At 39.6% G+C, this 144,179-nt stretch overlaps 2 protein-coding genes across 4 annotated transcripts; one reads left to right on the top strand and one right to left on the bottom strand.

Annotated features, from left to right (window-relative positions):
* Positions 1-3,231: 3,231 nt before the first annotated feature.
* Positions 3,232-21,683, bottom strand: SYAP1 (synapse associated protein 1). The gene is made up of 9 exons (XM_035542022.2): positions 21,390-21,683; positions 18,349-18,467; positions 15,861-15,927; positions 14,246-14,319; positions 13,775-13,914; positions 12,976-13,121; positions 7,768-7,826; positions 6,633-6,780; positions 3,232-5,105 (listed from the first exon to the last, which is right to left on the bottom strand). The coding sequence occupies exons 1-9, from the start codon at positions 21,583-21,585 to the stop codon at positions 4,978-4,980; spliced, it is 1,077 nt and encodes a 358-aa protein (XP_035397915.1). The 5' UTR covers positions 21,586-21,683; the 3' UTR covers positions 3,232-4,977.
* On the top strand, positions 21,674-97,745 carry CTPS2 (CTP synthase 2). 3 transcript variants are annotated; one of them, XR_007707743.1, is made up of 20 exons: positions 21,752-21,811; positions 24,613-24,818; positions 26,796-26,966; positions 27,249-27,349; positions 29,151-29,267; positions 30,671-30,754; positions 36,019-36,099; positions 40,713-40,864; positions 41,107-41,239; positions 44,433-44,521; positions 45,247-45,341; positions 46,262-46,324; positions 46,938-46,981; positions 77,265-77,361; positions 79,561-79,616; positions 81,430-81,526; positions 84,897-85,041; positions 92,994-93,104; positions 94,662-97,397; positions 97,508-97,745. XR_007707743.1 is itself a non-coding variant. In XM_035542020.2 (19 exons), the coding sequence occupies exons 2-18, from the start codon at positions 24,653-24,655 to the stop codon at positions 93,061-93,063; spliced, it is 1,761 nt and encodes a 586-aa protein (XP_035397913.1). In that variant the 5' UTR covers positions 21,674-21,811; positions 24,613-24,652; the 3' UTR covers positions 93,064-93,104; positions 94,662-97,745. The 3 variants fall into 3 exon arrangements, 2 of the variants coding, with proteins under 2 accessions (XP_035397913.1, XP_035397914.1); XM_035542020.2 differs by having other exon boundaries at positions 21,674-21,811; positions 94,662-97,745; XM_035542021.2 differs by lacking the exon at positions 21,752-21,811 and adding an exon at positions 21,901-22,125 and having other exon boundaries at positions 94,662-97,745.
* The last annotated feature ends 46,434 nt before the right edge of the window (positions 97,746-144,179 follow it).

Below are 144,179 nucleotides of genomic sequence, written 5' to 3' on the forward strand. Positions count from 1 at the left end.
CAAAGTCCAGCATGAGCTCAACCTGGTCACTGTGGTAAAAGACGAACAAAAGTGTTTTTACAAATATATTAACAGAAAGAGGAGGGCCAAGGAGAATCTCCATCCTTTACTGGATGTGGTGGGGAACATGACTACTGAGGATAAGGAAAAGGCTGAAGTTCTTAATGCCTTCTTTACTAGCCAGACCACTTATCCTCGGGGTACTCAGCCTCCCGACCTGGAAGTCTGGGACAGGGAGCAGAATAAATGCCCCGAGATTCAGGTGGAAACAGAGACCTGCTGCTCCACCTGGACCGTCACAAGTCCATGGGGCCTGGTGGGATCCACCCAATGATGCTGAGGGAGTTGGTGGATGTGAGTGCTGGGCCACTTTCCATTATGTATCAGCGGTCATGGTCATCCGGAGAGGTCCCAGATGGCTGGAGACTTGCAAATGTGACGCCCATCTATAAGGAGGGTCGTAAGGAGGACCCAGGGAACTACAGGCCTGTCAGCCTGACCTCAGTGCCAGGAAAGGTGATGAAAGAGGTCATCTTGAATGCAATCACGCAATGTATGCAGGGCAGCTGGGGGATCAGGTCCAGTCAGCATGGGTTCATGAAGGGCAAGTCCTGCCTGACCAACCTCATCTCATTCTACGACCAGATGACCTGCCTGGTGGTTGAGGGAAAGGGATGTAGTCTACCTAGACTTCAGCAAAGCCTTTGACACAGTCTCCCACAGTATTCTCCCGGAGAAGCTGGCAGCGCATGGCTTGGACAGGTACACGCTTTGCTGGGTTAAAAACTGGCTGGACGGCTGGGCCCAGAGAGAGGTGGTGAACAGAGTGAAATCCAGCTGGTGACCGGTCACCAGTGCTGTTCCCCAGAGATTCGTATTGGGGTCCATCCTCTTTAATATCTTTACTGATGACTTGGATGAGGGAATTGAGTGCACCCTCAGTAAGTTTACAGATGACACCAAGTTGGGGGGAAGTGTAGATCTGCCAGAGGGTAGGAAGGCCCTGCAGAGGGACCTGGACAGGACGGGTTGATGGGCAGAGGCCAATGGGATGAGGTTCAAAATGGCTACGTGCCGGGTCCCGCACTTTGGCCACAACAACCCCATGCAGTGCTAAAGGCTTGGGGCAGAGTGGCTCGGAAGCTGTGCAGAGGAAAAGGATCTGGGGGTGCTGGTCAATGCTCACCTGAACATGAGCCAGCAGTGTGCCCAGGTAGCCAAGAAGGCCAACAGCACCATGGCTTGTATCAGGAATAGTGCAGCCAGCAGGACCAGGGAGGTGATCATCCCCCTGTACTCTGCCCTGGTGAGGCCGCACCTCGAGTACTGCTTTCAGTTTTGGGCCCCTCACTACAGGAAGGACATTGAGGCCCTGGAGCATGTCCAGAGTAGGGCTACGAAGCTGGTGAAGGGCCTGGAACACAAGTCCTGTGAGGAGCGGCTGAGGGAACTGGGGTTGTTTAGTCCAGGGAAGAGGAGGCTCAGGGGAGACCTGATTGCTCTCTACAGCTACCTGAAAGGAAGGTGTGGGGAGCTGGGGGTCGGCCTCTCCTCACAGGTAACTAGCGATTGGACTAGAGGGAATGGCCTCAAGTTGCACCAGGGGAGGTTCAGATTGGAAATGAGGAGACATTTCTTCTCAGAAAGAGTGGTCAGGTACTGGAACTGGTTGCCCAGGGAGGTGGTGGCATCACCATCCTGGGACTGTTCAAGAAGAGGTTGGACGTGGTGCTTAGGGACATGGTTTAGTGAATGACATTGCTGGTAGGGGGATGGTTGGACCAGGTGAGCTTGGAGGTCTTTCCCAACCTTAATGATTCTATAATACAGCTGTCTTCTAAACGTTTGCTTTATCGAAACCCAGACCATTATCAGTGTGAATCTCCACATCGTAATTCTACAACTATACTCTAGACCTAGAGCCCAGTGCGGCTATTTCTTCTCTGGGCACTGATAAGTAACCATATGCACTTCATCCTCCTTTATGTAATAGCTATCGCAAAGTAAAAGTCAATAATATTTGAGTGCCCAACAGTTCAAGGATGCATCTCAGAGTCACGTGAAAGGGGTGATTAAAGAACAACCCCACACTTAGTGATATTCTTTAAATGCACAGGGTTAAAACTGACTGACTGTGCTGTACTACATACATACCCCCACCAAACAAAGAGGAAGATAACCAAACAGCAAATAAAAAAACTAGTTTCATGATCCAAATGAAGTCACAAATTAAGAAATTTAAAGTTTACTGACACAATTCAGGAAATTAAAAAAAAAAGTTAACTGAAGTTTTAAGAGAACAGCTACAAATACCTGAGTAAAGTCAAAGGGAAACATTTTACTACATTTTTTTTTCAAACATTTACAATGTTTTAGTTTCTTCTAAACAAAACTTGTTAATAATTCAGATTTCTTTTTTTTTTTTTTGCTTATCCTCGATGTTTTAAACCACTACATTTTCCTTTATATTAATTTAGTATTAAATATATATATATAGTGCATTTTAGCAGCTATTCAATTCCAGTGCTCGGAATGTTGTTAAAAAAAGCAGCATATTTGCTTATTAAATATGTTATGAAACATTTGGGCTACAAAGGCCTACAAACTACACTGTGAAAATGAAGAGGTCTACCTGTGTTCACCTTCTTGTCAAGTGCAATTAAAACTGACTATTGTAACACTAAACTAAATAAAAGGTATGGAACAGTCCTGAAGACTGCATGGGGTTACCAAAACCTTATTTCAGCTTTCCAGGTTAAAACCAGATATGGAAATTTGAAAATATTAAGATAATTTTTGATAAGATTTTAAATAACAAAGCTCAGCCATATTAAGCCATGCTACATTATTGCCTTTTCAAATGCAGAGCTACTTAGTGTTGTTTTTTTTAAACTTGCTTTTCATGAGACTTGTCAAGCTAAAGCACTGTATGTAGCAATGATCTTTTATGAAATACTGAGTTTTATACCTATAACAATTATATAGGCTATGCTTACATGAAAAGAAAGATTAAGCTTGATGTATAAACTCCATGCAAATAAACAAGTCATGAATTTGAAAACGTCAGTAATGATCAGGCTTGTTTTCAAGAAGTTACACCTTTGAAGGAAGATACTGAGCTCTGAGTCATCCAGGGAAAATTTGCCAGTATCAGAACAGAACTACCTGGCTTTTCTAAGTCATGTCAGGTGTCATGTCAAAATGTGTAGTAGACATCCTCACGCCTCCAGCTTAAATCTGTGAGCAATTTTATTTGTCGAAATGTAAGAATAAGCATTAAATTTTGAAGAGTCTAATTTTAGTGAGGATGATGGATTTAACATTTGTGGCCTTTAATTCCAGATATAAACAGCTCCTAAAGCACCCCTTACTTACCCCATGATTATTTTGCATCTGTTAACTAAGAGGAAGAGTGGGCCTTAAAGGTGAAAAACACTATAAAAATAAATTGTGCTTAAGATGATTTGTAGTTGAGAAAATGTATAGCAATAACAAAACTAATTTCGGAAGCTGAACATATACATGTTTGAAATGATTTTTCATGATGAGAAATACAGAAGAGCTTCCTGTACAAGTTGCTAATCAAAACAATTTTAAATAGTATTTTCTTACAGTAAACAGCAGTTAAAATACTTAACTCTTTTTGATTCCCACAGAATGAACATCAAGTGAATAATTACAGCTATAATCTTCTCGGTCTCTTTCCAGAAGTTTTCTGCAGAATTATGTCATTAAGACAGAGCTTTCTGCAAGTAACACGGCTCTAATTCAATTGTACTTAATGGCTCCTACTTCATTTTACCAATTTTCCTTCATATTTAGGACTTTGTGAATGCTTTGTCATGGTTTGTGAAATTGATGACAAATAGAACATTAAATTTTCATTTATATATATATATATATATATATATATATGTAAAGAAACTGACTTAACGATAAAACTACAGGAGAAACCCATATACCTAATAAGGATAAAAAATCCTTTAAAGAAAACTTTTTATTTAAACTCCACATCTTAAACACAGTGACAAAGTATAGTTTTGAAAACTGCATTAAGTCTGAAACTTTTGTCCCTCACCATGCCCTCCCTCCAAATAAATGAGCCAATTTTACACATATCTACAGTATTTAATAAAGATGTCCAAACCAGCCAAAGTTCTACATAAATGTTTCAGCACTTAAAAAGAAACATTTAATTTCTTCTCACTCAGCAAAATTAAATGGAAACATAGCATTTATCCAAATAGAGAATGCATTAAACTGTTTTCCTCTATGGGAAAAGGCAGTATCTTAATATGATGATTTAATAAAAACAACAGGTTAACTCGAGAAGGTAGAAACTCTGTTCTTGTTTAAATGTTTGTCAGTTAATCATATCTGATCAATAATAAACCAGTACTTCTTTTGGAGTCGGAACGAGTATTTTAAACATTATAAGTTAATTGATAGGGTATTCTATACATTCTTTGGCTACATATGTTAAGGAAGTTAAATACACATGAAAGCTACTAGCTACAAGTACCTTAAAATAATACACATTTACAGATTATACAGGGATCAGAGTGCAAACACGGTACAAGCGTTGTTTTCAGGGACTAAGTTACAACATCCATTTTTACATCCCAAACTGAAGGCTGCAGACAATCTTAACTTGAGATTCTTAGATTTAGAAATCTCCTTGCAGAGCTTCTTGACCGGCTAAGAATGCCTCAAACTAAACTGTTGCTTCATGGACTAATGTTATCATTTTTAATCATTAGATATAACCTGCAGTGTCTTTTTTTCTTTAAAAGAATGAAGAAGTTCAGAAATTGCTCATATAAAGAACAGAAATACTGGTTGTATCCCAATATGGAATTATAACAATTTTAGATTCTTTTACGTCTTTTGAAGATCCTTAGGAAACAAAACATGAAAGCAGAAATCCATGTCAGTTTTCAGAAAAAGTTTAGGGTTATAGTGATTTTGTGAAAATGCTTAACTTTCTTCTTGCAGCATTTCTTCTATTTCTTTATCCCAGTTTTCATCACGTTTTTCTGATTCTGTCACCACCTCATACTCTTGAAGCTCTTGTTGCAATTCCTTTTCCCAATCAGCAGTCTCTTCTGTGAGAGAGAAATTATTTCTGAGAATAAACTTGATGACATAAAATGTTGCTTATTTATATAAAACAAGATGAATTTGCACTGAGTCTCACTTATGTCCCTTGAATTTTATGGACAAGCCTCCTTCAAAACTAAAGAAACCACAAGATCAGAAATTCATCTTCTGAATGACCACAGATAGGAATTAATTAATATACTAGTCTGTATTCCTGTGTGCACACTATAATAAAGAAAGATAAAAAGCAAATACATAGCTTAGCTGTAACAAGCATCCATTTGCTAACTTTTTTCCTACAGACTTCCTGTTTACTATCAATGGAATCTCCCTTCATGCTTTTAAATCTTGGGGGGATGTGGAGGGAAGCTGTGCTATTTAGAAAATGAATGAAGTTATAAAGTTTGTTGAATATACTGTTAAGAAAAAAACAGGATCAAATACTGTGGATAATTTTGAAGTGAAGCAATTTTTCTCCTCACTGACATTTGTAGCTAGGCAAGCCCATTTAATCCCAGTTGAAGGTAATCATATTTCATACTTCGAGGCAAAAAAATGAGTCAGAAGGCACTCCTGTGTTTTTAATCTCCGTTTAATTAACTTTGCCTATGATACGTAAAGCGTGGGGGAAGAAGTGGGTGTTTGATGTGTTACATGTTGGTCAGTACTTCAGCCTAGAAGGTGGGTAATTCCACTGTCCAAGTCAGTAAGGCCAGCTGAGATTTCTTTGAACAAATTACTCATTAATGGATTATTGAAACACTTCCATTAAAAAATTTAGATGCAAGCTTGGCTACATATTGGAAAAAGCAATTTCAATAAACAAGGATTCAGCAACATCCAAAACAATGAAAAATAACTTCTGAAAAATGTATTATAATTATCTACTCATAAAAGTGTCTTCACTGTAAGTAGCTCATTGAGTATGGCCAGAGCTACATCATTATAGTGTTATGCTTTTTTACATCAGTATTAGTTCTTCTGAACCACTTTTTTTTTTTTTAAGAATAAACCCTGCTTTTTTTTTTTTTTAATTCTCAACATTGTCAAAGCTATTTATTGAAGGTTAACCATTCCAAATGCATGTAAACCTTTTACAGCAAAGGCACCTGGCAAACTCAGAGTCTGGTGCAAAAAATGACTTTTTAGCTGGTATCATAAGAAGCCTGACTTCCAAATACGGTACTTTACCTACATTAAATAAAAACACATGCACATAATGACCTATGAAAGAGAATGAATAGAAAGGTAGACAAAACAATACTTCACCATCACTTTCATAAAACAGCCACCTAAGAATTGTCAGTTTCTTTGGACTTACACTCCTCACAGATAACATTCTGTACACGACATAGTTTGGTGGTAAGAACTATTATTAATTTCTGTAATATTTAATTGCAGAACATTTAATACAATTTGAAAAAGGGTCACAAATCTACTTTTCTAAACTTAATTAAAATATGTATTTATTTTTAAAACAACCTATCTTAGAATTACTGTATTTAAGACACAGAAGGTACTAACTGTTTTACCTTCTACTACTGAGGTCTCTTCTCTCTTTTTGTCTAGCACCAGTTGTTCCATTTCTTTTCTTAGGTCTTCCTGATTCAAATTACAGGCATCAAAGGCATCACTCACAAATTCTGATACACCTGGACTTGTGGAAATCTCTTCCTCATCCTGTAATAAGATAGTGTTGTAAAAGCTTACCCAAAAAGTGGGAGGATAGAATGTCACCAATATAAACTTTCACACATTCAGATGACTGCCTTTTAGTTACAGCCAGAAAAAAACCAAAACAAAACAGAAAACCCAACAAACCAAATGCATTACCCTGACAATTCTTTTCATGCACAGGCTATTTTCCTTTAAGAACATTTTTTGTACAGTTAACAACAGACACTTAATCTGAAAACGATCTGCTTTTCATCCTAGGCCCTTTCTGCATTCTCAAAAACTTTAAAACTGTTTTCGTAGTGTTCAGAAACAACACTGAACTCATAAGTAGTTTAGAAAAGTATGTAAGACTGATACTAAATTTTGACCATTAATTCAATAATGGTTTTCTACACACAAATAAGATTAAGAGAGGACTGTTCTTCGGAAATGTTTCTAGCTTAATTTCGTCCACTGCGTATTATTGCCAAGTGAACGCACAGATCTGCTTTGCCAAGAGTGTTCTCTGGCACTGATTTTACAGTCCAGAAATGAACAAGGGTCATCAGGTGTCTAAGGTAAAGTTTTTTGCAGTGTCAAGCAAAGCTCTTCTTGCTGTTGCAACAAAATAATGTTGCTATGGCAATGCATAATTTAGATTTCCCGCATTTATGCTCGATATTGCTGAAGAGTTGGACAAAACATAGTACACATTTTTATGAAGGTATCCACTGTGTCTAAATACAATGCAAACCTTCTACTCTGAACATTTTGGAAGTGCTACTCTGAAGAGTAAAAAAAAATCTTTGTTATTATAATGTGCAGGATACTAATGAAAGTATACTTCAGATAAATTATTATTTCTCTACTGAAAATGAATATTATGGCAGAACAGCAGCAAGTTAGAAGTGGGCTGTCAGATATTATAATAGTTTTAACTTACTCAAAAGGATGCATAATTAACTATGAAATAACAGTTTCACATAATAAATGCCAGATAAATGTTTTTACCTCTTGAGATTTTATCTGAGGCTTTATTGTAACAGGTGGTGTTTTTGGCCGTATTGTTTCTAGCAAGAGAGAAAATCATAGATTACATGTAAATACATAAAGACTACATGAAATCTCAACAGATACTAAATATAGAAGGAAACATTGTATTTTAAATTTTAATGAATCCTGGTGGTTAGAGGCTGAGTTCATCTATAAGTGGTAAGGCATTTGCAACAAACACAAAACCTAGAGAAGGAAATTTCTGATCTTAATTAACTAAGGCAAATTCAGCAAACCATTTACTTATTATGAATCCAAAGTTAAATCACTGGAACCCCTCTGCCCCATTAAACAATCCAAAGAACCACATAAATAGGAACAGCTGGAAATGGGGAAAAATGTTTTCTATAAAAAACTCACAGATTGCATCACGTGCTGCGAGATCTTTCAAGTACAAACATGTAGACTTCCTCAGGAAATACAGGTACGACCTACCGTGGGACTTACCAAACTTTCCTGCTCGGGAACTACTACTGACATGGGTACCAGCTCTTACATACAGCAGACTATCTGCACACATATCCCTAAAACTACACAAGAGTGCTCCGGAGTCTCACCTTTCACACAGGTAGAAGTCACTGAAAAACAAACCCTAGAAGGTGTTCCAGATTTCCTAAAACTCACTGCATATTCTCAATGTAGCAGCACGGTACTGGGAAGACAATGATTGTTTACAAAGAAGTACAGATCTTTTTCTTGGTAGATAAAGGAACACCCCAACTTTCCTCCTCATGTCACTAGTTGGGTAGAGGGTTAACAATAAGAGATGGCTGCAGGAACAATTAACCTGCTGGGCAGGTTGTAGTAGTGATGGAGTGCTTGCTTAGCAGTTTATTTGTTTAAACGTGCAAAACAGCTGTGAGCTTGCAGCTGTGTTTATTGCAGTGTAGCCGGGTGGACCTTTCCTGCTTACTCAGTGATTTCTGAAGAGGGAATTTTTCAGGTTTAATTTCTAAAATTAAGATCAGCTCTAATTAAAATAATTCTCTAATTGGTAGCTGTCACAGCTTATACAGCTCATCTGCTAAACGGCCACTGCTCTGTCACATCCTCTTTTCTCCTTCCCCTCCCTAAATCTTCACAGGATCTGTTCTTGTACCCGACACCATGTCCAAAGAGGCTCCACCATTCCCAGCCCATTCCCAGGGGAGGCTGTGGAACACGGCACTAACACTTTGCTGTTCAATGGGTGCCCAAAGCACTGGGCAGAAGAGGTGCCTCAGGCTGCACCTCCTTCTCTCATGCAGAAGCATCACAGCAGCGCTGTGCCGGGCCGTGCACCAGTCTAATGCAACTAACGTACCATTGGCACTGTTCTGCATCTACTGCTGCTGATGTGCTCCCTGCCCATGAGGTAACTTAACTCCCAAGTAAATAGCTCTGCCTGAAGGAGCAGAATCTAACATTGTCATAGAACTTATATGCATAGAGTTTCTAGGTCAGAACATGAAAAGCTTTCCATTTGTTCCTTTTTTCCTCCTTCACATGAATCATGCTAGTTAAACTTTGTGAAAACAACACGTAAAGAGGAGACAGATGGAGATAAAATGAAGGCAATTAATTCTGTTTTGTAGACATTAGCTTTACAAGACACTCTGAATATTATGAAAAGTTACCAACAGGCAAGTACTTCTAGTTTTACCCCCCCCCAATTAGGGAATCCAACCTTCAAAAAGGTCATATAAAACAAAATCAACACAGATGATTCAGAGCTCCTACACCTAGGAAGTCTCGAAATCAAACAAAACATATTTACTATAGTTTAGTAAATGTATCTTTGCCATTGTATAAAATATAGCCATTAGGATGGTTAACCTATCTGCATAACCCTATAGCAGTCTTCTGAATCATACGAGAACCTTCACAGGCCAAAAGATGCTATATATTTTTCCCCCCAAAATGAACATATGTTTTGTTTTCAGTCACAATGGTAAAGTTTTACTGGAAGAGCTCTTTGGGAATAATCCAGCAACTTTCTCTAGCACTTTCTAAGCACTTGGATGACTCAACGATGACAGTTTTTGTTGTTCAGTTGCCCTGTCTCTCCTGTAGAATTGAGACACTTCCACCAGAACAGACATGGCTTGGCAAATTTGAGTATTGAACTTCTTTAAAAAAACAAGGTTGTAAAGGAAACCTTCAGCATTTTAATTAACGACAGAAAAAGCTTCTATTTGACTAGCCAATCAGCCACAACAGTGATAGCTTTCTTTTTTTCTGAAATTGGTTTACTGAAGCAGTGATATGCAGAAACAGAAATCAAAAAGCTCAGGGGTAAGGGGAAGCTTACTAATAGTAAAAAGGCTTTGCAAGGAATATGCTTATCAACGATAATGAAGAAAATCTTTTGGCAGAACTTTTGTTTTCTAGTCTTTCCAAATGCAACCAAAAGAACTAAAAGGCAGTAATAAATGAAAGGATACAATATGAAGATTTACTGTGAGGCACTACAGAAACCAGAGAAGACAGTCACCACTCTTAATAGTCTACAATATAATCCTATCAGTTGGTGTAATGAAAAAACCAAAGGAAAAGAAATCTAAAAGGAAATCCAAAAGAAAAAAAAAAAGAACAAAATTACCACTACCAAGAACAAAAACAAGCCAAACCCTCAAACTCTCAAAAAATAAAGACATCCAAGAAGAAAAAAAATGATATAAATGCATTTAGATGGCAGTTAGGTGTAAACGTTTATGAAATAGTGAGAATCCCAGCAATTTCCTGAGTTGGATGGCACCTATACAGGGTAGCAGTAAACACAATTCGTAGAATACGACAAAAATGGGGGCTGAATGTAGTGAGACTGTAGGAGTGCTACGACATGAACAGTTAATTAGGAAACAAGCTTAAGTACAGCCTGCACCAGAAGCTAAAGACAGAAAATCTCTACTTTGATGAAAGAGTTAGCGTAAGGCATTGAAGAACAGTTCTTTTATGCAAGGAAAAAAATAAAGTTGCAGCTTCCACAAAAACGAATCTTGGGGGATTCTCAGTTAACTCTTGGTAAGAAGTGACTTTGTGTTTTCTTTTTTCCTTTTATGTTTTCCTTCCCTTTTTTTTTTTTTTTTTACACAGACATCTAATTATGTGAACTTTGTCAAGAATTAACATCTTTGAGGCTGTTTTTCATATAGAGTTGACTTTTTTCACTCATCTCAAATTATCCTTCCTTTATAATTGCTGACCAGTTTATAGCTTCCTGAAGAAATGACTTTTTGGCCCATATTTTGATGAGCATAAGGGTTAAAAAATGCATGAACACATGAAAAATATTTTATGAAAAAATCAGAAATCCTAAATAATGCTAGTTATCAACAGTATTACTATACATCTTGTCTGATTTCCAATTAATGCAATGAAGTATGGAAAAAGTATAAAAAAGGAAGAAAAACAAGGTTCATGGTTTTGGGCAAGCGTCATAGGTGCCTTACATGTTAAGATGCTAGATTTACATGAGAATACAGAGCTACATGACACGTAAAAATCAGATGAGTAGACTTTAGTAATTATTACTAGTAAAAAAAGTACAGAATTGAAGCTACTTATGCAGGTAAGATTAAAAAGAGAATGTGAGTGCAAATGATCAGGAGGAGTCTGTCAAATAGACAAAATAGACAAAACCATACAGCACAGCACAAAAGAGCAGGAGACTATCCACTGAAACAGTTGCCACAGAGGCAGGGAAGGTGACACCAAAAGGCAGCACCTTTAGCAGTGTCAAAGTCATCTATGAGAATACAACTATGGAACAAGGACTCCACTGACTCCACTCTGCTTTGTTCATTCTAGAGGGTCTTTGCCTGTGCTAAAACACACACACACTCTGAACAACTCCTACAAGAAAGAAACAGAATGAGACAAAGTGACAGAGGCATGCACACACACAAAACAAAATCAAACAAAAAAACCTGAGGAAACTACAATCCTTTTTGAAAAAAGTACGTTCTATGCAACATGCCAGCCCAGCTCTGTAATCTCCCAATAACCTTCCCTGCAACCCAAGATTTAGCTGCCTGTATCCAAGGAACCAGGGCCCAGATGAGTAACCTTGGCTCAGATTGTGTGGAAAATTACCAAGTTGAGCAAAAATGCTGTGAGAAAGTCTGTAAAAAGTTAAGAAAGGTGATACTAGAGACTGAAGTAGCATTACAAAGATGGGATCATTAGTAGTGTAAAGACTAGAGAGGAAAACTGACATGAAAAGATATATCTGAAAGATCTGAAAGAGGGAAAAAGGAGTCAGCTTGACACTGATCAGCGGGTTGTCAGTCAGGCTGGCAGTGTCATCAGGACAACATCAGCACTAGTGGATTTGATGATGATTTTTTTTTTTTTTAATCTGGGGATACGCAAATCTTTCCAAGGTATAGCAAAGGCTTTATCCTCCTGCCCAGTGCCTATTCCGCCTGCAAAAATTCCTTGGAGGTGGTGAATGTAACCTAGCTTAGGCTATTATTTTATGAGCTACTAGATATCTTTTGTGTCTTAGCCAGTAACTGCTTCGTACTCTTAAGCTGCACATATTCCTGCAGGAAGAATTTGTTTGTATGCAGGTAAAGATGCCCAGTAAGAATATATTGCATACACTGATCAGCATAACTGAAGAAACATATGTTAAGGTGGCTTTTTTATCTCAAGGTTGAATCTCGGATAGCCTTATGTACTGATCTTCCTCCATTTCTGTAACACTTTGCATGCCTTTCCATGTCCTACATGCCTCTGCCACCACAGTAATTTTACCCCAATATCACTAACTTACTTCTGTTTGACCTGAGGCCTAAGCAAAAGAACGTGCTGAGACAAGCGAGAGCAAAGGGCATGCTGGGTTGGCTAGGACCTGTTATCTGTCAGGTGAACCAAAGGTACCTGGGACTTCTGGCAGGTCAAAATAGCGCACCAGAAACCACTGGTGGTGGAGAGCCATTATAAGCAGAGTACAAAATTTCATCTCTTGAGACTTGCAGTCTTCTGGCAAAGTTGGCTGAAATTGCAAAACCGGTTAAAAGCACTGGGAGCCCCCTTCCCCCCTTCTAACAAACAGACTGAGTATGAGGAGAGAGATCCTGATTTCATAGCAAATCAAGGATGAAAATTCTGTCACCTGAAGCATACAGTCAGTAGGCATGACTTTAACTTAATAACCTGTGCCAAAAATTTCTTCCACACCTGTCAGTTGACTATCCTCTTCTCTGCCTTTGTTCTCTTCTTTTCCTGCTGCTTGCTGTTGAGCAGCAAGCGCGGTGAGCTGTGCAGATTGTTTAATTAGGGACACTCTGTAGAAATAATTTCTCCAGAACACCTCCTCCTTTACACTAGAGAGAGAAACAGATATTGATTACTACATTTGGAAATATATTTGCTTTCACCATCTAGCAATGAACTAAAAATAAATATGCAGAGGAAAGGGATAAGCAGAGTTGCCTCAAGTGAAAACTTAGAAATTTGTGATATAAGCAATTAAAAAAAATCCATCATTATAAAAATTCTTGATCTCTTCCACAACAGTTACATTGTCTGCTCAAAACCAGTTTCTCTTGCTTGCAATACTGCTGTTTCGTATTCTTTTGTCATTTCTCCAGGGGGCCTCTGACTATCTGTAATCATCTCTTTGGGGTGTCAATTACACCCTTGGATATGAAGTTTTTTGTTGCTGCATTTACCTTTGTTTGGGAAACAGGTTTTCAACTATTTACCACAATAGACTTAGAAAAAATTAAGACTTCTCCTATACTAAAAACAAGGGGTCCTTAGTAGTTCCAAATTTGTAAGACTTCTGTTCTTTACTTTAATTGCTAAACTGCAATGCACTTGCAATATCCCATGTATTTGAAACTGGTAGATATAAAATACATACAGAGGAAGTACAGAAAGAATTGAAGGAAGTAGAAAAAAGGTTGTAAGTTAGGAATATTTACAGATACATTAAAAGTACTGTGTTACACAGTTACCAGCAAAAATTACTTACTGTTTAGGGACGAGATCAAACCTCATCCTATTGAGAAGCTGATCTTCTTGTAACATCACCATCGCAACAGGGTACATTTGATCAAAGTCAAAATTAAACTGAACACCTGCTGGAGGATCCCTTAGAAAGTTTCGTTTATCCTTTGAAGAACATATGACAGTTATTAACTAATCTCAGAAAAAGGTTATTGTGTTTCACACACACCACCACCAAATCCCACTTCTGACATAATTCTATTACAGCACAAAGCTGTAAAGCTTTTTATAAAAATGAAAAATCATACTGTTGATCTACTTTGACTCAAGTTAATGCTGATATAAATCCTGCTTACTTCGCACAAGATCAGTACTGTGACACACATTTAAAAAAGTATTTTGAAAATAATTTAACAATGTCAGACAAACTTGTTTTAGAAAAAAAAAAGCAGTTTTAATCTTTCCAACAACAACAAAAAACCAGATAAATACTTACTGCTGATAAGGCCAGTATTTGTTGTTGAATTGTCTCTTCTTCATTGCTGTCTACCCAGGGAGGAACTGCTGCTTCTGTTATTGAAAGAAGGAAAATATTTGCATTTGTACTACTTTAAAAAACAAAAGTCGCAAAAATAAGCAGACTTGCATCAGCAAGTTAGTTCATTGTTCCTTTTTCCTAAACTAAGCTTGAGGCATAAGACATCCATAAGACCACTGTAGGCCTGGATCTTTGCTTACCAGAGGTAAACAAAAACTTTAAATAGTTGTTGATTTCTGTAATTATAAAACAAAAACTGTGGAGGTTTCTTCAGTGTCAGAATTTACTGCCTCTTTGTTTAGTTACTGAAGTAAAGCTGTATAACTGTGTAAGCTGCCTGCAAATAGAAATTTCTAGACTCACTTTAAACATGTAAACTTTGCTTAAATTAAAATTTCAAAATATTTATTAGCATATTAATTTTCTGATAACCAGAGGACACCAATTCTTCACCTATGGTGAAAAATACAGATTTATTACAAATTACAATGAATTATACATTGAAAAAGCATACTGCAGCTGACCTGATTTACATATTTACACAGATGCTTCCAGAATAATTCTGTAGCCTGTACGCAGAGGAAATAAACTATTCCAGATATATAAAAACTTATTAATCTCTTCACCGCCGATGCAAATTCAGCCCGCAGAGATACTATAATTCATCTGAACGAGTTAACACAATTCGTGTGCACTCAACTATCTATGCCTATTTGCCTATTCACTTGATATAAGCAAACTTCTACCCACATGGATTCACATGCTAATGTGAATGCTAATCCATTAGGCCATCTCTCTCTGTCTCCCCTTTCTTGTCAACGTAGCCACCCAGTTTCATGAAACTTGTAGGAATATTTCATCAGATTCCAAAGTTTACTCACAGATACAAGATTAACAATAAAGCCACTAATTATTCAAACTGTAACAAATTATTATATCCAGGTAACACATTAAAAGAGATATAACCCAAATGATGAAGCGTAATGTAGAAAAAAGCGCCTATTTTAAAGTCTCACATAGATCCACTTGTCTTAATAGTACATGGGTGGATAACTCATAGGATTTAGATCACAGATAATTACAGAGCAAAAGAGTTACGGGAAAGCAAAAGAGCACTTATGCCTTTAATGTAAGCAGAGCAACTACTCCTACAGTGACTCATTAAATATTACAGTGCAACCCCTAACCCGTGTTTTTCATTTCATTATGAAAACGTGACGCGACTGCCAAAACTCAAAAGAAAGGTAATCAGCATGACTGTTTTCAATAAATACACAGGCTTGGAATTCAAAACAACTGTGAGGCAACAGCTTTGCTAGCACACTGATCTTTCAGTTGATTTCAGAAGTTGAATTTGGTTAAAAAGCCAAATCTAAACTTACAAGACAACGTAACAATGACATCGCTCAAAAATGTCATCTTCCTATCCCATTGAATATACAAAATTCTGCTATATATATGTTTCATTAAACAGAGATCTGATGGATTAGGCCTAGATATAGCTCAGTTACCCAGCCCTCAGAAAATTTTAGTTTATGCAGTATCATGCATTATTCAAAATAGTTTATATTACCTGATTTTTTTGTTTGCTGTTCTTGGACAAACTTCTTTTGTTCCTTCTGAAAGTCTCCAATAATCGTCTAAAATAAAAATTAGGGAACCACAATAAATAAATTTGCTTCCTTTGTTTCATGTCTGTTCAGAAAATGCTTTCAAATACTTCTCAGTAACACATTCTTGTATCTCTTCTCTCAGGCCCTTTCTGTAAGTTAAGGACTCTGCGGCAATCATACATTCTGCTTTACTCGAGCATTTGATTTTGCATTTAAACTAAATGAACTCTTTCAAAAATTACATTTATAACTTTATTAAGTTCAGGGGACAAAGATCACAACGGAAAGTCCTAATTTATGGACTTAACCTGAACATCTGCATACCATGCATACCTTTCCCTCCTTACATATCAGACAGACTGTTTAGACCTATTTAAACGTGTTTTAAGAAAGACTAAGAACTTAAAGATACCCTTGGTCTTAGGGTAAGATTCAAGACTTGACTAAGAAATATATCCATTGCAAGAAATCAGACTTACAATTGTTAAGTATGACTTTCAGAAGGTGTGCTTAGCTGAAATCAAATAATTTCTCCACCTATAACGGTGACAAATTTTCATCACAAAATTACATTCAGAAATATCCTTTATAGAAATTAACATTGAAAAATAGGCAATGGTCATGGAAGAGTTATACACTTGATGTAAAACACAGCATTGTGCATTTTGCGGCAAAAGTTTCAGAGATTTAGAATCATAGAATCATTTAGGTTGGAAAAGACCTGTAAGATACCTGGTCCAACCTTTAACCTAGCACTGGCAAGCCCACCGTGTCCCTAAGCAAACCCCATGTCCCTAAACTCTACATCTACACATTTTTTGAAGACCTCCAGGGATGGTGACTCAACTGCTTGCCTGGGTAGCGTGTTCCAATACTTCACAACCCTTTCAGTAATGAAATTTTTCCTAATAACCAACCTAATCTTCCCCTGGTGCAAACCTGAGGCCATTTAAAACAAATTTCATAGGTAGGAATGCCATAACCTATGTAACAATGCAAATGTTGTTCTGTACTTGAAAACACAGGTAAAAAAGAAAAAGGAATATTGCTGGAAATTAGAAGTGAATACTTAAACCTATTGTAAGATATTTTAAGATACAAATTTTAAGCAGTAATCAAACAGATCAACAAGTTGCCAAAAACCATGTAAGATGTCAGGAAAAATCATGATGAATACCTATCCATTTTTTTTTTTTTAATTCAACGCCCCACCATTTCAGCTTAAGGCTAATATCAATGAGAAAGCTATTGTAGTGCCTATTATAATAATAAATCATTGTGGTTCCTTCTGGGTGTAAGTTACCTGAATTTTTAGCATTTATAGAATAAAATAATTGATATGGTTAAGAGAACAGCTTTAGGATGCTATAGAAGCTATAAACCTATTTCTCCCATACGTAAACTTTTAAGTCAAAATACAGAATTTACATTACCTAAAGTACAGAGAAAAGAAAATGAAACTTTAGGAGTAAGAAACTGTCACTAAGTACCTACAGCATATTTTATGAGTGCTACTGCTTGTGTAATAAATGATCAAATAACCTTCTTAGTCTACTTTTCCTTTTTTTTCCCCAGCATCATTAAAAATTAAACCATAACAGAAATTTAAAGTGTGTTTTGATGATTAATTTGGAAAAAGGACACAAACATTTATTACAACAAAAACTGAATCTCATTGTATTTAAAAAAAAAAAAAGAGAAATTCTTTAGTTTCTGGGAAGGGGTGTCTGAGAGTAGCAGTAGGATGGGGCTGGCTGTATCTCCTGTGCCTGGCACTCCTGGATGCACAGTCCCACTACTACTGGCTTGGTTTTGGCCACTTCCCTTCCAAGCTACCTTTGCTCTACAAAAACACTTGCTGCGGAATTAAAGCAACTGGAGCCTGCAGCCAAGAAATGGGAGGGCAAGAGATGAATGGCAGGGTGAGGGAGAAGAACAGGACCATAGCAAGGTGTTTCATTAGCTCACTGGGTCTTATGAACACATACCTGTATAGCTCTAGGCCCTTACTACACAGTATCCACAAAGCTGACCTCATTCTGAATCTTGCTACAGAGACACATTTATGAGACATGCTACAGCATTTCCTCTTCCCACTTAATTGGAAAAAGAAAAATAACTACACATCTCCCAGCTGTCTAATTCTTCCAGCCTTTTCCCCTATTTCATCGCTTTGTTTTCTGCTGTTCTTTCTCCAGTATATTTACATCCTGAAGGAAGTAAACACAGGTGCAGCATCGAGTAAAGCAGATTTGGCTTTTTTTTTGCACACCTATCCTGAATGAACATTTCAGTCACATCATTTATCGTGACAGGAGATACCTGTAATTGAAATACGCAATTGCTAAAACCAGCTTAAAGAAATGTTATCACATGCTGGATTTGTTACACATTACCAGGACAGTATGCAGGCAGATCTTTCAGATAAAGTATCAAGAAATAAAATACCTTATCAATGATACTGTCGATTTTTCCTTCTTCTACAGACTTCTTTATGGTCTGTGCTGTTTCGGCAACAGATTCAGATATCTTTTTTGTGGCAGCAGTGGCAAAATTGAAGAGGTAACCTTTCACAGATGAGAAGGACAAGAGTTGAAAAAAGGTATCTTTACATCCAGTTCTCATACTAAAATCACATTTCTCTTTATACGTTTGGATACCTACTTGAAGTCTTCTTTCAAAATCATTTAACCCAGCTCTGACCTCCAAAGAACTCCTAAAATCCTATTTTTATCCCTTTCTAGTTCATATCTTCTCTAGTCTAGATAATGATCAAACCATATATTTGATCAAAGTTTCCTGGGAAACAAATCTCTATACTTGAATGCTGATTGCTAAATCAAACACTCCTAATTTCTCTTGACATACTGCTTTCCAATCAATATTCTGAAACAATAGCTTTCATAATTTCACTTCAGTATTTCTGAGACCTTAAGCAACGAAGTAACTCTGGCAACAGTATTAAAACAATTCTATTTTTTAGAATATCAACATGCACAATAAAGTCTGATGAAGCAAGACAAATGAATGCATGAAAAAGTCCTGGTAAGTAACACTTCACATTCCTTTAAAATTCTTAAGACTGAAGCTTGCTCTTGGTGCTTGCCCTTTTCCATTTCCCACTGTGGTGTTCTTCTAGCTCCATTAGAAACAGTGTGACAATGTTTGTTTTTCTAAATATGTTCAGTGGGAGAACAGCAATAACAATTACTTTAAAAACTGTAACTAGCATTTTCTGTATCTGCAGTGCTGAAGGGACGAAAGATGGCAGGGAAGGAACTATGTAGCACAGGCAGTTGCTTGTATTGTTAGCTTCCAATTAAAGGAGTCAGAACAAAGGCAAGCAGCAAGAGGTCTACCAGGAACCTTTAGAAACGTTAAATACCAGTTTATTGACAGAGGATCTTAAAAACAACATTGACACTGTTTATTTCTCAGATAATTACACGATGTCACAAACACTTTATTACGTTTAATCAGATCTATTATTACTGTAATATCACTGCCGCGGTATTTACAATGTCAGTAAGTGCTATAGTAAATAATATAATTCTAGGGTTAGAAGGAGGGAAGAAGTAATGGTGGACCTAAATTGCATGGTCGCTACCAAAGATACATTTGAAACATTAGTAAGAACGCAAAACACGTGGGACAATAAGGATCTTTCAGTTATCCCGGAACTGACCCGCACTTTTATACACGGGGCTTTCAAAAACAAACATCACTTCTGTTTAAAACAAACAAATGAAAAAACACCTTCGTTTTCAGGAAGGGTCTCACAAAAATTCAAGTTCCTTATCAGTTAGAAATGTAACAAATAACCTTACCACGTGAAAAAAAATGTTTTAACACATGGTTGCTCACCACTGGTAGAATGAGTTACTTTGGAACATTCATGTCACCTTCTGGAAAGCTGACTGTCGTTCTCTGAAGCACATAAAACATTCTTTCTTAACAATACCACCAAATTAATACTGAAAAATGGAGAGGCCTAGCTGCCCCTTAAGCCAGCCAGTTTTTTCATACACAACTTCCTTCTGTAAGGCACGGAATGGTGGCAACCAAATTTCTTCCAATAACTTGCTCATATCTTTGTCATCTGTTATCAGGCTTCACATCCCATCACGTGCTTGATAAAAAAAAAAACACGCCTATCTGCCTATCTACTACCCTTCATATAGACAGAAATACAGTATCCCTCTTGGGACAGTAGAGGAAGCAGCAGCCTACTGGATTATTTCCTCCTCACAAGCTTTTATTGGTTATTTTATGTATCCATGGAAGCTTCCTTTGCAACGCAATTGTTTTGCATTTGACACGCAATTGCTTTAAGTGCAAAACAGTCTGAAACATTTGCTGCCTGGCAACTTTTTGGTATTGAGCAAAGTGCTTTTGGCCAGTCCTGAAAACAGTCTGAAAAGCAAAATGTTTTTTTTCTTTCCATTAAGGATGGATATTCTTCTTATGCCAAGGCACTTACAAAGCCCCAGTACGAGGTGGTACTTAACCTTGGAATGGAATTAGTGGTGGAAAAACACTTTGACTTTCAAATGAAAGAGAAAGTTTTGGTTCCTCTTACAAATCTATGCCTGTATTAAGAATATATACCTAACAATACGTTTATTGTTAATTTGTAATGACAAATTCTCCTATCTTTTCTAATGGCATAAGAAGCAAAAAAAAAAAAAAAAAGAACAAATATAAGGCTTCGGTTTTATCAGTAGAATACTTTTTAAGTGCTAGGGGAGTCTTTCACACAGCTACCTTGGTCATTAGTCATGCAAATATTTCTAGGGTTATCACGTGTTACAGTAGTGATGTCCAAATTCTTACAAAAGGACCTTTCCCCGACAGTCTTTTCTGGTGTCACAGGGAACGTATGCATGCATCTATTTATCAGTTTCTTTATCAGAGCAAATTATAGGACGGACTTCTTTATCCATAACACTCAATACTTATTCTTCTGAAAATTCAAAGTATTTTTTCCCTCCTGGACAACCAGAGGGGACAGCAGATTAGGTTCTACTTAGATGAACAACCAGGCAAGTGTCTGACCAAACTACACAGATAATTTGCTGCGTTTCAGAAACCCAGGACAAGTAACAAGTTAAAGCAACACCTCAGACTAATGTCACAGAAGATCAGGGCACCAGTGAGAAACGCCTTGCCTGCAGAGCCGTGTTTTGGAGGAGTTTTACTTAAGAATCTACAACAGCAGTGCAGAATCCTTGCCTACAGCCCTACCTCACAAGGGATAAGCTCCCTGAAATCATCAAAAAAACGTTACTTTCCTAGGAAAGATGACAAAAACCCATAGGCACCACTCCTCCTGCAACGACAACAGGACCAGCGGCTAAGCAGGCCCCGTTTAGGCACCGGGAGGACGGGGACACTCGGCTCAGGGGGTACCGGAGGGGAAGCGGGGCGGTGGTGGCGGCGTGTGGGGGTTCCCCCCCCAGCCCCCGGCACGGCGGCGGGCCGACACTCACTGCCGAGTCCCTTGGCCTGGCTGAGGAGCGCCTCCGAGTCCGCCGGCTCCTGGCTCCGCACGGCTTCATCCTCCTCCTCCTCCCGCTGCTTCCGCTCCTCCTCCTCAGCGGGGCCGCCGCCCTCCTCGGCCGACGGCAGCAGCTTCTCCTCGCCCGCCCGCTCCAGCCCCAGCCAGCTGCCCAGCCCGCGCAACATGGCTGCCGGCCGCTTAACGGCGGTTAACGGCAGCGCCCCGCCGGCCAACGGCCGAGCCCTCCCCGCTCCTTCCGCATACGTTACTTCCGGGTGGGCGTGGCCCCCGAGCCGGGGCGGGGCTCACAACCCCCGCGGCGGCGGCCGCACCCCCCGCGCCCCCTCCCCCGTCCCCCCTTCCCCATTTCACGTGCGCGTGCGCGCGCCTCGCGTGGACGCCGCGCGGAAGGTAACGGCCGCGGCGCGAGGCTGCGCCTGCCCGGGGGGAGGGGCCCCCAACGGCCGCCCCCCAACGGCAGCCCCCCAACGGCCGCTCCCCGCCGCGGCTGAGGGGGGCGGGGGGGAGCCGCTGCCCTGGGGTGGTCCCGTCCCCGTCCCCGTCCCCGTCCCCGTCCCCGTACCCCCGGCTGGGCCCTGCAAGTCACGGCCCTGGGGCTCTTTGTGTCTGCTGCGAGGCAGCGCTGGGCTTCCTCGCGCTGCTGGGGGTCTGCCCTCGGGGGCGTCACGTCACGGGGAGCTCCGCGGTTCGGTGCTGACAGGAAGGTGATGGGCTTCGTCAGTTTTGAGTGGCACGTAGTCAAGGCTTATACCTGTGGATGAAGTTTCTCCCTCTTTTTCCCTCTCTTTTTTTCTTTCTTTCTTTCTATAAACAGCTTTGAAACTGACTTACATGGTTAGGAAATGTTAATGTTGACAACTCTGTTAGCTAATTTACAAAGAGTCTGAAACAGAGTGTTTCCAAACCTTAAGATCTCTACTGTAAAAAAAAAAAAAAGTTACCTGTTAAAATTAAATAGCAGGGAAAAGTTATTTCCTAATTATGCGGATTAGGGTTTGTTTTCCTGTGGAGCGCGCTTTCGTGCTCTGTGGGTCTTTAAAATTTGTCTTAACTGATGTCTGGTTTGGCTTGTTTCAGTAAACGAATTTTGCATGTCTTTTATTTCTCGATTTGCTTTATGTTACTCTGCGGTTGTGTTATTGGCATGTTTGCAGGTAATGACGGGGAAGGTAAGGAAACTTTCTGTTCCCCCGTTAGTGTTTGCTGTGTGTCCACCTATATCAGTCTTGAGTAAATTCCAAGGGTCCCTTTCTCCTGAGTTAAGTGCTTTTGATGGCTACAGTCTCCCTTTTGTCCACAGTGGCACAGAAGTAATGCTTTATTATTTCCTATTATTAGTTGTAAGAGCATTGATAACAACATTGTTACCTCCTTGAACTCTGCCTCCTGAAGCTGTAGACCATATTTATTTATGTTACTTAATAACTTAATAGGAGGAGCTACAACACTCATTCACAAGCGGCTGCTTACTACCAGTGCGTGAAGAACTGTACTGCTTTTATTTGTTGTAAGCACTGTTAGATCATGTGCTGTTACATGTTTTGAACAAATTAGGTACGTAGGTAAGGAAAGATGATTCTTGACCGTAAAATTTTTGCTCGGTGGCAAAATGGTCAAGCATTATTCCAAGGATTAGCCCCTACATCTGCCTGAATATAATGTGAGTGCAGTTACAGATGAGACACGTTCAACATCTGTCTGTTTCAGGTGGGGTGAAGAAATGGTAGTAAAATCTATGCTTGTGTGAAAGGCAGAAGCAGGAGAATAGGAGGGACAGCATCAGCAGCATTTGATGAGAATAGCAGATTAGCGCAACAAGAAGGATGATGAAGAACTTTTAATTGGGATTGTAGTTTTCTGAATTTTTTATCAAAAGTCCTTGTGTTTTTGTAATAATTCTGGCTCTGTTACCGTCCACACTCATCTTGCTCCCATGCAGGCATTCATATATTTCTGTGGTCTGGCCTAGTCTTGTCCTACATGCAAGTCCTCCTAGAGAGTAAAGTTCTCCAGCTCTAAAAATTTCTTTTTATTTTTCCTTCTCACTAGTAACTTGGAGAGGGAGAGTGGGTAGGCATGTGAAGAAAGGCTTCTAGACTCACGATTAATAATTTGCTATTGTGTAAATATGGATGTTTGGGTTCAGTTTTTCTTTCTTGCTCTCATGTTCCATTGTTCTGTAGGATATTGTAAGACCTTTGGTTATACACTTGATACACTGTGAATTGGAGAGGGGAAATCTGCTGAAAAACATAGCGGATGGTATAGCATTCTGACTTCAATACGTATGGTTAGCTACAATCAGAATTTTTGAAGGGTAAATCAGCTGGAGAGAGAATGTGACTGTTCTGGCTGATGTAGCAAGGAACAATCTTTGAGCTAACTTCTCAACACAAATTAAATTTTTTATTTCTTTAATTTAGAAAGAACCCAGGGTGAGATTCATCTTCACAATATCACAGAATGGCTGAGGTTGGAAGGGACCTCTGAAGATCACCTAATCCAATCCTCCTGCCTAGGAGGATCACCTAGAGCACGTTGCACAGGATGGCATCCAGGCAGGTTTTGGATATCTCCAGAGAAGGAGACTCCGCAACCTCTCTGGGCAACCTGTCCCAGTGCTCTGTCACCCTCACAGTAAAGAAGTGCCCCCTCATATTGATCTGGAACCTTCTATGCTTCAGCTTGTGTCCGTTGCTGCTTGTCCTGTCACTGGGCACAACTGAAAAGAAACCGGCTTCATCCTCTCGACACCCTCCCCTCAGATATTTGTACATATTGATGAAGTCTCCCTTCAGTCTTCTCTTTTCCAGGCTAAACAGGCCCAGCTCTCTCAGCCTGTCCTCTTGCCTAACTTGTGGTTCTAAAAGATAGCTGGCTATTCCTGTCATAGTAGAGAAATAGTAGAGAAATCCTGTCATAGATGAACTATGCCTGTCTTTGGCATCCCTACAGGGCAGTGCATCAGAATGGTACCTCTGTTTTTCTACTGACTGTGGAGAGGACTTAGGCATATAGCTTAAATATGGGCGTATAAGCTGGGAGAGATTGATCCTACTCCCAGAATCTAAAACGATCATTTTGTTGTCTGTTCCTGAAGGTCATTTCATCTTTGGTTCTTTGCATACTGAGACTGTGTTCTTCCAAGGCATGAATCTGCATTAGGTAAATGTACCTCTTTGTCATTTTAGATTTCCACCTCGAGATCTGTGTTCTCGTGCTGATTTTCCGATGAAGTACATCCTGGTAACTGGTGGTGTCATCTCAGGCATTGGCAAAGGGATCATCGCAAGCAGCATTGGCACCATACTGAAATCATGTGGTCTGCGTGTCACGGCAATCAAAATCGATCCGTACATAAACATAGATGCTGGAACATTTTCACCATATGAGCATGGTATGGAAGACTGTCCTGTTACCTTTTGTGTAAATTTTGTATTCATAATCATGCTTATTTGTTTATTTATTTTCTGTGAAAAATAGTACTATGGTAGTTATTAGTCATTTTATCACCTATTTGGCAATGCAAGCTTGTTCCCTACTGCATATTCTTAAGGACATGGTCTGCTCTAAGTAAAGAGAGGTGAAGCCTGGTTGGTGAAGATACTTTGAAGAGTAGCTGCTTACTTTCTATGAAATTCTGCTTTGTTGGGAAAAATCCTAGCTGTTGGCTTTATCCAGTCCGTGCTATCTTCAGTTCAACTTGATAAAAGTTGGAATGGTACTGCAAAACTTATTTGAAACTGTTTTCCTGGACAGTTCCTTGTGAATGCTCTTACTGGGATGTCAGCTGTCAGTGTCCCTAGTGTGAATGTCTTCATGAGAGTTAGATTAAGCTCTAATTTGTGACAATGAAGATCCAGTCAAAACAATCAGCGGAGCTTAGAGAGCTGGCTGTCATGTCATTTTAAAGTAGATGCTTTGTTTGGTTGGCTCTCTACATTGCTGATGAGCTGCAAGACACTCTGACGAGCATTTATAATGTTGAACATTACTTCATCTGTCATGCACGTTACCTTTGGTGGTAAGACTCCTGCAATGACTTGAGATTGTGAGGGTGTATTCCTTCCGTGGATCACATAAGGGACAAGGGGGCAAATGTGGTATCTAATTCCCACATTACTTGTTTTTCCTCTGTTTGCAGAAGAATTTTCATACTGCTTAAAAAAAAAACAAAAAACACACAGACTTGTGGGGTAGTAAGTAGCAGTTCACACAAGCCAGAATGGCAAGCCTCTTTTGTGAACGTTTTGGGGGAAAACTGATTGAGTCAAAGGATTATAATTTAGAGATTTCCACTTAAAGTTTTTTTTTTTAAATACAGTTTTTATTCCTCAAAGGCCCGCTTTTGAGAAATGTCAGTTCCACTCTGCTTCTGTTGGCTTTAATAGCGAATTAGTGGTAAAGAGGAGGAACTCATTGCTTCGCGGGATCAGGCATAAATCTTCCTCTCTGTTGCATGCATTGTGGTGTTTTTCTTTTGTTTTTGTTAAACTGCTCATTGGATTGTGGTATTTAGCTGGGATGTATATTTCCATAGTCTACAGAATTTCCCTGCCTTCAGCGGAATTGTTTCTTTTCTCATGTGCAGAGTTTTCCAGCTTTACCCTAGCATCTAGCAACTTTAGATCCTTCAGAGGTTGATGAGCTTCAGAGTTATTTACAGACTCTTTGCTTTAAGAGAAGTCTGAACCATGAAGAATATTTTCATTAGATTTTCCAGAGTCAGAAATAACCCTCGCTGTGGGCATAGTGAACTGAATATATGAGATGAAACAACTGAATAATAAATAGTTATCACACTTGAATAAGCATTTATGTACATCATAACTTCACTCCTGGTCCAACCCTTAATCATTCAAATAGTTCCATACAACAAGAATTTATACTGAAACACTTGGAAAGTGGGTGATAATTCATGCTTATAAAAGCACAGTTTTTGTCTGCCACGTGTAAATTGATGTTTTAGTTATTACTGATTTATGATTCCTGGAAATTACTGTCTTCCAATCGGGGATTGTAGCAGGCTACTGAAATACTGGTTAAATATTTTTAAGTCACTTAAATATTTTGGCAATATAACTTACATTCATTTTCAAAACTGTTAGTGACTGAGGGTTAGACATTCAGTGTAAAAGTAATGACTCAAATATTAAGACACAGAATGACAACGCAGATCCAGCTGCAGTGTGTACTTTATTGGTATGTCATTGCAATGTGCCTTTTAAAAGAAATGTTTCTTCAATTTGAAGATATGTTTGTGGTACACCTATGTGTTTAATAACTTGTGGTTATTTTATTGCTTTTCTGTCTCTTATGTTTTTCATCTTAAACTTTCCTATGTTATTTTTAATGTTTTCACTTTTTTTTTCAGGTGAAGTTTTTGTACTGAATGATGGTGGAGAAGTTGACTTAGATTTAGGAAATTATGAGAGATTCTTGGACATTAATCTCTATAAAGATAACAATATCACCACTGGAAAGATATATCAGCATGTTATCAATAAGGAAAGACATGGTGATTACCTGGGAAAGACTGTTCAAGGTACGATGTTACATTCTGTGGTATACTAATCCATTCAGACTTTATAAAAGAGTGGGAAAAACAAGCTGCTTCTTGCTGTGTCAGCTTATTTCTTTCTCCTTCCTAGGAGATCTGGGAATATTTCTGTAATGTTGGGCTTCTGGGTTCAGGGAAATAAGGAGTATAAAAAAAGAAGTTGTTTCCTTTCGACTTCCTGCTTGTTTTTCCCTCCTTGCATGCAAAAACATGTACATATGTACATTTGAGATGTGCTTGCCTTAGTACTTTTCCTTTGTCTTGTAGTTGTTCCACACATCACTGATGCAGTTCAAGAATGGGTAATGAATCAGGCAAAAGTTCCTGTGGATGATGACAGAAAAGAGCCACAAATCTGTGTAATTGAGGCAAGTATAGAATCTTTTAGGATCTATATCTGCAGCGAACGCAAAAAACTAGCTTGCTTTCTCTTTGCTATTTACTGTAAAAAAAAAAAAAAGTCAGACTGAAGTTCTGTGGCGAGCTATAATACAAGGACACATTTTGTATTCTTTATGATTTGTTCTGCGAATGATAGGCATGGTCTTGTCCCTATACAGTTTCTGTTAACTTGACTAAATCCCTTCCAGAATACTGCTGAAATGGAGTTGCTTAAGAATTTATTAATTTATAAAATCAAGAAAGTCAATTACTGTAATGTGAAGTATTTCTTCCAGGTTACAGACGTTTGAATGAAGCTGCATACTGTTAATAGCACTGAGAAAACGTGTAATACCTGAAACACCCATGGCCAGTCGGGGATCCTGTAGCATTTTAGCTTTCTGTATGACTTCAAATGCTCCACATTGTTGCCTGTGGAATATTTGCAGGGATATATTTAAACATTGTATGAGTTAGTTTCCCACTTTCTGTTTATATATTTAAGATCTCTGAAAGTAACTTTGTTAATCACTTAACCCACTGATGTTCTGCAGAATTGAACTAATGATTTTCACCCATTCTTAGTAGTGCCTGGAGACAACTGGAAGAAGTGCAGTCATTAACTGCTAGGTATTACTATTAGAACGGAAAATACAGAAGAAGATCAAACCTGGGAAGAACGTGTCATAGATTTCATGCCTGAAAGCGCTGCTGTAATCAATAGGGTGATAAATTTCAAGACCCAGGCCATCAAGTTGGTCAGGATTTCTTACACAGAAAAGTATACCTTGGTTAAAATATAAATATAGCTATAGGTCTCTTTTATGATGTGGACAGTGACTCATGTTTCATTTAAAGGAAATGCAAAAGCAGTAAATATAGAAGTTGCTCAAGAACATTAATAAGAGATGAGCTTGTAAGTCCTTTAACTTCAAATATAATTTTGTTTCCTCCATGTTAAGTTTTTTTTTTGTTGTTATACCTCTAGCCTCATAAAAATATCTACCTTTACTCTTACAGTCCTAGAGAATTCTTTTTCCATTGCAAAACTCTGAAGGAGTGTGGTTGTCAGAAGTTTTTCTGGTACTGTGAACACGAATGTGCAACTCTGTCAAAAGCCACATGGTGGCACAAAAGGATCATTCTGAAACACTCTTGCTTCACAAGACGTCCATGCTAGACTGCTTTATTCAGTGTTTAGTTTACTACAGCTCTTTATGTCTTTGAAAAACATCGAATTAATGTCTTTAAGTCAGGTTTATCATGGACTTAGTCTTGGACTTTGGGTTGGTAACATATTTAAATGTTTATAATATATTATTTGCATTGTTTATATAGCATTTATCAATGTTCAAAAGCCATGATAATACTGCTAGATGTCTGTATCTTGTTGGTCCTGACTGCTTATTAATCTGTCAGGAAAATGTATAATACCTGAATACCTCTATACAAAAATAGTCACATCAGTCTAACTATTCATTAACTTTTGTTCACCACTTAGAAGTTAGTAAAAGTATGGTGCTTATTCCATAGCACCATACGTCTTCCTATGGGAATCTTATGTGTTTGGTGTAAAGTCAGTATAAAGAAACAGGAAAATTGTTTTGTTTTCCACAAGAAACAATATGCGGAATAGGTGATGGCTCTTTGTAGAGTATGCCTGCAAATTTTAGGATTTACTAGATAAAAAATTCAGATAACTTGTTGAACCTGTAAAAGGTAGACTCTTTAAAATATATATATATTTTTTACTTTCTGCCACTGACAGATTCAACCTTTCTTTTTCAGCTGGGTGGAACTATTGGAGACATTGAAGGAATGCCATTTGTTGAAGCATTTAGACAGTTCCAGTTCAAAGCAAAAAGGGAGAACTTCTGTAACATCCATGTCAGTCTAGTACCACAGGTAAGTTATTAAAATAAACATTTTAATTATCGGCAACTTTTATTCTGTATTGAGCTTTATATTTGTTTACTTCTCTAATTAAGAAGGGATGTTGGAGGTGTTTAGAAATTGAGATGAAAGCCAATCTCATTTGGGTAAATAAAAGCCTTGTTAATTACTTTATTGATGTGAGAATGTGTTTTAATGTTCTAAGTTATCCAAAAAAAAGGTTAATAAATACTGATTTACCTAGAAGGCTAAATATGCTTGTGTTTTGTGCTGGAAAGTGCTGGTATGTTATGATCCCAGTAAGAAAGGTACTCCGCCTCTGTAAGATATTATTTAAAATTCTGTTTGAGGTAACACTGTAAGGAATGGATAATATAGATACTCATACCTCCCTTTAGGTGGAAGGAAACCCAGGTGGTGTTGCATTGAACTACATGCAGCATGCTGGGCTGACTCCATTCATAGAAGAGATTCTTCCCTTTTGGTCATTTGAATTTATTACATGACTTTCTTACAAGGAAACAACTCTATCATTTCTGCTGTCAAGCACAAATGATGTTCTCATGAGAACTTGTTGCTGCATTGCTAGATGAAGACAAGGTCAGATAGGTGATGTAAGTTTCGGTACCAAGTGTGAGCTGCTTGCATGCTCTTCTGGTACAGTGAGCTAGTTGAGTTTATTCCATGACTATTTATCCTACAGCCAAGGGATTGGTGCAGAACAACAGTGCCTGAAGGCCAGGCTGGATGTGCAGCATAGCTCAGCATAACAGTGGTCTGGGTCTACTCAGGTTAACTTTTACGTGGATCACTAACTCCCTGATGTACAGTGGTATTCCAGTCAGGACCACTACAACTTACTGTACAAGGCTGAAAGTATTTTTTTTTTTTAATTTTAATTCGCAAGTAGATTTTATTTTAAGAGGTAAGTATTCACTGGGGAGATTTCGTTAATGAAATGTTGATAATGATGGTATGATTACACTTTGTGTAGATAAAAAGAGAATATTTACCACTGCATCTAATATTCAGTGGGTTTGATTTTGTGAATTATTTACTGCATCTGATTATTTCTGAGTACTGAAGGCTTTGTGCTGTTGGACACTTTGCATTTATTAGCAAAGTCCAAATTATGAAATATTTTGCTTACCTGAGTCAATTATATTGGAACTTTTACTTTGAAAGACAAATAACAAAATAAACTTGACCTAAATTAGGGCCATGTGCTTCTTCACAGAATTTTTAATGTTTGTAATAATTGTAGTGACATTTCTTTTGTGGCTCTGTTTCGATATGCTTACTTCCTGCAAGTATTATTCCTTGCAATGACTTTTCACTTTTAACTTACAACTTCTCTGTTAATGGATTTTGTTTAATAAATTTCCTATTTGAGCTTTAAAAATATGTCTTTCTAGCCTAATGCCACTGGTGAACAGAAGACAAAACCAACACAGAACAGTGTTCGAGCACTGAGGGGTCTAGGCTTGTCTCCAGATTTGGTGAGTTCATTAGTCAATAAATGCAGTTTTGTTTACAGGTCATCTAGAAGTATCCATGCATAACCAGTGATCAAAGAACAAGCCTTAGTCTCCCACAAGAGACAAGAATTTTAGAAGAAATGCACCATATGTGCTGTACTACTTGACTAAAGACACAGGAAGTTAAATTACTGTGGTGGTTTTACGCGAGTGGGCAGCCGAGCTCCACCACAACCGCTCTCTCACTCCCCGTCTTCAAAGAGGAACGGGGAGAAAGTACGATGAAAAGGGCTCAACGGTTGAGATAAGGATGAGGAGATTGCACAGTAATTATCGTGACAGGCAAAACAGACTCAGCATAGGGAGATAGTAAGATTTATTACCTATTACTAATAAGCTAGAGAAGTGAGAAACAAAGGAAAGAAACCAAAAGCACCTTCCCCCCTGTGCACTCTCTTCTACCTCCTCCCCCCGAGCGGCGCAGGGGAACGGGGGAATGGGGGGTTATGGTCAGTCTATAGCGCTTCTTCGCCGCCACTGCTTCTTGGTCACTCTCGTCCCCTGTGCTGTGGGGTCCCTCCCACAGGATGCAGTCCTTGCCGAACTGATCCGGTGTGGGCTGCCCACATGCAGCAGCTCTTTGAGAACTGCTCCAGATATGGCTCTGTACCACGGGGTCCAACCCTCAGGAGCAAACTGCTCCAACCTGGGTCCCCCACGGGCAGCAGCTCCTGCCAGGTCACCTGCTCCTGTGTGGTCTCCTCTCCACGGGCTAAAGGTCCGGCCCAGAATCTGCTCCAGCAGGGGTCTTCCACAGGCCGCAGTCTCCGTTGGTGCAGGTCCACCTGCTCCACCGTGGTCTCCTCCATGGGCTGCAGCGTGGAACCCTGCTCCACCGCGGTACTCCATGGGCTGCAGGGGGCCAGCCTGCTTCACCATGGTCCTCACCACAGGCCGCAGGGGACTTCTCCTCCGGCGCCTGGAGCACTTCTCCCCCTCCTTCTTCACTGACCTTGGCGCCTGCAAGGCTGTTCCTCACTCCTCTCACTCTCCCAGCTGCTGTGTGGCGCAGCTTTTTCTTTCCCTGTCTTAAATATGTTCTCACAGAGGCACAAACAACATCGCTTATTGGCTCAGCTCTGGTCAGCAGCGGGGCCCTTACCTAACATGGGGCAGCTTCTAGATTCTTCTCACAGAAGCCACCCCTATGGCCCCCTGCTACCAAAACCTTGCCACGTAAACCCACTACAACTACTCCTATTTACTCTAAGTTAACATAATCCAAATAACTCTTAGCAAAATCTTGGGCCTCTACCTATGTTCTTCTAATAGGATCTTTGCAGAAAAATCATTCTGCATTGCTTAAAAATAATCTAAAGTTCAGATGTCTCAGTTCGCTTTGTGGGAAGACCTAGAAGAGCTAGAATGCTTCTGGCTTCTAACATTCTTTCTCTAGTTTCTTTTTATGCATGATTAAGAAGAAGCAATCCTACCCGTGAAACATAACCTTTAAAAAGGAAATATGAAACACATGGGTGAATCCTCAAAGTAAGGTTCCTCAGTTCCTTTCTTTTGTTGGACTTGCATCACGTAGTGTAGTGAACTCAAAGGAAACAAGTTTCATGTCATGTGAATTGGCAGATGATGACAAACGCTCAACTTCCATTCTCTCTCCCCGGTGCCTAGAAATGAGTATGTACTTATTTCCTGGATGCATTTGTTGCTTCACTGGCACTTTTCCTAGGGAGCAGAGAGGAGACCTAAGTTAATTACAGCTCCCTGTTGTGATACCTGTATGCCACTGAGCGATGTTAATCTGCTTGCTCAAGTGTGTCTGCTAGCAGCGAAGCCAGGGCAGCACAGCTTCAAATGCCAATACAACTACAGTTCAAACTTACGCTTCGTGTTTTCCTGAGCTGCAGGTAATGCAGCTGAACTGCGTTTCTAGTTCTTCAAGAAAGAAAAAGAATAATTTTGCTCTTTCATGTGAGGTTGCTTGTTAAGTCAAAGAATATTTTCCATATTTAATTCTGGAAGTCATTGAGCCCTTTCCATTGCCGTAAAGTCTATTGGTAGAAAAAGCTTCCTACCTAACTCTTCTCAGAAATGAAAGAGAGAATAGTCACTGGTTCTGTATAATATTTATATCCTCACAAAGGAGGAATGATTTTTAAAAGAATAGTTGCACAACTAAACTCTGTGTTGTGCTTCTTTCTGATTTTTTTTTCTCCTTGAACTTTTGCAAGAGGTGACTTTTTGGCTTATGTGCTTTTCTAGTTTCTGGATGTTCTAAGGGCCTCATCTTGTTGCCACTTTCCAGGGAAGAGTACAACTACTTGAATTAGTGACAGAAATCCAGTGGGAACAGATTCCATTCTAAAAAATGCTTTTACGACACAATTTGCCACATCAAGTGAAAAAATGTGAGGTGTGTTAAAAATATTAAAGGTCTTTCCAGCCTTTTTCACAAAACCGCTTAAAAGCATAACTAAGATTTCATTAGGGTTGGCCCCTGTAGAGCAAAGTTGTCTTGGGAGAAGCTGGATAAAGCATCCAAAGCAGAGTAAATGAGCAAGCTAATGATTAAACAGTGTGGGCAATCTTGGTTCAGAGCAGACCGGCTTTAAGCCCTGGCCCAAATACTAATTCACCTGCTAACACAATACTGTGAATGAGAACAAAGAATCTGCCACACACCAGCCTCAATTTTTACTTGAAATAAAAGCACTTTTTTGCACTTTGAATTTTCTAGTTACAAAACAAGAACAATTCTGTATCAATATCTGGTATTAACTTCTGATGCAGGGTAACTTTGCATTGATAACATCGATAATGTTTTCCTATTAGGTTGCACAAACCCTTTTTTTTCCCTGAAAATTTCTACAAGCACTAACCAGCATTTTTACTGTTAGTGGATAAATGTTGAATATTTATATAATGAGAAGAGGTAACCTGTTCTCATCATGAAAATATGTAGATACTTGTCAAGTGATCAGCAATTCACAAAGCCATTGATAATCTGTACATTATCAACTGTGCTGGTGTTTGTACTATAGGCACAGTTTTCAAATATCTGTATTTGAATTGGATAGGAGAGAGCATGTACTTACTTATTTACTTATCCACATTTTCAGATTTTATTTTGTAACAGGACCTAGAATTTTAAGTTTATCAACGTGCATGTTTTAAACTACAAATCCAATGGTTTTATAAATAAGGTGTATGAAAGATGTGTTTTGGTAGCTTCAAACTGTTGTAACCTGTTAACTGTAATAGGTTGAGGAAGGAAAGGGTTTTATTTGTGCAGTGCTGCTCTATATTCCAAGCTTCAGGGCCTAAAGTTCAAAATCCCTTTTGTGGTACTAATTACATATGGAAAGTTGAATGTGATTTTTGGAGGCCTTTAAGATATCTGCCAGTGTCCAGCTCCCCCCCAAATTAATTGTTAAAGCTTGTTAAATGTGTATATATGTGGAAAAGGAAAGCAGACTCATCTAGTCACTCTCTCACGTTTTGAGTTCTTGCCTGGGACAGTTCTGGGGCACTGTACTATTTTTTTATTTATTTTTTTTTTACTGCTGATGGTGAGCACCAAAGCATAGAGAAATTACAGTGTGAGCAACACCTCTTGGCCATGTCAGTAAGTTGCTAAGGCACTGCTTCAAGAAAATCTGTAAATGGTTGCTCTTTTTCTTGGTGCAAGGCCAAGACAACACCTGGGGAAGTTCCTAGAACAGCAGTCGGGTGGGCTTCCTTGACAAGCTGTGCAGCCAGGCTGCCTGATGTAAGCTTGGCTTGACCTGTTTGTGATAGCTGCTGCCTTGCTCTGTGGTCCTAGGCATCCCTGAGGTGGCATTTTGGGCCAGTCTCAGCTGTCTGTAAGCAGGAGCCTTTCTGTTCTCCACGGCGGGTTCTAAGCGCTTAATGAATACACTGTGTCTGCAGATTTAATCGACTCTGTCTCTGCATTTTGAAAGCTGATTATATGTTTGTCTTTGCTGCCCTATTCAATTGCATTGTTCATTGTCTTATTTGTATTACGTTGCTTTGAGCTGCTTCTTGGCCACTGTTATCGTAGTTTTGTATTTCCATGCTGCTTCTGATGTTTTTGATTTCTGTGACTCTATTAAATTGAAACCTGTCTCAGTGAGAAGGATGATAGATTTCCTAGTGGATTTGATCATGTGTTCATACTATCAACGTTTATGAATAATGTTTTCAAATAGTATCCAATTCTTAAGTATAAGTTGGGCTTAGTTCAAGAGAATGCATAAATTGTTACATAAATCTTTTTTGATTATTAGAACGCACACTAATTTTCCCTTGGCATTGATTTTCCTGATTCTAGAAGTTTTTGTAAGGGTAGGAGAAGTTGATTAGAGTTCATCAATATCATTGTAGCTAAACTGCGTTCTAGCAAGGTGATCAAAGGTTAGCTACAAGTTTCTGAACAAAAAAGGGCTTAATGTGTTAAGTAGTTATGTTTGCGAGAAAGATGGGGAAAATAGTGAATTCATCTTTTAACAGTACAACTTTCTATTAAACTTTCAAAATAACTTGAGGTAGGAGACTAAGTTTTCAAAAGGCACATACAGAGAGCAGTTTTGCATTTAGTTAGTTGCCTGAAATTAGATATTGCAAAAAAAAAAAAAATCCCTTCCAACAAACACCAAAAAACACACTTGTTTTCTTTGTTGGTAAAAAAAATTGACAGTATTTTCTAAAATTCCCAGGTTTTATATGCATCAGCAAAATAATTGCACCAGAAAAAGTCCACAAAGTTGAGAGAATTTTCTCTTCTTCAGCCTTCTTTTTACAATGATGTACAAATTAAGAGTTACAAAAAATGTGCTGAAGTACTGAAATGGTAGAAAACATGCATATAAGCTAAGTATTATTGCTCTGAACTTACCTGAGAAGATCAAAATATGTCTTTTGATTCGTACTTACAGAGCTTTATGACTTTACCTAAAGAATATTTCAATAGTAGCTAAAAGGAAGGAGAACATGAGGAAGTAGCATACAGAGGATGCCAAAGAAAGATTAATACAAATGGATCAGTAAGGGCAGGTTGACTGATTACTTCTGCCTTGCTAGATAGAAGATATATGTGAGCTATGATATATTGATAGAGCTCCAAAAGAGGGGGCAGAAAAAAAAGGTGTACGTGCTTGCACTGTGCTTCCAAAGGATGTGAGCTTCTTCATGAACAGTATTGAGGATCTTCTGTTGTTTTTTTCTGGTGAAGATTTATGATTTTTTTTTTTTTTCGAATATTATGACAGATTGTCTGCAGAAGTGCAAAACCTATAGAAATGGCAGTGAAGGAAAAGATCTCAATGTTCTGCCACGTGGAGCCTGAGCAGGTCAGTACTCATCATTAAATATGTGGGACAGCATACAAAGATATCTGTGCGTTTCTGTTTTCCACTTTGGACTATTTCATTAATATGTAATTGATTTTCCAATTTTTTCTTGTTGTCATGTACGCTATAGCACTTTAACATAAAAATTCCCAATATTTTTAGTTTCATATGTTGAGCAATTGTTGACAATTTAAATGCATGTTACATTTGGTATAATTACTGAATGGATTGTAAAAAGTTAATAAAAGGAGTCAATTTTTCGTGCATGGTTAATTGCTATACATTGTCATGAAAACCATGCAGTTTCATAGATTGTTTGAAGCTGTGGTTGGTTATTGTCCATAAATCATCTCAGGTGGTTATAATAATGAGTGATCAAAGCCATCCCTAAAGCTAGGGATTTTACTTATGTCCATAGATCATCACAGCCACATGAACGCTCTTACTGGGATAATATGTAACAGGTTATTCATGTCCTTTAACACGCTTAGAACATCTACAGTGTAGTTATATATATCCTTTTGTAATTCACATATTTTGGCCTTAATTGTGGTGATTGATATTCAAATATTAATTTTGATAAATCAAATGCTCTTTAATTTTTTTCCAGGTGAGAGCATGTTATTTCTCAAAGTAATGGATAATATTAAAGAGATAATAGATGCCAACAGTGATGCTGTATTTCACATATGTATTAATTGTGTAAAAAATTAGTTGTGTAAAAAAAAGCTTTTTGTTGTAAGATCTCAGATAAAGATATACAGGATAGCATGGCTGTTACTTTACCCCACTTGCTGCCTGCCACCTTACTGTTAGTGGAAGGCAAAGCACTTGAACTATTGTCCTGGTTTCAGTTAGGGCAGAGTTAATTTTCCTCCTAGTAGCTGGCAGGGTGCTATGTTTTGGATTAGGATGAGAAGAGCGCTGCTAACATGCTGATGTTTTAATTGTTGTAGAGCAGTGCTTACACCAAGCCAAGGACTTTTCAGCTTCTCGCTCTGTCCTGCTAGCGAGCAGGCTGGGGGTGCAGCAGGAGCTGGGAGGGGACAGACCCAGGACAGCTGACCCAAACTGGCCAAAGGGGTATTCCATACCATCTGACGTCATGCTGAACAATATATAGGGGTGGCTAGCCGGGGTGGGGGGGCCGGCTGCTCGGGGATGGGCTGGGCATCGGTCAACGGGTGGTGAGCAATTGCATTGTGCATCACTTATTTCGTACACGTTATTATTATTAATACTATTATTATTATTATTGTTATTATTTTTCCTGTCTTAATAAACTGTCTTTATCTCAACTCACAGACTTCACTTTCCCGTTTCTCTCCCCCATCCCGGAGAGGGAGGGGGGAGGGTGAGCGAATGGCTGTGTGGTGTTTAGCTGCCAGCCGGGCTAAACCACAACAACTATCTTCATGGAAAATCCTCTGTGGTTTCTCTCCAGCCCGAGAGAGGCAACCGGAAATTGAATCAAACAGAAATTGTGTGCACTTCTCTGGCAGTATCAGGTCCCTCTGGTAGCAGCACAACCCTCTGGTATATCACCCATTCTTCCCAGTTCTGTGTTATCTGCAAACTTGCTGAGGCTATGCTCTTCCCCATCATCCAGTTCGTTAATGAGGTTGTTAAACAGGAGTGGACCCAGTATTGACCCCCTGCAGTATGCTGCTAGTTACTGGCCTCCAACTAGACTTTGCACCACTGATCCCCACCCTCTGTGCTCAGCCATTCATCCAGTTTCTAATCCACCCCTCTGCTCACCCATCCCATACATCAACAACATATCTGAAGATCTTGTGGAAGATGGTGTCAAGGACCTTACTGAAGTTTAGGTAGACAACATCCATGGTTCTTCCCTCATCTACTAAGCCACTTGTTTCATCGTAGAAGCTTACTGAGTTGATCAAGTATGATTTCCCCTTGGAGAATCCGTGCTGACCACTCCTGATGATTTCTTGTTCTCATGTGCCTGGAAATGTTTTCCAGGATTGCCGTAACTAGTTGTCCTGGTTTCAGTTAGGACAGAGTTAATTTTAAAGGACTGTTGTGGTTTAGCCCGGCTGGCAGCCAAACACCACACAGCCGTTCGCTCACCCTCCCCCCTCCCTCTCTGGGATGGGGGAGAGAAACGGGAAAGTGAAGCCTGTGAGTTGAGATAAAGACAGTTTATTAAGATAGGAAAAATAATAACAATAATAATAGTATTAATAGTAATAATGTGTACGAAATAAGTGATGCACAATGCAATCGCTCACCACCCGCTGACCGATGCCCAGCCTATCCCCAAGCAGCCGGCCCCCCCACCCCGGCTAGCCACCCCTATATATTGTTCAGCATGACGTCAGATGGTATGGAATACCCCTTTGGCCAGTTTGGGTCAGCTGTCCTGGGTCTGTCCCCTCCCAGCTCCTGCTGCACCCCCAGCCTGCCCGCTAGCAGGACAGAGCGAGAAGCTGAAAAGTCCTTGGCTTGGTGTAAGCACTGCTCTACAACAATTAAAACATCAGCATGTTATCAGCGCTCTTCTCATCCTAATCCAAAACATAGCACCCTGCCAGCTACTAGGAGGAAAATTAACTCTGTCCTAACTGAAACCAGGACACTAGTCCATGAAAACCACATGCTACTTTGTCCACAGTCTTCCTCTAAGTGTATTTTTTATTTTGCTTTTATCAGGCAACTCTTCCCTCCTCAGTTCAAAGGATATACTACCAAAACACAACCAGTGTCTTTGGCCTGTTTTGGGGCTGTAACAGTCAACAAGACTAATCTAGAGCAGCTAGTGGCTCTTTTTTAATGTTATATGCTTAAGATGGTAGCTGATAGCTATCAATTTTGGAAGACCAGTTGGATAAGCCTTTCTCTCACTGTAGGAGGGCTGTGATTACACTTTTTTGCTGTTGAATGGGCACACAGAGAGGTGTGAAGTAGCGTGCATGTTTACATACTTATGTGATGAATGCAAGTCAAGGATCACTAACTAAGCAAGTATCCTTTACTTCTTGTGTACACTTGTACTCAGGATTCCAAACTCTACCGTCTTGCATAAGCCAAGTGCAGTGAACTTAACTACAAGCAGTTTGGACACTGTTTATAAATATGCATTCTTAATTAAATGGCCCTTGAATGGGCTATACTCATCATTTAATTACATAATCCAATTCACTAAGAAAATTCTTTTAGGAAACTTCATCACATTGTGCTTGGGTCTGTTTTGTGAGGTTTCATATTCTTTCTTTCCCAGTTAATATTCCTCAAGTTTGTGAAAGAGGAAGAAAAAGGGTTTGTTCGCAAGCATGACTGCTTGTGGGGTAGAAGTTTGTATTAAAACTGATGTGTCAACTGACTTGCTGATAGCCTTGACAAGCTGTATTTATATGATGGTGTAATGAAGAAGTGAAATTAATTTTTATCTTTTGGTTAACTTTTTCCTAGTAGATTTAGTGGAACTTTAAATATTGGCTGTACTTTTTTTTTTTTTTTTTTTTGGGATAGAGTTAATTTTCTTCATAATAGCTCATATAGTGCTGTGTTTTGGATTTGTTATGAAAATTGTGCTGATAACACACAGATGTTTTAGTTATTGCTGAGCAGTGCTAGCACAGAGTCAAGTCTTTTCTACTTCTGATGCTGCCAGTGAGCAGGCTGGGTGTGCGCAAGAAGCTGGGAGGGGACACAGCCAGGACAGATGACCCAAACTGATCGAAGGGATATTCCCTATCATATGATGTCATGCTCCACGAAGATGATCAGAGGGCTGAAGCACCTCTTCTGTGGAGACAGGCTGAGGGAGTTGGGGTTGTTCAGCCTGGAGAAGAGAAGGCTCAGGGCAGACCTTATAGTGTCCTTCTAGTACCTAAAGGGGGCCTACAGGAAAGCTGGGGAGGGACTCTCTGCCAGGGAGTTTAGGGATAGGACAAGGAATAATGGCTTTAAACTAAAACAGGGTAGATTTAGATTAGATATAAGGTAGAAATTCTTTGCTGTGTGAGGGTGGAACAGGAGCCCCATCCCTGGAAGTGTTCAAGGCCAGGTTGGATGGGGCTTTGGGCAACCTGGTCTGGTGGGAGGTGTCCCTGCCCATGGCAGGGGGGTTCGAACAGGATGATTTTTAATGTTCCTTCCATCCCAAACTGTTCTGTGATTCTGTGATTTTAGTAAAAGCTTGGGGGAATGAAGGACAGACATTCAGAATTTTGGCATCTGTATTCCTAAATAACAGTTGTGTGTGATGAAACCTTGCTTTACTGGAACTAGCTAACATCTGCCTGTTGATGGAAAGTGGTGGATTAATTCTTATTTTGCTTTGCTTGTAGCTTTTGCTTTACCTGTTAAACTGTCTTCATTTCAGCCCAGGAGTTTTCTCACTTTTACTGTTCTAGTTCTCTCTCCCCATCCTGCTGGGGTGAGTGAACAAGCAGCTGTGTGGTGCTTAGCTGTCTGTTGGGATTACATTACACTACAACAACTACCCTGCTCATTCAAAAGAAAAGAACTTAAAAAGTAGAATGTATGTAGAATACAAAATGTATGTAGTATACAAAATAGAATGTATGTTTAGCATAAGAAATATTTAGGTAAGACTTTTATATTGTGTTTTTTTTTTTTATTAGGTGATATTTATCCATGATGTTTCTTCCACTTACCGAGTACCAATTCTGTTGGAGGAGCAAGGCATTATTAAGTATTTTAAACAGAGGTTAAATTTACCCATTGATGACCGACCAAGTGATCTTCTAATGAAATGGAGGAAAATGGCTGACAGGTATTTTAACTCCTGCTGCTCTTTCAAAAGTAGAAGTGTGTGAATTCAAGTTAGGTTTTTAGCTGCACTGAAGTGACCAAATTGGGTTTGGGTCAGGAGCATCCTGCTACTGCAACACCCGTGGAAGCTCTGGGTTTAAAAGCATTGACACTTTGGGGATTTTAGAAGGTATTTTGTGAAGTTAAAGAAAAAGCAAACATTGTGAAAATTGGGGTAATAACACGATATCTCATTTTTGTCAGGTATGAAAGGTTGCTGAAGGTGTGTTCCATAGCTCTCGTTGGCAAGTACACAAAACTAAGTGATTGCTATGCATCTGTTTTCAAGGCTCTGGAACACTCTGCGCTGGCAATTAATCACAAACTGGATTTAATGGTGAGGATATTTCTGGATTTTGCTTTCAGGAATACTCTGAATATGCTTTACTAGTTTCTGTCATATAAAGTAGTTTTAATTCATACGGAAATTAGAAAATGAATTGTGTATAAATACAGACTAGCTAAACATTTCATTTTTTTATAAAAGACTTGTTTAGAGATTAGTTTATTTGGAAGTAGGATTATCTGAAAGGAACACTGTGACTACTCAAAACTGGATCCGATGATTTGATTTACTCTCAAAGGTGGGTTTTATTTGTTCTAGTGAGACTGCTTATTGTTTTAATGAGATTAGTTTAAGAAAGACAAGAGAAAATAGGTGAATTGAAAACTAATTGACTTTCTTTTTAAAATCTGGTGTCAGAAGCTGATGTTCTTCATTGCAGTTAAATTTGATTGCTCTCAAGAAGTTATCTTCAAGATTCTAGTGACATCAGAATTAGGTCAGTTTCTCCAAGAAAGTAGTTGCTCTATTTACTGTAAAGCACTATTAGAGACAAATAAGACAAATGTCTTGTTTTAATGAGAGCAGAAAGTTGAACTACACGGAAATCTGTTACCAGCTTCCTATTCCTGGAACTATCCATTTCCATTGCAGAGTCTTGCTGCTTGGGGTGGAAAGGTGTGGGGTGGAGAACCAGTGTGAAGGTGTCTATTAGTATCAGTTAAGGGGTACAGAGGATATTTTGGCATCTTGCAGCAGCAAAATGGTAGTAAATAGTCACAAAGTATCAGCACTAACATGCTGCTGCAGTGTGATTCCCGAAGTGATGCAAGATATTGATTAAAGGGGGCAGCTGAAATCTTTTTTCTGTAGGTCATCTGTACAGAGATAAGTGGGTTAATTTGTTGTCTGGGGAGGTGGAAGGAAGCACTTCTAACCAACGGAAAAGGAAAAACAAACACTCACAGAAACTGTTTAGTGTCTTTGTTAATGGTATGGAAGATGAGGTGGAGGGCACCCTCAGCAAGTCTAAAGATGATACCAAACTGGGGGGGGGGAGCTCTTTGTATGGTGGAAGGCAGGGCTGCTATTCAAAGGGACCTAAGGCTGATAGGAACCTCATGAAATTCAACAAAGGCAAATGCAATGTCCTGCACGTGACATTGAGTAACCCCATCTGAGTACAGAATGGGTTCTGGCTGGCTAAAAAGTGGCTTGCAGAAAAGGATCTGGAGATCCTGGTAGATGACGAATTGAGCACAAGCCGACAGTGTGCCCTTGTTGTAAAGAAAGCCAACATCCCAGGCCATACTAAGCCAGAGTGTAGCAGGCAAATTGAGGATAGTCACTGTTCGCTTCTATTCAGTGCTTCTGAGACCACATTTGGAGCATGGTATTCAGCTTTTGTCTCCCCAGTACAAGACGTGCACTGACACAAGTGAGTCTGAGGTAGGGCCACCAAGATTAGAGGGATGAAGTGCACGGCAGATGAAGAGAGGTTGAAAAGTAAGTTTGTTCAGTCTGGAGAAGGGAAAGGTTAGGGGAGAATCTTATTGCTGTCTGTAACTATCAAAGAGGGGGAAGAGAAAATGGAGTCAGGTTCCTTTCAGAAGTGCACATCAGAAGATGTAGAGAGAACAGACACAGACAGGAATGTGAAAAATTCTGACTTGATAGAAGGAAGTAAGTTTTCATTGTGAGGGTGGTCAAACCCTGAAACAACATGCCCAAAGTGGTTGTCTCCAGTGAAATCTGGAGATCTTCAGATCCTGACTGAAAATGGCCCTGAGTAACCTTCTGTAATTTGACATGGTTTGAGCAGGGGGCTTGGCTAGAGTCTTCCCAAGGCCATATCCAACCAACCTGATTCTGTCACTCTAAATACTGTTTTATACTGGCAGTTGCATAGTGGGAAATTTTTCTATGTAAGTAACTTTGTTTTTTAGCAAAAATGTGAAATGTGCGAAGTCTTGCAAGTACATGGTTAACAAGTCTACCTGCACACAAATCTAAGCTCAGTGGAGTTTTTGCTTTAACAAGCATGTGAATAAGTGTTTCTTGTAACTACTTCCAGCTTGGCGCTGAAGTGCTAGCAGACAAGGACTCCTTCTGTATTTAGCTGCATGTGTTAACCTCCTCTGTAGTTCTTTTTTGTCTGAAGGTTCTCCATATAAACTTGTGTTCTGAAAGAACTTCTTATTATTGTATGTGGGGTCCAGCTTATAACCCACTATCTACATATGTGAATGATGAAATGTTGATGCTGCTTAAAGTAATAAATTTGCTGGTTCAACGTGTTTGGCAAGGAAACCACAATTAACTTTAGCTATAATTAATTTTTTTTTCTTTTTCTACACTTCCAGTCTATTATATTCTTTCAGTCTATTCTATATTCTCATACCAGTGCAGAACAGCAAGGTTCATAAGTAGTTGTTTTTCTGTGGTAGTTTTGATGCCTTTTGGAGCATGAGAAAAGATAGAAGTATTAGCTAGAAGACAATCCTATCTGGAAAACTCTAGGCGATCTTTGTCTGTTTAACTTCTCCATACACAAATGAGTCCTGTCATTTCAGATAATCTGGCTTTTATGGTGGGTGGCGTCTATGCTATTCTCAGAAAGACTATGTTAAAACCAAGAATCAAACTCTGATACTTTATGGCTAATGCAGTGCATAACCGCCCCACTCATTTGCTCTAGTGGTACCTCAGGAGCCATGGTTATTACTGGCAGTAGTGATTCTAATGCAAAAACTCTGGTAGGACATACATAACGAGTCTGACTTCCTCTTTACAGTTGATGCTTTCAATCAGTCCACAGGAGTGCCTTTCTCGTGGGCTAGACAATGCAGGTTTATCCAGTCTTAAGATTAGGTAAAAAGTGGCACCCAAAAGATAGTAAAGTGACCATCCTGACCATATTTCATTTGGATGTCAGGATAAGGTCAGCACCAGCCTTTGATCGGTGCCCTGATTTCCATAGGAAGAAAAGCAGGGTATACAGCTGTAGAGCACTCTAGCAAGTCTGCATACCTGGAGGGTAGGAAAATTAGGACTGGAGGTGGCCAGAGCTCTGGAGTTGCATGCAAAGAGGGAAGCAAATATTGGGTCTTAATTGTAGTAGTTAAAGGTTTACTGAGAAATTCATTGAAACTCTTTATAGCCATATTATATAAAAGTTGGTTATATAGTGTGTGCTGCTCTTTCTGTGGAAGAAAATACTATTTTACTACATATTTTTCTTTTGTAGTACATAGATTCAACAGAACTTGAACGTTCTACAGAAGTGGAGAACTCAGTGAAATATCACCAGGCATGGCACAAGCTATGCAAAGCAGAGTAAGTGGCATCGGGTATTTTGTGTCCCAAGTGTAGAGTGTGATATTTACTTCATGGGATGAAAAATTCTTCAGTGAATCATTTCTTAGTGCATCAAAACTTTTGTTATGGAAGCAGATGGATTTGCATGGTTGGTGACAAGTCTTAGACATAGTAAATTATAGTATCAGCCTATAATCCTCAAACTCTGTTGTAATCCCTTTGGACAAGTTGCAGTTGTGTTTTTTTTTTGGATAGCTAGACAAAATAGTTTCCTTACAGTGCAGGCAGTTGTCAATGGTTTTCTTTGTTAGATAAAAGCTTAGTAAATGTCTATGGCACTCTGAAAACCTCTTTGTTAAGAGTTGTTGGGCTTTCAATTTGTACTTGTAAAGGCATGTAATTTATTGTCCAAATGCACTCATTTCCTCAGTATTACTTAGTACTCATAAAGTTTCAGTTTTAAGATCTTAAAGTTGTGACTATGTATCTAGTTTATTCAAGCAATATATACTTAAGCAGTGAGAACTTCACTGTGAAGTGTGGGGTAAGATGAGACAGCCTGTGTAGATGAGACAGAAATGTCCAAATTTAAATTCTGTGTATTTGGAATGATAATACAAAACATGCCTTTCATGCAGTGTGCTTGCTGTTCTGTAACCTAAAAAGTCTTTCTAAACTTGTACGGACTTCTTTTGCTGGTTGATTCTATGTGTTGGATGTTATATATATGGCTTTCATTGCAGTGGCATTCTTGTCCCAGGAGGGTTTGGAATTAGAGGAACAGAAGGCAAACTCCAAGCTATCTCCTGGGCAAGAACAAAGAAAAAACCTTTCCTCGGTAAGATCATTAGTGTCAGAATTTACTGTGTTTTGGAGGTGTATAGAAAGCTAATTGATTTGATATCTTAAAAACAAACAAACAAACAAACAAAAAACTTTGTAGACTACCTCCTCTACCCCCTCCACCCCAGCATGTGGTTGGTGAGTAAAAAAGAACAATAGAATCAATATAATACTAGGGAGGGATCCTGTCTTGGGGGAGTATGTGTGCTGTTGTGAATATCTGCCTTGGAAATAATGCCCCGGCTCGCTACAGCTGCTGTATGAGGAAGGAAGAGAAAGACCATTCCTACTCCAAAGGCTTTATTTGCTATATTCACATTTTATTTAGAGAATCTGTGCTTCTCAATTGAATTAAATCACTATCATTATACTTATTAATTCGTGTGCAGAAAACATAGCTGTCTTTGGACACATTTGCTATGTTAAATATTTTTTGTTGATATATTGATCTATCTTATTACAGTAATGTCTAAAGGTGCCATCTGGCCTATGAGCTAGATGCTTTTTGTGTAAATGCCTCTGAAACTTTGGTTCCTACCCTAGATTTCTTACAATTTTATAAGTAACAGCAACTACTTTGACTAGTTGCTAAAGTAAAATTTGATTCTGGACATAAGCAAAAGCTTTAGCTTTTGTTTATCTTTACAGTAATTATTAGCAAAATAGATGGGACAGGAAAAAAAGCAACAATTTTTTTTGCACGATTGTTTCATATATATTAACAATATGCCAAATTTTGAAGAATCTGTTTTACCTTGAGTTGCCATTTTTGTTTTATCTATTTGGTAAGTCTGTGTATATACACTGGGTACCAAGATTTCTGAACAAGCAGTCACATTTAAGATGAAAAGAGCAAGTACATTTGCTGTCCTGCTCTTTGTGCTGTTAAATTCTGTGGTTTTGTTTCTCTGCTAGGAGTTTGCCTGGGAATGCAATTAGCAGTTGTGGAATTTGCAAGAAACTGTTTAAATTGGAAAGGTAAGCTCAGAATGCTAGTGTGGATATGATTTGCTTTGAAGAAATATTATTCTGTACATGAAATATGTATCTATTACTAGATATATTATATAGATCCCGTGATTATTCTTAGCTCAAACTGGTCGTGTTGCAAGAGCTAAGCACCCTGTGCGCAAAGGAGTAGGATCTATGCCGATTGCCTGAAACCTACTTCCTGACTTAAAGAGTGTAGCAGAAAGTCTGCTCGTGGTTCACCCCTGTAGTCTTGCTCTAGAGTGCACATGTGGTGATGAGTAAAAGGTGAGAAGGGGTTTTCTCACTTTCTTTTGCATACTTTGTTAGTTAGAATAGCCAAATCGTAGCCATTGCAGTAGTAATTTGAAGAGTTTTAGCTCACCAGTGAACTATTACCACTAAGAACTGAGAGGAAGAAAGTTTGGGAAGTAGGAAATGGAGTATGTGTGACTGAGGCCATATAATCCCCGTGGCTGTTTCAAAATTGGTGCAATATGTGTTTCAACACACGGGATTGTAGCTCAGATGCAGGCAAGTCCTAAAATGATGCAGAACTGTTCCTATGAGTCTGTAGTGTGCATAGAACAATGGTAATGAGTTTATTTTGAACTTCTTTCAGATGCAAATTCTACAGAATTTGACCCAGACACAAAAAACCCTGTTGTAAGTACTGGTTTTTCTCCTACTTGTGTTTTGCGAGCACAAATCTTATGTTAAAAAGGGAGTTAACTGTGTAAGTTAAGGTTTATCTATATTTTTACATGGTAGGACATGAAAAGGTGTCCATTGTCCTTATTCAGTATTGCTTAAAAAGGTATTTTGTTTTTGAATAGTCCCTTGCCTTCCCCTGCTAACTTCTCAGATTTGCTGTGGCTTTATTTTTGTAAGTTTTGTAATGGTTTCCTTGGCTGTAGGCAAGTGGGAGTAGACAATGTTTAAATTGGCTTTACTAGATAATAAAATATAAAGGGAAGCTGGAAAGTGTAGCACGAAGCTATTACCAGAATATAATTTTATATAAAAAAATAGAGATTTTATGGAAAGATGTTTTTTTTTTTCCTTTCCTTTGAGTAGTATTAAATAGGCACTCCTTCACCCTGCCCCCACCGCCAAAATGCATATGCATCTCTCAGTTCTCCTCTCGAGAAAAATTTTAATGCTGTAGATAAGACAGGGCTCTCAATATAGGATGCCAATGGTAGAATTTAAGACTGGAGTTCCTACAGATGTGTTCTAGTTCAGGAGAGTATGGTATCACGTGATCATAATGGTAAAACTTACAAATGATCAGTAAGAAAGGGTTTGTAAGAAACATAACAGAAAATACATGTAGGAAAGCGCTACCTTAGTGCAGGATCTTTTAGTGGATTAGGTAGATGGCTCATGATGCAGAAACAAGTAGTTTATTAACTTCCTTTGCAATAATTTTGTTGGGATTTTTAAGTAAAATGTATTTTTTTCACATCTGCTTAGTCTGTAACATGCAAATAGCAGTTTTTTAAAGTATTTGCCCTGTTTGTCCGTGTTGTTTATACACATTGGAGGGATAATCTAGTCTGAACTTTTGAAGGTAAATTAGAGACCTTCAGAGTTCCAATCAGTGTGAGACTTCGTGGTGTCTGGACATGTACTTAGGTGAATAAAGGTAAACTTTGTATTTGGCGTCAAATCTGTGGGTTTGGCATCATAAGAGGTCTCTTCCTTCACCCTTCTTGAATGTACTTTTTCTCCAAAGGGATCCCTTTCATAGTAGCAATGTGTTATAAAATGTGGAAGTTGTTGAAAGTTTACTGTAAATTTTGGGGGAAGCAAGAACAGCAGATTGATTCTGGGACATCTTTGTTTCTAGGGCGTTTTAGTGATAGTTTCAAATGTACAGGATACTTTGCTATTGTCAGGTAGAATAGGGCAGTTTCTTCTTCTATTGCCACCTTATGTTTATTCAACTGCCAAAAGTGATGTTTGCAGTTTTTCATCATACTTACTCGTATTTTTCTAGTAATTCAAGCATCCCTGCTTCAGTAGGCAATGGCTGTAACACTACTAGAGATGATTTTTTTTTTTCTTTAAATACCTGATAGACCTCGATTTTGTCTGAATCAGCATCAGTTTCTTTGGAAGAAGTTTGAAGCTAATTTGGATCATAAAACTGGCTATTTGGGCTCATGATTATCTTTACAGTATTAACTGTGATTTGCTCTAATTGCAGAAAGTTTCTGCTCTTCCATTCTAATAAACTGTTGGTTTTGGATTAGTACTGCCTAAGTTTTGATGCTGAGAGCTGGTGGTCTAAACTAGGCATGTAGGTCTCCCCATTAAAATGCAGCAGAAAATGCTTGCAAATAACAAGTTGTTCAGTTTTGCACACCTGCCCTACTTCACTGCATGATGGGAGATCCTTCTGCCTGGTGTAAAGTAGGCTCCTAATTTTCAGGGGCCTGAAGTCATGGAGTGTGGGATACATCTTACGTAACTTCAGATGACTGCATTTCAGCTGGTCCCCTCAGGTACCTTTTCAGGATGCAGTCAGATCATGTATTTCAGAAGCCTGCTTCACGAAGGGGTGAGTCACCCATTGGAATTGCCTGTTTGTCTCCAGGATTCTGAGGATTGTTCACAGTAGCTGGCTCAGATGCAGAGCTCAACATTTAGCCAAAGTCTGGAACATGGAAGCTTGTCTGCTGCAGCCCTACTGGCAGTTTTTTCTGTTATAGAAATGGTAGTGTTTATCAGTACAATATAACGTCTTGACATCTCAGTTCTGGGTGAGAAACAGCTGTGAATCATCCCTATATGATTGCACTAGAGGAATCTTGCACTATCAATAATTATAACTGTGAAATAATCCGTTTTAGCAGAGTCTGTCTCATGCTAAAAAACTTCAGATATTCTATATAATAACAAATCAATAAAAATGATTGGAAGAGAAGCAGATTAGTAGAGTTTGTGAACTACTGAACTGATGTAGATGTTTCATTATCTATGAAAGTTGGAAACACCATATCAGCACTGATAATACCTTGTGATGCCACCGTGTGATTCAGCTGAGTCCTAATTTAGAACCAAACCAGTGTACTTTTCTTTTGGTTCCTGCTCCTTTGGAAACTGAAGGGGGAGAAGAAAGGCACTAGTGAGTCAGCAGTTCTATTTTCTTTAATTTTTAAGAAGGAAAAAACGAAAAATGTAGTTTGTCAGGAGAACTGAGGGGCAGCCATAAAATATGCATCTTCCTATATCCCTTCTCAGTTTGTTAAGCATTCAAATACTCAAAACAGTTCTTACCAAAATAGATAGTTTCTTCTAAAGTACACATAAAATCTTGGTGTACTTTGCTTCATTATTTGCCTTTTGACTTTGTCTCTAGAAGTTGTTGTTCTCATTCTCCTATTTCTCTGCATCTGTGAAAACATGAACTTTTTTCAATTAAAAATAAAAACTGAGATTGTCAAGTAATTAAGTAACTTGGAATTAGCCTTCCAAAGGAACTACGAGTGACTGAAATGGTGAGAAATGATTATTGTTAACTCTATCTCAATTAAAATGGCACGAGTTCTACTATAGAAGAACATTGTATTAGTAACAAGTCCTGAACACTTTTACTTTTAAAGTTTTTAGTGTGAGGCAATGTAGCTTGTTCTGTTTTGAATAATAATGTACAACTGAACGTGCAAATACAGTGTTGCATGCAATGCTGAATATTTGTTTCATTTCAGCTATTCATCCATTTCTTGTTCTATTGACTACCACTACAACAATATTACTCAACCTGGGCTCTGTAAAATCACCTGTGAGAAAAAAATCCTAAAGCTGAATATTGATGTGGTGAAAACTTAGAGGAAATGCGAGATAGAATTTGAAAATATTAATAGTCTGTGGGTTATAAGTTGTATTTGAGAGATTTGAAATTATTTGATATTTTTCATCACAGTTTAAATTCAAGATGTTTACTCTGAAGAAAAAAGAACAATCATAGAGTCATAGAATTATTAAGGTTGGAAAAGACCTCCAAGATCACCTGGTCCAACCATCCCCCTACCACCAATGTCACCCACTAAGCCATGTCCCTAAGCACCATGTCCAACCTCTCCTGAAACACCCCCAGGGACGGCGGCTCTACCACCTCCCTGGGCAACCCGTTCCAATGCCTGACTGATCTTTCAGAGAAGAAATGTCTCCTCATTTCCAACCTAACCCTCCCCTGGTGCAACTTGAGGCCAATCCCTCTAGTCCTATCACTAGTTACCTGTGAGGAGAGGCCAACCCCCAGCTCCCCACACCTTCCTTTCAGGTAGCTGTAGAGAGCAATAAGGTCTCCCCTGAGCTTCCTGGAGAAGACTCCAGCCTAAACAACCCCAGTTCCCTCAGCCGCTCCTCACAGGACTTGTGCTCCAGGCCCTTCACCAGCTTCGTAGCCCTGTTCTGGACATGCTCCAGGGCCTCAATGTCCTTCTTGTAGTGAGGGGCCCAAAACTGAAAGCAGTACTCGAGGTGCGGCCTCACCAGAGCAGAGTACAGGGGGACGATCACCTCCCTGGTCCTGCTGGCTGCACTATTCCTGATACAAGCCATGGTGCTGTTGGCCTTCTTGGCCACCTGGGCACACTGCTGGCTCATGTTCAGGTGAGCATTGACCAGCACCCCCAGATCATTTTCCTCTGCATAGCTTTTGAGCAACACTCCCCCAGGCCTTTAGCACTGCCTGGGGTCGTTGTGGACAAAGTGCAGGACCCGGCATGTAGCCATTTTGAACCTCATCCCATTGGCCTCTGCCCATCAACCCGTCCTGTCCAGGTCCCTCTGCAGGGCCTTCCTACCCTCTGGCAGATCTACACTTCCCCCCAACTTGGTGTCGTCAGCAAACTTACTGAGGGTGTACTCAATTCCCTCATCCAAGTCATCAGTAAAGATATTAAAGAGGATGGACCCCAATACGAATCTCTGGGGAACAGCACTGGTGACCGGTCACCAGCTGGATTTCACTCTGTTCACCACCTGTCTCTGGGCCTGGCCATTCAGCCAGTTTTTAACGTGGCAAAGCGTGTACCTGTCCAAGCCACGGGCTGCCAGCTTCTCCGGGAGAATACTGTGGGAGACTGTATGGGCTTTGCTGAAGTCTAGGTAGACTACGTCAACAGCCTTTCCCTCAACCCCCCAGTGGGTCACCCAGTCGTGGAATGAGATGAGGTTGGTCAGGCAGGACTTGCCTTTCATGAACCAATGCTGACTGGGCCTGATTCCCTGGTTGTCCTGCACATGCTGTGTGATTGCATTCAAGATGACCTGTTCCATGATCTTTTGATATAGGAGTTTTTATCTGTTTCCACCAAAGCATGCATTTTGCATTAAATTACCATGTTAAGTTTTTGAGTTCGGTTTTTCTTCAACACAGGTTTGATTTCACTAAGGAAAATGAGTTAAGTGTATAAGCACTGATCAGTCCTGCACATTTCTTTTCTCATCTTGGTTGATTAATTATTGGTCATGTTCCCATTATATTTTCTTAAGCTTTCTGCTCTACTTTCCAGCCCTTTGGATAATAACAATAGGTAAATTATTGTTGTTCTTTGCCGGAAAGGTAGCTCTTTAGAAAAGTGATGCACTGACATCAGAGTAGTGCCTAGCATGAGTTTTGTGTTGAAAATGATAATTTTAACCAACAATAATTCCTTTAAGATAATAATAATTCCTTTTAAAAGGAATCTGTGTACTCTGTGAAATGCTAGTGAACTTGATTCACTGGGTGGCAAAACTGATTTGCATTTAGTTCCATCTTCCTTGTCTTTTCTTCTACTTTTAAACTTTGATTTTCTTTTTTATTTTGTTAAAGAAAATAATGAAAAGGCTCATAAATTTTATTTCAGGTGCATCTGGTACCATTCTAGAAAAAAAATCCAGAAATAATTCTTTTTTTTAAAGCTACTATTAATTGTGACCATGGTTTTTCATGACCCATTTCATCTTGTGTAGCATCGTGAAACTTTAAGTATTGTATAGAGTAAAATAAAGCGCATGTTCTACAAACTCAAGAAATTGTGTAGAAATAGATTTTGCCAGTAGGTGACGCTCTTATAACACGTTTATGGATGCCCACTTGGCCCATTCAAGATGTCAGTAACCTGATTGAACTCTAAAATATAGAATGTTTTCCATCAGATGAAAAGGAACATGTGTCCTGCTCATGCAAAGGCACTTCTTAAAATTCTGTGATATTGTGTGTGAAGTAGCTAACGTTGGTTAGTAAGCAAATGTGTATGTGGTGCATTTTGTATTAAAATTAAAGTATATTGTTAATTTAGAAAAGTATTTTTTTTCATAAACCAGAAAAAATACTGAGTGTTATGATTTTTGTTTTCTCCCAAGAAACATAGCACACTTTAACAGCTAAAGGGTTTGTGTAAAAGTATGGCCCAGTAGCCTGTAGGAACATTCATATCATGTTTAAATACCATAATTTTTGAGGCAGCTATGCATGCAGCACTGCTGTGAAGTGCTTTATTCTGCATTCTTTAGTGGGGGAATGCAGGCATGGGAATAACTCATATGGGGTCTTCAATGCACTTGATGTGCTTTACCATTACCTTGGGTCTTAAAGTCCTTAAGTGACATGGAGATCTGGACGTAATTGGTCTATCAGGATAATGGGTGGATGTTGATGTTAAAATTCAGTCCAAAATTTTTAGTTCTATAATAGGGTTAGTGCCTAATCCACTGAATTAGTTTTCTGCCAGGTGTATTGGGTTTACATGGCAAGGTTTTGGTAGCAGGGGGTCTGCAGGGGTGGCCTCTGTGAGCAGAGCCCAGCAGCTGCCCCATGTCAGACCAGAGCCAGCTCCAGCCAGCTCCAAAAGGGACCTGCTGCTGGCCAGAGCCGAGCCAGGGTGTGGTGCTGGTTGGGACAGCAGATTTAAGGAAGGGGAAAGAAAAACTGCTGTGCAACAGCAGCTGGGAGAGGAGTGAGAAGCGGCCCTGCAGCCCCCCAGGTCAGCGCAGCAGGAGGGCAGGCGGTGCTCCAGGCAAGCAGCAGCAGTTCCCCTGCGGCCTGTGGAGAGGCCCCTGGTGGAGCAGGCTGTCCCCCTGCAGCCCATGGGTCCCACACGGAGCAGATCTCCACGCTGCAGCCCCCCCGTGGAGGAGCCCCCGGTGGAGCAGGTGGATGTGGCCTGGAGGAGGCTGCGGCCCATGGAGAGCCCCCGCAGGAGCAGGCCCCGGGCCGGAGCTGCAGCCCGTGGAGAGGAGCCCACGCAGGAGCAGGGGGTCTGGGGGGAGCTGCCGCCCACCCGTGGGGGACCCGTGCTGGAGCAGTTTGCTCCTGGGGGATGGATGGACCCCGTGGTACGGAGCCATGTGGGAGCAGTGCTTGAAGAGCTGCTGCCTGTGGGCAGCCCCCGCAGGCTCAGTTCGGGAAGGACGGCATCCCGTGGGAGGGACCCCACCTGGAGCGGCGGAGACAAAGCGTCAGGGACTGACGGCAGCTCCTATTGCCCGTTCCCCTGCACTGCTTGGGGGGTGGAGGGAGAAGAGGGTGCATGGAGGGGAAGTTGTTTTTAGTTTGCTTTTAGTTTCTTACTGCTCTAGCTTGTTAGTAATAGGCAATAAATTACATTAATCTCCCTATTCTGAGTCTGTTTTGCCCGTGATGATGATTGTTGAGTGATCTCCCCGTCTTTAACTCAACCCCTGAGCCATTTTCATCCTGTTTTCTCCCCCTTTCCCTTTAAGGAGGGTGAGTGAGGGGGCAGTTGTAGTGCAGCTCGGCTGCCCAGCTGAGTAGAAGTTCCCTTTCTCCTCCTTTATCTTTTTCATTAATTTCCTTTTGATGAAGTAAATAATAATCCTCATGAAATATGCTGAAAAATTATGTGTCACAGGGAATCATGCAATGAAAAGGTTAAAACCACACCAAATAGATGTAATGTATGTTTTAATTTGAAAAGCAATCACTTAGTTCCTATATATACTTATGCATTCTCATTTACAAGTTTCATAACAAAAAGGAAATAAATGCTTATGTAAATATAACTTGAAACTAAGATGGAAATTTGCAGTCATCATATTTAACGTAGCAATTTTACCTTGTTATTGAAAATAAATACCTTGGTTTTTTGAAAAGTTTGAACTGCTTACCATATGGAAATGTCATCTTATATGAATGATGAAGCTGAACGGGACAGAGTATTAGGTAGTATACACTAGGGGACACTGTCCAAATGGAATAACGTATCTTTTGTATGTTTTCTAGAAAGCATTTTATTCGAATTGCTCTAGAGGTCAAAATAATTAACTCAGGAAAAGTAGGGTTTGTTAAACAACATTTTCTCAAATAACATTTTAGTAGTGTGAAATAAAGACAGTTAGTTCCAAACTAGTTTTTAGGCAGCCTAGCTGGAAAGTGTGCCTAGCCAACATGCAGGGAACACAATGCAAGACTTAATCTGTTGTATGTCGTATAAATCTTTATTCTGTATTTTTTAAAATTGTGACAAGGAAATCTGTGGATTTACATGTATACATATACTGTCCATGAATGCCAGGCTCTTCTCCCACAAAGCAGTGATAGCCATTCTCGTAGACGCCTCACTGTCCTGTACCGGTTATCTTTTTTATCAGCATCACAAACTCATCAAAGCTGACACTTCCATCATTATTTTTGTCCAATGATTTAATTACGTTGTCAAGTGAGAATGAGTCCTGTTTTTGTAGAGAAAAAAAAAATAATGAAGCAAATTGCCACAACTGTTCTCCTGTGAGGAACATTGCCAAGAAGCGTTCAGTCAGTAAGAGTGTTGCTTGAAGATGTTACTGGTTGTATTTACCAGTTTTACTGGTTGAACTGGAACTATAGTGCCTGCTATTGCCTGCCAAAAACGTTAACAAAGTTACAATAACAATTTGAGAAGTATAAACTATTGTTTCCTTTTTCACTTGCCATTTCGGTAGGTGACTATAACCTGAGTGCTCCTAAATAATAGTTCATACTACCAAGACATCCACATATACCTAGTGAAAAAGCCAGTGTGCCTGTCATAACCAAACTCCAAGTATTACTCAGACGGGTTACTTCAGTCTTGTGGGTAAATTTTGTTTGGGTTACCTTACAAAATTTAACAAAAAGAGCAGGTGCAGCAGCTGCAGCATGCACGTAGTCACCACTAAAAATTAACATGCGCACCACCTACTGCTTTATTAGATACTAATTTAGGGCGCACATGTGCTGTTTGAAAACATGTTGCTACTTTCAGCAGTCTTTGGACCAGGACCTGAGAGTCTCTTTCACTCCCCTTTTCTCCTCTTTAGTAGGAATACTGTGTTCACTGTTGGAAAATTCATGTTAAAGTAATAAATCCAGTTTACATTATTAGCTTCTCTTCTTCATATGACATCCTGATGCAGGGAGTATTCTGATAATATCCCTGATGAGGGTAGTTAAATATTATAAAAATAGTTTTGAATAATATATATATATTTTTAAATTTTTTCTTTCTTCATTTTTTATGTCTGTTTTGTACTGTTCTGTCCTGCTTTTATGTTAATTTATTATGGTGCCATATATTTTTGCAAGCAGAGTAGATGGTTGAAAATGTCTGATATCCAGATGAAAAAATGTATTATTTTTTTCTGAACACTGCCATTTCCACATACCTGTGGAAATGGGTCCTGCACTAACGGTCTACATCTAATACAAAAAGCATTATCTTTCTGAATTTATCATCACATTTCCTATAAATTTTGGTAATTAATTTCTTCTGACAGTTGTTTTTAAAAGGGAAAACAGCTTCATGTATTCTATGTTGTTTGTTTGTTTGAATAAGCCACTTCCTGTTAGTGAAATAACTGAACTGGATTGCACTAGTTCTTAAAATACTGGATTTTCTGTTGAGGTACAACTTCTTTCAGACCTCTAGCAAAAATTGCTCTTGTTTTGTTTTGCTATCCAAAAGACGTTATTTAAGATATATTTTATTTGTCTAGCAAGGGAATGTAGATTGAGTCATAATATAGTTTGTGAAAGATCTGATAGAGATTATATATGAAATCAGAACCTAAATTTCTTTTTTTCCATTGACAGAAAATTGATATTTTTCTCTCTGGCTTGGTGGCATCTCTTTTCTTCACTTGGCATCTTTCTGAAGTGGCAAATATTTGCTTACTTTGTGATGGTGAGAAATTTGACTAGGTAGAAATTGGACCATGTCTCTTACTTTTAAATTTGCCCTGCTGTTTAACTTACAGATTTTTCTATATATTTTCTAGATTGAAAATACATTATTTAGATTGAAACAAAACGTATTTTATAAGACTCAGGTGCAGTATTCTAGGTGAAAATTGGATAACATTAAAAACTTTAGATTTTTGTATTTTATTTCATAGGACTTTTTTTTTATAAACTCCCTACATAGTTATCTGTTTGGAGCTACTGTTTATTAATGTGAATAAAGTTTCATAAACCAACCCTTAAGGATTATTTATGGAGTTTGTGAAACCATTTGGGCACTTAATCCACCTTTCAAAAGATACTTGCAAAAGTGTCTCCTTTTTCCTATCTATTTCATAGGAAGTACAGTGAACATAACAAGAGTGAGACTTACCTTCAGGTACTGTGCAAATTGATTCTGAAGCAGATTTTTCAACCCACCTATGGACAGTGCAGAGGTGCTACCCTCCATTAAAGCATATTGGGTAAAATATTTCAGAAGGTTATCATTGAGTAAATGTTCCATGTTTCTCAGATGTTGTCTTGTAGAATAACTGGAAACAAAGCAGACAATAGTAATCCTATGTATCAAAATGTTTTTTGAAATACATCTGACACCCAGTTTGTTGGTTTACTAAACATAAAAAATCATCAATACTTAACCTAGATGAAAAGATTATTATTTTTTTTTTCTGTAAAACTGGCTTAACTCTTATGAGCAAAAATATTTAAATTAGATTCAAAGATTAGAAACACCCAAGGTGTTTAGGTCTTGCTTACCTCTCTCAAAATCCAGAGCCTTCAAAAGTATCCAGCACAAGTGAGAGTCTCAGACTGGGGCTACCTTTATAGTTGCTTGCATGCTCCACCCCGATTATGAAACTAGTATTTGTCATTGAGTCAGTGCAGTAGTTCTATTGTGTTTTCAGTAGTCAAAGGAATAGGGTACCTTGGCAGTATAAATGACTAATTTTTTATTTTTATTTTTTATTTTCTGAAATGGGCCACGATCAGCATCTACTACTGCACTTGATATAGGTGTCCTTGGTCTTTATAGGCCATCCTGGAGAGGTTTTTTCTCTTCAATTTGTGTATTTTATACTTCAGGACATATCATACCCAACGCAGCCTGAAAAAGGCTTCTGTGGGGATGCGTATAGCATTTGTTCTTATAATAGACTTTTGGCAATGCTTAAAAAAAAATAAATCATTTTTAAATAGATTTAAGCATATATAAAACATGAAGGAGACATTTGCCCTTTTTATGAGTTGATAATGACCAACACCAAAGCCTATTCTCCAAATCTTGTGCTATTTCTTAGTGTAGGAGAACAACAAATGTGCTCTGGGATGAAATTTTGGTTGCCAATATTAAGAATCCAAACACTCCATGATGTGAATGGAAAAAGAATGAGCCATTCTTAATGGGAAAGTTGAATCTAAGGTTCTGAAAAATTGTTCCTTTTGGTGAGCATAACTGAGTATTGTGTTCAGCAGGTTCTGAAATCATGTTCAACTGATGGTCTGTGAGGCATGTTTGAGTGATGTACTGCCCTGGAGGCTGATGCTTCACAGCCCAATACTGAGTGAAGTACTGATGCTGTTTTTGCGTAGTGGGATGAGTTGGTGGCTGTGGCTGTGGTTTCCAACCTACCTGATGTCTACTATTGTTGGGTTCTGGTGTTTAGCTCTGTGCCTGCTGACTAGATCTTTTACCCTGAGCATCACTTACTGAGAAAATTTTCTAGGTCTCCTGAACCAAGAGCTTTGTGGGTCTGTAGAAGATGGATTTGCTGGGGGGGCATTTTTTTGAAACTGCAGGCATACGGGTTTAGGATACACACCGGGTAAGTTGGAGGTTTCCTGGGTAGACTTTCTTTAGCAAACTTCTCTAAATGAATATATGGATATACACCTTGCATTAGCAGCCTACTTGCATGTGCTTATACTCAACTTCCTGAAGTGTCATAGAGAATGGGATTGGGAGAGTCCTCTAGAGATCATCTAATTCATTATTCCCTTTCCCCTAGATTGTGATCACTGCTATTTATGTTGGATACCTGCTTAAGCTATTCTGAAGTGCTTAAATGATGGAGACTCTCCAGCCTCCTTATCTGCTTTGTTGCTTATCTTTATTATTAGACAATACCTAACCGTCCAATAAGACATAGGATAATGGCCTCATGCCTTGCTGCACTTAAACCCTTTACTACAAATAGGGAAAACAGACTATTGTCTATGTTCCTAGAAAGGTGTTTAACATAGAGAAATCCCATCCTTTTCTTTCTTCTTTTTTTGTTGTTTTCTTGTTCAGAAATCCTTGCTAGTTCAGTCTTCCTTTGGGAGTCCTTCTTCTTGGATCTACTCATCTTTTCGTGGCTTTCTGCAGTTGGTTTACATCCTCCTCAAGATGCTGTGTTGCAAGCTGTACAGATTGTTCACCACTCTGAATGGGTGCTCATGGTGTTGCAGTTTTATATAACGCCTGAAGCACTTGGTTGATGGTGGGAGCCTGTATGTAATTTTACAGGAAGGTAGCAGGCTACTGTGTTTGATAGTAGAAGACTTTGTCAAGTTTCTTGTTGCTTTATTCCAAGCTTGTTGTAGGGAGGACATATACATTGTTTTCAAATTCAGCACAAAAGTCTGGCGTTAGCTTGAGGGTCAGAGAACTGGGGTCAGGCATTCCCCATTCTGCGTCTGTCCAACTGAGAGATGAAGCTGGAAACACACTTTCTCCTGCTTGTTTCTTGACTCAACAGAAAGTCAGTAGCTGCTGCTGTCCTCACTAGCAGAACCTCTACTGCTGCCACTGTCGATGGTGGTATCAGTGCAAGTAAGTCTGTGAGTCTCTAACGTGTTGTATGGATTAGGACAGTCCCATACACCAAACTGAGCTGTGAACTCTAAGCTCATTCATGACAATAAGATAGAATCCATTTTCTTTTTAATTTCTTTTCCTGAACAAAATCAAAAACATCTTTCTTTCTCCTGCCATCTTGTTTTTAACTATTGGTAGATGATGAAATTTTAACAGTAGTGAATTACCAGGTGATCTGCTAATGCTCCCACTTCCCTTCTGCTAGTTTAGCTTGCTTATAGCTCCTGCATGTAGTAGCCTTGCAACACTTTGTCCCTTTCAGAAGCAGTGTCAGGAACCTGATGTGCCTGATGTGTATTATCATCATAGAATGGCTTGGGTTGGAAGAGACTGTAAAGATCATCTAGTTCCTAGTATTGTTGACATTACAGTATTTGCAAAATTCCTTTAAATTTCAAATGGCTTGTCTTTACTTGTACCAGAGGCACTTTGCTGTCACCAGTCTTGAAGATGTAGCGGTAAGTTGCTTAGTAGTATGGAAGCAGAATTGTATTTCGAGGGATGACAACTCAAGGAATTCAGCACATTAGCCTTGTTAACCTGTTAAGGGTTCATTAAGGAAGAAGACCTGATTGCAAAATAGCATAACCAGTTTTACTGAAGCATCTACCCATGGCAGTGAGAGACTGATGTCTGGAAATGTAGTGACCCACTTAAGAGTTACACAGGAGTTGTAGCTGAACCTTGGGATGAATCCAGTCTCCTCAGATCAGTTTTATTCACAAGGTACTGTAATCTGTAAGGGGTAATCTGAATGACAGAGAGTTGGGATTTGTAGTTTAATCTCCCAATTCTTTGTCCTCTTCTCTCTCAGACAGACCGCCCCCTCCAATGGTTTATGTGGTATGTCTGTCTGAGCTCTCTGTCAAAATCGTAACAGAGTTCAGTTTGACAGACCCCTGTTGATTCTCTACAAGACCACTTTGTGCAACGTACCTGTTGTTCTGAAATAGGTACAGAGTTTATCTGGTGCCACCCAGCATTTGAAGAATGCTGTCCAGAGGCAAGGGATTGTGGTCACTATCTAAGAATTTGAACAAAAGTTCAAGTATGTTACTGTTGCCACTATTAGGTGATGTGTGACTAGCAGGCAGCAGCATTTATCTATGCTGAATAACAGTCCTTGGTATCAAGCTTTGACTGATGTCTGTGCAAGCTGACTTCCAGTGTAGAAGCAGCGTTCCAGATTTGGTTACAATGTTTTGCTGCTCTTTCTTGGGTATATGAAAATATATTGTTCCTGCAGTTTATGGCATAATTCAGTTGGGTTTGCCCTGGGCTAGAGAAGTCATGTTAGCAAGCACTGTATCCTTTTGGAATTGACGTTTTTATTGTAGCTTAGATACAAGGCCATTAGCAAAAAAAAAAAAAAAAAAAAAAAAAAAGGAACTGAGCTGATCATGTGTTGTCAAACTTTTTAGGGATGCACATCACACACGTCCCTGTGATAATTGTGTTTCACTTTCTGTGATGCTGTCTGCAGATTCAAAATTCACTCAAAGTGGGCTGTTGCTGTGTATTGCCCTGATAAACTGTTTTACTGGCATATTTGAAGCAAGCAATTCTAGTCATGTTGGAGAGTATGAGAATACTAGCTGCAGGGATGGCTGAAGTGTGGGCACTGCTGCTAGTGGGAGGAGTGGTGGAACTTATGGCATCATGGTCACAAGATCTTGATGCCTGTTTAATTATGGATTAAGTAGAATGGTAACTGAGGTGCTATCATTTTTTGTCTGTGTCACATCCTTTTTTCCACTGTGGATGGCTGAATGGCATGTGAATCTGTGCACCTTGTTTACCTTAACATGCCGGACTATAAACTGGGTTAGTCTTTGAGTAGATTCCCATGCCACTGACACTGCTGGAAGGGACAGGGCCTATGCCAGAGAGGTGGGGCTGCTGTCACCTGGGGGCAACAACTGTCTCAGTCATCCTGTTTAATCCTCTGCTGATAGGTTAACACCCTACCCATCCAGTATTTTTCCAGTTTCCCAGGTGTATTTTTGAGTACTATCACCGCTGTTACTTGCATGTGAGTCCTGATGAGTTAAGAGCGATCTGAGGAGTCTCTGAGGCCTATGTTGCAGCCTGCCTGCAGTATAGAAATGTCTACTGTCAAGGTGAAGTTGGCTGTAACTGAGAGCATATGTTTGTGAATGTTGTACATATGGAAAGAAAGAGCGGGGGTTGTTAATGTGCTCAGTATTCAGTTATCTCTGCTTGTATACTGCTTGTGCATCATCTCTAGCTTCCAGGCATCAGTCGTTAGATCAAAGTCCTCTGTTTGGTCAGTTATCTCCAGCCATTCTTGCACCACCTGCAAAAAGAAAAGGTTTTAAAGCTGGAGTGCTGGTAGTCTACACATAGGACCTTTCTCAAGGTGTATGTTGGTAGAGGTGAGAGCTAATTCTAATGCAAATGTGGGGAGTTGTGGTAGAACTTTCTAATGTTGCTAGTGCCACGAGATCTTACTGTCATGAAAAAAAAGAAAGGACAGATTGGGAGATAAGGAGCATCCAGTTAACAAATTTTCTGAAAATGATTAAATAATTTTGTGCGAGAAGTTCAGAGAGCTGCACTACAGTCATTGTAGTGAACCTGTCATTGCTCTGAGGTATGACACTTATATGCAAGATGAAGATGAATTGTAAAATCCTTTATGTGTCACAAGTGATGCATTCCTTATGTTAAAATTCCTATTGTTGTCAGGCTTTAAGTGGTGACGTGTAAAAGGGCTGTCTCATCTCACAAATGAAACTCAAACTATATAGGTTATCCTTGTTATACTGTAACTATACCTCATAAGATGTTGAAGGTGTCTCCCTAAACAGGACTGGGTGGGGCTGCTACAGGGATGAATAATTTAGTATGATGCATTGTTTGTAGTCAGCTTTAAATTGGTGGTGTTATTCATTGTAGCTATATGTGTCAGCTTATGTTGTCATATATACACATCTGGCAGACAAATAATGGTATCGCAGAAGCTCCCTGTGTTACAGATATTCCATGCTACATGAGACAGTTTTGAGGGAGACTGTGTTTCAGGAAGGGGTTTTCTCCTTCCACTTTCTGAGCCTTGGCTCATGTAGCAGTGCAATAAGGCTGTTGTTTATAAATATGCTGCACCTGAAATTTACAGTTAGTGTAATTGGTAAATATATATATTTATTTGTTCCTTCCTAAACAGATTTGTTTTTTTTTTGGAATTTGAGAGTGTTCAATGTGCATAAATGTGCATTTCAGCAAGGCACATGTAGGTTTACCAAGGATTAACATTTTGTTGAGTTTCAGATAGGGCAAAGTCAGATACGTATAAGTAAGCAAATGCAGTACAAGTGGCATTAGAAAGCTCTTTATTTTCTTAGTGAGATTGTCTTCTCTCTCAGCTGTTGTCTGGCCTTGCAGGTTCCTGAGCTCTCTAGATGTTTCAGTTGTATCTCAGAACCCTGCCTGATCATGAACATGAAGTTGATGAGGTAAGGTACGATCAGGTTCAGTAGTTTTTTCAAAGTGTTATGGCTCTCATCAGTGCAAAACCTTACGGACAGACTGTTCAAAAGAGGCCTAGAGGTGCACTTTAATAAACAACATGGTCATGTAATGTTGGAATCACTTGGAACTGAGATGTCTAAATCCCAAAGCATGAAAGATACTAGTAAGGAGCTCCTTTGTTCAGCTTCTTTCTTGTCTAGAGATACCTACACTATGCTTTCATGCAAGTTCAGGACTGCTGTCTGTGAACGTAATAATCCAGCACAATCCCAATAGTGAGTCAGAAATTACACATCTGATTGTCTCGATCCTGGAAGGGCCTAGCATCTTATCTGATATGCTTTGAAAAGGGGCCTGATATGAGTTAATGATGTTTGTTTTCAAAACAAGCCAACAGCTCAAGATGGCATTTCATATATTAACATGGTAGGTTACTCTTGACTTTGTTTGTGTGCATGTGTGGAGGATGGGGAATGCTGGGTTCTGGCTTCTCTTTCTAAAACTATTTTGCCTTTTATATTAAAGATCAGGAGCTGGGAGAGTGAGAACTCTGAATTCTTGACCACATGTGGCAGTGTGTACCGTTGAACAGGATGCCTGGATGTCCTTGTACACTGAGCAGGGACAATGGGCCCTCAGCACAGTTAAAATGTTCAAGGAAGTAAAACACTGAAGTCCTTTTAACACAATTTTGCTACAAGGAGCCTTTGGGGCACTGTGACCCTGTTGCAGCTATTCTGGCATTGCTGCTGAAGTAGAAGGGAATTTCTGAGACATTACCATGGTGCTTCAGTAAAGGTGCTTGCCCTAGGAAACAAGCACTTAATTTCCTGCAGGATTGAGTGCATTTGGGGAAAAAGTCAGCAACTGTGTGAGGTGCTCTTAAGGGAGGCAGAAATGAAGGTAATTTTATATAAGGCTTCTGTGGTAGCCACCTCTAAATCTCTGTTCAGTTTCTGTGCCTTCAGCACCCATGTTACAACAACCAAGTCAGCCTCACTGTCCTGGCCACTCAGCAGCATAAAATGCAGAGGCAGAAAAATAAATAGCATAGGTGGCTAGGCAGTGGTAAGAACCATAGACTTTCCCTTTGATTCAGAGAAAGGAGTGCTTATGTGCTCTATTTGAGCTCCAGTAGTTGGTAATTCTCAGAAGTCTGCAGTGTGAAATGCCTAACATTAGTAAGATTGTTGGTTGTATTCTGGGATATGTTTGATATTTTTATTACCAGTGTGAAACATAATAAAAACGATATTATAAAGTAATGGCTTTACCTTTGGCATACAAATCTCTCGTTTGTTAGCACTGCAGTGTAGTGATTTGTAGATATAATAGATATTCACTGATTTCTTTCCAAGGGAAGATTGTCAAAAAGCTCTCTAAATAAATTGCCATGAATAACTCTGCTTGTCATGTCTGTTAGGAGAATTTGGGACAATGGAAGCAAAAGGCTGCTAGAGATGCTTTTTTTTTCTTTTTCTTTTTTTATCCCCTCTCCATTTTGACCAAGTCAAGTGTTACCCTAGGACATGAGGAAAACCAAAGCTTAAATCATAGACCAGGATTATGGTAAGAGTAGTTATTGTCTAAGAATACTAAGCAGGTGTCTAAATATTATATTTGTGATTATGGCCTATTGGCAGACATATATCTATACAAAAACTATAGTCAAGAATGGATAATGCTTATGTATCTAGCTTCATTTTAGTGTTTCTAATTTAAAATATTTATTCAATCAACGCCAAATTATCATAACTTCAGTAAGTATCAGCAGTAGTAGTTTGTAAGTTCTCAGTTTACGCAAATGCATCAAATGCGCAGTTTTTATAAATTGTAAAACAGAATTTCAAAGAAGTAGATTTGCATTTTATAATGAACTGAATTTAACAAGTTATTCGTGTCAGTCATAACTCGTTTCTAAGTCGTGCCAGAGAAGAACCTGACTATCAGTTAAGTCGAATTTAAGATTCAACATCACAGCCAATTTCATTTATTTTTGGTTGCTGACTAGTCTTGCCTTCAACACAGAAAGGCTTTTCCTTCTCACCAATAACATGAGGAATTTCACAGTTTTTCTGTAACAAAGTACAGCTTTAAATATTTTCTTAGTTTCTTGAACTTAGTTTTCTTAACTTCTTAAAGGTAACTCCTTGGATTTGGAACCAAGAATGGAGGCAATTCTATAAGAAAGTTTTAAGTGCCTTTAGTTTGTAAGGGTGTGCACCGAATGTAAGGTGGAGCTAGGCCTTAAGGTTAGGATCAATTTGGAACAGACCTATGTAAACCAAAGATACCTGTGCATGCTCTGTATTTCAGAACTAGCATAGCATTGAAAAAAAGGAGAAACATTGGTTTTCCTCTGAGATATTACTAAAGATGATTTTCCCCCCACCTCTGCACACTTGCCTTCTCTTGTACATTGCATCCTACAATTAAAAAGCCCTTCTTCTAGCTATGAAGAATGTGGAATTATACATTTGAAAATAATGAAAATTTATGTATAAAAGCACTTGGTGATTATTTGTTGTGGCTAAAATATAATATAGATTTAATTAGCTGTGGCTTCTGTTGGGATTATCATTTGGCCTGGCTAATTACAGACAGCCTGCGTAGGGATTGGAGATTAACTTGCCATGAAACTGTTAGCATTGGTCTTCACTGGTGAAAAGGAAGCCCAACAGTTGCCCAAGAGCCTGGCAAAAATACGAAAACCTCAGTATTGCTCAATCTGTGAACTGAAAAATGTTTTGACAAATCACAGCAGACATGCTGTGTCTGCAAATAACAGATCAGCAACCATTGCTTTCTTGCACAGCTTGACTCTGTGCAAAACTTTTTTTTTTCCTTGTGGCAAATAAAGTATTCTAACTTTCTCAGTATAATCCATTTTAAATAGAGATAATTAGATAAACCTTCTTGCAAGGCTTGTGTTTTCTTTTCCTGTAAGTGATGGTAACAAAAACCGTATGAATTCTGCAAGACGAAATAAATTACTGTTTTTTAAATGTATTATCATTAGCCCCATTATGTGTTGGATATATTTATATTAACACCTTCTCAGCTAACTTACCTGCTTTTTCCCTGTGTTGTCTGAGCTGGACCTTAAGTGACAAGACAAATTTAATCATCTCTGTCTTTTGAGGCCGTTAGAAGGCCAGTACCTAAGCAAACAACTGAAACAGATTCTAAAAGTTCTTTCATTAGGGACTTGATTTAATTTCTTTTTCATTCCACCATGTCCTTGTAAACTCAGGATATCCTGAAGTTTGAGTGACAAGTGACACTGAGAAGACACTTATTTGAGATTAAAAAAAAAAATCAAAAGGGAAGAACCCTGCTTTCCTTTTAGAGCCAAGATAGAATTGATGAAATATATTTGTGAACTGTTAGAGGCTCGCCTGGGAATCTGTTGGTTTTTACAGTAGGGAGATATCATTAGCTGCCTTGTTTCTAAAATGTAGGAATAAGATTAGGTATCTCAGAAGTGCTGGTTTCTGCTTCTGCTAGGTTAAACAAGTCACTTAATCTATCTTAATTTTCTCATATAATGAAAAGAGGCAATGAAACATCCTTGTGTTTGTGAAGTGGCTTGATGCCTACAAAGGAGATGTTTTATGCAGTAGCTGAGAACTTCCATCATTTTTGTAACAGCTTTGCAGACATCTGGGTGTGAGAACTGGAATTGAACATATGCCTAAGGGTGCAAGGGGAAGAAAAAAATTGAGGAATTCAAATCAGTTGCATGGTTTTATTGGAGGGTGGATTTAATGAGATGTGAGTGGTCTATTCATTATGTTTGTAACTATATCATTTTAATAACAACAACAACAGAAAACTATTAGCCAAGGTTTTCCTTTTAATAAATACCTATCCTTTCCTCCTCCCCAATAAATTTATCTGCTGAAAGTGAGGTAGAAGGAGACAAAAAGGTTACCCAGAAGGGAAAACTTAATTCTGTATATATTTGCCTGCCATCCTTGACTTGTATGTGGTAATAAGATAGTGTGCAGTCGGGTAGTGAACAACAGAACTCCATTTGCAGTGGTTTCCATAGCGGTTAATTGTAGACCTATGCTTTTTAACTTAACGTTTTTTCATGTGCTCTCTGACTTTTCATTCTGCCATCAGAGTCACAAGCTATTAGATCTGCAGGTGAAGGATAAAAATGATTTTCATATGGGCACCATTAAATAGAGGATTGCTTTGGTGTGAGAGGTTGTAGCAGCTCCGTGTTCCTTTGTATGTGAGTTACCTGCTGTGCTGGCTGTACCTTGTGTCCCATCCTGTGCCAGCTGGTGACACAGCCTACAGCTTCTGCTGTGTGGCAATACCAGCGTTCTTTTGCTGGTTGCTTCGTAAACATTTTGTGTGTAGCTTTTGAGGGGACTGTTGCATTATCTGCTGCAGTGATCTGTAGCCTGCCACCCACACTTTTCACAGAGGGTGTCTGAATTATTTTGGGTGTGTTCACCTGATGTCATGCTAATTAAATACCTGCTTGATTTGTAGCAGCGTAAAGGTGATATTACTCTCTAGATGTTACTTTCTTTGAAACAACATAGGTACAATGCTTCCGGTAGGCTTTCACCATATTGTTGCTAAACGAGAAATGATCTAAAGATCCATTTCTCTTCTTTGGACTTTTTGCTAAGAGTTCTCCACATGCATGAACACATCCTCTTTGTTTCTTTCTTCCCTTTTTTTCTTGTCTTATTTTCTCATGCTTTTCTCATCTGAGGTAGATTTTATATTTTAGTAGTGTCTACTGTATTCATCTCTAAAAATGAATATGTAGATTTGTAATTCTTTTGGTTATGTGATCTGTTAGCAAACTAGAACGCAGAGGTGTGTCTGTACTGTCACGTTAACTCCAGGCTGGAGCCCACAGTCGAATCTAGGCATTCCAGTGTTCCTCACAGGCACCTTGTGGTGGGAGGAAATGATGGACATTTGAGCTCTCCTGAGGTAGATGGCATAGATGCAACTGGTCAAGCCACTTGTCTTTTTTAAATGCAGAACTTGACCCCAGATACCTGTGTAGACGCAATTAAAGAAAGCATATTCCAAGGGATTTTGGATCATGTGATATTGAGGTCAAGAAAGTTAATGTAATAAGGGAAGGCTGACAAGGAGCTCAGAACTACGTTAAGATCTGGACAGTGCTGTTTATCAGATTTTTGGAGGAGGCAGAACAGACAAGGCAAGACAGGAAGGATCCTGCTGAGAAGGAAGACATCATGGCTTCAGCTTGAAGTAAAAGGGATTTGGATTGTAGGTCATAAATCATCTTCCAGAGTTAAGACTCTTCAAGGCAAGATGATCTTTGGACAGATGAAACTTCTCTGAGTGGAAACAGGAAATAATTAAATGTAATGTACAGCGTGTGACTTGAAGCATCCCTGAAGTGGCTGGCATGTGTAATTAAGGTAATTTATCTTTGCTATGAGGTTAATATAGATATCATTCCTTTTGGTTTTCTGAAACTGATGAGGTGTGTACAATTGTTGTATACACAGTAATGAAAATGCCAAGGTACTTTTTTTTTTTTTTTTTCTTTTCCAAGGTAATCTAACTCACAAAGTTGTATCTTTGAAATGATCTCCTTATGCTCTCTTCTTCTTTTGGTTCTAATATAGTTCGGAGTATTCTTAGGAAATCCTAGAATTAGAAGTCAGTGCCTTGATTACCTTTATATGCAGCAGTTCCTTTAGTTCTTCCAGTTCTCCAGCTGGTGTGAGAAAGGTTACGGTGTATTTGTGGTAAGGAGGATAACAACTCCTGGAGGTAATCTGCACTGTTGCTCTTCACTTCATGGGGGGCGGGAAAGAAAATCACATTACTCATTGCTGGAGAGCTTTCCAGGGGACTAGGTGTCTGTTCTCTATGACTAATGATATATCCAGCATTCAGATTGTTCTCTGTAACTTTGGGAAAGTTACAGACATCAGAGACTAGATAGGCCAAGGAACGTGTGTTGTCTCAGGCATCCCATGGAAGACAGGAATAGGAGTAGATAAAATTACAGTGATTGTGCCAGAGACTTTCTGCCAAAAAATTCCCTGTTATAGTATGTCTATTCTGTTATTAGTCCATAAGATTATCACTATCAGAATCTCTCAAATTGGTAAATTAAGTAAATGGGAGGACCACTAGGTAATGGGGCAGCCAACTTCAGTTCCATAAGCTCTTTCATTTTGTGTGGTTTTATTATGAGTAGCAGAATGTTACTGGGTGGAGACATGACTTTTAAACAATGACTTTCACTTTATTTTAAAAATAAATTAAAATAGAAGCTTTCAAAGAAGAATATAAAATATTCCAATATCTGCATAGTAGATATGAATTGCTGTTTAAACAGAAAAGCGATCCTGCTTGCCTTCCGAAAGAAGTTGCTGTAGCTTGCATAGTGTTGTTTCTGGTTATGATACTTAGTGGGATGCTATTTCAAAATTCAAAAAGAGAAAACAAAGAAAAGAAGAAGGAGGTGGAAGATAAGAAGTGTGACTATGCTGTAAATGAGTTTGAGACTTACTCTAGCCTTCAGTATCTTCTCAAGAAAGTTATAGCTTAAGTATAAAAGAAGAGTTGAGAAGAAAACAGGCTTGCTCATCAGAACAAATTGCTTCAATTAAAGTTACAGTGGTTGGCCTGAATTGTTTCTTTGTGTGGTTTTGCAGAGTGGACTCAGCTGAGTGCTTGTTAAGCTAATTAGATTTGTCACAGGATTTTGGCACCAGGACTAGAGTAACATTTACTTTCACAACTGTCTGCAGTAGTTCTATATAACTTCAGTGGTGTGTTTATTTATTTATTTTTTGGCAACAATATACAATCCGCAAAATACCTTATAGAAGAGGTTTGACATCTTCACTCAGAAGTGTCTTTAAAGCATTTCAAGATATTTTCTCACTGCTTTGCTTTTTATTGAGATCTTGGATTGTGTTTTTTTTTGTTGTTGTTCTTAGAAGTTGCAAATTAAAAGAATAGGGATGTTTTTCTGAGTAAATATATTCTTTTTCATTCTATTCAGCTTATTTTCATAAAACGCTCACCTACCAGAGACACTAATATAGTTCAGCTAACAGAGAATTATCTTCTTGATGTAGAAATGTCACATTTTAAATTCTGGTGTCTCTTCAAAAAGTGTCTGTTTTAAGAGGTGATCAACCAGTAAAGCTTGTGGTCTGCCTCTGATGTTTGGGCATGGTATGAAGCCTAATACCTTCATTGGAAAGAATGACACTGGACTGGTTCCTATATATCTGTGGCACAGAAATCTTTATGGACCTAGAATCCTTTTATATTTTTCTTTCATTCATTTACTCCGAATTTTTTAATGAGGCATTTCTTAAGGCAGTGTTAAGCAATAGCGATAGTATGTGCTTTTTTCCTCTTCAGCTTAAAACCTCAGTTTAATGATATCTTAACCAAAGGTACAGTAACTAAAGCTAATCGGTGAATTCATCTTAAACTTCATGAAGTTAAACTCGGGCAAGCATATTTTGTCAGATAAAGAAAAATGATTTATCAGACCGAAACACAGACGGGATAAAGCTGTTTCTTTTAAAACAGAAGCTAAACCACAAAAAATACAGGTATGTTTAGGTTTGTATTCTTATAACTGATATGGATTTCAACCTCTGGATGGTGTTTGTCCTTTTACTTTCATCTGGGAGTAGAGCTCTAACACGAAAACTTCCAGTCTTTTTCAGTATTGAAGAACCGTTATCTTTCTTTTTTTTTCATTTAAATAACTATCCTTTCAATAGGATGTTTTTCCATCCCCAATAAACGTAACAATTAGTCCACAGATGTATTTATTTTCTATTGCAATAACTGTTTTATTTTAGCATGTGCACATAATTTCAGCACATCTGTGGCAAATGTTCCTCCCTGACTGTTTTGGCAGGCCTGAAAAAGGAAACAAATGGCTGTGGCGAGATTACTGAAAAGAAACTTTTGAACTGATCCAGGACTTTTCTAGGGATTTGTTCTCCTCTCAATTCTCCTCTCAAAAGTTAGCAGGGAAGTTTTATCCAATGGCAAAAGTACCTTCCAAGCATAATGAAAACTAAAGTAGGGCAATCTACAAATTTCTGCTTGCTGAACGCTCTTTTTCTAAAAGAAATGGCTCTGTTCCTGGACCTTGATCATCAATTGCGAAATTAACCACTGGGCAGGTCTGGAACATAGACAGGATATTGGGATGATTTGTGACACCGTTCTGCGGTAAGGATTAGAGGTTGTAATCCAGGCAGTTTTACTTGCTTGCAAATCTGGAAGTGTTCGGATTATGCTGGTGAAGTTGGATGGAAAACAGTTGCTAGTTCTCCTTGTGTTTCCTAAGGACGTATTCCTTTTTTTTTTTTTTTTTTTTAATGGTAGATAGATGGCATTTGTTCAAGAAATGCTAGGAGAGGACAGGTCTTGCTATTGAGTATGGTCTGGAAGTTGATACTAGAAATTCATCTTGGTGAAGGTCTGGAGGAGTGAGTACCTAAAGTAAGCCATTTTTCCTGTGGCTCAGTGCTTGCTGGTAATGAAGTGATCCTAACTAACACTACTTTGTTAACAAATGAGAAGAAAGTGGAATGGATGCTTGCTCGTGCAAGATAACTCAGGGTAGAGAAAGTACAGAACATAGTGGAAACATAATACATTGTGCTTTGTCTCTACTAAGGACAATCTCACATCTCCTTGACTACTTTGCATGGCTTAGGCAGTGGACTGGTCTGTGCTGAGTCTTCCATGGCAGTTGCCGGTAAGACAGAACCAGTCTCTCAGTCAGGGTCCATAAAGTATACTGCTGTTTAACCAGCCTCAGGCTGTAAGCGTGTGATTATCCCTACGTCAGCTTCGTGTTTGATGGAGAGAACACAAGACTGTCTCCCTCTCTAGGGTCTTTCTCCTGCTTCAGAATGCTCTGAAAGAGACTTGCTTCTTGACTTCCTTTTTCTGACATATTTCATGTGGATTTAAGTGAATTTGGTAAGGGCAAAATTTCATCTAGCAATTTCAGTTGAAGGTCCCCCTCAAATGCAGTGACAGTTTTGATTGTTGAATAGTTGTATGTGGTAGGGAGGGAAGGCTTTCCTAGCTGTAGATATCTGCCTGATCATTCCGAAATTACACCAGTGAGCATTTGGTCAATAATTGTCAAGCGAACTGGACCAGTCCAAAGTCTGAGAACACTTGTCCACTTACAGTTATTCAAGTCTGTAGCAAATCCTGCACTTCCTGGCATGGCATGACTGGCACTCCGGTATCTTTCTGTAGCCAGCCCTATCTAACCTTGTTCATTTCGTTAACATTAACAGTCTGAAAACTTACATTGGTTAACTATTTAAGCTCTGGGATGTGTGGTTGGCATAACTAGAGTGAGTTCTGAAATGCTGTTAGGCAATATCTGTATAGGCTCTGCATATCAGCATCCCCATTAACTTTCTCAGTTCACTGCACTATAGTAATGAGTGAGTGAGCAATGTTTGAAAAAGCAGTACAGCTTTAGTGACTTTTTTCCTGAAGAAAATACTACAAAACATTCTGTACCAGAATTTCTGCTTCTTCAGGCAGAATCCGTCTTAGAGAGTTTTTTGGGATTTAATTAAATAAATACCTTAGGGCAACTATTTAATCCTAAAATAGGAAACAACAAATTTCTGGAAAAGAGGATTGTCCAAGCTGGAAAATGGTTGGCAATAATGTGCTGCGGGATGGTCACATAGATTTTCAGGATAAAAGGAAACCCTGCAAGCAGAACAATAACTTGGGTAAAGAAGTCATGTAAATTAGTTTCCAAAGTTTAAGAAATTTAATCTGATATTTGTTGGGATGTTTGGATACTGTGCTGTGGTTCTGTGGAGAGGCAGAGGACAGGATTTTTCAAGCTGGTTATTCAGATCTCTGTGTAGCTGAATGAATCAGCTATTGATGATTTCTGCTTTGATCTTATACATGATGGTTGTCATTTTTTGGAAAACAAACATTACTTCAAAAGTAAACCAGAGTAACAGAGCACTGAGTATTCTGAAACCTTCAAGTACCTTTATGGCAATTAATTGTGTCCTAGAGGGCCAAATGCTTTAGATAGATGGGCAGTGGTGGGGTTTGCTTGGAAACCGGAGAGCTTTAAGGGGCTAAGGGATTTGGGCAGGTGTGTTCACCTTGCTCCTTCTTCTGGTACTTGAGTATGTTAAATCCCTGGTTTTGAATGAATGAGGGAAGAGCATCCTTCTGCTTACTTGCCAAGTGGGAAGCTCTCAGCACCACTCTTAGCATTGCATCAGTCAATTTTTTTTCTTAAAAGTGTAAGAGTTGATAAATGAATGGGTCGTCTAGTTTGGGTTGTGTCTTTGTTGGTTTGTGTTGCCCTTTTTTTTTTTTTTTCAAATCCATGCTTAGCAGGGACTCATATGCAAGAGTGCTTGCCTTTGTATTCCCTGCTCCTGCCACCTTTGCTTCCGCACATCTCTTATGTGCTCAGTCTTAGGGCCTCTTTTCAGTGTTCAGTTTATCTTCAGGATCAGGGCTTCTCCTAGTGCTCTGATCAGCGCTTACATGAATAGTGATTTCTTTCAGCAATGACATTTGCTTACCAGACAAGAGCAGAGCAAAAAAGGCAAAAACTCTAAAAACCCACTTCCAAAGATAACTTACCAAGCAGTTGTTCAAATCAAACAATTCTTTCCCCTTCTTTCCACCCCCTAGCCCTCCCCCCAGTGTAACCAAGGTAGATATATTCTTCAAAATGGCATTGCAGGATATGAAGCAAAACAAAGACAGAACTTAATGGTCCTGTGATGGTCCTGTGACGATTAGTAAAGTGATACGTGTTGGATTTTCAGAGCCTTGGTTGCTGTATGTTGAGTGTCCGAACTTTTCTCATTAGCTTTAATATGTTTTCTAATGACAATGAAACAATTCAAGCAGTAGATTTCTGAAGGAAAACTGTATTTCATGGGTAGTTAAAGTTGCTTTTCATCAGTAGTGTGATTTAATATCCATCAGACTGTTTTATATCTAGAATGTGCTTTGTGTTATGTCAGTGATTTGTTATCTATTTCATGTTGGCTGTCTGGTGTGTAATATGTGATCTCTGTAAAATCCCTGTAGTGTTAGCAGTTTTCAGAGATTTGAGTAAAAAAGACCTAATTAATGCCTTATCTCTTCTTGCACCCTCCCTACTGATGCTTTTTTGTTGCTTGTGGTGCCTGTTGTTCTTTGCTGTTTTTGCTCTTCAAAGAACTAATGCATGGTGACAGCTGATGTATTCTGTGGAGGGAAGCATAAGCTCTTTGAAGAATCTATTCAGTTATTCAGAGTAACCACCACTTCAAGATTTGTCTTTTATCTGATCAAATAAATTCCGTAAAATATGGCAAAGTTTTCCATAATATGAGTTGATTTTCTGATGCTTATTACTATCCTTGGGCTGTAGGGCACGCAGCAGTGTTGCTTCTCCTTTGAAAATTGCTTTCATAGACCTTGTTGCAAACTCACGTAATAAATACATAAACATTGAGGGTTGTGCTGTGATAGCTGCTGACATCGAGCAGAACCACAGAACATATCAAAAAGTAAGATCCAGAGTCAAAGTAGCCCTGTGTTGCTAATTCAAAGGTAACTTCTTTCCTCACCTGACTACAAAAATTAATATCAGAAGCCTTTTCTATTCTTTTACTATGATAAGCCAAAAAATCTTGGAGAAGATAGAGAGCTGGTTTATAATGCAACATATCAGTAACAAAACATGAACACACACAGTAAGTTGCTTGATGTTGAAACTCGGTAGGGCTTTTACGTTGGTACAAAATCTGCCACCGATAGAAACAAGACTGAACAGTTGTATAATGCGATATTTCTTAAAATACATCTCAGTTAAGACTTAGCAGACATTAATGCACATTTTAAGGGTTGGATCCTCTTCTGATTATGTGCCCCTGACCACACATACATGAAACATACATTTGACAACTAATGGTTTTGAATCTTCCTGAAGAACACATTTAAACACAGTAAATTAGTGAAATTTTCTATGGCCTGCATAGACAGGTCCACTTAATTTGGAATCAGTGTTTTAATTAAGCAGTTTTAGTTGAGCAATGTCTTTCAAGAAGTTATCGTCTCCCATATTGTATCTCTCGCGGTTCTGTTCATGGTATTACTCTCGGAATATTTTGATAGAAGATCTTAGTTCAGCAAATAATGAAAGGCAAGAAAACAGTGAAATATAAATTTCTCCGGGGGGCGTGGGATGACCTCATTATTACCATGATTCAGTTAACAAATTTAAATCAAGACGTTCTGACTCAAATTTTTAGGATGAAAAATCTGAAGCTGAGGTTAGGGGCAGTGGTTATGTGCTTGATACACTTTTGAGAATGAAGGAATGTCAAATCTTCACTTTAGCCTCCAATTTTTATTTTTCAATCTTAGTGTTTGTCTCGTCAACTGCAAATGCTCATGAAACAGCCACTGAAGTGGAATTTTTATATTTTTGTGATTGGAAGAGAAGCACGCGACTGAAATATTTGGTAGCTGCTTGGGACCATTTCATCCCCATTTGATGGGAGTTAGGAGTACAACTTTAAAATTATTTGTAGTGTGGGTATAAGCAAGTAAATAAAATCTCTTGGAAAACTTGTGTGTGGTTTCAGAGGGCCAGAGTATTTGACATATACACACAGCTTATTGTAAACACTCTAACTGCTTCTGTTGTCTTGTGCTGTGTTTTTTTTTTATTTTGGTTTGTTTTTTATGTCTACTATTACAGAAAAGAAGTGAAAGTAAATGGAAGGAAATAAACAAGACAGTCTCATCATTTTTAAAGTAGCATGGATTTAATGAATGATTTTATTTTGAGTATTTCTTGAGTTTTTTCTCTGAGGTTTTTTTTAGCTGCACAGTCCTCACCTTTGGGTTTTTGGGAGGTAATTAGAAGATTTGTAATATCCTACTGGTTTGATCACAACTTCTGCTCATGACATTTTATAATGAGTATATAGTTTATAAATAACATTTTGAAGGTATAAGGTTATACAGAGATAATTGCACAGCTGAAATGCATTGGCACAAGGCCAAAGGCTAAGCACTTTCCACCATCCCTTGTAAATTGAATAACTTCACTTTATGAAGTGTATCATCAGAAATTGTTTTCATTACTCCCAGAGGGCAAATTAAGGTTAATAAAAATCCATTTCCAGATTACCCAGATGTGTGAATATTTGTATTTTTAGAACCTTTCCTTGTCAATCATATTTCTCACTGAATATGTATATGCAAATACAGGCATGTAGGTCATAGTTTGAGCTCGTTTCTACTATTCTGAATGGTTTTACCTCTGTGAGACAGGCTTTCTGTAAACACAGTTGTGAGACCCATCAGGATTATTCAGACTGAGTAAAACTAAACACCATCCTTCCCTTAAGAGGTTCTTTCTCACATCCGCTGAATTCCATTGTCTTGGATTTAATTTAACCCACAAAGCAGCCATTTGACCCATCTGCTTCAGTCCACAAACCCACTGTTTGTATATCCTCTTTTTTAAATGTTAAATAGCATGTTCTTCATGGGAGGCAACCCAGTATTCTGTGGATGCTTAGGCCATCTAAGAAACAGGCTCACAGCATGGCTGAGGCTGGCAGGGCCCTCTGGGCTCACCTGCTCCAAGCCCTGCCCAAGCAGGGACACCCAGAGCAGGCTGCCCAGGGCCAGGCCCAGGAGGCTTTTGGAGATCTCCAAGGAGGAGACCCCACAGCCTCCCTGGGCAGCCTGTGCCAGGGCTCCTCACCCGCACAGCACAGAAGGGCTGCCTGGTGCTCAGAGGGAGCCTCCTGTGCTCCAGTTTGTGCCCAGTGCCTCTTGTCCTGGCACTGGGCACCACTGAAAAGAAATGCTTTTACAAAAGTGATTCAGGAGGGAAGTTTCATCAGTTTTCTCCCTGTGATAAATTAATTATGCATATAATCTGAAATAGCACACCTGTAGAAGTCATCTCTTTTAGTACCCTGCTTTAACAATGTTATAGTCTTGTTGCAAGTTTTGTCTTCTGTTCATTCTGCTTCCCTGTGCCCTCCCCTTCTCAAAAAAAAGAAAAAAAAGAGAACTTCCACTGTCTTATCAAGACAGCTGTTTCTGCCTCTTAGTGTAAGAAAGAATATTGTATATAATTAACAGTATAAGGAAAAGTATAAGGAAGGGCCTAGTGTACAGTAATACTGAAAATAAAGCATTAGGAAAACCAAAGAGAAGTTCTAATTGGAAATTCTTGGAAGAAAACTCAATGATGTTACAATTTATAAATCTATGCAGTCTTTTATGTGATTGTTGCATTTTTTTTTCTTTGTTGGACAAAACAGTGTTTAAACAATTTTTCTCTAAAGGTCATTGACATGCCAGAACACAATCCTGGAGATATGGGTGGAACCATGAGACTGGGGAAGAGGAGGACTGTTTTCAAAACACAAAATTCTATTTTAAGTAAGATATATTTTTGCTCTTATCGCCTGCCTTTTGGACAGGAACTCTGTAACATGGCAAAGCAAAAATACCGAAGTACATTTTGTTAAAGGACTACAACCTCAAGCAAGCAGTTGGGTGGCAGCTTCCTTGAGCTCATACACTCTGATTCTGTTTCCATGTACGTTTACCCTGGATCAGAACGAAAAGCTGAGAAATGAGAGAAATCTGGAAATTTCAGTGAAAAGCTGAATTAGGACCCAGCATTTTACATTGCTTTAAATAAGAAGTGAGGAAAGTGTTGAGATACCTGCAATGCATTTTATGGTTAATTCGCTATTTTGGGGGGAAGATCAGAATGCAAGGATTTACTAAGAATGTCTCTTCTCGTTTCCTTCCTATTTTCTTTGAGTTGATAGGACATGCAAATGATGCATTATCTCCAGTGTGAACCAGGGCTTCTTGTTCTACCCCTTTACCTTTTTGGTAGAACTAACCCAAATTCCTACACATGCTCTCCCCAGACCTAAATGTTGCTAATCATTCCCTAGAATCACCAGTACATCTCAGCTTTAGACATCATCTGGCCTCACCATATAAGTCCTCTTCTTATCTTGACAATGTTGCTAGTTTGTTTCCTAATTATAGCCTGGCTTTGCTTAACTCCAGTCTCTGATCCAGCATCCCTCTAGGCCTAGCCCAGCCCTGGAAACAGTCTTGTTTTGGGAGAGCAAATTATTTGTTGCAGGAAAATAAAATAATTTTCTGTAACAGGATGCTTCAAAAGGCAAAATAGAAGCAATCAGAATATAGAACAAATTATTCTATTTGAGCTATATGTATTTTAAAATTCCAGTAATATCTAGGTCTCTTACTAACCAGCCTACTATACAGTAGTAATATAAGTGATATTAAAAATGTGTAAAATAGAGTTTCCTGTTCATAAATAAATTTGGGCATATTTCCTGTATTGCCCTGCTCGGATATTGGTCTAAGCTATTACTATATTCAGCTTTGAACTTATGGAAAGTATCCTTCTGAGATTTAAAAAAAGTCTAGTTCATCAGGAGACCAAAGCATAATACATATTTACATTTAATGAAAAATCTGTCTTTAGGGAGAATATCTGTATCTGTGCTAGTGAGCTGACTGACCCAGGTGATACTTTGCCTAGGTGTAATACTGACATGCATATCGCAAAATGCACTCTTCCCTTTTCACCTTATTTTAGCTTTTCTGTGGCCTCAACATTTCTTGAAAAGTTTAATAAAAATTACAATGTGTTGCTACTCTTGATCAGTATTACGAGTTGTTTAAATGACCATACTTGTCAAAGACTTTGAGAAAGCTCTGATAGTCTGCTCAGGAAGTCTCTCTCATTCCTGTTTCTAATGCTTTACACCTTGAGTGGAACTACTGTTTTTGAAAAAGGGGCTCCTTAGAATTAAGTCATACACTGTTTTTTGCAAAATTGCAGTATTACTGCTCTACAAATTCTTGGAGATCTTTTTGGCAGTTCAATTCTTGTCCTAACCCTTTGAGACAGTACTCCTAATAATGCTGTAATAAATTAAAGCAGAGTTCGGGCTATGGCTGTGATAGAGATGATTAAATGCTGGTTTACTACATATCTTAAAATTACTCCTTGTTGGTTTTCAATGTAGAGCATTCCAGATTAGGCTCAGAGGGCTGCAAAAGTCATTTGGGTAAAGAGATCAGGAAAACAGAGAGAAAAACAACATTCAGTTTGTCACTGGAGGTATGCCAGCTGCCAGGCATAATCTATTAAAATGGAACAGATGTTAGTAAAAGGCTGTGGTGCTTCCTTCACTACACATTTTTCATACAAGTGTTGTAAAACCTGCAGGGAATTTATGTTGCTTTTTCATTCTTTTCATTCCTGTTTTTTTTACTCATTATTATTATTTGGGGTATTACAGTGTAAATTAGTTTATTCATGGTCTTCACACTCTAAAGTCTATCTAAGCTACTTCTGTTTGGTGAAAGTTGAGTATGAAACCTGAATAAACTCAGGTAACAGTAAATTAAAAGAAACTAGTCATTGCTCAGAAAAACAGAAAGCTGGAGTGAGATGAATAGTGTCCTGTTACGTGTTTTCCATGTGGAAAAAAAAGTAAAGTTTAAATTACAAGCCGTATGTGTAACAACTATTAAAGCAACACGTTAGTGTTAATTGCTTTTTTTTGTGTGTGTATTCAGGGAAACTTTATGGCGATGAAATGTTTGTAGAGGAGCGACACAGGCATCGATATGAGGTAAGCTCTGTTCATACATTTTGTGCTCAAAACTTAAAGCTTAAGCAAATCATGTTTCTGCTGGTAGGCATGATTTGCTTTAAAGCAAATGAGAGATTTCTTAAATAAAGTTAAAACAAGGTTTACTAATGGTTAGGTAGAGACATCGAGGTTGGAAGGAACCCCTGTATTTTGGTTCAACTAAATGCTTGGAGCTAAGCCAGCTTTAAAATTAAATCAGGCTTCTCAGGGTTTTGTCCCATTTTCTTTTGAATGTCTTTGGAGATGGAGATTCCACAATATCTTTGGACAATCCATTCTAATGCTTAACCACTTAGTTTGAACCATTGTTCCATTATGTCTGATAGGAGATTCCCTTGGTCACTTTGTGTCATTTCTCTCTCACTCTTCTGCTGTGAACCTCTGAGCAGAGTCTCTCTCCATCTTCTTTATACTATCCCATTAGATAATTGAAGTCAATAACCAGCTCCATATTTCACCTTCACTGCTCCAGGCTGAACAAACCAAGCTCCTTCAGTCTCTTCTCCTGTGTTGTATGTGCTCCAGCCCCCTGACCATCCTGGTGGACCTCTTCTGGATTTGCAATATTTTGTCAATGTCTGTCTTGTACTGAGGGCCCATAAACTGGACACAGTACTGCAGAGGTGTTCTTGCAAGTGTTCAATAGAGGGGAGCAGAACAGTTTACTGTCTTACTAAAACTTTTTAAGAGTGATGGTAGCCACTGACTTGACTTCCTGTGAAGTATTTGAAAGGTACAGGTTTATAATCCTTAAGTAGATTGCTCCTGGTCTGACTAGGCTTAGATTATGCTCAGGAAGTCCACATTCTTTCACAGTCTAAATGTAAGCAGATTTCAGAGGCTAATTCAGATCACAGAGAGAGAACTCAGAGGCTAATTCAGATCACTTGCTTCTTAGCAATCATGCAGGGGGATGGTTGGATCACATGATCTTGAAGGTCTTTTCCAACCTTAATGATTCTATGATTCTACAGGCCTCTGATATTGGTCCACACCTCTGCTATAGGTGCACACTTCTGTTTGAGAACATCTGAGCAAAGGTATCTCTGTATGTTCAAAATTCTATCGTCCAAATAGACAGGCAGTAGCTGGACACCATCTCTGGGATGGTTCAGAAGGCACCTGAATCCATAAGCATCTCTAGAGGGGCCTGAAGTATCAAATGTTGCATGTTACAAATTGATTGAGTCAGCGTTAAGTTTCCTTAAAAGGCTGGGAGGAGAATGTGATGGTGGTGCTCAAAGTCTGAATATTAATGGAGTGGTTAGAACATCACCAAGGAAATGAAACAGCTTACTCCAGAGCTCCTGTTTGAGGGATTTTGAACCACAGCTCATGTCATAGACTGCTGAATTGTGATATTCAAAGAGGAAGTCAATCTTCCCCCCTGCTATGATAGACCAGTTCAAAGACGAGGAATGCAAGCTCTTTAGAATCAGGAAGACAGCAAGCAAGAGGGACCCTGGCTTTAATCTTTTGTATGTATTTATTGTTAAGATTTTAAATTACTGATTGGAGGGCAGCAAGCAAGAGGGACTCTGGCTTTAATCTTTTGTATGCATTTATTGTTAAGGTTTTAAATTACTGATTCATCTCATATAAAATAAGCGTGCCCATTTTTGAATATTTCTACCAGAGAGTTGTCAAAACAAGAAAGCAAAAATTCCCAACTCTTTTCCCAATTCTTTTCATTCCTGTATACATAAGTAAAAGCACTACAATTAACTACTACATTTTGTTAAACCAAAAAAAAAATAGAACTACAATTTTATTATTATTTTCAATATTTCAGGTGAACCCCGAACTGACGCACAGCTTTGAAGAGAAAGGTTTGAAATTTGTTGGCCATGATACAGAAGGGAACAGAATGGAAATTATTGAGTTGGAGAGTAAGTGTCTCACTTGTCTGTAGTACTTTCTACATCTATTAAAACTACGTAAACTATAGGTAGCTAAATTGGATGTAGACCAACACATAGCTGTCATAACAGCCAGGATCATATTAGGGAGTACTGTTGACTCCACTTGTGTATTACAATAGGTGAAGATTCAGAGGATTTTATCAGCCAGTGTCTTATACTTCTTCTCAAGGACTATGCATGTATCAGATTATCAGGAAGACACTTACTCCTGTTCCAAAAGGTCATAATTCTAGCTCAGTGGCATTTGGCTATGTGGAAGCATAGAACGATTTGGGAGGTTGTCTAGTTCAACCCTCTGTTCAATATAGGGCTACCCTCAAATACAGATCAGGTTGCCAAGAGCCATATCCAGTCAAGTTTTGACTGTCTCCAAGTTGGTTATTGGTTGGACTTCAAACCACTCACCACTATTCTTTGAACCCAGTCTAGCCATTTTTAACACATTTTGTAGTCTGCCCATTCCATCCATAGCTCCTATCTTGGGTGCTAGGAAACCGTATCAAAAGCCTTGCTAAAGTCAGAATTAAGGAAAGCTACTGCTCTCCCCTGATCCAAAGACTGATTATTCCTAGTTGCTTTACTGTCCTTTGTGCGTCTGAAAATGGCTTTATTTTGCATTCTTGCCATAAACCAAATTTAGGCTGACTGGCCTCTAGATCCCTAGATCCTTCTTCTTGTCTTTGTTGAAGATGGGCATGGTGACTCTGTTTTTCTAGTCATCAGGTACTTCTCATGGTCACCTCGACCTTTTAAAGGTATAAGCCAGGTTTGCAATGATGTTGGCCCTAAGCCAACCTTTTGATCTTCTCAGTCAGGTTTAATAACTCATATGTATTTAGTTTGCTTGAGTTTATGAAATATGCGTACATGCTATATAACCAAAGCATAAAACATCACTGTAAAACTGTGACATCTCCATCCTTGCAGATAGAGACCTTTAAAACTTGACTAGGCAAAGTTGTCAGCAACCTGATTTAATTCTGAAGTTGAACCTGCTTTGACCAGGAGATGGGACTAGAGACTTCCCAGGGTATCTTCCAAACTCAGTCAGTTAGTGTCTGATTACCCCTTGTTTGGAATCATAGGAAGAAAAAATCAAGTATGAATATCATAGAGAAAGCAAATTCCTTTCTTTCACAGAAGCTACTCAGATAAATGAGAGTTTGATTCTGTGGAAATCTGGTAGCACTGCGCTGCTTTACCAAGTAAAGTTTAATGCCTTTTCTAAAGCATTCCAAGATAAAAAGGAGCTACAGTGCATGTTTTTATTGAACATTTATACAGAGCAGCTCTTAGAAACAGTCCTTTTGGTTTTGCTTGAACCCTTGAGTAACTCCTTGCTGTTAAGTCACAGTTGGCAGGATGAGTACCAGGCACCTGAATATGCCGGCTACCTTACAAGATTTTTTTTTCCTTTCCTTAAATGGCCAAAAATTACCATTGGTTTAGATAAACTCCATGCACAGAAACAGAAATATATCATGAGAACACATTATCATTCTATATAGAGTGCTATTTCTGACATATTTGTGAGAATTCATTTCGTACTCCAAGGTATATTGAAGAACAGTCTTGTGATTTTGAACAAGGGTTTGAACATAGACATCTACTTATAGTTTCAAGCAGCTGCACGGTAGAGAGTAAAATGAGAACAAAAAATACATAAACTACTAATTGTCGTGGTATTCTTTATTTAGTTTGTTCCTAGTAGATGCATGTTTGTTCCTGTTGTGCATATTGGTGACTGGCTGGGAGGCTATTTTGTCTGTCCTGCATGAAACAACTTCTATAGAGAGCATCATGAAATAAATCAGGCAGGATTTTTAAATTGCATGTTACTGTGGAAAGAATAAAAGCATCAGTATAACCTGGAATTATTTCACAATGGGCTGCTAGGAGACTCTGATTACCAAAGAAGAAAAACAATCATCATAGGGAGGAAGCACAGAAATAATGTTATACCAGATAGCTCAGGCAAAGCTGTTAGCAAAATATCCCCACAGGAAATATACAATACTTTGTCATTGTCTTGTTTTACCGCTTCAAAGAACTAAATTGCATAGTAGAGAGAAAGAAGTTATGGGATAATTTTAGGATCCCAGGTTCTTTTTTAAGACATAGCAGCAGAGGGAAGAGCAGTATACTTGTTTATATTGTTTATCTTCAAAGAAGAAAAGCCCTGCTTTCTTGTTATCCCTTATTCTGTACTGCAGAGAAATTCCTTGAATGTTTGGGATTGTTTTGGAAATTGTCAAACCAGAAAGGGTCTGTGGTTAATTTCGTCCTGTATCCTGATACTAGAATTGGTTAAAGTTAGCTTCTTTAAACTGATATTCAAAGAAGGAACAGGTGCACAGCATGGAAGAGCATGAAAATAATGTTCTATCCTTATTCTTCCAAAGAGGACAGGATGGATGCGGAAGCAGCCATAACAAGGTGCTATGACTGGAGAAACAGAAAACTAAAGATTTAAGAGAAGACAAACCAGCGCATCTTGATTAGTGTAATAGACGGTGTTGAATGATGATGTTATTGTCATCTTTCATCACCCAGGATAAACCGCAGGAAAGAAGAGTACCATAAGAAATGGACATAATTTGGCTGTAAAAAACGTGGCCTGTGAATTAGGAAGAAGTTTCTAAGCAAAAGGAGGGACTATCAGAAGAACTTTCCAATGGGAGCAAAAAAATCCCAGCGGACGTTATGGCAGAGCTTTGACCATTTGTGTGTGAGACTAAGTGATGTCACTGCATTCAATAACAGGAGACTAGACTTAATGGCCCAGCAGACCTCTTGCAGACCCAGTTATTTGAAGCTTGTTTTTCCCTATTTTCTGTGTATATTGCTTTCATATTCATCTCATAGTGTGTATATAGTTGCTGTAAGGTAATGCCTGGTCTTTCAGGAACTGTTCTATTTTCCCTTCAGGTATGTGTAAGTGCACGTTCTGAATATGTATGCATGCTTAAATGTAAATGCTGGATACCAAAACACTATGAAAAATAACATGAAATAGGCAAAATTAGGGTTGCCTATGTAGCATTTTTTTCCCCTTACATGTCTGTACAGATTTATTATTCAGCTTTTAGTTACATCATTGTGCATGGTAAAGTTGAATCACAGGATGATTTTTCATTAATTTGCTTTACTAACCTTCTGCCACTGTTGTCAGTTGCTTTCCATGGAATAAAGTTGAGGTTACCACTGCCCCACCCTTAAATTCACACATGCTAATCTGGTTTCTAGACTCGTGTGAAATCTTCAATAAACTTTTGTTCTAACAGTTCTATTATTCTCTTCCTACGTCTTTTAATTTTCTTTGACATCTGTGTTGTAGACCACCCGTATTTTGTGGGAGTTCAGTTCCACCCAGAGTTTTCCTCAAGACCTATGAAACCTTCACCTCCATACCTTGGACTGTTACTTGCAGCAACTGGAACACTCAATGCATACCTGCAACGTGGTTGTAAATTGTCTCCAAGGTAATCTTTCTTACTTACCTGCTTGTAGTTTCACAGTCACTTTGTTGGAGGGACCATTCTGTCCAGCTCTTCAGAAGTCCAGAAAAGGAAAAGGAGTTCTTCATGTATTAACATATTTGTTCTGTGCAAGCCTAGCATAAACCCTGGTATAAAAGTGTCTGTAAGCAGTGAGCATATTCCTTGACTTCCTTGTTTTCAGACACTATCAGGGCTGCAGTCAAATTCGTACGTTGTAACCAGAAGGAAGTAAAACAAACAAACAAAAACCTTTAATAAACCTAAGTTTCTGGCCTACTGTGTTAACTTCTATGAATGATAGTCTTACAGGGAAAGAGATTTGCTAGAGGATCAAGCAATGAAGTGTAATTCTTATCCAGCAGTATTTTAATGGCTGCAGTAACAAAACAGAAAACCCTGATTCTATTTTGCAGTAGCTAATTAATATAGTCTAGTAGAAACAGGCCTGAAACAAAACAGTTGTAATACCTTTAAACTTATGGAAAGGTTTGGATCTAGATTAAAACTATGGTTCAGCCATATTGGTTGTTTTATGTTCTTTTTTCAGGCATCCCAGTTGCCTTGGTCATAGAGTTTTTAGTGTGTTTGTTGAGTGTAGCAATGCTTTTCAATAAGTGTTAGCTCATTTTTGTTTATTCGAATGATATTAATAAAAGTTACAATTTTGTTAATAAATTTCATGTTAATAAGGGGGTCAGAGGAAATCCTAGGGTACAATAACAACAACAAAAAAACCCTTCAGAATCGTTAAACAGTAACACTATCCAACCCTGGCTTGCTGGCTTTTCGTATAAACAAGGCATTGAACTTAGTAGTTGTTTTCTTTGAGCACTGCTTTTTATTCTTAAATAGAGCTCCTTTTCTTATGAGAAAAATAGAAATTGTAGAAATTTTACTGAGGTTTCAGTAGGAATGTAAAATAGCCAAGCCAGACCAGAACAATCCATTTTGTTACTTCTCTCCACTTCTCTCCTTATGGATATCACCTGTCTTTCATAAATACAGTTTGTCTTCACTTATTCTGGCCAATTCTGCGATTGTGTACATACAGAGATAATTTTTCTGATCTGCAAACTACAGTGTGATCAAAATATTCCTGTTACCTTAACCAAAGTATTCCTGTTACCTTAACCTGTTACCTTTCCCTTAAGGGGAAATTATTATTAGTGATCATAACCTTAAATACTTTTTAAAATCTGTGCCAGTGCATTACACAGGACACAATTTTATGGTGCTTGGTAGCATGGTAGTCTTCAAGCACAATGATCTTCAGGCATTTCCTCTTGTGAGTGCTCTCTGTCTCACAGCTGGTATTGTTTCCCAGCTCCCAATATCCTTCTCCTTCTCTTACCAATTCCTCCTATAAGTATACATATTCATCTCTCTGAGATAAAGAAGAATTACTTGGTTTGAATAAGTGGTCCACATGTGTCCTACTAATTTCGATTGAAATCCCTTAGCAATGTAGTGAATGTTTTCTAACCTTGACCTGAGGTTGCAGCAATTACTGAATGTGCTGCACGTAACTTCTGTTGAATATATATTAATTCAAGTAAGTTTATACCCAACTTTTTCCTTCCTGGTCATACAAAAAACTCCAGCCAACACTAATATTTAGCAAAGACAAGTTCAAACCCCCAAACTTTATATATATGTACACACACACATATATATATATAAAAGAAAAGAAACAAAAAAAACCCTAGATCTTAGCATTTACTTCGTTTCACAGGAAACAGCCCCCTCTGTCCCCACCGAGAGAGAAATAACATTGGAAAAGCAAAAGATTCTGAGGCTAAGATAGGATCATTTGCATTACACCACAACCGCTCATATTAACCTATTCACCTGCTGAGTGGAAAGGATTTCCAATTTAAACCTTTAAACCCCAGAATGGTAATGATGTCATTGAACAATGAAGCTAAGATGTGCAGTAACAAGACTTCGAAACAAATTTGAGAAGAGGATTTTCTGTACGCCTTACCCTGTACTGCCTACGTGAGTTGTAGTCATGCTGTTGACTGCAGCAAAGATGTAACCCAAAAAAGAATTTGTGGAGGCCAGCAAGTTGAGCAAAATGTTACCTAAACTATACTAAAAAAAGATCAACCAACCAACCAAAAAAATAAATAAAAGGAAAGTTAATGTTGCCGCCCTGAGACAAAGGGAAATGCATATTTCAGCATGAGATTCTTAACAGGAAATCATTATGTTAGAACATTTAACAGCCCCATAATTAGGACACAATTTTAGAACATCTGACACATGGACAGAAGCCCTAGCTTCTAAGCTAAGCAAACAGTTGATTTAAAGATGCATCACACTTCTTAGGAGAGTGTCCTAAATAAATTAAAGCAAATAAACCTTCACTTAGACTTCTTTTTGTGAGGCCTACTCTGGTAAATGGTCTGAAAATGCTTACACGCAGGTATGAGCTTCCCTATTTGAGAAAGGAATGCCTCATGTGGAATAAATTTAGTTCCTAGGAACTTTGGTGCTTAGAGGCAGTTAAGAACTATGGAACAAAGTATCTCAGTAGTGAGATACTACTTAGTTACCTGAAGTGGTAAAGTGGTAGTTGAGCATGTAAGTTGCCTTTGTGACTTCTAGTGCTCAAAGACATAAGTGCCTAATGATCATTCGCTTCAGTTCCTGGTGAATGCTTTTATATCATGACCTTTTCCAAATCTTTACATGGAAGTACTGAAGTCACCATTTCACGTGGAGCAAAGGAAGATGTGTGGCTGTTTACATGATTGATTTTAAAGGACAGAGAAGACCAGAACCACAAGAAACTCTCAAAAAGTATACAAAACCCTCAAATACAGAACTCTTCTTTAAAATAAACCAAAAGGTTTTAATAGAAAACTAATGGAGGAAGAGGGGAACTTCAGATGTAATATTATTAGTTTTTACAGTGTCTTACAGAATTTCACTTGGAAAAAGTAACGAGAGCTGTCTTATCTTTGGGCACTGTCCTATGGAATGCAAAACCACTAATGGACAATAAAGCCATGCTGCTGTGGGCATTTTTTTCTTCTTTCCCTGAAGCCAACATCTTTATTAATGGCCCGCAAAATTAGGCTGTAGCACATTAATGATCACTGCAAATAGTTTCAAATAAGGGAGAGCTGAAAGTACTATTCAGAACAAAGAAATAGTATAAAAAGATACAGAAAATTTAGAAACCTGAGCTGTAAATAATGAAATGATATATTTCTGTGGAGGAGGAGGGCAACAGGGTAAAGGTAAATAATTTAAACATAAATGTCCAGTAAATGGGGAGGGTATGTAGTAAGTGAGATATGTTCCTAGGTGAGAAAGTGTTGGCAAATAAGACTGCTGCCAACATAAATTTCTGCAAGTCATTTGTGAACATGGTAAGGGAAGGAACCAATGCAACACGATCTAGTAAGAGTAATCTTTTAAGTTCTGGGCAGGTTACTAATAAAAGATGACCCATAAGTCATATTCAGGGACAAGGAACAAAAGTGGTCAAAGGATAGAAAGTAATGCATAAAGGAAAAAAAAAATCAAACAAACCAAAAATCCTTAGAAGATAGATTTGTCCATGTGGTGCTCACTGCACTGACACAGTCCAACTGTCTCCCAAACCTGTTGTGTTAGGGAGGTTTGGGCAAGCACGTGTAAACAGAACAGTAAAAAGCCTGTGTGACTTTTTTTGGTGTGTAAGTGACAAAGGAGATATTGGCAAGGCTATCCCTGATGTCCCCTGTTAAGTACTCGGGTCCACTTACTTTGCAGGTGGAAAGAGGGAGTGACTGTCATGGAATTGCAAAAGGACCTCTCAGAGTTGCTCCAAAATTAGAATCTGGCATATAGCATTGAAAGGGTTGGACCTCTTTAGAACTGACAGTGGTAAATAATGTGTCATATTGATAGTTTTAAAGGGTGAAGGATGTTATCAAAGAAGCACTGTTGAAGAATTACAAGTAGCTGTAACGGAATTCGTTTTTTTGAAGGTGAAAAGTGAGCTGCATCAAGAAAGATTTAGTGAGTGAGTTACACTTCACAGTAGTATAACAAAGAATGTGTCACTTAATACTTCATAAACTAGAATGTGTGATATCCTTAGCAGCGTAAGTTAGCAGGACAAATAGGATGAAAGGAACTGTCCTACTTGTCCCAAACGATAACACATCTGGCACAGTGTTATATTTCTGCTAGCGAAAACGAGGCACTTCAGAGGAAAGTGAAGGAAATCTTGTGGATTGAAGACTGTCAGAGAGCAGCAGGAGTGGGACTGTTCCACTGAAAAAAAAAAAAAAAAAAAGACAATCCAGAAGCCAGCGATGGTAGCTGTACTGGTAGGGGTTGTGTTCTCACCAGCAGGAAGCAGTGCCACAGTCCCCAGAGAAGGCAAGAGGAGTGGCTTCAGTGGCAGTCACTGCAACTGCTGTTGCAGTTCACTGTGAAGTGAAATATCAGCTTGGTACCGTATTTCTGTTAGTTATGGTTAGATTAGGTAAGGATAAAAGTGACCAGAATTCTTCATCTCTAACCTCAGCAGACTGTCTTGAAGATTGACTAGATGTAGTGACACTGTGTACTCCATGTTTTGATCTTTTTTTTTTTTCTTCTTAGCCTTATCTTTATACTGCAGACCTCATGGGGAAAAAAAAAGATGGACTAGAACTGCTGTGGTGGCCTCAGAGTTGCTCACTATCTCCTTTTTGTTGTAGGAATCTAGTGTTGCAAGAGTGGTTACAAACAAGATGAATATCTTGGCCAAGATGTTTATTAATTTTTATGTAAACTGAGAGAAAAGTTGCTGAAGGAAGTTATAAGCATATTTTTTCAGTTGAGGGCAGTGTGAAAAAGAATTTCATAAAGGAAAAGCCAGGCTTATATGGTTTATTCACCACCACCACCACACATACACACTTTCATAGCCAGCACATTTAGTTCAGATTTATATAGCCTATGGAATAGTAGTAGGTGTGAGCACAAAATATCCATTTCATTTTTGTGTTTAATATCTGTGTAGCAACTCAGTGTAGTTTGGAAGGAAGCACACATTTATTCCTAAGAGGTAATGGCTATTTTGTGGTTAATACCACCTGGAGTTTTTCTTCACATTATTTGTCGGCTGAATATAGTTCATACCACAGGAAATGTTAGGAACTTCACATCACTGTCGGTTTGATGCGATAGCACCCAGGCCCAGATATGCTAAGATTCATGTGTGCCTGTTTGCAGCTTAGCTCTTGAAGGAGTTCAGGTCTTCTGGGAGCCTAATTTCATCTTGTTAACCTGATGCCACAGCTTCTGGGGATGCTTAGAGAGGCAATTCAAACAGATGAAACTGTGAGACTGACAATTACCTGTGTATGAAGCCCAAGGGTTGACCATTACCTAGGTATTTCCCCTCCCTTTCTTGCCATTGTGGCCTGCCTGTTAGAAATAAAACTGACTTACATTTAGCAGAACTGTTGTAAATTAGGAGAGACAGTGGGGTGCTACTGCAAAACAGTCAAGAAAGTAGTGACAAGAGCCCTTTTCTGGGAAGTGGATTCAAACCTTGTACTGACTGGGCAGTGTGGGAACAGGAACAAAGTTGTCATCTGCCAAGTCACTGGTTTAGCCTCTGGGCTAGTCACTAGTTAAGCTACTAGCCACCCTCAGCTTCTACAGACTGAAAATGGAATGGAAAGTTGGGGTTGATAAGTCAATGAAATGACTGAAGCATCCGGCAACATGTGACAGGTCCTGTGGGTGACTGACTCCAAAACCTACATCACTGAGGAGGGGAGTACTGATGATGAGAATATTTGGTGGAGATAAATGCCTAACACTCTTCAAGAGATGAAGATAAGCAGTTCTCCATTCACTTCATTGGTTCCTGAGTGTTTTTACTTAGATGCCTGAGGGCCTTATAAGGGTATAGGATGATCTGGGTTATATTTTTGTGCTGCCACTAGGCAGCAAAGACAATAAAAAAAAAAGTACCGCAGAGAACACTCAGTTCTCTGAAAGTTTTGGGCTTAAACCAGAGTTATCATGAGACTGCACAGCTCTCTGCAATCAGTAATTTTGATCTGTGTTCTATGGACAATTTTTGCTATTTTGCTGTTATGTGAAAATGTAAAACTGTTTTAATAATACTGAATTTTTATTCCATGTTTCCACGGGTACTTTCAGAAAGAAGTAAGTACAGCGTCAGTGATGTTGTGTTTGTGTGTGTGCATCTGGCATGCTTGATCATACTGTTAACAACACTTTCCTCACTTGAACTGTGTAATTGTTCGGCAGCTGGAGAAATGATCGAATTGAGAATTTCTAGTTAGCCTGATATGGCACACTCTTTACAAGATCCACATCAGCAATACGCAAAGAAAGGGCAGAATACTGTAGGCAAAGTCTTAATAGTTGTTAGAACAGTCAGAATATCTACCCTGTCTTGTACTGAAGTTGCTACAGTGGTTTGCTGTAGTTGTGGGAGGCTCCCTGAACAGTCAGAGGTAGAAATTAAAGAGATGTCTGTTGGTTCTTCTCCTCCTGTCTCACTCTGTTAAAATGGCTATGTTTTTACTTAATCTTTAGTCGAGTTTTTGCAAAGTGGAGGAGGTGAAATTCAGTCTAGAAAACAGTGCTTAGTAACAAGCATGAGTATGACTGAGTTCAGTTTGTTCACTATCCCACATTATAGTCTGGATCAAAGATCTCCAACTGTGGTATTACATAGTTCCCTTTGAAACACTACAGTCACTGCAGATCAACTGATAAGGCTGTGTCTAGGTGGGTCATGGGTTGGTTATGTGCTTGATGGCCTAATGGGAGACCATGCCCAGAGGCAGGGAGTGTTACGTGACTGAGGTCCTGTTGGCTTGGTGATTAAGAGTAAGAGGTGGCAAGACAGGTATGCGATGGCTGGAGTAGAGGTGGTACCCAAGGCTAGCACTGGCGTACCCACACAAATGAAGTCTGACATCCCCACCTGTATTCTGTTAACCATACACTGCGCTCTGAAGTATCACAGAACTGACCAGCGTTATCGCTGTTCACATGTACTTGTCAGTTCCCTGGACTCCCTTTGCTGGCTTCTAATCTTGGGAAACTCAGATATCTGGAAGACAGACTGTAGAGGTGAAACTTCGTGGGGAGGAGGTTGAGTCTGGAGGTTTTTCTGAAGAGGTGCAGTGTGTGCACTTACAATTAAGATAAACCCGGAGACCTGATAGACATCACTGGGTAGATACCACAAGGCCCTGTCCAGCTGACTAAGAATTTGTGGTTTGTGGGTACTTCTTTCTTTCAGTCACTGTGGTGATTTCCGTCCTTCACTGTTTCCTTGTTCTAGCCACTTATAAAATGATCATTTGCATGGCAGCTTGTTCTGTGAAAAACAGTCTGTTTCTCTCAGGAAATAACAGAAGAGGGTAAAACCTCAGGAAAAAGTGTCAGGATATTGCTTGGTGGAATGAAAATGATTGATGTTCTTACTGGAAAAGCAAGAATCATAATTTAAGTATAAATATAAGCTTTATGAGTAAATGAAGTCTTAACTTCTTTGGTCATTTTCTTTACCATAAAAAAGAAATTCCTTCTAGTCTTATGCTGAATACCTGTTATGCTCCATGCTGTTGATTATGATTGCATGTGTATGGCACCAGCAAACTATAGAATGAACATACAGTATCCAAACAGAAAAAAAAAACAAATCGAACATACTGTTTTTTATGGTGGAATATTGTTTCTCATCAGTTCTTAGACTCCAAACTTTCTTGTGGAAGCCCATTTCTATAGAGGAATATATTCTAAAATACAAAAATTGAGCAGTAGGTTAGAATAGTTTTCTGGAAATGGGTTGCATTTGAGGAAAGTGTTTGTCATACTTATCATCTGGGTTGAAGGGCTTGAAGTAAAATATGTATTGCTGTACATATTTTCTAACTGTGTATTGCTTTTAACAGTGACAGCTACAGTGACCTCAGTGATGACAGCTCTCCAGAGAAAGAGTTTCCTAATTCAGAAACAAGCTGAAATGGTTGTATGAGAACACAGAAATGGACGATGCTATTGAGGTAAACTGAATTGTTTTGATACTGCTGTATGACATTTATTTGTTCTTGACTTAAAACAGGAGACAAAGTTATCTTGATTCTCCCCTTCGTTTCAAATCCCGTCTGAGAGCTTATGTTTTCTTCCTTGCCTGCAGCAGCTAATTATTCTCCTTTTCTGCTGCTTAACTCAGCAATTACATTATTAAAGTCTGCTAAGTGTTTTGGGTACAGCTTATGTGTAGGATGCTGTACAAAATCAAGTTGTGTTAGGGTTAGAAGATACAATGAAAGCACATTCAAATATCATGTTTTCTTTTCTGTTACTTTGGTTTGCAAGTTTGGATCACTTTGAGTACACCATGTTGATACAACTTTTTATTTTGCCTTAATATTCATTTTTAATTTTATTTTATGCATTGTTTATCAAATACATTCCAAGATAAATACTTGGATTCAATCTGCGTGGTGGTTGATATACAAACAAGTTTTATAAAATTGTGGCTTTGTTTGCCACAGTGATGTTTCTTATAGGGCTGGTTGTTTTTTTCACCTGTAAAGATAGTAGCCTGACATTGCTGGTAGATGAGATTCCTTTTCAGTCTGGAGATCATATTTCCTGTGAGCCACCTGACCTCTGCAGAATCTGGGACCTCTGCAGAATCTGGGCCTGAATCTCAGTCTTACTCTTCTCAACACACATTCATCAGAGTTTTGTCTGGCAAGGAACTCTTATCCATATGTACATTCATGCTTTTCAGTATTTTTGAGCACTTCTGTAAGCAGGATACAACTTTTTCCTGCTCTGATTTTATTCCACTCACATCATGTAGTTACTAAGCAGCTGTGCTTAATCACTAAGCTAGTGATTGAGGCTGCATATGAATGATGCATTTCCACCTGATGATTAAAATACTGGTGTGAGATGCTAGAAATTGGAGTTTTGTCCTTAGCCACAACATGGGTTTCTTCTGTGACATTTATTCTTCCCTCTCATGCATCACATATTAAAGATGATACTACATCCCCAAATCATGAGAAAGGAGAATAGAATGTTAAATGATTGCATGATCTGCATGCAGGTACAGTACTGATGCATGTCCTAGAATGACCAAAAAAATAAGTAGACATAATGTTTCTTTTCACTCTTGCCCAGATCCTTCCTACCTCCAAACATTGATATGGCTCTGTTTCTTCAGACTGTCATATAGTGCAGGACAGGCCTGTTAGCTCTGATCTTGCTTTTCTCAATAGGACTTATGAATGACAATTGTCTGTTTACCATAGCAGTTGTGACTTTTTCAGTGCTTGGACGAATGTTCTTACGTGATGCTTTCAAGCGTAGTAGCCAGTAGTCACAGATGTGTCACTGGTGGATACCAACTGTATTCAACAGAATTACTCTAGAAGGAATTCCAGATCTAAACAAATGATAGAATACCTGAAGTGTTTACCATGCAACTACTTTGGAGTTGAAAGAAACTGGCATAATCATAAGGTAAACTGAGTTACAGAAGAGATGTTTTTAATAATTATTTTTTCCTTTTGTTCTTCCTTCCCCTCCCTCTTTTTATGTTACAGAAAGTTGGAAATGGGGCAATACTGAATAGAAGAAAGTGGAAGACTAAGCTGCTTGTGCTCCTTATTATGAGAATACAGTAACTCCTCACTATTTTCAATTATTCTCTTTACAGAAAACGGTTCTTCTGTCCTTTAGCAAAATCTGTTTGTATAAACGCTGTTTCTCTTTAAAAATGACATAAATGGTTGTGCACCTTGGCTGTTAATCATTATTGATCTTGTCCTATATTTCAGAATGATCTCAGGTGAATATGCATTATTTCACCAGTTCACAGTCATTCTTGCTTTGAAGGAAGGTTTGATTGTTTTCATTTCACCTTAGAACAGTAAGATGAAATACATTTGTCTTTGTCAATGAGGAGGGAATGCATGAAAAATTTAAGGGGCAGTTGTCTTGTCCATGAGCAGTAGAGAACGGTTTTGGGTTTGTTTCCCTGTTAAGCTTGTTGTATGTATGTGTATATATTTTTTATTTCTTTTTTTTTTTTGCTGTTCAATATGTACAAATGAGAAATTGTTTTTGTATTTCAGCTGTCTGTGATTATAATAATTGATGTTGGATATGCATGTCTTTTCTCTTGGCTTTTATATGTGATTCCATTTGACAAAAATTCGAGTTTGTTTGCTCTGTTTCCCCTGAAAGTCTGATAACATTGAACCTACCAAGTTACAGAAGTGATATTAGAAGGCGTTTTTGTATTCATATTTTGTAAGAGAGAAAGTAAATGCACTCATATTTTAAAATGCAAGCTGTATGCTTGCACGAAAGTTGTAGAAGAACCAGTCATAAATGTGGAGCATAATCTGGGATCCAGTTGTATAACACTCATTTAATTTCAACAATTGAGTATAACACTGAATTAAAGTTCACCCTTGTTTTCCCTCATCCAGTGACCACACCATGGTGATGGGACTCACTTGCAGTAGGACAAAACAGTGTATTTAAATTTAGAAATCACAAGTTACTTCATTGTGTGACAAGTGCAGGCTGCTCTTGCAAAGCCAGGACAATAGCCTGAATCACTGAGACAGAAAGGGAAGGTGAGAGGTGAGGTACTGTGTGCAAGGCTGGATCCCATTAGCACAGTGGCATCAGTAGAGCTGTCAGAGGAGATGGACCTGAGCTATGTAATTGATAGGCCCCAAATGCTTGAGGCACCCCTTCCTATAAAGAAATCATTTTAATTGTTAGCTTTATGTTTCACTATGATTTTGGGGAAAGTGGCTTTTTTTAGTTGATCAAAAGGTAAATATCTGTACGAAAACAAAAAGCACCATGTCCCTTTTACAGTTTTGTAAAACAGTAAGTTTGAGAGCTTTGTATTGCTTTATGAAATCTCAGGTTACTCAAACAATATATCTCTTCACTAACGAAGCTTTAATGGTAATGAAATAAAAAGTGTTCCTATGGAAGTGGTTGTTTTAAAGTGTTTTGCAAATATGTGCCTTACAAATAGCAGGTATTGTCAGAATTGGTATCACTGTATGTCTTTCCCAATGAGAGACTGGCTACTGGCTTGTGAAAAGCAAAACATTTCCTAACTCTATCTGTAATGTTCAAATGTATTTTCAAATATATTTAATGGTGTTATTCAGAAGTGTTTAGATGCTGTCTTAAAGAATCTTGGTGCCAGTTGTGAGCTGTGGTGTCAGAGAGGGAATTTTTCAGTCTGTCATTTCCAGTTGTATTGTCTGTGATGTGGCCACATCTGTTTGGTCTGTATGTTCCTGGTTCATCAAGATGAAACAGTAGGAGTTAAATGTCCTAGGAAACTGCTAAAGTTGGTTTTATGTAGCTGTGTTACAGAGAAGTTGCGATTTATTCCCCCAAAAAATGAGGGAGAAAAAGAAACACAACATGGAATGAAGCTGGAAACAGCACCTTAATCTTCCAGTGCCCTTCCCAAACCTCTTCCTGCTAACTATTCTACACAAAAGACTGTCCTGGAGATAGACACATCACTGCCACAGGGTATCTATCTCCCACTTGAGCTGGTAGAGGCAGCACATGCCATTTCCAAAACTGAAGAAGGCAAACAGGCCTTTTCCAGCCAACTCTGGGCTACATTAGGAAGAGTGTTGCCTTCAGATTGAAGAAGGTTTTCTCTCTTCTCTACTCAGTGCTGTTAAAGCCACGCTTGGGGTAGTGTGTCCAGTACTGGGAAGCCCAGTACAAGAGGAAACATGAGCATACTGGAGAGAGTCCAGTGAAAGACCACAAAGATGAATAAGGGACTGGAGCATCTCTCCTGTGAGGAAAGGCTGAGAAAGCTGGGATTGTTCAGCCTGGAGAAGAGAAGATGCGGGGGAACTTGGCAATGTATACAAAAACACCTGAAGGGAAGGTACAAAGAAGATGGAACCAGACTCTTTTGAGTGGTGCCCAGTGCCAGGACAAAAGGCAGTGGGCAGAAACTGGAGCACAGGGGCCTCCCTGTCAACACCAGGCAGCACTTCTATGCTGTGTGGCTGACGGAGCACTGGCACAGGATGCCCGGAGAGGTCGCGGAGTCTCCTCCTTGGAGATCACCAAAAGCCACCTGGCGATGAGCCTGGGCAGCCTGCTCTGGGTTTCCCTGCTCAGGTAGGGGGGTTGGACCAGACAACTTCCAGAGGTCCATTTCAGCCTCAGCCATTCTGTGAAAAGGAGTATTGTTGACACAAGCAGCCTATTGCTAAGCTTCACTAGCTAAAGAGAGAAGAGAATGTGAAAAGCCAAAAGTTTTACACACAATCGTAAGTGTGAAGAAATAATTCTTAAGCATGGGCAGAGGGCAAAATTTGAAGGTTGAATATTATCCCTTTGAAACAAAATGTTTGTGAAGTATGCTTTTGTGTATTTTCAGACCTCTCATCCTGTTCCAATAAGGATCTCCAGTGGAAATATATTCCTTTCCTGGTGTTATATATATAGCGGAGAGCAGTATTTTGTTAGCACTGACAGGACAAGAAAGCCTGCTAGTATGGAAGTGCACACCAAGTTTTATCAAAATGTGGTTGCTTATATGGTTTTTATTTGCATGTGAATAATGGAATTTGGATTCTTGTAAGGGCTAACAATGAAATAAAGCAGTTTGCTTTGGATTTATTATTCCAAAATGGAGTATATAATGGAAGAGATATAGAAGAGAGATACATTGTGGGAGCCTGATCTGCTTCCATGCTTTTTGTGACCTTGTATTGACAGACTGGGATCAGTTCTTCATCCTTGGGAAACATGAACTATTGAGCAGGTGACCTAATGCACTAAACTGTCTAGATCAGGTACCACTGGTTAAAACTCTTCTTTAATACATGCTTGGAGAACATCAAGCTCTGAAATCTATATTTTCCATCCTCTGTTGACTCATTAGTTGACTGTTGCTTAAGCTCAAGGTCTGTATTTGTAACAGTAAATAAATTAGAGCAGGGAAAATAGTCTGTTTTGAGTCCAACTGCAGTGGCGATGATTGTATCCATACAGCTAAACCTTTATGGATGTGCTGGAATGAGGCCGGTGAAGGGCAATTGAGATGGAGTGTCTGTGATATGAGAGGCTAAGAGAGTTGGCATCATTAGTGTGGAGAAGTGAAGGCTTTAAGGGGGATCTTATCAAAGTATAATATGATGTTCCCTTCCCTGATGTGAAGGGAACAAAGTAGATGGAGGAAGACTTTTTTCAGTAGTGTCCAGTGACAGAAGAAGATGCAATGAGCAGGAACTGAAACAAAGGAAATTCTACTTAAATATAGGATATAACTCAGGCATGGTTCTCCTAAAACTTCTCTGCAGGTGTCTGAGCCCTGCCTTGTCAGGAAGATATATGGGGAGTTTTGAACAACAGCTTGAAAGTAGAGGACACGTTCTCTGCAAGAACTTCTGCAAGCAGGAATTGCAGCCCCAAGCCAAAGGAAGTTTTCAGCAGAGAAGAGGCAGATTGGCAATGACCACAAGGGCAGGGCCTTGCTGCCCAAAAGGATGTGGAGGAGGTTAAGGGAGAATTTTGTGTCAAAGCAACAGACAAGTTAACAGTCTGAGCTAACCTCCTCATGGTAGCAATGTTAGTTACCATAGCAAAGCAAACGAAATGTTCTTCCCAAACCGTGTGCGTCTTGATGACAGTAGGGAGTGTAATTACCGCATATAGGACTTCTGAGTCAGCTGGGCTACGGCTGACAGTGAAGCCAGGTCACCATGGAAATGAACGGGGGTTGTAGAAACCTATGTGGGACTGGCTAAAGCGCATTTCCCTCAACTTCACTGTTTGTAACAGTGCGTGTAACCGTGCGTGTAACACGTGAGGTGGCTGAAATTTGCTGACAAAGGGAGTAAAAGGGACATCAAGGAAGGAATCATTATGCTTTGTGAGAGCACTTGGCCTCCTCCAGTATCCTGGGGAAACTCACTGCAGTGTGACAGAGAAAACAAACAATACAATGCTTTCAATACGTAGGACTGACTAACACCTGATCCTTGCACGTAAGCTGGAGGAGGCTCCTTAACTTGATCATCTATGTAAAAGTCCTGTTATACTTTTGTGTCTCAGCATTTCATCCCACCTGGTGCTAAGTTTTTCTCTGGTACCATAGCAAATCAGTAGTGACAAGCTCTTTGATAACTTCCACATGAGGTCTTTCTCTTGCCAGTTCACCCTGTACACAGTGTTGACATGGTCACTGCTATGTTAAAGGATTTCACACATCTTCCCAATTAGCAGCCTTTATATTTTTTTGTAGCATTTTTTTTGTAGCAATTAGTTTAGTGTCTCAGATCAGGGTGTCACCAGATCAGTTTAGTGTCACCAGATCAGGGTGTCAGTACTGTCTAGATTTTTCAAGCATTCTTCTGTACCTGAATTGTTGACCACCATAAACTGACAGGATTAAATAAATTAAGGACTTCTTTAAAATAAAATTAATTAAGGACTAAAATGAAATAAGTTAAGGACTTGTCTATGGGACAGTTGAGTGATCAGATGCAGCCAGTATGGGTTTATTAAAGTCAAGTCCTTCCTGACTAACCTGCTCTTCTATAACAAGAAGACCTGCTTAGTAGAAGAGGGAAAGGCTGTGGATGTTGTTTACCTGAATTTTAGTAAAACATTTGACAGTACATTCCATAGCATTCTCCTGGAGAAACTCATGGCTTGGGCAGGTGTATGGTTCACTGGGTGAAGAACTGGCTGGATGGCTGGGCTCAGAGTCATAGTGAATGAAGTTCAGTCAAGTTGGTGGACAGTCACCAGTGCTGTTCTTCAGGGCTCAGTATCAAGGGCAGTTTTGTTTCACGTTTTCATCAATGATGTGGATGAGGGGATCGAGTGCACCCTCAGTAAGTTTGCAGATGACACCAAATTAGGAGGGACTATTGATCTGTTTGAGGGTAGGAAGGCTCTGCAGAGGCATCTGGATAGGCCAGATTGATGTGCTGAGTCCAATCACATGAAATTCACCCAGGGTCAGTGCTGGGTCCTGCACGTCGTTCATAACAATCCTGTGCAGCAGTATAGGCTTGGGGAAGAGCGGCTGGTAGTTTGTCCAGTAGAAAAGGACATGGGGTTGCTGGTCAACAGCCTGCTGAACATGAGCCAGCAGTGTGCCCAGATGGTCAGGAAGGCCGATGGCATCCTGGCCTGCATCAGAAATAATGTGGCCAGCAGGACTAGGGAAGTGACTGTCCCCTTGCATGCAGCACTGGTGAGACTTATGAGGAGCAACTGAGGGAATGGGGAATGGGGTTGTTCAGTCTGGAGAAGACAAGGTGTCCTGGTTTCAGGTAGGACAGAGTTAATTTTCCTCCTAGTAGCTGGCAGGGTGCTATGTTTTGGATTAGGATGAGAAGAGCGCTGATAACATGCTGATGTTTTAATTGTTGTAGAGCAATGCTTACACCAAGCCAAGGACTTTTCAGCTTCTCGCTCTGTCCTGCTAGCGAGCAGGCTGGGGGTGCAGCAGGAGCTGGGAGGGGACAGACCCAGGACAGCTGACCCAAACTGGCCAAAGGGGTATTCCATACCATCTGACGTCATGCTGAACAATATATAGGGGTGGCTAGCCGGGGTGGGGGGCCGGCTGCTCGGGGATAGGCTGGGCATCGGTCAACGGGTGGTGAGCAATTGCATTGTGCATCACTTATTTCGTACACATTATTATTATTAATACTATTATTATTATTATTATTATTATTGTTATTCTTTTCCCTGTCTTAAACTGTCTTATCTCAACTCACAGACTTCACTTTCCCGTTTCTCTCCCCCATCCCGGAGAGGGAGGGGGGAGGGTGAGCGAATGGCTGTGTGGTGTTTGGCTGCCAGCCGGGCTAAACCACAACACAAGGCTAAGGGGAGACCTTATTGCTCTCTACAACTACTTGAAAGGAGGTTGCAGTGGGGAGGGTCAGTCTCTTTTCGCAGGTGGCAAGTGATAGGATGTAAGGAAATAGCATCAAACTGCACCAGGAAGGGTTGGATTAGATGAGGAGAGGGTGGTTGAGCATTGAACGGGCTGCCCTGGGAAGTGGTGGAGTCCCCATCCCTGAAGGTATTTAAGAAATGTGGATGTGGCAGTAAGGGGCATGGTTTAGTGATGGGACTTAGTAGGTCAGGTTGATGGTTGGACCTGATGATCTTGCAGATCTTTTCCAACCTAGATGATTCTATGAAAACAAGGATATAAAAAGAATCTACATGTTTTCTACCATGAAAGAGTTTTATATTTGTGTAACCATGTAATGACTCAGAATATTTACATAAATATCTGTTAGCTATCCAAAGAAAAATTGTGTTGCTTCAGTTGAAAGTTAGAAATAATTCCAAGAATGTTGATTTTCCAATCACTGTTTGATTCTTTTACTCTTACCTGTGTGCAGCTTTCATGGAGTACAGAGATGGACTAATCCTGTTCTTTATTCTTATAAAAGTGACTCATCTTCAGTACTGTCTGGTTCCTTGCTCCTTAAAATTCCTTCTGGATTGCAGGATCTAGCATCCTGGTCTCACCTAGCTGACCTGTTGCTACAATAATGACTATTAAACTGTCTTTCATTTTGTAAAACCCGCGTACTTTAATCTTTATGCTTTGATGGTTTGTTTGTACATGAAATATTTTCTCTCCTTGTAACATCCTTAGCTGAGGAAATTGGTTGCATTATTGGACCTCCTGGTAACATGCTCTTACTAGAAAACCAGCTTTTCCTGAAATGCAGGCAGCATCCTGTGTTTCAGGAGTGCTGTGGGAAAGGTAAGTCTGTCTTTTCTACCTCTCTGGGCTGTCTGATTAAAAATTTAAGAAACTTAAGAATTGGAAACTGCTACGGAAGTTAACAATAATGTAGTTTGGATAACCTAAGAACTGACTCAAGTCTAGGATTAAAGCACAATCCAAAACTTAATCTACTTAAAGGAATAGTTGGGATAGTCTAATCTCAGTTTCTGCATACCATAATCTCACCCAATAATAGCTTCAATAAACTCCTGATTTCACAGAGTTCATTTGAGAATTAAAAATGTGACCTCAGGTGTCATTTAGTTTGAGTACCACTTTTCCTGTCTTTGGAACATGCTCTTTCTTGTCCAAGTCTGAATTAGCAAGTTGTAGAAATAGTGCAGTTTTGGCACAAACTCTCTCCGTGTACTATGTGTCATTGGTTCCTCACAGCAGTTTTTGTGCACCAGGTCTCAGTTCTTTTTGGAGGAATAAAACTGAAGATCCATTCCAAATCTTGGGGTGATTCAGTTCTGAACCCATATGGGGGCCTCCAACATGCATCTCATGTATAAGCACCAATGGAAGGCTCTCAAACTATCAAGTGTTCCAGTGATGCCCAGAAAAGCTTCCTACACTACGTGGGTGATGTGTTCACCATCCTGTCTGTTCATCATTTGGCTGTCACACCTCAACTCTCTCTTCAATTCATTTTCCATTCCTACTCTGCAATATTTAACACCTTCCACCTCTCAGAAAATTCAAAGAGGTCCAGTTTGGGGCCTCAAGAAAACTACACTGCTCATGAATACGTTGAAGTACAGAGAAGTTTCTTGGGCAGCAGGTTATCTCAGTGACTATCCTTGGAGGTTGCTTATCTCCTGACTACCGATGAGTGTAAGGGCTGGCAGGAAAGGCTGCATTACATTTCAAAATGTGAAGGGAATGTTCTTGAACAACTGGCATCAGGGCTGTCTGGCAGGTGGTTTTCTGGAGAGCTTCCAGAAGTCTTCAAGTGGGAGCATACTGCTGAGCCAGTCTGGACTTCTGAGCCTTTGATTCTCCATGCAGGAGAATAAGGAGGATTCCCTGTGGTATTCCTATAGCTGACTTAACATAGGACCCCTGTGAAGGCACATCCAGAAATGTCCCACCAGCCCTCTCTTTACAGCTTACCTTAGCAATGTGCTGTGTCAACATGATGAATTCCAGCTGCCATGATTATCACTCGCTTCAGCAAACTGCCGTTATACACAAGGATCTTGGAGGCCTGAGCCTGAGAGCAGAGTGTGCTGATGGGGACCAAGGCAAAGAAACCACTGAATGTGCCAATCTTTTCCATGTCCTTTGTCATTAGGTCACCTGCCCTGTTCAGCAGAAAACCTGTATTTCACTTGGTCTTTCTTTGTCTGCTCAGATATTCTGTCTTCCCTCAAGGAAGAGAAGATGTAAGAGATTGTGTGCCAGTCACTTCAAGGTGTTGTTACTGAGGCTTCAGGACAAACTTCAGCACACTTCCTTTCTTACCCTACTTCTCAATGCAACAAAGCCTGAAGATCCACGTGATAATGAGACCTTAGTCCAACTCGCAGCAGGGAGGCAGCAGTGCTACAGTGCCACTCAGGAATGGCATGAAGTGGAACAGAAACAAGATCTCTACAGATGACATATTCTACAGACGGTGGTGGTGGGCTTGCCAACACAACAATGCCAGCTGTCAGAAGCACATGTATTGACAGGGAGGCCCAAAGGGACTGTGGCTGAGGAAGCAAGGATTAATATAACACAGTTACACCAAAAAGTGTCAACTCACAGGTATGTTGAAACATCCGTCTCTGGGCCAGGCTGTATCTGTTCTGAAGTAAATAACAAACCAAATATTAAAGGAGCACAACTGGGCAGTGCTGACCACTTCAAACTATGACTCCACTCCTGTTGTACCAGGTTACTGGGAACCCAGCTGAAGTCCAGCCCTGCAAAAAGCAAGATCCAGAGAAGAGCTTTCAGCCTAAATACCTTAAAAAAGGACTAGGATAGGAGCTGAGTGCCTGTATTGAAAACCATCACACAGAGGTTTCTCACTGCAGCTGCCACACAATCAAGTAGCCCTGTAAATTCACCGTTTCTTCATTTTTTTGCTGAAAGCTCCCACAAATTTCGACATGTCCTGCTCTGAGTTGCTGGGACTGTATCTCCACATGAGACCAGAAAGCAGATAGCGCTGTGTTCAAGTCACCCTGGATGGCCTGGTCTGGGTCCTCTTTGAGCCCGGTAAGTGTCCCACTTGAGAGGCGGGACGTTGTGCAAAATGCAGCACCACTGTCATTGTTTTAAAGCATGTGAACCATGCTCATCTAAGCACCTGCACAGCGTCAATTTAGCTAAATGTCAATGTCTATGTATGAGATACTCACTGCAGGCTCCTTTTATAATCAGTAGAAAACAACAGGCACTTTTCAGTCATCCTTAACAAATCAGATGAATCACTCATGGATATTGCTTCTTTCTTGTCACGAACCGTAAAGAAGAGCCTGGCCCAAATGCCTCACATGTCTGTGGTTGGATGAATCCAGTTTCTAAGTGTAGATGCTGAAATGAGAATTAGTCACTATCACCAGCCTATCATTTCCAATTGGCTAGATATAACTTGTGCCCTTGTTTTGGGGAGTTCAGGTAAGCAGATTCACCCCTGGTTGAAGCTTCCCTAGAGTACAACATTCATCATTCCTGTAGGTCTTAAATCATCCTCAGGATATTTGAGGACTCAAATTTAGCAACTATTTCTTGTCTAAGCCTGGCCAGGATCCTGCGTCAGAGTCTCCCCAGTGTGCTTGCTCAGAACAGCATTCTCTGAATACCCTTGCTGGGCAGAGCTCCATGCAAGACAGCAGCAGCAGCATCTGCATTTCTTTGTTCCACTGTCTCCCTTGCTATAGAGTCACAGAATGGTTTGGGCTTGAAGGGAACTTAAAGATCACCTGTTTACAACCCCCCTGCCCTGGGCAGGGACACCTCCCACCAGACCAGGCTGCCCAAAGCCCCATCCAGCCTGGCCTCGAACACCTCCAGGGATGGGGCATCCACAGCTTCTCTGGGCAACCTCTCCCAGTGCCTCACCACTCTCATAGCAAAGAATTTCTTCCTTATATCTAATCTAAATTATTATTTTTTTAGTTTAAAACTATTACCCCTTGTCCTATCCCTACACTCCCTGACAATGAGTCCCTCCCCAGCTTTCCTGTAGCCCCCTTTAGGTCCTGGAAGGCCACTGTAAGGTCTCCCCAGAGCCTTCTCTTCTCCAGGCTGAACAACCCCAACTCCCTCAGCCTGTCTTCACAGCAGCCATGTTCCAGCCCTCTGATCATCCTTGTAGCCCTCTTCTGGACTTGCTCCAACAGGTCCATGTCCTTATGATGGCCGAGTTGAGCTGAATGCGGGGCTCCAGGTGGGGTCTCACGAGAGCAGAGCGGAGGGGGACAAATCACCTCCCACACCCTGCTGGCCACGATTCTTTTGATGCAGCCCAGGATACGGTTGGCTTTCTGGCATTGCTGGCTCATGTCAAGCTTCACATCAACCAACACCCCCAGATCCTTCTCTTCAGTGCTGCTCTCAATCCATTCTCCACCCAGCCTCTATTTGTGCTTGGGATCACCCTGACCCAGATGCAGGACCTTGCACTAGGCCTTATTGAACCTCATGAGGTTTGCACAGGCCCACCTCTCCAGCCTGTCCAGGTCCCTCTAGATGGCATTCCTTCTCTCCAGCGTGTTGACTGCAGCTTGGTGTTGTCTGCAAACTTGCTGAGGGTGCCCTCCATCCCACTGTCCATGTTGCCAGCAAAGATATTAGATAATACCAGTCCCAATACCAACCCCTGAGGAATACCACTTATCACTGCTCTCCACCTGGACAACGTTGATTGCAGCTCTTTGAGAGCAACCATCCAGCTAATTCCTTATCCATTGAGTGGTCCAGCTGTCAAATCCATATTTGTCCAATTTAGAGACGAGGATGTCATGCAGGACTGTGTCAAATGCTTTCCACAAGTCCAGGTAGGTGATAGCAGTTTTTTTTCCCTTATCCACCAACACTGTAACCCCATTGTGGAAGGCCACCAGATTTGTCAGGCACGATTTGCTCCTGGTGAAGCCATGTTAGCTGTCACCAATCACCTCCTTATTTTCCATGTAATTTAGCATAGTTTCCAGGAGGATCTGCTCCGTGATCTCACCAGGCACAGAAGTGAGGCTGGAGATAATAATCTGTTTCCCAGAGCACTTCCCCAGGAGCATGGGGACTCCTGGTCAACTTCATCCTGAGTTTAAGTGGCAGCCAGACTCCCTCTCCTTTGGGGGCCAATTCCTCAACATGGTTAAGATCTGTTCAAAGATCCAATATTCATTGCTGTTGGGGCTATCGGCAAAAAAGCCACCATTCTTGTGTTGGAGAAACAGTAAATATATGATTCTGCAGATTAGGTAAGAGGTAGGCCCTTGGGAGGGGGGGAACGTGAGTCCAGGTGTGTAGACTACGTATGTATTTTAAGTAGCTATTGAATAAAATCCAGAAACAGTCCTTCACAAAGAGTCCCAGAGCATAGGCCCTCCCTTTGTTATACTAGTGCCATAATAAATAGGCTAATGAACCCCTTTTTTTTTTCCTCTTTTTGGCCAAATGTGTCTTGAACCTTTTCTCCAGGGTGGCACAGATTCAACAGGAAGAAGTGATGACACTTTTTTTTTTTTTTTTTTTTTCCTCTAATGCTTGGAACTTGCTGCATCACTGCTTTGTCCATCCACTTATTATCCCTGCTGGTTCATAACAGCCTGTGCCAACTTCTGTTTCTGCTAGTGCCAGCCTCAGGCTGGGGAATGCTTATTAGCTTTTCCTCTGCTGGATGTGCTACTCACTCATTCATCTGTCCTACCCAGGACTTTAATTTAGTTTATTCCAAGAGGGATATAAAGAAGCTTGTAAACATAAAAGAAAACTGTTCTCAGAGTGGTTCCACCACAATCACTACTTGGAAGAGCCTGAACTCCTGTTAACATACCTGCCTAATAATAAGCCTTGATTGAGTCTCAGGGTTTGAGGAATTTGAATAAGCATCCAAGTTTGAACCATCAAACATTAACTTCTAAGGCTTGTGGCTGGCTAATGTACTTTGCCTGCGCTTAGTCTTGGGAGCATAATGTGACAGCTTTTACAGAGTTTGGTCAGTGCTAAGTAATTGCTGAGCATAAAGCAGGTTCACAATTCAGAGTTATTTCTGTGTATGCTGCATTGGAAGGTTTCCCCCATCTTACTGTTGATATTATTACCAGACTTGTGCATACAGCCTCACAAGGATAGCAGTCTTGGGAGCATATTCGTTCAGTTTTACATAAACTTTAAGAAAGGTTTGACCAACAAGCATTTCTCTCTGACCAGTTGAAGACACAAAGATCTCCTGGCTACACGAATTTTGATAGCAGCACAGTATTGTGAGCAGGAGAGGGTCAGACCTCCTGAGGGGCATGAAGTAGGAGATTTGCGACTGGCCTAGGAAGTGAATTAAGGAAGACATTACACATGTAATGATCCACTTTTACTAGATACAGCAGTGTAGCTCTGTGTTCGCTAGCAAGTGAAGATGTGATTTCTCACTGAATAGAGAAGTGTGTAGATGAAATCCTGGGATTGCTTTAGTGGAAAATTTTGACAGGACTCTTCCTGGGGCAGGCTAGAGTAATCACACAAAACAGGCAGATGGAGTTTATGTGCTTTTATATTTTATGTTCCTGTGGTGCAGATATAAAAGTTTGACCAAGAGCCTCAGCACAGCCTAAAATATAGCTGTGTAAAGTAAAAATATAGGTACAAAATAAAATGCATACATGACTCTTCTCTGGAACTGTTTTTTCTAAGGTGATACCTTCAGCATCTGTTGGTCACCTTGTCCTGTCAGGTGGAGGAATATGTGAATGTGAAAGAGATAAAAGACTGTTAGGCAGTCTGCTTGCTTGCTTGCTTTGATTTTCTCACAGTAACGAGCTTTAATTTGCAAGGGTGTTAATTTATGTCTCTTTTGTTTCTACTCTGTAGCCTTATCAAAATTCTGGTAATATTTAATGCAGTGTTTGGCAGCATGGACTTGATAAAAGAGCAGGTGCCTGCTGCTGTCTAAACTAATACCAGATGTTTTGCTCACTCTTGGCCACATTAGTTGACATTTTGTAAAGTTAAAGAGAGAAGACAAACTTGAAGGCAGATGTAAGAATCTTCACTAAACTAACAGATTTATCTAGACAATTTTGACAAGCTTTTAGATCATCTGAAGAACTTGTGTACATGAAATTTTGTTTTTCTCAACACTATAACGTGGTCTAATAAAAATACTACTTCTCCCCACAAACCATGCCTCACTTTACTGTTGCCTCATCATTGCTGTGCCAAAAATACCGAATCAATTTAGCAGTATTTTTCCACTGTATTTCTCTGTCCCTACTCTAGGGTAGTCCATGATGCTCTGTTACCTTATTTTTATTCTGTAAGGAATTAATCAGACTTTACAAGGCTTTTAGGTATTTCAGGATAGAAAACATTAATAGATCCATCATCAGTTTCTCATTTGTGTTTTTGTGACAGGTCAACAATCCCTTAATAAGCTAAATATTTGCACTTACCATCCCTCTGACAGTTGAAAATTACATTTTTTTTTTTTTGCCAGAAAATTATTTGACTTACTATTGTCACAAAATAATCACTGAAGATGAATCCTTAATTCATAGATTGCTAAGTATCTGTCAGCACATTTTGTCCTCAATTATCTTCAGCAGTATGGATGTTCTGGGTTTGGGACACCAAGGCGAAATGAGTAAGCTGAACGACAAAGACACTCTTCATTTCTGAAATTGAGAAAATTTCCCTGGTAATTAAACTGTACTTTTTTGCTGTTGCTCAGGTTGGATTTTATGAACTGTATCAGTGATGTTAAGTCCAACCCTATGTGTACTTTTATTCATCCTAGGAACTTTCATCCTGAGACCGGCCAGGCTCTTCTTCCTCTTCTGACTAACAACTCAGCAAAGGAGGACAGCCTATATATTCTCCCAGGCTACCTTTTATTAAAAATATCCAAGTATTAGAGAAAACATTCTTTTACTTTATGTTCTTTGCCATTGAGTTTTCAAATATTTGACTCGGAGGGTCTTTACTTAAGAGGGTCTTTACTTTAAGATTGTGTTGTAAAATTGCTTATTATGCCATCTTTTTCTTCTTTTATGTCATGTCTTACACTTCGCATATCTCAGCTTGCACCATACTTAGTAAGTGAGAGTCCTGAAGAGAATTTTAAGGAAAGAAGCCTTTCTGTTTGGAAGAATAAACATCGCTTCTGGCAAAATATTCTTACTGTGCTTTCTTTCTCATTCCAGATTTTTGACCAGCTCAGTCTGGAGGTTTACATATTTATATTTAATTTTAATTTATCTTACCCAGGGGCTTTTAGCTATAATTTCCTCTGAAATGAATTTGATGAATCAGCAACTGGATGTCTATTATGCTTTCTTCCATGTTTCTTTAATGGGCCTCATGTTTTCTTAGTTGTATTACTTTGAAAAACTACAAAAAAGTGAAGACTACTATACCTTTTTGTACATAGTATCTATGAACCCAGTAGTGATTCCCCATATGTCCTGCTGCTTATTGCCATGGCTATGCACTTTTTGATATATATATTTTTTAAAGGTAGCTTTTGTATCTCTGACCTATATTGTAATTTGTAGGATAGATGTGTGATCATAGCTGGTTTAGGCTCTGGAGAAGATGCCCTGTTAGAGTCCAGAACTGAGGCTTGAGAGACAGGATCTTATTCCTCACAGTATGATCTTAGGTAAGTGAATTTGTTAGTACATGCCTCAGTTCACCCAGATGGATGTCCTTTGGAAAGCATTGTGGATGAAAAGTACTGTATAAGTGTTTGGTGAGATGAAAAAATCATTTGAGGGATTATGGTTTCATGCATTATGACCTAAACTGAGATGTATTTTAGATACCAACTTTAGAGTCAGATATAGCTCTTATGGATTTGAATGAGAATTTATAACTCCAAATACCAAATGAAGTTCATTCATCTGTCTATGTAACATATTAATGTACCCAAAGGCAATATTTGGCCCTCTGCTTTCAGCTAAGCTGTAAATGGTATGGAAAATTTATGTTACAGTGGCATTAAGAACTTAATTGCTTTAAAGCTAAATTGCTACAAAGACTGTTCTACCAATGACCTACAATTAAAGATTTGTGCATTATGGTGAATCTGAAAATGAAAGTCCAACTTTGGAGAATGACGGATCCATTTATTCTATCTATCTAATAATATGGAACTGAAATGCTACCACTGGATCATCAGTGTTGTTGCCTGAACACGTAAGTATTCAACAAAGAATTTGTTAAAAATCCATTTCCAAACCATAATCCAGAATTCCCCCTTCTCTCACAAAATGAAATGTCACTATTTTATTCATATTTTTAATTTCTTCTACTAAATAAAAAATGTTCTTACAAGTGAGCTTTTAAAAAATTATTCATATTGTTTCATATTGTTTCATATTGTTCATACTGTTCATATTGTTTGCAGGGAGAATCCTTGGTAGGGGGAACCTGGAATATTATTGCTTTAACAGAATCTGAGTACTATCCCAGATTATAAATTCATGTTCCTCCTTTGCTTTCCCTGGTACTTACTACAAGACAAATAAAATATGCAACTTTTATTCTTGCTTTATTCTTCTCTATAAATATTTGATTAGGCAACAATGTATTGTGCTAATAAGCCTTACTAGCTTATAAGGACTTGTTTTTCAGGTCATCCTCTAAGAAGGCCTAACCACATCCAAGGGAGTGCTGTAGCCAGACGTCAGATCCAAAGAAGAAAAACGTGCCTGGTCTGAGAAGGACAGCTCTCAGCTTTCTAAGCTTAAAAAGGAGGGGACGGGGACCTTTACCACAGCAGAATCACCACTGGTTGCGTGTGAAAGGTGCCCAGCATAGACATTGTATTTGAAAATGATTATCCCAGAAGTAGACCAAAGCAACTGTGTTTTGATCTGGAGTAGGCTTATACAGTATTCGGATTCAGCAAGGCTAGGATTTTAAATCTCAGAAACTCTTTTTCACAGTTTCCATGGCATTTTTATTTCAATTAAGTCAGAATGAGATCCTAGGTTCCTTGGCTGTGGGAAGTAATCTGAAGTCAAAATAAATGTTTTAGAGGCACCAACTGAAATCAAGGGGTAATTCAGAAGAATGTATCATGATATTGCCCATCTCAGTAGTATGTTTTCTGCTGCTGCTTGAGCAGAATGTTTCTAGTAAACATTGCAACAGCTGCAGCTGAGCTGCTGGTTTTGTTTGCCCCACGTGTTGCAAACTGCTGTGGAAGATCTGTGTTTTGGAGCCAGGTGTCCCATGCTTGAGCTCGTGGGAGAGCACTCCTGTTACCACCAGCGATAAGGAGGTAAGCCCTGGAGAAGCTGCCTGTGACTCCAGGCCAGGAGAGCTCCAGCCGAGGCTTGCCTTGCCAGCAGCACAGGTCTGCCCAGCCTGCGTGGGCTGGGGAGGCGTGAGGAGGTGAAGGTGACCGAGGTGGTGGCTGAGGCTGACAGCGGCATCTCCTCGCTGAGGATGTGCCTCAGACAGAGCCTGCGAGCTGCTCAGCTAGCTGACGCACTTACCTGGCTTCCCGGGGCTCTTTGGCAGTGATAACTGCCTTTTAACCAGTTATTTCTAGCCTGTTTCCACAAACTTTGGAGGAAATTAACGTTTCTGACACCACTGCTTCCTTGTTGCACTTGATTGAAAATTTCCCGAGAGTTAAGAGAAGCTCACTGACAGACTGAGAAAGAGACGCAGAAGTCTCTTTTTCTTAGGAAACAGGAAAAAATGGTTATTATTATTGCATTTTCAACATCCCAAATCTCTTACAAGGCTTACAGCCTTATGGCATGTAGATGGGACACAGCTCTTACCATAAGGAGCTTGTAATATGTTTTAACAAGATAGACAACAGAGGCAAAACATTCCAAAGTGTTTAATGCATCACTTCAGAAACAATTATGTTTTCAGAATTAGAGTCCAGAAGCTGCCTGCTGCCGTGTGTGCTTGTAGTCGTTTCCATTTACTGCAGATTTAAAAATCCAAATATTGAATTTGGTTGTGTGTAATGTATTTGGGGGAATGGGACATTAAAAGAAATTTGCAAGTGCTATGCCTACCCTATGTAATACTATATCCCAAAGCCCAGATTGCACTGTAATGTTACTTAACAATGCAATGAGCTGTAAAATAGACAGTTTTTATGCAGCTGAGCCCTCAAGCTTATTCCTACTTTTAAAGCACTGGTTTTTTACTGTGGAAACAAACAACTGAATAATATACATTGCTTTCTTTCATGTTCTTTATACCACTATTATTTTTGACCAGGCAGGACAATAACATAATCTAAATGATCTAGATCACCAGTTTTCTTCCTTAATAGGAAAGATAATGAATGGCTTTGTTTTGATGGCTTTATTGCCTGCAAGATAATGAAATATCCCAGCATGGATTTCATTAAGCTTTCTCTAGTCTCGCTATGATACACCCATTAAGAGGACAGATCTCTTTGATGTGAAGGGAAGGAGATATTTCAAAGAGTTTAACACATTGTGAAAATCTGGGCACAGCTGTCACCGAAGGAGTTGCTGGGTCTTTAGATCAAGGCTGGCTTTGGCCAAGAAAAACAGAAGCACTAAGTCAGCTTATCAAAGAGGAATAGTTCATGATGCCGTAGGTGTGAGGCTATGAGACCTCTGGCATTTAAACTTCCTTGTTGTTCACAGGGTTCTAGGTTAGAGAGCGTGTGCTGCTTAAATACCTGAATACTCACACTGGTTTCATTCACTGGCTTCCAGGGGGTGGCAAGGAGCATAGGGCAGACTTATCCCTAGCAGGTCTGGTCGCATGGACAGGATATTCAGCATCAAGACAGCTGCAAAGAAAGACTTAAGGCTTCAGCTGGGAAGCAGTTTAACAACCTTAGGCTCAAATAGAGAAGGTTGTAAATAGTCAAATTGCCTGTATTCTCATCCCAAGGATGGAAGAAGGCTAGGACTGGAGGGAGGAGAGAATATGAGTCCCTTGAGGTATTTTTCAACTAAAAAGTCATATTCTTGTTGTTACGAACAGCTGCATGTTTTATTTATACGATGAACACAGTGAATACAAGGCCCATGTTGGAAAAAAACAGGAAGACACACTGTATGAAAACAAGAATATTATCTATTTGATCCTTACATGAACAGGAGAACTTTGAGGCTGGAAGTATGAGAGGCCAGAGGGTAAGGTTATGCACTGATGTAAAAAAAAAAAATCAATTTGTTCTGTTTCTTTCTCTCTCTCTCTTTTTTTTTTTTTTTTTCCCTTGGCAATTGTTCATGAAGAAAAAAGGCTCACACAGATTGTTTAATATATGCCTTTTGGATTCAAGTGCACAGGAACCATAGAAACCCGCACAGAGAAATGCTGCGGCAAGTAAAATTGTAATCATAATAATAATTAAAAAAAAAAAAAAGGAGGCTGAGGAGAATTGAAGCACCACAAGGTATCAAGGCAATGGGTTGCACCATGGCCAACATTTTATCGTTTCTTTCTTTTCGTCTTGTTATCTCTGTGGTAGGCAATTGCCAGCTATAACCGGTGATTGTTTTCTCCTATAAAAGTATTATAACAATGTCCCAAATAGTAAATAATAATAATATATTAAAAATAAATAAGTGGCAGCAATTCTTTAATGAATTAATGCAGGGGAAAGAAATTAATACTTGCAGTAGTCTCCTTAAGAAGGCCCATGTACTCTGTATAACAAGATGCGTGTACCAAGGGAAGAGGATCACAGATGTGATGCCTGCTCAGGTTTTACCTGGGTTCCTCCCTCTCCAAGGAGCAACTTCAGTGGGGATTGCCAAACAGACTTTACTGCTACATAGCTGACGGCAGTAAATGCTGTGACTTGAGATGAAGAGATGAAAGTGGGTTTCCATTCTTCTCTCCCTCTCCTTTCATACTTGCCTGAAATTGGATTAGTCCTTTGCTGTGACTGAAACTACAGTGACAGCTTCCTAAAGGTGGCTGGGCGATAGACCTTTCCCCATGGTTTTCCCACAAGGTACAAGTCAGTTCAAACCTTAAAAAATCAGGATAGCTGATAGCTAGCACAGATTGAAACAAGATTTCAGGTTTTCAACCTATGCTGTGAAGAATTAATTGATTCCTAAGAATTAAGTGTGTCTTCAGTTGTTTTCTTTCCCACCAGTGTGGATAAGGAAGCTGAAGGGAAATGACAGAGTGCTTACCTGGGCGACTTGCCTGTCTCCATGACTGCTGCAGACAGGTAGCACTTGCATTGGTGGCTCTCTGTGATGAGGCAAAACAGCAGAAGTGTAGTGCCTGGTCTCATCAGTCACAGGCTCTGCACGTCTAATGTAGTTTTGTCTAATGACACCTGCTCGTTAAGAATACTGAAGCCAAATTATTTTGGGATGAAAATCAGAGAGATATTTGCTCATTGATGTGCCATGTTTAGATGGTTTCACTCTGTCTGGCCTTTTTTTTTTTTTTTTTGTCAAAACCATGCAAATTTATGACATTTTTTTTTTTTAATTTATTTCATTTGTTTAATAAATCATGATCTTATGCATATTTGAATTACCTTTTTGTTCATGCATTTTCAGAATTCCTACTCACAAGAGAGGAGACACAGGGAGAAGGTCGACCTTCTCCCATGGCAGATGGGTACCACTGGGAATCCTGTTATAAACAAAGAGTGCAGATTACTTTGCTCTTTTCCAGGTAAGCCATCCCAACGTCTCCAACCCAAATGTTTATCAATCGCTGAAATACAGCAGCATCTGGGTATTCCTCACTTTCCTTTTTTTTTTTTCTTTTTTTTTTTTTTTTTTTTTTTCAGGATTATGTGGGCTAAACTGTGGCAGCAAACAGATGCTCTGAGACATAAACTTTGTGCTAAGTATTTGCACAGCATAAGTTTAAGATAGAGACATATGATTCCTCCTGGAATACCTGTGATGATTTCAGAGGTGATTGCTCCCCCAGGTGGAGGAAAAATGACGTCTCTTCTTCCACTTCAGGGTGAGTAAGACAGGGTAGGTTAAACTGGCTTCTAGTGAATATTAAATAAATCTGGCAGCTGGCACAGGACTGATTAAGGAAAGCTCAAGCAATCAGTTCTCCTGATTCACAGGGAGTAGAGCTCACCTCCAGCAGGGAAGCTATAGCACATGGATTGACAGTCATTTCTGCACAGCACATCTGACCATGGTTAAATTAGCCTCTGAGGCCCCAGCCCAAGCAATTGAGTAACAAGTTTTTGGAGCCAGTCCTTGGAAGGTTGAATTTCTCAGATAAGAAATGGAACAAAGAAACAAACAAACCACCCAGGCTCAAGCCCATAGCAGGTCAGATAATAAAATGTTCAGTTTTATTTCTTCCCCAGTGGCCTGAAAGGATGATTATAACTGATCATCAAAGTGTGCTCTGACAGCTACTCCCAAACTCATTGAGACTTAAAGAGGTTAGGAGAGAATTCCCCTAGGCATTCTGGCGATGGAGTTATTGATGGATCTGTTGCATGGTTGGATAAAGCTTGATTACCTCCTGTGTTGTGGGCTAGGAATAATCCACACACCTGCTGGAAGAGTGAGAGGATTAATAGCAATTAATGCATTAATTTTGCCTTACTGTCTTTTTGATATTTATTGTTTACGTTTATTTATCAATTTATTTATGAATATTTATTGATTGCAATTTCTTTGCTTTTACAGGAAATATTCATCATCCTTCTCTCACAAGCAGGGGGAGTGTTCTCTCCTGCCTAGAGATGTGCCATATCCATTGCTTCCTACCAGGCCTCCTTCCTCTCCTTGTCCTGGCTTTCCCCATCAGGCCGAGTCAGCACCTGCAGTGAAGTTTCTCTCTGGCTTAAACCCAGGGAGCTTTCTTCCCACGTAAATCACCTTGGTGAGGCTGCTGATACATGCTAGGGCTTCCACAGAGTATGGAATCAGACCTTCGCCTGGCCCAACATGGTCCTTTTGGTCCTCTTCCCACAGCCTCTTTTTCCTTCTAGTTCCCTTGAATGGCTGTGTGTCTTGCCAGCTTTCTCCTTTCTTTTTATTGTGATTTGCACCTCTTGCTCATTCAAAATGGGTCTGTTCCCTCCCTTGGGTTGCATGGGTGCCACCAAAGGCATAATTAAGCATAAATTCTTTGCTTGTCCCAGGTAGGTCTGGAATGGCTGAGAGAGGTTTTCAGGGGAGTTTCCCTGTACTTTGGTACGCTGAAAGTCCTCTGGGTTGTGTCAGTGAGGGAGCTGGGTGCAGTGTGCTCAGGGAGGGCTGGACTCTGCATTGAAGATGTCACATACTCTCCAGAGCATCTGTGGGGTGTCTGGGAACCATGAAGCTTATCTGAGTTTAGAGGGGAACCTCTACGAGACTCTGTGCAGAGGTGCAAGTCGCATTCCTGACACCAGCTTCCAATTTCTACTGCACTTCAAATCACTCCTACAAAACAAGGGGCAAGAAGGCAGGAAGAAAAATCCAGGCAAGGAGCAAGACCATTTTTTGACTATTTTTGTTCTTGGAAATGGTTGGCCTCTTCTTGCTAAAGTTTTCCGGAAGGATCAGTCAAAATTAGATATCACATATGGAAAATTTCAGTCCAGACAGATGAAGTTTTGCAAGGAATAATTAGCTCAGAAGTGGGCCTTCGAATAGGAAACGCTCAGCCACCTTCGTAGCAGGCAACACTACTAAATTTGCTATGACTAAGCCTTGGTATTGATTTTGTTGGCTGGTAGTGGAGAGATAGTTTGTCTGACTCCTGTAATTTAATTCAGTTAATTAGAACAAATGACTATGTCATTTGCCAGGACCACTGCTTACTTGCCTGTTTTCTTTTTCCATGCATAACTCCTCGTATGCTGCCACAGGGACCGTTAAACCACGGAATAAAGTTCCCACAAACCGACACTGTCTTTTTATATCTGAATTCTATCTCTTTGCTGTAGCTAAGCCAAATGTTTAACTAATCATGCTGCATGATTTCCAAGACTCCCAATGGGAACTGCTTGCAAAGATATATTTATTGTCCAGCATCCATATACTGCCCCTATCCAATTAGGGCATTTTAGTCATGGTGCTACTCGTGCTGAGGGTCACACAGTGAGGACCTCCCTTTAAAAAGAAGATAGCTGCAAAGGCTGTTTATATTTGCTTGGTGAGTCAGAGGCTGTGGAGATAAGCTTCAGAGTGAATGAGACAAGGAGTCTAGGTTTGGTAACCTTGCCAGACTGCATCTTAAGCTATTTGCTGCCTGAACATGCCTCCGTCCTGACACCAGCTTTGTCAGTCAAAGGGTGTTTTGAAGCAGCCAAGCACAGGTTTTGTGCTATTCTTTGTCACCTTGTTTTTCAGTTTAAGAGGCAGCCAGCTAAATCTGTTTCTGAGTATTGTAGATGATGTTGCACTAAGGGGCTGTTGGTGTAGGGGCAGATGTGGAATAAGGCTTTTCTCCCTCTGCCTCTCTCCAGAGAGGAAATTCAATCAAGCTGTTATTTTGCTGTATCTAGAAAATAGGAAACTTCCTGTGTTGTTCACAAAGGGTGGTGCTGATTAGGAGAAAATTGGTACAAAGAGTGCTCAGCTGGAACGGGAACAAAGGAGAGGTGACAAGCCCAGGACATGTTTCCACAGTGAACATTGCTGTTCAGGGTCATACCATGAGTTTTTCTGCCCCAGCTCTTCATTCCATCGTAATCTTTTTCTTCATCTCCTCCTCCTCCTCCAGGGAGACTCATCTACGCCCCACAGGAACGCTGCTCATCTATACGGCAGGGCTGGGAGCCAGGAGGGCTGCCTTTAGGGGCAGGTGGGGAAAGCCCAGCTCTCCTCCCACCCTTCATCTCTGCTGCTGAGCACCAGGAGTTGCTTTTGGAGCAGGTGGTGGAGCCAGGAATTAAGAGGTGCTGGGGCTGGGTTGTGCAAAGAGGGGCTGGGCTGGGCCGTGCTCTGTTGCATGATGCAAGGCAGGGCGTGATGTCTGTGCTCTGAATGCTGTGTGTTTTATTTATAAACATGTGCCTGAACAACTCGAGGGTTGCTGGCTTTACATTTGTGTAACACTGCAATACACTTGGGGTGGCAGATCACCCATCAGCAGGCTGAACTCGTTCCTGCCTTTGTTTGGTATGACAGCAGAGCACTTCAAAGCCCAAGATGTTCTGAAAAGGGCATTAAATGCCCTCACAAAAACCCAGGTGAGACATGCTTAAGTAATGTTAACCCTTTACTGGGTCCCATTTTATTAATGACAGCATAGCCCATCACTCATCTCAACTTTCCTTATGGGTTTATCAGGTCTTTTGGCTCTACCCACGTGGGCTTCAGACAAACCACATCTCCACCTTCTCTTTGTAAAGGGTTTATTTTTTTAAAAGTGGTTTGATGTCAAAAGCAACCTGTCCTCACAGCCTTCTACATCAATCACTACGATGATTAGTGACTAGCCACAGAAAGCTAAGCAAAGACTAGAACAAGTGGCACAGTCTGAGGAGGAAAGCGGTACTTTTCAGAGTCCTCACGGAAACCAAAATTAGTTTTTAACACCCTGTGGTGCGGTGAGAATCTTTAGCAATCGGTGTTCAGAGAACTGCTCGGATATGTCTGAGATGACACCCAGCATCAAATGCTGCTGGCTTCTCCCATGGATCCTAGAGGACATCAGAAAGTGTGCTTGGTAGCTGCCTTGGTATGGTGAGTGTAATCTGGAAAGAGAAGGACCTCCCCAGGCAATAGAAAACTCTCCACAGACATGCAAAGCTGGCTACTGCAGAGGTTGCCATATTCCTTCTTGCACAGAGTCCAAAAGAAGACGTACAGCAGAAGCGTAGTTAGGCTTCAGCCAAGCTGTGCCCCGTTGGACTGGAGGCCTGAGCAGTTTCGAAGAACCAAGGAGCGGGGAAGACTTTCTCATCACTGCCTGCCGTAGAGCTTGGGCTTTCTTTGCACTGAGTTGTCAGCCCTGTCGCCTTTGGAGGCTGGTTTAGTTTGTACCCTCTGAGAGAGCACTGTCCCTTAGGGTCTGAGAAGGGCTGGGGCAGTAACAGAGGTGGGATCCACCAGCAGTCCCAGCTGAGGCAAGGTAACAAGTCAGACTGGAGCCCAGTCAGCACCAACAGAGGCATGCCGCGACATGGGTTTGAGGTCCATACAGCCAGCCAGGGCCGGAGACACGACTCTGACTGGGATGCTCAGTTGCTGAGGGAGGCCAAAAGGGACAGGGCTGGGTGCAGCCATTCTGCAGTGCAGCCGAAGCAAGGATGGGGCCAGGGCAGCTCCTGGTTTACACATTTCAAATCTTAACACTTGGCTTTCTCTGCAGGGGTTTTGCAGCATACTGTTTTGTAACAAATATCTTGTTTTGTTAAGCTGCTGATATGGTGAAGTATGCATTAATACAGACTTCATAACTTATGCTTTTCTGTACTTCTTCATCACTATCATGAAGTCCTTTATGAAATATTAAGAGTCTAGTCAAATGATGCCATTTCAGGAATAGCACTGAAACATCTTGACAACGAAATTAACTTCCTCAAACCAGGATCACCTCATTGTTTTTATTGAAACAGAATATTTGGTTTGATAAGAAATAAGGAACAAAATGAGCTGAAAGCAATGCCGAACAAAACATCTTGTATTTCCCATCATCTATAAATGACATTCTCCAGATTTATGCACATGCACTTATTTCAGCGTGTGGGCCCAGAAAACAGCACTGGGATGGTTAAAGTGTGGTGGAGAGTACTGTAAGAGCAAATTTCCGTAACCCTGGCAACATCCTGACTTGAAAATGTCTAGCTTCTTGCTTTGTCTGCCTTGTTTCTCTTAAAGCTAGCAATGAGGTTAAATTTACTAGTTTTCTTACAACACTGGAAATACATGTGAAGATAAACACTTCAAGTGATTATAAAGACATTAGCTAGAATGGCATTGAGAGTGACATTTTGTTACTAATTTTACTAGAGGAAATGTACAGACTGTATTGTGTGCTGCAAAATTATTTCACACACTTTGAGGTTTTTTTTTTTTTTAAGAAGTTATCCCTCTGCTTGCTCGTGTGAATGTGTTTGAGAACATTAATATTTGAGTACTTCTCCAAGTTAAAAACATGCTAGGAATTCCAATATGACTGAGGAAACTAACTTCTCAGGTCTAGAATGAAGAGAAATGGCAATAACAGTAGGGCACATTTTTTTTTTTTGATTTTTTGTTAGTGACAGCCTTCCTCATTAATTGCCCACAGAAAAATCCAAAGGGACCGTTAACATCGTATATATGATTTTCACAACACAGGCCTCTGAGCCTTATTTTATGTGTCACATCTATGGCTTCTGAATTAATTACAGTGTATTTTGAAAGACTCCCAGGCTGGATTTCATTTTTCCTGGCTTCAGGTGCTTAAAATGCTGATGAAGACTTGTTGCATTTGAGCTGTTTAAAATCTCTTCAGAATCCAAATAGAGAAACGGGCACTTGTAAGACTGATCAGCAAAAAAAGAAGGAATGGATCAACCAAAAAATTACAGTTTGGAAATCAAGAAGATTATGACTAAAGTCAGAACTTCAAGAAAGGCACTCATTTAGAGTTTGTAATGCACATTCAAACAAGTAAGATGTTTCTTCATCAATATAGATGCCCAAATAGACATATTATGGTAATCTAAGGACAGCCTTACAAATAATTCTGTTTTACCTCATTTTCAATTGAACCAAGTAATTCTGAACTTGGTGATAAGATATGTTGACTCAAATTTGAATTCAAAGAGCTGAATGCTGATAAACTATGCAGTGAGGCAATATTCAGAATTATTGAAAGACTAATTAAAAGCAAGGAACTGGATGGGTAATGGGATAAAACACAACATGACTTATAGTCTCCTGACAATAGATTGTGCCAATTTTACCTAATACTTACCTCTTATGAATTAATTATTTTTTGATACAGGGGAAATTAGATAGCTCCAGTCTGTCTGGACTTCAGTAAACCATTTCCTCATTGGAGATGATTAATCTGTCTGGAGTTTTGTGTATTGGTTAGTGTGATAGTTAAGGAAATGGCAAATAAGCAGATGGCAAGAAGCATGCAGTGGAGGGGAACTAATCAATAGGAAGAAAGAGAAGACTCGGATTCCTCAGGGATTGGATGTGGAACTCAGAAACATCTTAGAGTTTGTCAGAAAAAGCAGGAACACACTAGTGAACCCTTTTCATCATAACAGCTGGGAGGTAGGAGCAGTACAGGAACAAGAGGATGGTCTTAAATCTTGACATAATAGAGGAGTAATGAAATTGTAAAAGTCAGAATTACAACACTGCTAAGTAGCAAAAATTCCTGCTGTAAGCTGGAATTCATCAGCTGGAAACAAATGAGGAAGGAAAATGACCTCGTTATACTGAACAGCTGCAGGATGAACAGATTGAGGCACAACTGTGGGAAGGCTAAAGAGGGGTCTTTGGCTGGATCATGCAAAGTACATCCCGCGGAGACTGGAAAAATCTCATTTACCTTACCAGAACTACTGGTAATTTCTCAGCCAAAACATTGTGCATCGTTGAGAGGATCCATCCTTTTTGAAGAGGAATAAGAAGTGGGGTAAAAGGGAGAGAGGATGCTCAGAAGAGAGGAGAGCCTGTTTTCATACAGTTAACCAAGGGGCTTTACTGCATTTAACTGACCTAAATGTTGATACAAGAATGACTGGAAAAACATGGACAAGAATGATTTCAAAGTGGAAATGTTCCAACTGGTAGTTGGTTTCTAGTAAGAGTAAAAAAAAAATAAAAAATCAATGTTATGTACTTATCTCTTTATGAAAAAATGTGTACGACATGGCTAATACAGATGACAGAAGTCTGGAAGTCTGGTTCTGATGATCTGAGAGGACTCTTCAGTCTTCTTTGCTCAATGAATCTCCTCTCATTGTCATTTTCTCAAGAAGTGGAGAAGAATTTTGGTAAATATCCACTGAGTTCTCATGTCTTTCAAATAGGCATGCAATGGCAATGTGAAAAGGTGACATAATTAATGTCTAAGTATTGATCTCATCAGATATTCAGTATGGTGGTTTATTTGGAAAAAAATCCAATTAAAATAAACACTGTGTAGAGAATACAATTTTTCAGTAGTAAGTAATATGTAGTGAAGAAATGTTCTTGATACATTTACATAATCAATTGCTGTTCCTCATACACTCAATATTTCTCATCTAAAAATCTAACATAAAACATGGAGGGAACTATACAAATGTGTGTTATAATATATAGACATGTACAGGGTTATTCAATACAATTATAGAATAGGAACAGGTTGTACAAGAATGTAACACATTTAATCTTAACTGTGAATGTTAAGTTAAGGGGGAGTCTATAAAAGTCTTTTTTACTTGTGTGAACATTTTAGCCACTTTGTGATATTCTGTATGAAACACACAGAAAATGTAGTACAGAGTATATAGGGTGAATAGGACCAAATCATGAGAGGGATGGTGATGCTAACAGAAATGCTTGCCTACTACCAAAGGCATGCTGAAAAAGGAGAGGTCTTGCAGGACACAGATATCAGTTTTGCACTTGACAAAATTGTCCCTGAAATTCAGATATTTTATGAATTCACTGCTAGTACTTTAAAAGGCCTCTTGTGAGCAGCTGTATAGTTTACAAAGCGAGTGTCATGGTGAAGTGATAGGATGGGACTTTTTATTTACTGAGATTTACAGAAAACACCAACTTCTCTTTGCTGCCTGGTGTTGCTGCTCTTTTCAGAACTCAACAGCATATTTTGGGTCTTTTTTTTCACGAGTTTGGAAACAAAAACAAAAGCTGCATTATATAACTGTGCATAATAACTGTCCTTTTGTATTTATTTCTTTTTCTTTTAAGTAGAAAATGTTGCTAAATCACTGCTGCAATTATTTCATTCTTTTGTATCTATGTAATAGTTTCTACTTGACTTTCAGGAGGTCATTATGGTAAAGGTTTTTCGTTTACAAAAACCAACAAAAGCGTTGATGTTACTTCCGGGAATGAGGATAAAATTGTTTCATTAGAGTGTGTGCTGGTAATTACTTTTATATTTAGAATCGGAAATGACAATCTAAAATCAGAATATTTCATTAGTGATAATGAATTTTAATTTCTGATAAGTAAAGTATTCCAAGGAAATTACAGATGTTAGAACTACAGTGAAAAACTCTGGGAGAAGGTCAAAGAAACTGGGTTTTAGCACTTTTTGGTGTCCTCTTGCTTAATAATAGCTGTCAACAAACTCTCTTTGTTCATTTATTTTTAAATTGTAGAAGCATAAAAAAATATTTTATATTCAAGATATTGATGATTGTTTCAGTTCATATCAAGGTAGACAGTGTATCTAAACAGGACTTTTTCTTATAGGAGAGTTTGAAACTGACCTGATGAGCAGCTTATGTGTAACTTTAGTTGTTCTTAAGTACATAGTCAGGACAAAAACAAAGCTTGGCTTATTCTGAACCTGTGATTATTTTTGAAGTAAAGCTGTACTTGAAACAAATCTAAAATGTTACAGAGCCCGCACTTCCTGGGCCAATATCTTTAAATGAACATGAAGGAATAATGCATAACCTATTTTAGGTGACTGACATAAATCTGACTGGAGAGCAAGAGAGAAGCTGGATCTCCAGGAAAAGACTTAGCAAGAAGTTTGTTTGATGGCCCCTACAAACATATTTTCTGGGAAGCTCTTTGAAGATAGGCTGAGACTTCTCTGAGGCTCTCTGTTTTTATTTCACAAATGGTACAATGAGGAAAGAGTCTCCAGGGCAAAACCTCCCCACACAATCAACTGCCAAAAAAATGGTCAATGGCAAGGTGAATTTGATGCCCAGGGACATGGTGGAGCACCATGTTTTAGAGAGCCTTTCATTGACTATACTTCTTGCTGGTCCTCTCACTTCCCCTCCTGTTCCACATTTTACATGATTTCTGCCTATCTTCAGGGAATTCAGAGTGTTAATATCTCGCTATTATATATACACAGGGGCTTTTTGGGGGTAATTTTCATCATGAATTAGGAACTATATGCCATAGCTTACTGTGCCTGTAACTATCAGTGGTCTTCTGGAGAACAACTTGTGGGTTGCATACCTTGATATGAGCGTGAAATGTCTCTGTAGGCCTCAGAGGTGAGGACAGCTTAGTTCTCATTTCCCTCACCAAGACCATGCCAAAATTGATGTGAAATCCCAGTCTTGAGCTATAACAGAGATTTTTTGCTCCTGCCTTGCTTTGGAAAGTTCAGTCTATTATAATTCCCCAGCCCTGCTATCGGTGGATTATCCTGAAAGAGCCAAAGTAAAGTGGAGCAGATCTACAGAGAGAGCTGAGGAACAAACACTCCCCACTCAGTCATGGTGGGAAATACATCTCTGTTGCCAGAAGGACACCTAAGAATAAATAACAGAGAGCAAGTCAAAACCAGATTAAGTGCAATAAAAAGACTCTTTCAACAAAACAAGAGGGGGTGTGACTTTTGTGTCTCCATTTGAGATGCACACAAAGAGAGGAATGCTCTTAGAGGCAGCTGCTTTGGTTTGAAGTAGTCAAGGCTGAATGTTCTGCAGAAGACATCTGGTGAGGGCGGTGCAGGGGAGAGCTCAAACTCCTTTTCCCACAGTAACAGAGAGTGGGAAGCAGCTCTTAATAGTTTTGTGGCAGAGTCCCTTTTTCTATTTCAAGAACTATTTTGCTGATATGTTTGTGTTGCTGTTTTGTTCAGGACTGTTTTCACAGAGCAGTATCCCATCATGTTGGGTGCTGACCAAAGACCATCCTTGCCTCCCACTGGACAATATAATTAGCTGATGAGCTTCTGATGGGCAGGGTGGTAGACAGAAACTGCAGAAACAGTAGGTGTCTTTGTGGTGCCAAGGTTTCAGCAGCCACAGAGCAAAGGGGATTTGAGGAGGAGGGTGAAACAGGCAGAGTGTGAAGGAGCTGAAGAAGGTTTTTGTGGAAATAATTAGGTACCAGAGCACCTAGAGGTGCTTGAAAAACTCCAAAACCCAGCATTTTCTGGCTTCTGTAGAGTGACAGAAATTGGAGACATTCAGTGGAGATTGCCCCATTTCTATCAGTGCACAGCAGAAAACATGGAGAAATTCAGCAGTTCTGAAGCAAGCAGCAGGTGCTGTGCAGGAACCGTGCACTTCTGATCCCTGTCCAGGACCCACTCATTCCCACATTTCCCTGTCACGTAACACCATAACAAAAATTCTTTGTATTTGAAAACCAATAAAAAAGTAGTACTGCATTCATACCCCACCTCCCCACTATGCTAGCTTTTTTCATTCAGACGTTTTTTTTCCCCAATTAACAGTCACTTAGGAAATAAAATTGGATTTCAGCCAGGATTCAGTCTGTAGGTATGATTGGTGACAGAAACACACAGGCAGAATGAGCCATTCCCCATCATTGCTTCCTGAATGCCAGTATTCGGGAACTTGCCAGTAGTGGTATAAAAGTATTTTCTCCAGCAGGAAAAGACTATTTCAAATCAGAAAATAAACTGCAAATCCAACAGGATTTGCAATAGACTGGGGGAAGATGTGTGTGTGTGTATAGTCAAAAAGCAATGAGTGGACAAAGGAAAAAGAAAAAGACACTACCTTTACTCTGCAGTAATGTTCTGAGAGCTATAAAGAACTTGATATTCAATAATGCTTTGCATATGCAAATGCTTTATTCTTCATTATTTAATCAAATAAACCATTTATTTTTTTCTTAAAAACTCTATCCAATCTGCCAACAGTGCTATTTATTATGAAATACACTATTTTCAGATGGAATACAAACTATTTTTGAAAAACCCATCACTGCCAACTGTCAGATCATTGTCTGGCCATGCACCCCTTCCCTTCCCCACCCGGCAGGCCACCTTACTTCTCTTTCCTGCCTTTATCAGCTTTCTGAAACCTAGGACACAGTGCTTGTTTGGAAAGTAATTTGTGGCTTATTTTAATGTGGTTCAGCAAGTTTGCAGGGTTGGCACAACGTGAGAGGACAGTTCTGAACTGCACTTTGGCAGCCGTCCTTGGGTTCATCAGTGATATGCTGCAGCAACATTCTTCCTCATGCACATCTCTGGTACAATAAACCCACTAATTTCATCTCTTGAACATGGGCAAGAGCTTCCACAGGAATAGACAGGAATTTTCCAGCCACTGGAATTGAATAAGAGCCTGCTTTCTCATTAGGTCTTGTGCTAGCTACTACTCTTTTTCCATTCATGAAGTGCTGTTCCTTGACTGCTGTTCCTCACGCATGCAGCTTTGACATTCACCTTCTGCAGACCTACACCCTAAAAAGCCCCATTCCCCCTCATGTCCATATCAAGCAAATACAAAAACACTGTGAAGGAAAGTAAAAAAAAAAATCCACCCTCCTGCTGTTGCAGGCAACAGCATCATGCAGTCCTTTTCAGAAACATGTCAAGCTCCATCTTAAGCATGACTTATTCCTTTATCCCCACATCTCTTAACAGGAAGGTTGCTCTAAAACCTTGTTGCTTTGATGTCTTGAAGCCTTTAATAGATCCTGATTACATGGTTACATGCGATTGAGGATGTGATGATCTATACATATCCCGTGGTCAATTCATTTTTGAGTATATACTGTGCAAATATCATCACTCCCTGATTGCCCCCAGCTCAGGCTTCTTCTGTCATCTTTTATGTCAGCTGTAAGCTTGTTAGAGGACAGACTATTGTCGCATTTGTCCAAAGTACTATGTGTGCCTCAAGAATTGAATGAATAATGTGTTACACCTGTAAAGAATGGATATGGGCTTTAAAAGGTCAAGCAAAATGATATAAAATGATTAAATGGCACAATTTCTGATTAAAAATGGAACATTTTTAGTACTTAAAACTTAGTAAAAGCATGTGATTATATATTTAGATAAGAAACAACCCAGCAGAAGAGTAATAAATTGTGTTAGATAGGGAGACTGATTAAATAGACACAGGACTTTTAAAAAGAGTAAACATTATACAAAAGGAATAGAAGAATAATTTGATAATTAAGAAAGGCATCAACTGCTATTTTTCCCACTTGTGTATTTAATTTAGAAAAAGCAATTTTTTGCAGTCACTAAAATCTCCTACCTCTAGGCTACAGTCTGCATATACTGAATATTTCTAAATGTCAGACCAACTGAGTCTGAAAGCAACAACCTTGCTCTACAGATGCGTTGACTATAATTAACAGTACAATTCTAGTACTGCAATAGGAAGGAGAACTGGTCCAGAAATTTCCCTAGTGTTCCCCCAACCTCCTCAGTTGTATTTTTAGAAATACACAGTACTCATGTCAGTTAATTCATCTGTTCATTGCCTAATGTTGAGACAGATTTCATTTTCATTTTTCTGAGACTGTATTTTAATAGTTGTTTTTACAATTATACTATTTGCTCTATCAAAGTTCTTTAACACAGTCTTATAAGTTGAGAAATATGGGTGAAGATGTCACACATGTAATTTATGAAATGAATAAGACGGAATGAAGTAAAATGGTGACATTTTATAGCTGCATCTCTTAGAACACGAGACGGAAAGGCATGGCATACATCAAGACAAGAAAAAGAAATCAGAAACACTCTGACTGTGTGAACTAACTGAAGTCACAAACCTGAGACATTGTAATTGAATCAGTATGTTTCTCTATGTGCAGAAGGACATCAATGGTGAGTTAACCTGATAAGCGTTTCCTATAGCTGTTTCTGGTAGTATAGAGAGTACAATGAAAAACACTAAGAGCACTTTACTTATCAATCAATGTTAGTTTGTATAGGAGGTTTTACAGCAATAATTCCCCTCGTTCCAAATGCAAACTAAAGGAAGCTCAATCCCTTTTTAGGTCTTCACAAACAGCAACAAGGGACAAAAGTTCATAAGCCACTGGGATTTGTGAAGTATTTATTAGCAGTTGGTTATCTGGCCAGTATTCTGCAAATGGAATCAGAAGAGCTTAGAGTCTCTTTTCATTGAAGCCTCTCAGTGGTCTTTTGCAAAAGGTAGTAGAGAATGATGGCAGAGAGCTACGTTTTCATTTACTTTTTCAGCACACAAGTAAATCAGCCTGTAACAATATACTTACTGAGACTGTCTTCTTCTGATGTCAGTCACTCATTTTTCCAGGTAAGTCGGAGCACTTTTCTATATGAAAAAATAAGTGACACTAAATTTTGGAGAGTAGAAGACTACTTTAGTGCTTATTCAATGAAAAGAAATGCATATATTAAAAGCCTGGACTTTCAAAGACAGAGAGGTTGAGAGGAGTAAGTGTGGAATTTTACCTGGAGCCCATCAGTTTGGTGACACTGTTATTAGCTAGCTAGTGATCTAGAAAGATGATAATGAAAGTGTATTAGCCTCGTCTCCTAAGAAACTGAGCTCATTCTCTGATGCTGCATGGATATATCCACCTTCAGCTCCCCTTGCAATAACTTGCAAACTTCTGGTTCGGTTTCAACCAAATTTGACAGTCTGTAGAAGGCCTCAAAACACTGCATTTCTGCTCACTTCCTTACTGAGGGAAAGGCATTGCAGCCTCAGCTCAAGTCATACTGGTGGCCAGAGGATCCACACGGAGATGGAAGAGATACTCCGGCCACCTTCAAAGCCTCCAGTAGTTTGTGTGCCATGGCAGGCCATCAGCTGCATGGCACACGGGGACAGTAACAAGTGAAAAGTGCTCTCCTCCATCAACAACTGGCTCCTGAGGGGGTTCTTTGGCATTTACTACTAATAAAGAAAACCCTGGACAATGGCAGTTTTCTCTTAATTAGCATTGTTTCTTTCTCCTTAGCACGTTCTCTCATATCTACTGATGCAGTAAGTTCATGCTGCAACCTTCATACAATTCAGTTACCTACAAGACATGAATCAATTGGAAACTGGGCTCCACTAGTTCTGGAACTGCTTCTTGAGATTTTTTTCTTGAAGTAAGAATTTCTCTACTGCTGCTAGCAAACACAATTTTTAGTGTGTGCTATCAGCCATGTCTCTTCCTCTCTCCCACCACAGTTTTACATGATGAGAAATCTGTTGATTCCAACCCAGCAGAAATGTTCCTGTCCTACTCTTCTATAGTATAATTTGCTCACGAAAGGCAAAAAACAAACAAACAAAAAAACCCAAACCAAAACCTGACAGCAGAATTCATTGCTATAATTTAGGGAGGTTTCAGCAAAATTAATGAGGTGCCATCACCAAGGGAACATGGGCTGTTTTCTGCATAATTATTACTATTTATATAACCATTGCATCCAATGTATTATTTTCACATGCTAGAAGCAACAACGAGCTTCCTTTGTGTTGGTGTGCATGAATAATACATTTCAGTGTCCAGGCACACCCTGTAGGAAATAATAGGGACCAGTTTAAAGTCACAGAGCAGCTGCGTATTGGTTTTCTCGAGAGCGAGGCATAAAAATAAAGCAGGATGTGAAGTAAAAGGCTGTTAGTTTTATTATAATATCCCGTTGTTATTAATTGACAACAGCTGTGTGGCAAGTTGTGAGACACCCACTTCTGGAATGAAATGGCTCCAACTGAATTGAATGTATAGGATACTTAAAAGAGGCAGATATGGCAGTGAGAGAAAAATCACATCTCTATCTACACCTGCAAGGGAAGTCAGCTTCTTGCTCATCTGTATACAGTGTTGGTACCTGTTCTTGTGATAATGTCAGTACACGGATTCTTACATTTATTTCTCAACATTACATAATGCAAAGTGATTCCCTCAGGGATGAATCGTTTGTAGAGACAAAGGTAAAATATTCTGATAGGCTTTAAAACAAGCAGTCTAACTTTTGTGGGCAGGGGTGTGTGTATGAGTGTGTGCATGCGTGATTGTGTTGGAACATATTTTAACTCTTCAGAATAAATCTTGCTACAGGTAGAAAGCAAAATGTCTACCTACTTTCAATGATAAAATGATTGCCTCCCTAAATCAAAGCCATATCGTTGTCTGAGTTCATTTGGACATTGTTGACAAAATTTATGTATGTTCTCCACATTGGTATTACAGCAATAAAACTCCCCGGTGTTTTATTTTGCTAGTGGAAGTGAGACAAATGTAACATAATCTTGAAGACAGGTAGCAGTAACAGGCTTTCTACTGACTGTGAGGGGTCAGAGCAGGGTAAGAGCAGGCACTGCTTGGAGAGGACAGAGGAAAAGGAGACCACTGAAGCTTAATGAATACAGATCTAATCCATGACAACATGAAATCACAAGCTCCCACTGCCACAATGGACTTTTCTTGGCTTATATAAAGAAATTGCTTTAAGTGGTTATAGTCAGGCCAAACTGGGACAACAGGGTAAGGCAGGGACTTCTCCCCTTAGTGTTCCTTTCACCCTACCTGAGAAAAGCGACCATCTCTTAAGAGGTGCAGAGTATCTTAAGTGATTTTTCCTTGGCTCATTTGATCCAGCTTGAGTCAGTTCCTCTCTGAAATGACTGCAGCTGGCTTGTGTCACACCCAGCAGTCTGCCTTTGACCTGTAAAAGGAAAATATGCCTTTTTTCTCTGTATGACTACTGACAGTAGGGCTTAAGTATAAATCAATCAATCAATCAATTTGCAGCTGTGAGTCTCTGTGTTGCTCTGCAGTAGCCAGGTTTTAGGCTCCATACGACAGAAACTGGCAAAGGAAATGAAAATGGGGTCAGTGATGCCAGGAAAATGTTTCTGATGTACAAACTAAAGGCCTTTCCAGTGCAACTTGAATCCACTGTCATGGCCTTCATTTCCACAAGAAATGTCTTTCAGTACAGAAAGATATTTTACATTATTTTCCCCTCTAGGCCATCCAGGAGTGTACCTTTTATTCTGTGACATGCTACATATTAGCAAAGGCAGTTAGGATTTGTCCGTGGAAAAATCCTTCCCTTTATGGCCTTGGCTACAGATGTTAGAAGTGTCTCAGGTGGGCTATTTCTCTCTTCCTAATCACAGAGATGGGGAGGGTGGGGAAATTTTTCCTGCTGAGGATTACCTTGACTGGGCAAGCCCTCAAGTTCCTCTGCCCAGCTGAAGCCCAGCAAGCCAGCAACTCACCACACCTCTGCCCCGTCCTGCTGCACTATGGTCAGTGCCACAGGGAGCAGGAGCTGTGAGCTGGACCTGCAAATGCTGGGCAACTCCTCAGCTTCACCAGAGAGGCCAGAAGAAGGGTGTGCACTTCTACCTTGCTCGTTTAAGTGGAATAAAGACTCAGGAGACATCAAAGCCTCCTCAGATATCATCTCTGCCCCCACTCATTTTCACCAATGCTGCAGCTGCATCTGGTTTTCAAACTATAGGGGGTATTAGGAGAAACTGGGGGAATGGGAGAAAGGAGTGGGAATATATATATATTTTTTCTCTATTCTTTTCTTTCTTCTTTTGTGAATTAAAGCATGGGAGACCTACTTTATAGAGCAGAAGAAAATGCCAGGGCATGTAGGATTTTTTTTGAAAAGGAAGTTTGGAAAAACCTTAGTCATTGAGGCTGGGCAAACACCCTTCTCTTAGTAATGGAAACCAGAATTTACTTTTTATGAATTTGTAAACTTCATGTCTAGAACAATGTAATTCACTTCAAGCTAACAAAAATCAGTGTCTGTAGAAAATGCAACGTTGAAAACTGGAACTATGGAGGACTTACAGCAGCTGCAGGCAATGCTTGTTAGTTCAGCTGACCAACCAATATACAGTGTTGATGGGTAATAATTCATCATATGGGTTAGTGACATTTCACTAAATTCTTCAGGCTGGAGTACCTTGGTCCAGCTATTTGACTCAAAGGCATCTGCAACACTGAACTCTTTAATTACCTATCAGGGTATTATCTAAATCCGTTCATTTTGTCTGTTCATAAATTAATTATTATTATTAATTATTCTCCTGGGAAAGGTGTGCTGGGGACGAAAGTGAGCATGGAGCTCCCTTGCAGCCCCCACCTGGGCACTGGAGCCAGCTGCAGGGCTGCTGGGGCAGCTCTGTTAGTGCAGGCACACAGGCAAACCTCAAGTTTTGTTTGGGAGGTGTCTTTAGGGAAGACTTTCTGAAAACCCACCTGCCTTCCTTTTCCTGCTGTGTACATTTAAATCTGTAAATACACAACAGTAAATAAAGTTAAAAAACAGGCAAGAATCTCAAAGTAAATAGATCTAACAAAGTCAGCAGAAGACTTCAATCATCCTGGTAGCTGTTGGAGGGACTACACAGCATGGCATAAGCTATCCAGGAGGCTCCTGGAATGTGTTGATGATAGCTTCCTTCTCCAAGTGATAGAGGAGCCAACTAGGAGAGGTGCCATGCTGGACCTCACCAATGAGGAGGAGCTGGAGGGGAATGTGAAGCTCAAGGGCAGCCTTGTCTGCAGTGATCACGAAATAGTACAGTTCAAGATACTTAGAGCAGTGGTATGGCAATTTCTCACATCAGGGCAAAGGCAATCCCAAGCACAGATACAGGCTGGGCAGAAAATGGACTGAGGGCAGCTCTGAGGAGAAGGACCTGTGGGTGTTGGTTGATGAGAAGCTCGACATGAGCCGGCAATGTGTACTTGCATTCCAGAAAGCCAACTGTATACTGGGCTGCATCAAAAGTAGCATGGCCAGCAGGGTGAGGGAGGTGATTCTCCCTCTCTGCTCTGCTTTTGTGAGACCCCACCTGGAGTGCTGACTTCAGCTCTGGGGCCCCCAGCACAAGAAGGACATGGACCTGTTGGAGTGACTCCAGAGGAGGGCCACAAGGATGATCAGAGGGCTGGAGCACCTCTCCTATGAAGGAGGGAGGGAGTTGGGGTTGTTCAGCCTGGAGAAGAGAAGGCTGCAGGGAGATCTTACGGCAGCCTTACAGTACCTAAAGGGTGCCTACAGGGAATCTGGGGAGGGACTCATTGTCAGGGAGTGTAGAGATAGGACAAGGGGGAATGTCTTTAAACTAAAAGAGGGTAGGTTTAGATTTGATATAAGGAAGAAATTCTTCACTCAGAGGGTGGTGAGGTACTGGAACAGGCTGCTCAGAGAAGCTGTGGGTGCCCCATCCCTGGAGGTGTTCAAGGCCAGGCTGGATGGGGCTTTGGGCAGCCTGGTCTGGTGGGAGGTGTCCCTGCCCATGGCAGGGGGGTTGGGACTGGGTGGTTTTTGAGGCCCCTTCCAGCCCAAACCATTCTGTGATGCTATGATTCTATTTTCAGCATGTATTTGGATTTGGGAAGAGTCTATGAGAGACAGTATTTTGCTGATAAAGCCCAGAATGCTGTGAACTAAAAGTTATTTATATCTGTTAAAAAGGATTTAAAAAACTGTATGCATAAAGAACTGCTTGAGCATATACTTGGAAATGGAAACTGAGTGCATTTGAATCTAAGTATTCATGTCTTTCATAGACATATTAATTTAAACCTTTAAACAGCAAACTTCTCCTTTTCTAAATTGTAAACTAAATATTAATGCTTTCAGTACTCAATTTCAATGTAGGAACCGATGAGTTAGATTACAGACATCTCCACTTTTTCGTGTACATTTACATTGTTACTGTGTTGCTATCTAGCCCAGAGATAAGTTCTAGCAAAAACATGGCTCACTCCTTATTTCCAGCTCCAGCCAAAGTTATAGAAATTTGCTCAGAGAGCAAACTAGTGTCCCCAGATTAAGGCTGTCTCTGCTCTGATGGGTTACAGGGAGACTGTGGAGCCCTGGTGAGCAGGGTGAGAATAAGTGAGCAGCAGCCCAGTGATCACCAACCCCTAGCTGGATGCCTGGGAGGTCCTTGATGAACATGGGAGCACACAGGCCTGCGTAGGAAGACCTTGCTAGTTTGTATTTTCTTTTTGAGATTTGATAGGAGGGAACATCGCCCACTGAAGGACAAGTGCATAATGACTTCTGATGGTTTTCCTGGAAGACTGCTTGATGGTCAGGTGGTCTGATGGTGTTTGATACTCGTTGACATGACGACTGCTTTTATGGCTCCTAGCAACTAGTGTAATTGGTTATGCTTGTATAACTTTTATATAGGTATATAACCACTAGTAGTGAGTGAGTAGCACTCCAGCATTTAAGAATACTTAAAAGTAATCACTCTGTGTTCATTGCCTTGATGATTTTTAGGAGAAAACAATTTTGCCTTTTCTCTGTTTGGTTACATCGTGCTCTGTATGCATATGAATTTATTGTACATATATGTTAAAAATAACTTAAGAAGATAAAGTCGTAAAAATTGCCCTGCAGTCAATGTGGTGAAGAAAGGAATTACTGCTTTTCTCTCCTCCAAGCTTATTTCCACGTATTTTGTGGTAGTGTCAGCCTAGAGCAAAAACAGGGGTTTGCCTGTAATGAAGGATAAAAAAGAACTGGTTTACCATCTAGAGATGGGGAGAAGGAAGGAGAATCAGAATCACAGGTCATGTCTTAAATATATTGTTCCAGTATTTTGTCTTATGTTACAGTGCCTTTGTCTTGAAATACACTTGCTTTTCATTATTATTATTATTATTATTATTATTTATTATTATTTATTATTATTTAATCTACATTTTTCTGTAATTGTGGGTTAAAAGTTCTATTTCAGTTTATCCTGTTTGTCAGTCCTGCCTTAGAAAGGCTTTCAGAGCGCTCTTGTTTGTCCTCTGGTCTTTGGAGGACATGAGGTGCTGGTCATGATGAGTACAGGCAGATATTACAGCTCCTTCAGGAGCCATGAGAAAAAGAAACCACTTCAGTACTGCTGCACTTCCCTGAATTTCCTTTAATGACATTCTTGCATTGAAGAGTAATTGCTTGGGTTTGTTGTAGAAAACAAAAGCTGGTTACTTCAGCCAACGCATCGACACATCAAGGTGTCAGGATAATTATACAGGATACAGCTTATCAGGATACAGCTGTTAAGTCTTCATACCTCTTATCCTATTTTCTAGGCTCAAGAAATCTGTTCTCTTAGCAAATCATTTATTAAATCAATTCTAGACTCGTTGGCTTTTGCTTCATTTTGCACAGTCCATTCACGTAATGTGGTCTTTCTGTTGGTTTCATAGAATTCCCTCCCATTCAGTTCAATTTGTTAATGTTCATATTGCCTGTTGCTATAGCAGTTAAAAACGGAGATAGCGGGAAGGTGCCCTAATTAGAGAAGAACATACTTCCCACAATCTGAGTTAGCTTTTGGTCTGCTGTGTTTTTCTGGTCGGCCATGGTTTTTGTTTTTATGCTCTGAACAGAAAACCAGTGCAGAGGGGAGGGTGCTGAGTACCATGGCCAGGTTGCACAAACATCTGCAAAGGGTCCTTGGAGGCCAGGATATCAGCCAGGGTGCCTGAAATCTGTGGGGAGAAAGCTGCTGAACTGGGTGCTAGCAAAGTGCCACAATATCTCAAGGAACAGTAAATACATAATCTTGGAAATTTTGTGGTAAAACATGAGACTGGCTAAACTGGACCTAGAAATGCGAAAATTCAGAAAAATGAGCTACCTCATTTTACCTGCACTTACCATGGCAGTTAAATATCATCTGAGACGTGGGTGCTGCAGGTAGCAGGCACAGTGTCAGTGACATGGGAAACTGGCCTGGAGGTACCTCTCAGATGATCAGACGGGAAAAAAAGAAATGAAGCTGAAATACAGAGCAAACTCTAGAGCTAAAAGAAGAAAAGGCAATACTGGAGAAATGGGTTAAATTTTGAAGGTTCGTTGCTACTTAGAGACCTCTTATTAAGGAAGCTTGTAAACAGGGGACTGTAGGCAGAAGAAGAGGCTGGCTCTCCAGAATAACACTCTGATGGTTTCTTGCTTGTGAGAATGCATGTATCCATGGCATATCCTCAGCAACATCTGCAAGAGAGTTCTGACAGAGCAGATGAGAACAGATGAATTCTTTGGGTACCTCCTACTGCTTGTAGGTTTCCTTTTGTTTCTTTTTGTAACCTCATTCCCAGTTCCATAAATAAGTTACATTGCTCCTGTCCTCTGTGAGAAAAAAAAAAAAAAGAGATTTTGCTTTTCCCTTGAAATGGGTCTAGCAACAAACACAACTGAAAGGTGAGGTGACACTGGCAGATTCTGTGTCTACTGGAAGAGAAAATCTGGTTAAAGGCTGGGCTGTAGTAGCTGAGGAGTAGGGGCTGGCCATGGCTCCAAGCAGAGCAGCTGCAGCATGTTCTTCATGCCTCAGTTAGGGGGCTGGTGATGGAGACTATTTCAAGCTTTTGACACACTGACTTTGTTGGGGTTCCTGCCACGATAAGCCAAAATACAAATGCTCCACACTGTGCTCAAGTCCTCAGTTTAGATGTAGTCTTCCACAGTCGTATTGACTTCAGGACTGAAGAGGTGAACTCTCTTGTTAACTCACCAGGAGTATTATGACTGACTCCTCTATTGCTACCTTTTTTGCACCATGCTCACCCGTGCCATGTGTATATATATAAATATATATGTGGAAACAATGACATGAAGACAATGAACAGAGAGGTGTTAGCACGGGGTAAGCTTTTTGCAGAGAAGCAGTTATCAGCTCTGCATGCAAGTTCTCATCACATTAGCAGTGTGGCTGGTGACTTTTCTTAGTTCTCTTACTCATGCTGGAGGGTTTCAGCCCTGATGCTATTGTATCTGCAGACAACATAGAAAGGCAAATTATATAAAAAGAAGAGCTAATTTCTCCATGTTAGCATAAGCAGTGAGCTTAGACGGGAAAGCCTGTAAATCAGAGTGTAGATCGGAAGAGTCTGTATTCAGTACTGGCTTGGTTGTAATAATTGTTAACTACAGTTGTACCCTAATAATCTGCTGAAGTGGCTTGCTAATGGGTGTATGCTTTGTATGTACAAAACCATCAATAAATAACAGCCCACTATGGGGCTCAATGCTGCTAGTATGGCAAACCATATTTCCCTTTCCAGCAAAATATTTGTATCAATGCCAATTTTCAATTATAAGCTGTAATTTTATACATTGCAATTTCTGCATGTTAATAAGCATTTTTTTTTTCACCACACAGATTATAAGAAACATTTTGGGTTATCTGCTGAGAGAAATTATATGGTTTTCTTTCAATATGAAAAAAAACACGACAGCTAAGAAACACTCGGATAAATATTCCCTCCCTCTTGCCCTTACCAAATTTATACCAATCCAGTCAGTAGGACTTCTCATTACATTTATAATGAGGATTTTGTCCTACTTAGCTTGCCTGTAGGAATTCCCTCTGAGTCATTTCTGTGAGGAGAGAGCAGGAAGGGAAAGCCCATGTGGTCTGTAACATCCCTCTAAGCCCTTTGGATGGGATCCACAAATCTGGGCTACACTGTCTATTATCAACATATGGTTTTTATTTTATTATTTTATTTTATTTTATTTTATTTTATTTTATTTTATTTATTTTATTTTATTTTATTTTCCAGTGGCATCCAAACGTAAGACTTTGTTGTCCTAAGCTGTCTCTCTTAGGGGAGATAACCTTTCTATTACAAGGCCAGGTAAGGAATTAATCTGGCTGTGTGGCCAACTGGTGCAGACTGGCTCAAATCTGTATTGTTCACACCGTTAGTGCAGATTGATGATGTCTAAACTACATGGCACTTGGCCCTGGTTTCTGCTGCGTCCATGCAGATGCTCCTCTGACTCAAAGCTGGATTTACTTTTCTGTGTGTTATTTCAGTCCCTGTGCCTCAAACAACAGGAGGGCTGTGCTTTAAACATTTTGAGTGGTGTTTCCATAGAGTAGGTGTGGTGGTTTTACCGTGCTAGGCAGCTGAACACCACAACCGCTCTCTCACTCCCCCTCCTTAGATGAGGAGGGGAAGAAGTAAAGGAAAGAACAACTCACTGGTTGAGATAAGGATGATTTAATTAAAGGAAAAAAAAAATATTAAGGAAAGATTATTATTAATTAAACAATTTAACTAAACAATTTAACTAAACAATTAACAATTTAACTAAAGGGGGAAAAAAAGAAAGGGGAAAAGGGAGGGGGAAAGGGAAAACTAAACAAAACAAGTAAAAGCTATGTGGAAGTGCAGAGGAAAGAAACTACTCTCTACTTCCCACCAGTGAGCGATGCTTGACCACATCCTTGAAGCAGGGCCTCAACGCACGTAGCTGGTGTTCGGGAGGAGGACAGATGTTTTCACGAGAGCCCACCCCTCCCCTCTTCCTCCTTTTTCCACCTTTTATTGCTGAGTGTGACATCATATGGTATGGAATATCCCTTCGGTTGGTTTAGGTCAGCTGCCCTGGTGATGTTTCTTTTCTCACATTTTTGCCCACCCCTAGGGGGGTTAGAGAGAATCCTGATGCGGTGCCAGCACTGCTCAGCAGCAGACACAACACTGGTGTGATACCATTGCTGTTTTAGCCATGAGTGAAGAGCACAGCACTGTATGGGCTGCTGCAGGGAAAGTTAACATCCCAGCCTGACCCAGTACAGCAGGATGTAAGATTACACATCCTGAAGTGGGACATCTGTTTGAGGGTGCTAAGCCTGCTGGAGTATCGCTGAATGACCCCACAGGGAAGGAGGAGCCCATGCTTGGATACAGTCTAGAGGGAACTATTCTGCTGTCTTCTGGGCTGGACATCTTCTGGATGATATCTTAGAGAGAATTAGTTGATGTGATCTGAAATATATCAAGGAATAAGGAGAAATACATACTCAAAGGCTCAGTGTCTAAATATTCTTCCTGGCCCTTTGTATTTATCATTGTTGACATTCATAGAGTCTGGAGGGTCTATCTTTTTTGTCCACTACCAAAGGAACTTAGGAAAGATTGTATAGGAATCCTTATGTAGTTATATAAATGTTAGAGAAGCTGGCAGAAACACACTTGGAAGAACAGATGACAAACATATGCTGACTCAAATGAAGATCAAAATCTCACTTTTCCACCCAACTCCTCCAGTCAAACTTCATGGAACTCAATTTTGGGTTTGGATAACACTCTTCAATGTAATGAACTATATCTGGAATTTATGGAATGGTTTATCAACAAAATGGTGCTTAGGCTGGAGGGTGACTCAGTTGTGAATATATAGGTAAAATTAATAATGAATTCCTTTATTATTCCACAAGGACAGAAAATCATACTTCATGAACCCACAGACCCTCAAGAAGTGTAAATGTGCATGACACGAGGCAGCAGAAATGGTCTGTGAAAACTTAGAATGTTCAACAGAAGAGAACTAAACTGATGTTAATTCTTATCTTCTGGGATTTTATTTTGGCCCTGCTCTGCAAGCAGACATAAAGTTTGGTTGAGTTGTCTGAGCACAGTGTCAGTTTTGCTGTCCTTGATGGCGGAGACATCTGTGCGGGGCGGGGAATGTACAGCCATGGGAGGGCTATGCCCTTGTGGAGCAGCATCTCTCAGCTGAGGAGATTTGTAGGACATCTCACATGAGAAGAGATGCCCCTGTGTTGGTGACTGAACTGTGCCCATTGTCTGGAAAAAAAAATATATTTTTTTTTCTTTCAAAAGAAATTAGCAACCAGACAATAAAAATGTGCTCAACTCTTTTACCCTTTTTTTTTTTTTTTTTTGGCCTTGTCTCACATAGACTTTTATTTCACTCAGAGGAGTCAGGAGATTCCCCATGTTTGTCACTGTAGTCACCCATTGTTTCTCAACAGTTTCACTCCCAGAATAAAACAGAAGAAAAAAGTGGTGGCCAGGACTCCTGCAGACCTACCGGTACTGGGAGCACTGGCTCTATCTCAAGGTTCTCCCCACAACATATCTGGGATAAGTCCTTAGTGCTTCCTTCGGTCACTGTGGCCCATGTGAAATGGATGTAAATTTTCTTAAATGCACCCTCTGATCTGTGTAAAATAATGTTTCAAAAATATAATCACTTCCCAGCTGTGGCACTCTTCTCTCCTTTTCCTTTCACCTAGAGGTCTTCAGCATCACCCAGGGTAGAAGGTGAAGATGATTTTCCTTTGGTTAATTTCCCCACATTTCAGCTATGTGAGCATGAGAAGGGTTGAATCCACCTAAGTGTGAACTGGAGCATGCCAAAAGCTGGAGGGCAACATTAATAAGACAGATGACTTGAGACATTGCCTCTGAGGGGCAGGTTGAAAGAATTGCCTTTGGTTGTATAAGGAGAGGATGGAGGTGGGGAACATCGTAAAAATTTTATAATATGTAAATGGCAGCTGTGAAGAGCATAACAATTAATTGTTTTCCATGTCAAATTGCTTTCTACAACTGGCGGGAAGTCATCAGTTTAATTGCAGGGAAGATATAAATCCAATTTTGGGAAAACAAGCAAACTCTAAAGATATACAGTGACAGAGACGTGGGAGGTTTTGGAATCCCCTTCACCAGAAAATATTGAGAACTGTCTGATCAGACAGGGCCATCTCTCCCTCAGTGTGGGACAAGGATCTAATGGCTCCTTGAATTTCTTCTGCAGGTGATTCCTTTGCCGTTTACTCCATAGCAATACTCCCAGTAAGTTTCCTGAGAAAACAGCCCTATCCATGACAATAGGAAAAGAAGGGAAAAAAATAAAGACTATGGCACTCTGAGATAAAAATGAGCAAGCTGTTGACTAGAAGGCCATGAATAGATGCCATGAAATCTTGAACAGTTTTGGATGCTCTGTATTTATATTATTCTTCCGTAAGCAAAAAGTTAATATGCAATTTTAAATGTTGGCTTTTAAGTCATACCAGAGGAGAGGTATGAGGATTGCACATGCAGGACTGTACATGTGCTGCTCTGCTCAGAGTCTTGCAGAGTGCTTTAATTTTCTTTGATAAAACACCAAGTTCTGCAAATTTTAATATGTCTTTTTAGCTTTTGGAGAGGGTGGTTTTCTTGCTAACTTTTCATGTGTATGCTGAATGGCTCATTACAGAATGCTCTATACGTTTCTATAGAGGAACTGTTGAATGATTTCATACCAATTATTAGGAGCAGGAGAATCTGATCAGTATAGGTTGACATCTATGTCTAAAGAAAAATGTTCATCTTATACAGACAGGATGTGATAATGTGATAGAGCTCCCAGAATGCTAATATAATCCTCTACCTGAACATAAATTAGGGTCTGATATTTATTAGGTGACATAGTCTGAAAATGGATTTGAAATGGGCAATCCCCCCCAACAATTATTCTGCAGAGGAATTCTGTGTATTTAAATGCACAGCAGATATTTTGTACAGTACTAGCTCACAAAGGCCAGATTTACTAGGGAAAAGGAACTGCTGAATCTAATATATAATTTTAACATATATATATTGAAATTCCTACAGCAGGTAGCTTTGATGCTTTCGGTATGTTTGTGAGTCCAGGTATAGCCTAGAGCTTTACCAGAATGACAGCAATTACCATTCCCTACTGCCAGTAAAAATTAGCCACCCATGAAGAAGGGAATCAAACACTACCAACTGTTCAGTGAGAATGAAATCTTTAATGGATATAAAATTAATTCTTCTTCTCCTTTGTCATACTGTAAATGAAGGAGATATAATGGAACGTGAGTTTGATGTGTCTGAAGCTATTCCCATTGCAGTGAGTAGGATGCTTCTAGATAACTTCACTGGCATTTTTGTTCAGTCTACAGAAATCTTTTGCACTAGTCAGAAGAAAAATTTTCTGAAGAAGAAATGAAGAAAAGGAAAGACACAGATGTGATTTCTGAGTTACAATTGCTTGTCCTTTTTAGAGAAAAGAAAAACAAGAACAGTGAAGAAAAAGGTTATTATATTATTTGTGAAAATAATTCAAGTAAATAGTAGTTGTGCAAAGTGATGACCAATGAAAATACTGTTCAAAATTTATGAAAGGTAAAAATTCATTAGTGAACCTTGAGATACATCACAAACACCAAAGCATTGAGACTCCATAATAACAAAAATAGTAATTGCTTTTTTTTTTTTTTAATAATTTTTGTAGGCACCTTTTGCTTATTGACTATAACTTTTCTAGCTATATTTATTTTGCTATTATCTTGTCATGAGAAAAATATGCCAAAGTGTACTCATAACCTTCTAAGCCATTACAGTTTGCTTGGTGCTAGGGCTGCATCTTCTCAGAGGAAGCTGGATCATAGTGTGACTGCAGAGCTCTAACCAGTCTGAAGCTGATGCCTCATCAGTCCTTCCATGCTGGAAGCCACTGAAAGCTCCCCTCCGTGCTTCTGAAACTCCTGGATCAGCCATGGTGGTGAGGGAACACATCCTCACCCACTCTGTGTCACCTCAGCTTTGCCAGCATTCTCAGAAAGACAGGCCTTTGCCCAGAGGAGTTTCTGGCTCACCTGTGAGTGTCTGTGTCAGTGTAGCAGCTGCCCTCAATCCCTGCAGGGTCTGTGAGAGTGGTGAGTTTCTTAGGTGGATAGTTCCTGTTGTTCAAGCTAAGGTGATACTGACCATAAGGGAAATCATATTTCTGTCACCTCAGTTAAGTACCTGAAGCTATTGGGATGGATTGACAAATTGACACCAATATTACATTGATAACTTTAGCCTTTGACTCACTTTTAAAATTATAGCTACTGTAAATGAAGCCTTTTGCTTCCCTGCAGGACTTCTTTGAGGAGCACTGGCACTGGTTTAGTGTTCTGGGGGTGATTATCACAAACACCACACTCCCTAGATGAAAGTTGAGAGTGGGAGATGTGTTCTTAGTTATAAGAGGAACCAGCCTGGAGAAACAAGCAAGAAATTTACATTTCTAAATGATCCAAGTGAAAAGTTTGAATTAGATAGTCCATTTTGGGGATGGGTAAGTTATCACTTTTGACAATCTGACTTGGCTTCCTGATGTGCAACAGCACACCTGATGTGCAACAGCACACGTATTGTCGTGGATTATAGACACGTTGAACAGCTTTATACACAACATTAAATCACACTGAGGTGCACTACTTACTTAGATATTCATATCGCCATAATTGGGAACTCAAATTTTTGTCTGTGCTAATATGGAGGTACTTATGAACCAGGCAGGTACATGCAATGAGCTACATGTCCCCCTTTCTCACTCCATCCCTTCACTTGGTTCATCATTACAGGTGCCCTGGAGACTCAGAGGAAGATTTTGCAAGGCACACTGAGTGACAAAATAAGAGGATAACTCTCACTGTGTATTTAGAATGCTCTTCAGAGCTTTTGTTTTTCTTTGGTAATAGAAGCAAGTGTAGAAGTATAGAGGTCTTATTGGAAAATGGAGGCGCAAAACCTGGTTACTTGAGTAATTGTCTTCTCTATTAGATACTACACAGATTTGGTTCTCCAAATTCAAAGCAAAACAAAACAAAACAAAACAAAAACCGACTGTCCTCCCCAACTCCCTCTCCTCCCTCTCTCTCCAAACTCTCAAGCTCCCAAATCTGAAAAAAATGTAAATGAAGAAGTTTAAAAAGAAGGCTTTATTTATTTATTTATTTATTTATTCATTCATTTTTAACTTCATGGTCAACATAAGGACAACATCAAAGTAGAAATGTCTCTAGAGATATGATAAATCTATTTTATTTTCCAAAATGCTGTTGCCTCTCAATGAAAAAGCTATTATCTACATAATTTGTGCTTAATTTTATTTCTCAAATACTAGATTAAATTGTCCATTGTTGCTAAAGTGTGTCTGTGCTTTGATCTCTGTAAATTACCTCATGTAACAGGAAGTAGGCTGATTTTTCAAGAAATGGTTATTTTTATATTTACATCTACTAGAAGAAAAATGACATTCTGTAGTCATACATTTTCTTACTGACGTGAGAATGAGAAAAATTTTCAGTACACACATACACACACTCTCATCAGAGATTAAAGAGCAGAGGACCAGACCAGTGTGTGCTGGACATCTTAATATTACAGGTGTTTGAAAGGAAGCCAGCAGATGAAAGAATGTTCTTTTTTGGAAATGCAGTTCTTTCCTCCCCAGTCTTTGAGATGCAGTTAATTCCTTTTTATTTGAATTTACCTTCACGAAGACAGATGAGATTAACTTCAGTTAAAAGGACATGGCTACAGTAGAAAGATGGCTACATTGTAAAGGTTTGCTTTTGCTTTGCAACATAACATCCCAACAAAGAGGTCTTGCAGACTAGAGTTATCTCTGACTTAAAACAATGTCATTTAGTTTGCCTCTTCCACGTTTGTATTCCCAGGGGAAGAAAGTCACGGACTGAGGGCAG

Source organism: Cygnus atratus, chromosome 1 (assembly GCF_013377495.2).
Source record: "Cygnus atratus isolate AKBS03 ecotype Queensland, Australia chromosome 1, CAtr_DNAZoo_HiC_assembly, whole genome shotgun sequence".
Lineage (NCBI taxonomy): Eukaryota > Metazoa > Chordata > Aves > Anseriformes > Anatidae > Cygnus > Cygnus atratus.

Excerpts from the sequence above, each read along its gene's own strand:
- SYAP1 (XM_035542022.2), bottom strand. The coding sequence starts at position 21,585 with ATGTTGCGCGGGCTGGGCAGCTGGCTGGGGCTGGAGCGGGCGGGCGAG. Across the intron at positions 18,468-21,389 it reads CCAGGCCAAGGGACTCGGCA|GTTACCTCTTCAATTTTGCC; the intron begins GTGAGTGTCGGC and ends CATCTGTGAAAG. Across the intron at positions 13,915-14,245 it reads AAATACTGGCCTTATCAGCA|GATAAACGAAACTTTCTAAG; the intron begins GTAAGTATTTAT and ends TGTTCTTCAAAG.
- CTPS2 (XM_035542020.2), top strand. The coding sequence starts at position 24,653 with ATGAAGTACATCCTGGTAACTGGTGGTGTCATCTCAGGCATTGGCAAA. Across the intron at positions 79,617-81,429 it reads GACACAGGCATCGATATGAG|GTGAACCCCGAACTGACGCA; the intron begins GTAAGCTCTGTT and ends TCAATATTTCAG. Across the intron at positions 85,042-92,993 it reads GGTTGTAAATTGTCTCCAAG|TGACAGCTACAGTGACCTCA; the intron begins GTAATCTTTCTT and ends TGCTTTTAACAG.